We start from the raw sequence: 142,302 nt of genomic DNA on the forward strand, positions 1-142,302 counted from the left end.
CCTGGTACCTGGTGAAATGCATCTACTTTGGCCTGTCCGCCTACCAGGTCAGGTGCGGCTACCCAAACCAGATCCTCGGAAATTTCCTGACCAAACACTTCAACCTCATCAACCTTACCTTGTTCAAAGGGTGAGCAGAGAACAGAGCTTCAGAAGAAATGCAGAGAACAGAGCTTCAGAAGAAATGTTAAGTTCTCCCACCATCATCTCATGGATGCTCAACCCCCCTGAAGAAGCAGGTACCATTTTTTCCCATTTTACAGAGAGGCAGGCAGCTCAGCATGGCTTTGGGTTCAAGGTCACACGGCTGGGAAGACGAGGGGTCGGCACTTGGGCCCAACTCTCTCTGACCCCAGCACTTCGGACCACTAGACATTCCCTGCATTGACCACCTTCCTGCAACTTTGGGGGGTGCGTCATGCACCAACCTGTCTCCCATTGCGTCTGTATCTGCCTGGCCCCGACCTGCCACCCCTCTTCTGCAGAGATACCCCCGGCCGCCTGGGCGGCAGCAGAAGAAAGCCATGAAGTACAGGGTTGGATGCATCGCCATGTTCGCTTTGGTCTTCCTCATGTGGTTCCCCGTGGTTTTCATGGCCCTGTTGAAGACAGTGGGTGGAGTGACCAACCAGCCCCTGGATGTGTCGGTCAAGATTGCCATCAACGGTTATGAGGTGGCTGGAGAGGAGGGGGGAGGTGCCGGCCCCTGCTTCCTATACCGAAACGCCTGTTCTCCAAGCTGTGGTCCTGGGTGTGGGTTCAGAGCTCAGACCGGCCTCTGAGCCTTCGTTCTTGTTGTTGTTTCCCCCACACGTACCCTTCGCATTTCCTCCTCCTGCCAGTTTCAAAAGAGAAGAGAGCTGAGTCTCTTCCTCAGGTCTGGCCCCTTGGCATTTTGGCTCATTGCAGCTTGTGTGTTTAGTTCCAACGCTCATCACCCCAGAGAGGACAGAGGATCTTTGGGCACAACTCGGCCAGTTTTCTGAAGCCCACCTACCCCACTGTCCTCCTTCCTCCTAGACCCTGCTCTCCATGAGTGCCCAGCAGCTCATGGAATCTGGTCGCCTTCTCGGACGCAGACTATGACCGGCTGACCCAGCAATAGGCCCTCCATCCCGTGAGTGTCTCCCGAGCCCAGAGGGGCCACCGGGCCCCGTGCATTTCCTTCTCCCATATCCCGACCAGATATCAACACTTCATAACGCTCCAATTGTTGAAATGCAATAGACCTGGCGTGGGAAAGAGGCAAATCCATGCAACGAGCACACAGAGATGAACCCAAACGACAACCAAAGAGGCGCATCGTGTCCTGATGCAGGTTCGCTTCTCTCCCTCTGCCCCCAGCCCGCCATACAGTTCCTAGTGGGCTTCAGACCAGAGGACATCATTCTCACCAAGATCAGAAGTCAAGCTGTGGGACACCAGCCCTGCTGACCAAACAGCAATGGTCCAGGAGCTCACCAACGCCACTGCCATCTACATCACCACCTCCTGGACCATTCAGAGGTAATCTGGCACCACCCAAACCCACAGCCCCGTCTTAACTCCCCAGATCTTACAGGTCAACCATAGGAGTCCACAAATAATAATCATAATGACTGACCTTGAATGAGGACCACGTGGGTGTCAGGCACTGTGTCCATCCTTCCTCCCTTCTTCTCTCTCTCACTTCTCTCTTCCAAAAAAATTTCTACTTTGAATTTATTCAGCGTTTGCCAATCTTTCACTATGGTTAACTTTTTAAGATTAATTTGTTTTTGTTTTTAATTTCATAGACGTATAATTGAGAAACATTGAGAAAAGTGGATGCATATAGACACATATATATACATAGGCATATACGATAAGTGCAATGTTTGATTAACTGTCACACCCTGAACACACATGTGTAACCAGCACCCAGATCAAGAAACAGAACCTCACCACCCCTCAGAAGGCTGCCTCGTGGTTCCTTTGGTTGCTAGCCCCCTCTCAAGGGAAGCCACCACCTTGACTTCTAACAATACAGATTAGGTCTGCTTGGTTAAAAAATAAAAAATCAGTCAGTGTGTTTTGCTTTTATTTTGTGATACAGAATACTAGAATAAAACAAAAAACATTTGTTTAATTTTTTTTTTTTTTTTTTTTTTTTTTTTTTTTTTTTTGTGGTACATGGGCCTCTCACTGCTGCGGCCTCTCCCGTTGTGGAGCACAGGCTCTGGACGCGCAGGCTCAGTGGCCATGGCTCACGGGCCCAGCTGCTCTGCGGCATGTGGGATCCTCCCGGACCGGGGCCCAAACCCGCGTCCCCTGCATTGGCAGGCGGACTCTCAACCACTGCGCCACCAGGGAAGCCCATTTGTTTAATTTTTAATTATATGCTTAGAAAGAAAATGTTTTTAAAATGGACTTTCTGAGGGACAAACAATATGTTACTTGTCCCCCCAATATTTTGACATTATGTTAATGGACTTTTTATTTATTATATTTTTGCTTTATAGTCTATTTTGTGTTTTGTTGTAGGTTTTTTGAGGAAGGAATTTGGAACTTTATGGGGTATAACGGTGCAACGAAGCTAGTTGAAGGCTGAACAACAAGGTGCATTCATGGTAACTTTTTTTTTTTTTAGAGAAAGAAATTTTTATTTTTTTTTTTTTAAGGAAAGAACTTTTATTAATTTATTTATTTTTGCTGTGTTGGGTCTTCATTTTTGTGCGAGGGCTTTTCTCTAGTTGTGGCAAGCAGGGGCCACTCTTCATCGCAGTGTGCAGGCCTCTCCTGTTGCAGAGCACAGGCTCTAGACGCGCAGGCTCAGTAGTTGTGGCTCACGGGCCCAGTTGCTCCACGGCATGTGGGATCCTCCCAGACCAGGGCTCGAACCCGTGTCCCCTGCATTAGCAGGCAGATTCCCAACCACTGTGCCACCAGGGAAGCCCCATGGTAACTTTTTTGAGGCAAAACTTACATACAGTAAATTCACAAATAAGAGTACAATTTTTGCTGAGTTTTGAGTAATGCAAATACCCATGTCACCACCATCCCAGTCAACAGATAACATCTCTGTTGTCCCAGAAAGTTCTCTCAAGGCCCTTCTAGTCCATGCCTTCTGCAACCACTGCTCCAATTTTGATCATCATAGATTAAATTTCCCTATTCATCAACTTCTTATACACATAATCATAGAATATGTGCTCATTTGTACAACACAATGCTTTTGAGATTCATCTGTATTGCTGCATGTACCAGTTGTTTATTCTTCTTTCATATACTGAGTAATATCTCATTGTAGGCGTGTATACAACAGTCTAATTGTTCACTCTTCTATTAGTAGACATTGGGTTGTACCCATTTTTACAGACACATGTTCTCTTTTCTCTTGAGCAAACACCGAGGAGGGGAATTGTTTTGTGATGGGGTGGCTGTATGTTTAACCTTTTAAGGAACTTAGGAACAGTTTCCAAAGTGGGTGTGCCATCTTGCACTCCCACCAGTAATGCATGCGAGTTCTATATTATCAATCTCTCGAACTTTGACCATTCTGATTAATGTGAGTGGTATCTCACTGTGCTTTCAGTTTGTGTTTCCCTGATAACTAATGATGTTGAGTCATTTTTCATGTTCTTCTTGTCCATATGCATATCTTGTTTTGTGAAGTGTTCACGCAAGTCTTGTTCTGTTTTTTGTTTTATTCTTGAGCTGTAGGAATTCTTTAACTATTCTGGATACAAGTCCTTTGTCACATATATGTATTTCAAATATTTTCTCTCAATCTGTGATTTGCCTTTCTGTATTCTCAATGTTGATTTTTGATGAACAGAGCTTTGCAGTTTTGAAGAAGTCCAGTGTGTCAATATTTCCTTTCATGGTTGTGCTTTTGTGGGTCCTCTCTAAGAAATCTTTGCTGATCTCAAGTTCATGAAGATATTCTTATATATATTCTGCTAGAAGCTTTATAGTTCTAGCTTTTATGTCTAGATCTATGATCTAGCTCAAATTAATTTTAATGTGCAACGTGAAGTAGAGGTCTAGGCTCTTTTTTTTTCTACACATCTTCCTAGCTTTTCCAGTCCATTTGCCGAAAAGATGTTTCCTTGCCTTGACACCTTTGTAAAAAATCAATTGTCTGAATACGGATAAACCTATCCCTGGATTCTTCATTATGATGCATTGATCTATTTCTTTGTGATTCCATCAGTACAACACCATCTTGATTACTGTAGCTTTCGATAAACTTTGAAATCAGGAAGTGTGAGTTCTCCCACTTGGTTGTTTTTTTTTTTTTTTTTCTTTTTGCGGTATGCGGGCCTCTCACTGTTGTGGCCTCTCCCGTTGCAGAGCACAGGCTCCGGATGCGCAGGCCCAGCGGCCATGGCTCACGGGCCCAGCCGCTCCGCGGCATATGGGATCCTCCCAGACCGGGGCACGAACCCGTATCCCCTGCATCGGCAGGCGGACTCTCAACCACTGCGCCACCAGGGAGGCCCCTTGGTTGTTTATTTTGAAGATTGTTTGCTATTCTAGGTACTTTGCGTTTGCATTTAAATTTTAGAAAAAACTTGTCAATTCTACAAAAAAATCTTGTTGATATTTGGATTGGAATTGTGTTGAAACTGTAAACATCCATAGTTCAATCTGGAGAGAATTTGCATCTTAACAATATTGAGCCTCCAAGCCATGAACATGGCTTATTTATTCATTTAGATCTTTAATTTCTCTTGGCATTATTTTCTGCTTTTTAAAATACAGGTCTTGCACACCTTTATTCTTAAGAATTTTATGTTTTTTGATACTATTATCAATGGAAATGTTTTAAAAATGCATTTCCAATTATTTGCTGCTAGAATAAAAAATATAATTGATTTTATATATTAACTTTGTATTCTCCTTATTAAAAGTACTTATTAGTCCTAGTAGTTATTTTCATATATTATTTAAAATTTTTCATATAAATAATCATGGCATCTGTAAGTTTAGGGAGTCTTGTTCTTTCTTTCTGATCTATGCAACTTTTCCTTTTCTTGCCCTATTACACTAGCCAGGAATTCCAGTACAATGGTGAAGAGGAATGGTGAGAGCAGAGTTGCCTAGTTCCCAGTCTCAGGAGAAAAGCCTTCAATGTTTCAGCAATAAATATGATTAACTAGGATTTTCATATTTCTCTTATCAGATTGAAAAAGTTCTCTTCTCATTCAAGTTTGCTGGCAGTTTTGGTCACAAATGGGCACTGAGTTTTGTCAGATACTTTTTCTCTGTCTTTTGAAATGATCATATGGTTTTACCCATTTATTTTGTCAATATGGTCAATTATATTGGTTGATTTTTAAATGTTATACATCTTTGTGTTCCTTGGGAAAACTCTACTTAATTATGATGTATTATCATTTTATATATCACTGGATTCAATTTGTTGGTAATACATTACGGATTTTTGCATTTGTTTCATGAGGAATATTGGCCTGTACTTTTCTTATAATGCCTCTGTCAGGTTTTGGGTATCAGGATTATGCTGACTTCCTAAGACGATTTGACAAATATTTTCTTCTCAGTTTTTGGAGTTTGTGTAAGAGTTGTATTATTTCTTCTTCATGTGTTTGATAGTACTGCCCCAGGAAAGCACTCTGGGTCTGGAATTTTTTGTGGAAAGAATTCAATAACAAATTGAATTGTGTTAATAGAAATTAGACCATTCAGAGAATCTATTTCGAGTTGTATCAGTTTTGACAAGTTGTGTTTTTCAAGGACTTTGTCTACCTCATATACACAATTGAGTTTATTGGCAGAATCTCTCATAAATTCCCTTATTTTTTGAGGTCTGTAGGATCTATAACGATATCCTCTCTTTCATTTCTGATACTGATTATCTGTGAGTTTACCCCCTTTTTCCTTGATCATTTCTGCTAGGGATTTTAAAAGAGATTTATTGAGGTTAATTGACATATAATAAACTGCACATATTTAAAGTATACAATTGGATGAGTGCTGGCATACATATACATCTGTGAAATCAAAACCACAATCAAGCTAATGAACATTTCATCACTGTAATTCTTCTCTCCCTCCACCCCCATTCCAGGCAAACATTGGTTTGCTCTCTGTAACTATAGATTAGTTTGCAATTTCTAGAAGTTTATATATTTTCATACATGAGTTTTAAGAGTTCCTTACACACTTTGGAGAACAATCTTTTATCAAATATGCCTTTTGCATATATTTTTTCTCAGTCTGTGGCTTGACTTTTTATTCTCTTGACAGTGTGTTTCACAGAGCAGAAAATTTTAATTTTAATGAAATACAGGCTGTCAGTCCTTTCTTTCCACAGATCCTGCCTTTGGCAAGCTTTGTACATGCTCCTCAGCCCGCCCCCCACCCACCCCCCGACTCCTTAGGTGGACCAGGTTGGCTATCATGGACTGGAGTTGGGTATTTCCCTTCCCCCAGGTCAGTTAGGCTCTGGTTAACTAGTTTCTTCGGAGTGCACATCTTGTTACGATCAGCATGCTCTTCTGTATTTCAGAAAGTTTACTTCTCCCCTACACCTGCCAGGAGTACAAGGGGATTTTTCTCTGACATTTGCTGTGAGGGCCTGGTCTACCTCCAGAAGGTAATATCCATAAAAGCGTGGGACCCCCGATGGCTGGGTCCCCTTGGGGTCTTTATCTCTAGGACTTGTCCATACTCAGCCTCCCACCGTTTGTCAGTTACAGTCCAGCTTTCCTAACCTTGACACTGGTTCCCACGAGGTTTGTGCTTGTGGGTTTCAGCTACAATAAGTTGTGATTCTCTGTATCTGCCTGTTGGCCTCTCCAGTTTGGGGGGACCGTAGTTTGCCCTGTGACTTCACTTCTCTGACAGATCTAAGACGACTTGTCGGTTTTTCAGTTTGTTCATCTTTGTACTCGTTTTTAGGATAAGAGTGGCCAGTTCCAGCTTCTTACATGCCAGACTGGAAACCAGAAGTCCAGCGTTGTGTTTTAAATTTTGGTTCCATGCGTTCATTGCTGGCACATACAGATGTGGTCGATTTTTCTTGTTGATCTTACATCTTGCAAGATTGCTAAACTCATTTCTTACTGCTAGGCAGGGTTGTTTTATTTGAAGATGCCTTCGGATTTTATACATAGACAGTTATGTCATGTGCAAACAGAGACAGTTTTATTTCATTCTTTCTAATCTGTATGCCTTTTCTTTTTCTTGCTCTTTTTTTTTTTTTTTTTTTTTGGTCACACGGCTTGGCTTGCGGGATCTTAGTTCCCCAACCAGGGATTGAACCCAGGCCCTTGGCAGTGAAAATGAGAAATCCTAACCACTGGACAGCTAGGGAATTCCCTTTTTCTTGCCTTATTAAAGTAGCTGGAACTTCCAGTGCTGTGAATAAGAGTGGTGAGTTGGACATCCTTGCCTTGTTCTTAATCTTAAGAAGAAAGCATCCCGTCCTTTCCCATAAATTATAATGTTAGCTAAAGATTTTTGAAGTGTTTATTAATGGGTTAATATCCCTTCTATTCCTAGTTTTCTGGAGTTTTTATTGTGAATGGATATTGAATTTTGTCAAAGGCCTCTCCTGCACCTGTTGAGATGATCATATACTTTTCTTCTATGGTCTATAGGTAGGAATCACATTCATTTATTTTCCAACGTTAAACTAACCTGAGTTCCCAGGATAAACCCCACTTCATCATGAGGTATTCCACATATAGATATAATTGGATTCAATTGGAAAGCATTCTATTAAGGAAGTTTGCATCTATGTTTATGAGGGATACTGTGCTATAGCTTTCTGTTCCTGTAATGTGTCTGTCTGGTTTTGGTCTCAGAGTAATGAATTTGGAAGTGCGCTCTCCTATTTTCTGGAAGTTTGCGCAGAATTGGTATTATTTCTTCCTTAAGTGTTCGGTAGAATTCACCAGCAAAGCCATTTGGGCCTGAAGTTGTCTTTGCAAGAAAGTTTTCAAATTCAAATCCAATTTCTTTGATATTTATAGAGCTATTCATGTTATATATTTCATCTTGAGTGAGTTTTTGTAGTTTGTGTCTTTTAAGGAATTTGTCCATTTTATCTCAGTTGAATTTATTGACAAAATGTTCATAATATTCACTTAGGCTCTTTAATGATGGTCTCTAATTCTGCTGTTGGTAATTTATATCTTTTTTCATTTTGCCTCCTGCTAAATCTGACCAGAAGTTTATCAATTTTATTGATATTTTCAATAAGCTTTTGCTTTTACTGATTTTACTATATTGTTTTTCAGTTTTCTCTTGTACTTTGGGCTTATTTTACCTGTTTTGTTTTGTTTTGTTTTTTATGGTAGAACTGTAGGTCATTTGAGTTTTTTCCTGCTTTTCTAATATAAGCATTTAATGCTTGAAATTTCCCTCTAAGCATTAACTGCATCCCACAAATTTTAAGTTATGTTCTAGTTTTTACTCAGTTCAAATATTTTCTCATTTCTATTGTGATTTCTTCTTCAACCCATGGATTATTTAAAAGTATGTGCTTTAGTTTCAGATATTGGTAATTTTCCAGATATTCCGATACTGATTTCTAATTTAATTCCGTTGTGGTGAGAGAATATTATCTGTAGAATTTCAGTCTTTTTAAATTTATTGAGTTGTTTTATGGCCCATAATATGATCCATCTTGATGAATGTTTCACGTGTCCTTGATAAGAATTACGTTCTGCCATTGTTTTGGGTAGTATTATTGTCTTCTCTGTCTTTACGGATTTCCCATCTATCGTATCAATTATTGAGAGAAAGCTATCAAAAACTGTAATTAACTCTGGATTTGTCTATTCCTCCTTTGAAATCTGTCAGTTTTTGCTTCATGTATTTTGAAGCTCTGTTACTTGGTGTATAAATATTTAGTATGATTGGCTCTTCTTGATGAATTGTCCCCTTTATCATTGTGAAATGGTCCTCTTTATCCTTGTAATAGTCCTTGCTCTTAAATCCATTTTGACTTATTTAACATAGCAGCTCCAGCTTTCTTCTGGTTAGTGTTAGTAATGTATCTTTTTCCATCCTTTTATAAGTTTTGAAATGGGTTTCTTACAGACAGCATAGATGTGGTTATTATTTTTATATCCAATGTTACAATCTCTTCCTTTTAACTGGTGCATCTAGACTATTTGTATTTAACATGACCATCGACATGGTTGAGTCTGAATTACCTTGTTGCATGTTTTAATATGTACCATTTGTTTTTCATTTCCTTTTTCCTCTTTGTGTGTGTGTGTGTGTGTGGTTGGAAAGAGTTTCAAGGCCACCGCACAGGGAGTGGGACTGCAAACAGAATCTAATGGTCCCCATGAGTTGAGCAGAGTTTGGGGTCTAGGAAGGCCACAGTGGTGAGAATTTGCAAGTCAGAGTAGGGAGGAGAGAGAGCTGAACACAGAGAAAACATTGGACATCTGTAGAGGGTTCCTCTGAGTCTGTAGCTGAGTGTTGATCATTATACATGTGCAAGGAAACTATCAAGGTGGAAAGAAAAAACACACTGGAAAGCAACAGGAAGAATAATACCTGGAGCTCATACTGGCCAGGAATAATTTGTAAGCCCATGAATGATAGTGGAAAGACCTCATAAGACATGGGGTATAGAGTATGGTGCTCAGGGACCACTGTCTTAGGTGTTGCTTGTTATTTCATTGGTTTCTGCTTTTATCTTTATTCTCTTACTCGGGCTTAATTTGCTCTTCTTTTTCCAGCTTTTTAAAAGGTAAATTATATCATCGATTTTTAAACTTTTCTGTCTTTTCTAAAACAAATTAAAATCTATAAATATCCCTGTAAGCACTGCTTCAATTGCATCTGACAGATTTTGATTTGTTGAATTTTCCTTGTCATTCAGTTTGAAGTATTTAAATTTTTTCTTTGTGATCTCATCTTTGAGCCATGTGTTATTTAAACATGTGTTGCTTAATTTACAAATATCTGGGAGCTTTACTATATGTCTTTTTTGATTTCTAATTTAATTCCATTGTGTTCATAGGGAAAAAAAAACAACCTCTGTAAGTTTTCAATCTTTTGAAATTTACTGAGACATTTTTTGACCCAGCATATGGTCTTTCTTGATACATAATACATGTTTATGTGAAAGAATGTATATTCTGTAGTTGCTGGGCATGGTGTTCTATAAATGTCAATAAAGAAAGATGGTTGATAATATCGTTGGAATCTTTTACATGTTTATTAATTTGGGGGGTCCAGTTTTACTACCTCTTTCAGAGAGTAAGTGTTATAATCCATCTATGATTATGGAATTTTCTATCCCTTTGATTCTATCAAGTTTTTGCGTCATGCATTTTGAAACTTCGGTATTAAGACGCATATACATTTATGGTTGTCATGTTTTCCTGATGGACTGTGAAATGTTTTCATTATCATTATAAAATGTTTTATCATTATGAAATGTTCCTTTTTATCTCTGGCAATATTTTTCTTGTAGTCTGCTTGTGTGACATTAATGTAATCATACTAACTTTTTACTGTTTGCATAGCATATTTGTTCCATCCTTTTACTTTTTTTTTTTGCGGTACGTGGGCCTCTCACTGTTGTGGCCTCTCCTGTTGCGGAGCACGGGCTCTGGACGCGTAGGCTCAGCGGCCATGGCTCACGGGCCTAGCCGCTCCACGGCATGTGGGATCTTCCCAGGCCGGGGCACGAATCCGTGTCCCCTGCATCGGCAGGCGGACTCTCAACCACTGTGCCACCAGGGAAGCCCCATCCTTTTACTTTTAATCCTTGTCTTTGTGTTTAATTATTTCATGTAGATTACATGCAGTTAGATCTTGGATTTTAAAATCTAATTGGACAACATTACCTTTTAATTAGAGTGTTTGGTCCATTTACATTTTAACATAGTGATTGATAAGGTCAAGTTTAAGCCTACCATTTTTCATGTTTTTTTTTTTTTTTTGGTCGTGCCACACAGCGTGTGGGATCTTAGTTCCCTGACCAGGGATTGAACCTGTGTCCCCTTCATTGGAAGTGCAGAGTCTTAACCACTGGAGCACTATTTGTTTTTCATCTCTCTCTTTTTTGTTTTGTTTTGTTTTGCTTTTCTGTTTTTTGCCTTCTCTTGGGTTAATAGAAATGTTTCTGTATTTTTAATATTTCATTTTCATTCCTTGTTATCTTTTCAAATATGCATCTTTACACATCACTTTTACTGTCTGTTCCAGGGATTGTAATATGCATTCCTTTCCCCCCCAATTTTTCATTGTGGTGAAATAGACGTAAAATTTGCCGTCTAATCATTTGAGCGATTCTCAGTGGTATTAAATTCTCAATGCTCTGCTGTTACCACCATGCATCTCCAGAACTCCTTCCATCTTGTAAAACTGAAACTCTGTCCCCCTTAAACATGAACTCCCCATTCTTCCTTTTCCCCAGTACCTAGCAATCATCATTCTACTTTCTGTATCCATGACTTGGAATACTCTAAAAGCCTCATATATAAGTGGAATCATACTGTATTTTTGTGACTAGATTATTTTATTTAGCATAATGCCCTCAAGATTCATCGATGTTGCAACATGTATCAGAATTTTCTTCCTTTTTATTTTTTAAATATTTATTTATTTATTTAAATTTTATTTATTTATTTATTTTTGGCTGTGTTGGGTTTTCGTTGCTGCACGTGGGCTTTCTCTAGCTGCAGCGAGCAGGGGCTACTCTTTGTTCCAGTGTGCGGGCTTCTCATTGCAGTGGCTTCTCTTGTTGAGGAGCACGGGCTCTAGGTGTGGGGGCTTCAGTAGTTGTGGCTCTCAGGCTCAGTAGTGTGGCTTGCGGGCTCTAGAGCACAGGCTCAGTAGTTGTGGTGCACGGGCTTAGTTGCTCCGCGGCATATGGGATCTTCGCGGACCAGGGCTCGAACCCATGTCGCCTGCATTGGTAGGTGGATTCTTCACCACTGCACCACCAGGGACGTCCTCCTTCCTTTTGAAAGCTGAATAACAGTCCACTGTATGTATAGACCATATTTTGCTTATCTGTTCATCCATTGATGGACACGTGGGTTGTCTCCCCATTTTGTGAATAATGCTGCTATGAACATGGTTATACCAATATCTCTGAGACAGTGTTTTCAATTCTTTTGTGTGTAAACCTAGAAGTAGAATTGCTGGTTCATATGGTGATTCTATTTTTAATTTTTTTAGGAGCCACCATACTGTTTTGCACAGAGGAGATAACATTTTACATTTCCTCCCACAATGCACAAAAGTTTCAACAGTATCACCTTCTGGTTTTTTGAGACTAGCCACACTAATCAGTATTAGGTACCCGTTGTAGTTAGTTCATTGTAGTTTTGATTGCATTTCCCAAATAATTCTTGATGTTGAGCATCTTTTCATGTACTTATCAGCCATTCATATATCTTCTTTGGAGAAATGTCTGTTCAAGTGCTTTGCCCATTTTTTAATCAAGTTGTTTGGGGTTTTTTGGTTGTTGTTGCCAAGTTTTAGGAATTCTCTCTGTATTCTGGATATTAATCCCTTATCAGTCAAACAATTTGCAAATGTTTTCTCCCATTCTATGAGTTGCTTTTCTATTCTGTGGATAGTGTCTTCTGATGCACAAATTTTAAAATTATCATGAAATTCATTTAATCTATTTTTACTTTTGTTGCATGTATCTCTGGTGTCATATCCAAGAAATCACTGCCAAATCTAATATCATGAAGCTTTTACCCAATGTTTTCCTCTAAGAACTTTATAATTTTAGGTCTTACTTTAGGTCTTTGATACATATTGAGTTAGTTTGTATACGTGGTGTTAGATAAGGGTCCAACTTCATTCTTTTGCATGTGAGTATCCAGTTTTCCCAGCACAATTTATTGAAAGACTGTCCTTTCCCCATTGAATAGTCTTGACACCCTTGTCAAAAATAATTTGACCATATATGCAAGAGTTTATTTCTAGGCTATTCCATTCCATTGGTCTATATGTCTGTCTTTATGCCAGTACCACATTGTTTAGATTACTATAGCTTTGTAGTAAGTGTTGAAATCTGGAAGTATGAATCTTCAGGCTTCCCCCCCCTTTTCAAGGTTGTTTTGGCTATTTGGGGTCCCATGAGATTCTATGTGAATTTTAGAATAGGTTTTTCTATTTCTGCAAAAAATGTTATTGAGGTTTTTATACTGATTCCATGGAACCTGTAGATTGCTTAAGGTAGTATTGACATCTTAATAATATTCAGTCTTCCAAATGAATTTATGGCATAGAGAGATCACCTTATCATCCTTTTAATATCTGTAGCATCTGTCATGATATTCCATCTTTCACTTCTGATATTTATAATTTGTATCTTTTCTCTTTTTATTTTGCTCAGTCTGCTTAGAGAGTTATCAAGTGTATTGATTTTTCAAATAACGAATTTTTGGTTTCCTTTATTTTCTCTATTTTCAATTATGCTAATTGCTCCTTTATTATTTCATTCCTTCTGCTCCCTTTGGGTTTAATTTGCTCTTTTTCTGTTTCTAAAGTGGAATTCTAGATTATTTACTTGATACTTCCTCTTTGATCCATGGGTTATTTAGAGGTGTGTTGTTTAATTTCCAGATGCCTGTTATCAATTTCTAGTTTAAGTCCATTATGGTCAGAGAATATACACTGTATAATTTTAATTCCTTTAAGTTTAATTTTTAATGACTCAGAATATAATTTATTTTAGTGAATGTTCCACTTACACTTTTTCACCTTTATTTTTTAAAATTAATTAATTAATTTATATTTTGGCTGCGTTGGGTCTTCATAGCTGTGAGCTGGCTTTCTCTAGGTGTAGAGAGTGGGGGCTACTCTTCGTTGCGGTGCGCGGGCTTCTCATTGCGGTGGCTTCTCTTGTTGTGGAGCGTGGGCTCTAGACATGTGGGCTTCAGTAGTTGTGGCATGTGGGCTCAGTAGCTGTGGCTTGCAGGCTCTAGAGTGCAGGCTCAGTAGTTGTGGTACGTGGGCTCAGTAGCTGTGGCTTGCAGGCTCTAGAGCGCAGGCTCAGTAGTTGTGGTGCACGGGCTCAGTTGCTCCGCGGCATGTGGGATCTTCCCAGGCCAGGGCTCAAATCCATGTGCCCTGCATTGGCAGGCGGATTCTTAACCCCTGGGCCACGAGGGAAGTCCGGACTTTTACACTTGAAAAGAATAAGTATTCTGTTACCATTGGCTGGAGAGGTCTGTGTCAACTAGGTCAAGTTGATAGTGTTGTTCAGATCTTCCAAATCCTTGCTGATTTTCTGTCTACTTATTCTGTTGATTACTGAGAAAGCAGTGATGAGGTCTCCAAACATAACTGTGGATTTGTCTATTTCTTCTTTCGGTTCACTCAGTTTTTGTCTTGTGTAGTTTGGTCCTCTGTCATTGGGGCACCCATATTTGGGATTGTTATATCTTCTTGGTAAATTCTTCTCTCCTTATGTAATGGCCCTGTTTATACCTGGTAGTTTTTTTTTTGTGCTGAAGTCTTTGTCCGATGTTAATATAGCCACTTCTGCTTTATTTTGACTCGTGTTAACTGTGTATTTTTTCCATCCTTGTGTTTGTTTGTTTGTTTTCTGGTACGCGGGTCTCTCACTGTTGTGGCCTCTCCCATTGCGGAGCACAGGCTCTGGACGCGCAGGCCCAGCGGCCATGGCTCATGGACCCAGCCGCTACGCAGCATGTGGGATCTTCCTGGACCGGGGCACGAACCTGTGTGCCCTGCATCGGCAGGCGGACTCTCAACCACTGCGCCACCAGGGAAGCCCTATCCTTGTGCTTTTAATCTGTCATTATGAGCAGCCAGCACACTTTTTCTGTAGAGGGCCAGTGTGTAAATCTCTTAGGCTTTATGACCACGTAAGGTCTCCATTTCCTGTCCCTCCTCCTCTTCTTCACAACCCTTAGCAATTGTAAAAACCATTCTCTAGAACAGGTCATGTGCTGGATTTGTCCTGTGAGCCAGTTTGCTACTCCCTACAGTTAAATTTAAGATGCATTTCTTAGAGACATCATCTAATTGGGTCTTTTTTCCCCCCAGTCCAATGTGGTAATATCTGTTTTTAATTGCCATATTTAGACCATTCAGATTTAATGCAACTATTGCTATAGTTGAATTTAGGCCTACCATTTTATTATTTTTCTATCTTCCTCATTTTCCCCTCTGTTTCCTTTTCTGCCTTCTTTTGAATTATTTGAATTTTTTTTTTTAGTATTCTATTTATTTTGTCCATTGAATTTTTGACTCCATGTTACTTTTTAGTTGTTGCTTTAGGGATAATATATATCTCTCCAACTTTTCACCATCTATTTAGTGCTAATATTTTACTGTATGTATGTGTGTACTGTATGTACTATAGAAACCTTACAATCATATAGTTATCTTTACCAGCTCTATGCTATACCCTCACCTGCTGCTATAATTATCAACTATCTTACATCTACATACATTGAATCTCCCCAACAATGTTACCGTTTGCTTTTTAAAGTTATACATATTTTAAAGTACTCGAGACGTAAAGTGGTCCATTATATTTGCCCAGATCTTTATCTTTTCTGTTGTGCTTCCTTCATTCCTGATGTTCCAAGTTTTATTCTGGTATCATTTCCCTTTTGTCTGGAGAACATTCTTTCATATTTCTTTTCAAGCAGGTCTGCCGGTGATGAATACTTTCCATTTTTTTCTTTTTCTGACTAGGGTTCTATTTTGCCTTCATTCTTAAAAAATATTTTTGCTGGATTTAGAATTATGAGTTGCCGGTCCTTTTGTTGTGAATTTCTAAGCACGCCGTCTTGTTTCCCTCTTTTGACCACCATTGTTCCTGATGAACCGTTTCCAGGCATTGCTCACCTCCATGTAAGGCATCATTTTTCTCTGTCTGCTTTCAATCTTTTTCTTTATCTCTGGCTTTCAGTCACTTGATTCTGATGTGTCTGGGTGTGGTTTTGTTTGAGTTTATCCTGTTTGGAGTTCTTGAAGCCTCTTGAACCTGTAAAATTTATGTCTTTTGACATATTTAGGAAGGTTTAGCCATTATTCTTTCAAAAAAAATTTTTTTTTGTTTGGATTCTGGTGGAAACGGTGAATGTTTGGGCCATTCAAAACAAATAAGTTCCGGAGATCTACTGTAAAGCACAGGGCCTACGATGAACAATACTGTATTGTGTACTTTAAAAAGTATACTTTTAAAAATTGCTTAGAGGGTAGGTCTTATGTTAAGGGCTCTAAACCACAAAAGGAGAAGAAAAACGAAGGGGCGGGAGGAAACTTTCAGAGGTGATGGATAAGGTTATTGCATCGATAGCGATTTGATAGTGATGATGGTGTCCCGGGCTCCAAACACAATTATCTATAACTTGTAATGTAAATCATTTATTATAATTTATAATTATAAATCTATAATTTGCTGCATTAGCTATCTGTAAGTTTTCTATGTCAGTCATATCTCCATAAAGTAGTTAAAAAATGTTTTTTTCTGCCCTCATCTCTTCCTCTTCCTCTTTTAGGAATTTCAATGACTTGTTAGATCTTACAATATTGACTAACAAATCCTGAGGCCCTCATTTTAAAAAATCCTTTCAGTTCTTCAGATTAGATCATCTCCATTGATCTGTCTTCAAGTGTACTGACTCTTTCCTCTGTCATCTTCATTCTGCTATTAGCCTATTCAGTGAAATGTTTATATCTTATACTTGGCTTCTCAGTTCTAAACTTTTTATTTCTTTTTAAGTAAACTTTTTCTGTAATAAAATCTTACACTTGCAGGAGGTTGCAAAGATAAGTCTTTCCAAATACCCCTCACCCTGTTTTCCCTGATGTTAACCTCTTTCATTGCCATGAACTACGGTATGTTTGTCACAACTAAGATAACATCGTGGGTACATTATTATTAGCTAAACTCCAGACTGTATTCGGATTTCACCAGTTTTTACACGTATGTCTTTTCTTTTCTTTCTTTTTTTTTTGGTTCCAAAATTCAATCCAGGATACCACACCACATTTAGTGATTCTTTGTTAGAGTTTGTCTCTCTTTGCCAAAACTTGTTTTTCCCATTCATTTCAAGACTGTACGGCTTTACCTCATGGAGGATAATTAGAACAGCTGCTTCTAAGTCCTCGTCTGATAATTCCAACATCTGGGTCATCTCAGGGTTGTCATCTTTTGATTGCCTTTTCCCTAGAGATTTGGTCAGAGTTCTCCTCGTTCTTGGTGTGCTGAGTAATGCTGGATTTTTATCCTGGACATCTTGTTTGTTTGTGTTATGTGAGAAGACTGGATCCTGTTAAAAACGCCCTGGAGAATGTGGGTTTCCTTCTCCTTTTTCCATTTCCTCCTCCCCCTTCCCTCCCCCATCCTCCTGGTTCTGTTTTAGCAGCTGGCTTCACGCTGCAAGCTCTGTCTACCTTCTGTGGGCACTGGCTCCTGATCATTCAGCTGCCAGGCTCCGGTGGTGCTGGTTTCAAATGCCCACATGCGTCCCACCCAGAGGTCAGCATGGACTTGAGTGGTGGTGTCTCGGGTCTCAGCCCTGCTGACGTCCCCAAGCCCCTGGCCCTGGGACCGGGGCCTGTGCAGCTCTCCTCCCACAGGCACCCCATCCCCCCAGCCATGGGCTCAGCAGGACTCAGCTGGAGGCTCAGGGAACCCTCTGCCCAGCTCTGGATTTCCCTCCCTCTGGGCAGCTCTCTGCTTTCCAGGTCTCCACCCTGCAACTCCAGCTGCCTGGGTCCTTCCCAAATCCTCAGCTCTGTCCCCACTGTCGCTCAGGAGGCTCCCTGGGCTCTGATTGGGTTCCTCCGGGCTGTGATGCAGCCAAGAGGCCTCTGGGCCATCAGCTGGGGCAACTGGGCAGGCAGCTCATCGCATTTGCTTCCTTTGTCTCTGGGATAACCCTCTCATGCTGCCTGTTTTCTAGTGTCTGAAAAGCATTGCATTCTATGTGTTTGTCTGGTTTTCTCACTTGCTTAAGGCAGGAGGGTAACTCCAGTTCCTCCCCTCCAACCTGGCTGGAAACGAAGGTCAGACCCAGCCCTTGGGAGGTGTTAAACACTGGCTTTTTGCTTCTTTCCCGACAGAACACCCCCTCCCCCGACCCCGCAACCGCATCACCATGACCGTCACCTGCTGGGCAGCCCAGAGCTCCTCTCTAACACACCCACCTGCAAGACTGTGGCTTTCTGGTGGGACTCCTGCCACCCCAAGGCTCCAGCGACTTCCTACTGTTGTCACTCTCCAGTTTCTTCAAATTGTTGTCTTTCCTACTTGTTAAGAGTTTAGACTTGCCCGCCATGACCACTGACACCGTTGACCCTCTCAAGGTGGATGTTAGACCGTGTCCTTTTTAACTGATGGAGGGGCTTAAGTGCAGCTGATTAGGGCACTGGGGCCAGGTCATGTGACCGGGAAATGGCAGGGGCGGTGCAGGCAGGGCCACAAAACCTGTCCCACTCGTGCCCTGCGGGGGGACAGGAACGTGGTGTCCACGACTGCAGAGGTGGCGATCAGCTTTTAGGGCCAGACACCTGGGAACCGTAGCCCCTAGGATGCTGGCTCTCACCGGCCCTCCTTAAACCTGGCCTCCACAGCAACTTGGTTGATCCCAGCCAACACTGGGTGTTGACGTGGGTTCCCTTCTGCGCACGGGAGGCGGGGGGCAGGCCTCTGGTGACCTGCAGCCAGAGGGCTCTCTGGAAGGTGTCAATTCAACCTGCCTCTCACCTGCACAAAACACCTCTACGGCTCCCCTCGCTCTTCGAATAAAAACTCCGCTCCCGCCCGTGGCCCACGAGGCTGTGCCTGCCCATCACACCCACCCCCCTGCCCTCTTCCCCACACCCCTCTCTCCCTTCCAGCCTCGCTGGCCTCCTTCCCGCTCCTCCAGCTTGTCACCACCTTTCCCACCCCAGGGCCTTTGCACACGTGGTTCCCTCTGCCTGAAATGATTTCTTCCATCTTCTGCATCATTTAATACTCACTCATCCTTGCAATCTCAGCTCAGATAGCACTTCCCCAACTAGCCCTCTCCCCAGGGCCCCCTCTTAGAGCCAGGCCGTCCCCTCTGCTGTAACTGTCGTCTGTGGGCTGTTTATTTATAGCCCATTTCCTTGCCAGAGCCGGGGAGGAAATGGGGCTGCCTTGTCTTCCATCCACAGGAGGAAACGGCGCCTTCCTCGGGGGGGCCCAGCAGGCTGGCGGGACTGTGCTTTGCCAGGCCCTTGCAACCCTGGCTGATGACTTGCCTACACACACAAAAGAGCCCTTGACAGGCGAGAGAGGCATGGAGGGCCCTCGCCCTGCACGTGGCACCTTCTCCAGGTTCCCAGGACAGCTGGCAGGAGGGAGTGCAGGGCGTTTGCCCTCCGTGTTGCCTTCTTGGCTCGGGCGCAGAGGATGGCAGCTCCCATGTTTAATGGGGTCCCTCTGCCGTGACGACTCACTCCTCGTGCAAGGTGGCCGGGCACCTCCTGTTGTCATAACACCAGGAAACCCTGATTTCGGAGACCTGCTGTACCTCCACCTGGAGCACTCCTTCCCTCCCCACCTTCAGACGGGGAAACCGAGGCTTGGGGGCCGGTGAGGGGCCGGGACAGGCTGGCTGTGTCCACCGTCCTCCTGTGCTGAGCGCCCGCCTTGGGCATCTTCACAGCAGCCTCTGGGTGCTGGGAGCACAAGGACCACAAGCCTGATGCCCACTGGCCTCTTAGGCCTTAAATGATGCTCAGGTGCGTGGGGGCAGGTGGGAGACGTGTGCACCGGCCCGGGTGCAATTCCAGGGCCGAGTGAGGCCCGGGTGGAGGAAGGGCGCACAGAGGGCAGAGGGCAGGGGTGGGTGCTGCCTGGTGAGGACCCCAGACTCCCCAGGGGCAGGATCCTTTGTCACCCCTTCCTCCGGCTTCGGGGACGGAGAGACCCCAGGTGAACACAAGGGTCATTCAGCCCATCTTAGCAGGGAGCCCTGGCAGCCAGGCGGGAGGGAAGCTGCCCCACGCCCCTGGCTGGTTTGTTTCTCAGCATCGTGTCTCCTTTCCCTCCACCCTCAGGGCTGTGTCTCTGGTCAGGATCGTGGAAGCATCCGGCGGAGACACGGGGCCAGCTGGTCCAAAGGCTCAGCCTCGCCAGGAGTGAGCCTGTGTAGGTGTTCCCTCTGCACGCCTGGCACGGGCGGGGACGGCAGTGTGCGGGCTTTTCCTTGTTTAGGCAGCACTCTCCCAGGCGCATGGTGTCCCTAGGACACAGGTAACCGGCTAACCGGCTCCAGCTCTCAAGCCACAAAACAGGCAGGGCTGGGGTTTGAACCCAGTTCCGCAGCCCCAGAGCCCATGAGCAGCACGCTCAGCATCCGGCCTCTCAGATCACAGGAGGCCAGAGGGTCCAGGGCTATTTGACAGATGGGGAAACCGAGGCCCAGAGCCCGGGGCCGCACACAGAGCTCCCGGGGGCATTTGGCCAGTGACCAGCCCTGTGAACTGGCCGCTTCTGTCTGGCCAGCCTCGGCCTTGATTATCTGTGGACTCACCTCCTTCTTCCGTGGACTGGTGCCTACTGCGCCCTGCACTATGGGGACGGCTGCCAAAGGTCAGAGGGCTCTGGACGGAGGCGGAAATCATGCAGCGAGAGCCCGGCCCCCCCGGGCTTGAATCTCCCGCCTGCCTGACGCACGCGCACGCGCGCGCACGCACGCATGCTCACTGGCTTCCGTGCCCCGGGGTGGGAATAAGATAATTTGCCCTGCCCAAGGGCATCTGCTTACGAGATGCTATTCTATTAGTTGCTAATGGCATCTCCATGGTTGGTACAAGAAAGCAACTGTTTGAGGTGGGCTTCAGGGCCGCTTCCGGCCTGTGAGCCGCCTACAGCTCGGGCCCCCTGGGTGCCGGGGGCAGCCCACCTCCAGCTTCCCACAGGCCAGCTCTGGCTCCTCAGCCAGAAGCTGGCCCCCCAGGGCTGCAGGCTGGGAAGGACCCCACGAGAGGAGCGCGTGTCTCACGGGTGCACACAGGTGGCACTTAATAAAGATTGCTGGCCGAGGAAGCCGCCTTCAGGCCATCCCCACGCTGCACCAAACACGCTCGTGGACGCCACAGAAACTCAGCCGACCCATTAGAAGAAAGGGACAGTCAGGCATTGCAAGGTAGGCCGCGGTCACGGAGTTGGGGAGACTTTCTAAGCTGACTCGGGGAGGGGGCGGGGGGTCTGAGCCCCGCGGAGTTTCTCACGCAGCGAATAGGAACTCACGGTTTCAGATCGAGGCCCCTCCTGTTTGAACTATGCTAAATGCAGGTGACTGTAAAGTGAGCCTCTGGATTTTTGTTTCTTTGTTTTCCTGACTGAAGAATGCTCCCTGGACTCATCCCCAAAGCTCTTAGGACCACAGAGAGGACCGCAGCGAAAATGGCCCACCGGCTGGAAGTTGGTAAGGACCCGTCCCGCCCTCACATCCCTGCCCCCGGCCTCAGATGGCGCTGCTGGGGCAGACAGGGGGTTGGTCGGGCAGAAGGGCACAAGGCAGCCCCCCGCCCCCGGGCCCTACCCGTGGGCCTGAGTCAGGCCCCATGAGCCCGCCTGGCTCAGGCGCAGGGCTGAGCAAGCGGCTCGCGGGTGGACACTGTGTCTCACGTGCGCGGTGCCTGGTACTTTTCCAAGGGCTTTTAAACGCATTATCTTGCTGAAGGCTCATTTGAGGCGAGGCCTTGAAGCCAACTGGAGAACAGCTAATTTACTGAATCCCGAATGGAGAGGAAGCAGAAGGCGGCGTGTGTTTTTGCTGAATCTCAAACTAAAACAACCTTTTGTTAAAGAACAAACAAATAAACAAAACTGCAGAACATCAATTTGCAAGGGAACAGTCTGAACAGAGGTTCTGGGCAGAGCATCACGCAGCAAATGCCAACTCAACCAACGTGGATTGGGGGAGGGGGCTGGTGGGGTCACGGATGTGCTCCTGGGGGCCCCGAGAGCTCTTAGGGGGTGCATCAGTGTGCACCAGGGGACAAGGCTGAGCCTTCCAGGGAGACCACAACTACCGGCCCATCGGGAGATACTGCCAGGGGCCAGCTGGGGAAGGGGCCTCCAGGCGGGGGCGGGGGGGGCCTGAACAAGGTAGGAAAAAGGGGTGCATTTTGGGTGCAGGGCCAGGCTGCGCCTGAGTGGAGGCTGCATTGCGTATGGGGAGAACCGGAGAGCGTTAGAGGTTTCGCTTCCCTGAACGTCCATCTCAGGCCCATCCGAGGCAAGTCCCCTGAGCCGGTCACCTTGGGTGACACTGGGTCTTCCCGAGCCTGCAGACGTCCCCAGGGCCTGATGATGTCTCTCCCGCACAGCCCACTCCCACGGGTCCTGGGACGTGGACCGCCTGGCCTTCTTCCGCAACGCCACAGTCCGGCTGCAGCAGCTGAGGCCGGCGGAGGCCCTCATGGCCAGCCCGGTGGCCGAGTGGTGGGGTGTCCGGGAGTGGCGGCCAGGCTGTGACCAGAGCTGGGGCTGCGGCCAGGACATGGAGCTGGTCATCTTTAATGACAAAGTCAGCCCCCGGAGCCTGGGCTTCCTGGCGGGATACGGGTAAGGCTCCCCCGGCTCTAAGAACCTGCCTTGTGCCCTGGGCTCTTCAGAACCTTCCGGTCCCTTCTCACCCCTGCTCCCCAGAACTGCCCCAGGAGGGGGGGGGTCACAAGCCCCTGTTCCCTTGGCCTCAGAAACATACCAAGACGGTGGTTTACTGTCTGTCACACAAGCCACTAGCAGAAAGGGACATTCCCACTGTCCTGTCCCTCATTCCTGTCTGCAGGGTAACGTGTGTCTGCTCCACGGGTGCCCGTCACCCCGCCCTCCAACCCCAGGCGGGGGCTGGAACCCCAGACCCACCCACAGGAGGCCTCGGGGGCCGTGAGCGGCTCGCACACGCGCCCCTGTCCAGCCGGGCTGAGTCGGGGGCCGTGACCCCTCTCCCGGGACAGCGGCGTTGACGGCCGCCCCCCACCCAGCCTCGTCGGGCTCTATGTGTCGGTGGTGATGGTCGCGGCCAAGTTCATCCACGAGCACTTCCTTGGCATCGCCCGGTCCATCGTGTACGACCAGCTGCCCGATGTGGACCACGTGCTCAGGCTCTGCGCTGCCGTCATCCCGGTCCACGAGCTGGGCAAGCTGCAGCTGGAGCAGAAGCTGCTGGCCAGGCTCAGCTTCCTGTACCGCTCGCCCGAGACCACGATCAAGTGGACGCACTGGCGCCCGCCGGCCCCCAACCACCCTGTTGCCGGGGCTCCAGAGGGGCCATGGGAAGCAGCCATCACGTCCTCAGGCCCTTTGGCCTCGGAGAAGCAGGGTCTTTGCCTCAGCCCTGGGTCCCCCTGATGCCAAGCCCTTGCAGCTGCTCCCCAGCTGAGTCCCCGGGCCTGAGGCCGCCTTTGTGCCCGCACAAGGGAGACTCAGTTCCTCCCCTGCTCCCTGACCCTGCATCCTGCAGCCTCTGCGGGGGGTGTGGGGGGGGGGTACAGTGCCAGCTGCCTGGAGGAGGAGCTGGGCCACCTCGGTGATCTCTGGCTCCTCCAGGGCTTCTCGGAGGAAGCTGGAGCGAGCTGCCTACTTCAAGGCCATTAAGCACGCTAATGACCCATGAAGGCTCCTGGCCCCTCTGGCCCCTGCGCCTCCCTGAGCTCACAGCATGGCCCACTGAGCGCCCTGTGACCACTACTACTGCGACTTAACACGTGGGCCACGGGTTTTCCCAGACGGGTCTGGGGCCTCGGAGCCGCCACTTGCCTTTCCCGGGCCCAGTCAGGGCTGTGCGCACGGCAGGCAGTTATTAAATACATGCTTGGGACCAAACCCAGGGTCACCTTGATTGTCAGGGCACAGCCTGGGGACGAGTGTCCTGCAGCCACGTTCTCGCCCTCCTGTCCCCAGCAGAGGAGGCGTAGGCAGCCGCCTCCATGCCGGGTGGGGCCCGAGTCCCCGATCTCCTCCGCTGGGCCCAGGTCGGAGGTCTCCCTGAAACCTGGCCAGACCGGGCCCTTCAGCACCTAGGAACATGCCCGGGGCGGACCTTCACTTGAACCCATACAACACTTGCCTCGTGATGTGCTCGGGGCGTCGGGACAGCCTTCCCTGCAGACTGCAGGTCGTGGGAAAGCCCTAAGAGCCCGAGGAGTCTGCACTCTGAACCCTCAGATCCAAGATGGCCCAGGCTGTGCAGGCCTGGACCCGAGGGCCCCAGGGTGCTCATCTGTAAAAACGAGGTTGACAAACTGCATCTCAAAGCCAGATGCTGGTTTGGGAGAAGGTGGTGGCATCCTGGAGCCTCAGGCCCATGGGCAGGCATCAGGGTTGCTTTCTAAAACGGGCTGGAGAGAGAGTGAGACGGAGGCAAAGATGTGATGTGGTTCAGCCATATTTAATTCCACCCCCAGTGAATTCTAAGGGGCCAGAGTAGAGCTTCCTCTTGCTCCATAAAATTGGGTCCCCGAAATAAGTCACCTCCATCCTTTCAAAGGGCAGGGCTGCCTGGAGGCAGCGGCAGCCCTGGCTGGAGCACGGGCCTGGGCTCTCTGTAATGTGGGTGCCACGCGCAGGGCCTGGGCTGGAGACTGGGCCACGGCACCCACCGTGGACACTGAGCAGGGGCAGGCGGCCCAAGGGCCACGCAGCCCAGAGTGTCAGGGCCGCGCATGCATCCTGGGGCCCGGGGTCATGCGGAGGCCCCAGCAGGGAGCACGGTCTGCAGAAGCTGGCAGCGAATCAAACAGAAACAAGCCCAGTGCTGCCCGCACATCCCTCCCGGGGGCCCTGCCAAACCCTGAGCTGTCTCCTAAGACTTACAAGAAGGAGCCCTTTCCGTCACCACGACAACTAAAAACAAAACAAACCGAAGCTCATCTTAAGGTATAATCATCCAATTGCTTACAATTAATCAGTGCAAAGTGAGGTAAAAAGCCCAGCGTCGCCGGGCGGGGCAGCCACGTCACACGAGCCTGCGCTTCTTGGAGTCCCTCTCCACGTCCCCCTCCTGGGCGTCCACCTCACAGCCTAGCGGGGACACCAGGTTCAGCAGAGGGTCCTCAGAGGCCCGGCCGAAGAGTGCCAGCAGGAGGGCCACACCGAAGCCCGTGGCCCGCTCACCCTGTGGGCGAGGGCAGTGGAAACACGTGCGGCCGAGCCAGAGCCTCTCGGCAAACCCGCCACCGGGGTGTGGGTGGGGACTCCTGGCTCCTGGACCAGGACGTCTGCCCCGCAACATGCCCCACGGCCCCCTTCCCTGTCCCGCTACACTCCGGGCCGGTGGGCGACGGGCTGATGGACACGGCCCTGGGGTCCCTGCCCCCAGCCCGTCTCCCTGGGGTGGGAAAGGGCGAGACCGAGGGCCCTGGGCCTCCTGCCGAGGACGGGTCGGCCGGGAAGGACTCCACGCAGCAGCCACGCTGTTCCCAGGGATGAGGAGGCCAGAGGTCAGGGGGACCACAGCTGGCCGTGTGACCCTCACACACAATGTTTCCGATGAGCTCAGCCTGCAGCTTTGGAGCCAGAGAGGGGCTCTGGACGCAAGAGAGGGTGGGAGCAGCCAGCCTGGCGGGGAGGGGCCGGGGAGGGGAGCAAAGCGGCCGGCCGGCCAAGCGAGTCCTAAGGGGGGAGGCAGGGGCACCCCCGGGGCCTGGACTCACGGCGTGCACGGGTGCGGCGATGTCCAGGTGGACCCAGACCCCGGGCCAGTCGAAGCCGATGTGCGAGGCGATGAACAGGCCGGCGCAGGAGCTGGGGCCGTTGTCCCGGTCCTGGGGGAGAAGGACAGCCGCGACCCTTCGGCACCCAGCGGCAGGGACGCTGAGGAGGGGCTCTCCCAGAGCGCCCTCGGGGCTGCGTCCAGCTGGGCCCTCGCTGGACGCCCCGCACCCGCTCCACCCCACCGTCCTCAGCGACCACGCGGGGAGCGGCAGAGAGTGACCCCGAGGGCCGCGCCTGTGGGCTGCGGGGTCTGCCTTCACGCCGGGCAAGGGGGGCGCCAGCGATAGAGCTGATGGGGGCGACGGGGGGGGCAGAGCCCGGAGTGGGGAGGACGCGCCGGCAGCGGGACCAGCGAGCGGCGCGTCCCCACTTTGGACGACTTCTCCCCTCCCCCGACCAGAGCCCGGATCTGGGGCCTCGTGGGGGGACCCTGATCCGCCCTGCTGCTGCTTCTTGGGGTCGCTCTGACCCCGCTCCATCCTGCTCCACACCTACCGCCACTGAGTTCTTCATGTCGGCCACGGCCGAGGTGAACTCGCTGAAGTGCAGCTCCGGGCAGTAGACGAGCGGGTGCACCAGGTCCCCGCACTGCCGCCCGGCCTTCATGCAGGCCGCCTCCCACTCGGCGCTGTTGGTGAGCACTGCTGCGTGGTACTTGCCCGTGGCGATGCCCTAGGGACGCGGGGAGAGATGGAGAGAGCCGGGGGGGAGGGTACCCAGGTCGGGGTGGCGGGGAGCACCCAGGACAGAAGAGGGGCCGACAGAAAGCCAGGCAGCAAGACAGCGAGAGAAGCCCGAGTGCGGCCACCTGGGGGACGGTCCCTGTCCTGCCCCGACGTTCCCGCTGTGGTCCTCGGGCCCTGCGCACCTGCACCCCCGTAGAGCCCCCTGGGCCAGCTCCGACCCCTTACGAAGATGAAGAGACCGCAGACCCCACCCCTCTCAGAGTCAGGGTGGCCTCCGGCTCCTCGGGGGCCGCTGCTGAGGGCCCCACCTGAGCTCCGGTCAGCGTGGCGATGTCCAGGATGATGTCGGCGCCCAGGTCCTTGCACGCGTAGGACACGCCGTCTGCCAGCACCAGCCTGCCCTCGGCATCCGTGTTGTTGATTTCCACAGTCCTAGGGTGCAGCCGAGACCCCACTTAGAGCCCCTCCTTCCTGTCCCCGACAGAAATGCAGCGCCAGGGTCACGAGCAAGGGGGGCCGGAGTGACGCCCCCCACCCGCTCCTGTGCCTCAGTTTCCTCATCTGTCAGATGGGAGAACAGGGTTGTCTGGGTAAGTGAGGGGAGGCGGCGCCTCTCGGGGTCACCCTGGGGACAGGCGCCCGTGGGAGGGCTGGGCGGGCGAGCGGACTCCGCTCTTCTGAACCTGGGGCCACCTGCTCCTCCAGAGGCTACCTGCTGTGACTCAAGTGTTTCCTCCTGCAGCTGAGAAGGAGCAGCCCAAGGGCTGATCTCAGGGAGGAAATGCAGGGAGGGGCCCCCAGCTGGGGGTCTGGGGGTGCAGGCTTCAGACACCCGAAGGACAGTAAGCCTAGAGGTCGGAAAGGCCCTGTCCCCCTAAGGCAGGGTGGGTCCCAAGCCCCTGCGGGGCACCCGACACCTCGCACAGTGACACGGCCCTGCTCGCGGCCACCCTGGGACCAAGCGGCTGCTGCCCAGGGGCTCCTGACACAGAGCGTCCTCCCCACAGCGTCTGGCCCTGGCCGGAGTGAGCTGGGCGTGGCCAGGGCTGCCAGCAGGGCCCTGGGAAGGGCCACGAGTTCCAACAACAGAGACAACGTGAGGGGGGCAGGCACCGTGAGGGGGGCGGGCGGGGTCGGCCTTACTTTCCTGAGTACAGCAGGTGGATGTCGTCCGGCCTCGTGGCGCTGGGTCCCACCGAGTTCTCAGCCAGGCAGAACACAGCATGAAGGGTGTCTCTGAAACCCTGCAGGGACAAGGGTGGAGGCTCCAGGTACAGTCTGGGGGTGCCAGCGGGGGGCGGGGGGAGGATGGGCCGGAACTCTCCTCTGACCCACCAGGACAGAGACAGACAGACAGGAGTCCAGGGAGCAGCGAGCACAGCCTCCGGCACTCCCTGTGGCCCTGGCGGCGGGCTCTAGGCCAGGGGTCCGCCACCAAAGTCCATGCAATGCAGCGCTGAGCCTGGAAGCAGGGCTGCGCTGCCGGGTTTGAGGCCCAGCCCGGCCGCTCCCCAGGGGCCTCGCTCAGCCATTGTCTCCCGCCCACACAGGGTGGTCAGCGGTCAAGGTCCCTCACTGCACAAACCCGCTGGCCTGCGGGCTTCCGAGGTTGGCCTCTTGTCTCTGGTGCTTCCTTGTGCCTACCCTCAGGTTGTGTGTGCCGTCCCTGCCTGGTGGAGTCCACGGGGACACAGTGACCCCCGCCCCGTGTCCCACCACGGAAGGCCCTGCGTGGACTCACCTCCTCGCTCCCATTCTCACCACACTCACCTCTCATTTTAGCATCTGTTGGTCATTCTCACCTGAAACAATTACTACGCTGCTGTTTGCCAAATGGTGGTTTTCTATTTCTATCACTTCTACAGTAAGCAACTGGGATTCCGCTGTGAATAAATGACTTATGCCTACCAGTATGAAGTGTGGATACTTATTTTGTTCTGGGGGTTATGATCCGTCACCATCGTTATGCGTTTTGAGGCTCATATTGAGGCACGCTCCTTTTCTTAAAAAACCAGTTACAAGCGGAGCCTCCAGGCTTCGGCCCCTGTGGGGTGGGGACCCTCAGCACCCCACGGCAGCACCCCCAGCGGTGGAGGGTCCAGAGGAGTCCCGAGACCACTCACAGCCGCCAGCTGATGAATCGGCGTTAATTGCCAAGCAGCTCCCTGCACACAGGACAGGTCTACCTGCTGGGGCGCCTCCCAGCCGACCTGTCCGGATGCCAGGACAGACCCTCCGCGGGCAGTCACCCAGGCCCCTCAGCAAAGGCTCTGGGCAGCGCGGCCACGTGAGCTCTCCAGACACTCCCCCACGAGCTGACAACAAGCAGCGGCCGCCCGCGGCTGGGCCTTTCCCCTTGCATCCCTGTCGAGCTCATCCACCGAGGGGGCGGGCCCGGCTCAGCCCGCAGGGCCCCAGGCGGGCAGGTGAGCTGGGTGCAGCCCCCAGGCCGGGCCTTCCTGTGCCGAGCAGGGCGAGGGGACGAGGGCCAAGACCCCCTCCCCACCCCACCCCTGGCTCCGCAGAGGGGTGCCACATGCTGCTCCTGGGGGGCCGGTGCTGTGGCCGCAGCTCTCCCTTCTAGGGAGGCCCCCTGGCACCGTCGGGACGCAGGCCGAGCCCTCCTTCCTCCCGGACTTCCTGCTTCCCTCTTGGGGGTGCCTGGGCAGAAACTATTTGCCAAAATCTTTTCACCGCATGTCCAGCCCTGGGAGCCACGCTGCTCAGGTGGCCCGTCTGTGGGGAAGGAGGGCTTGTATCTGGTGACACGAAGGGCCGGGCTTCTCAGAAGCGCCCGAAGGAGCCACGCTGAGAGGTGAGTGGCCCTGGACGGCCGGTGTGCGCCCACCCCCCTTTGCTGGATAAACACCCTCTACAACTCCAAACGCCGGGGAGCAGCCACTGCTGCTGGCCCCCTCCACAGGGCTCCCCTGGCTCAGCAATCTGATTCCAATCGTCGGGCTCCATGAGGCCTGGCGTGCCCTGGGTGGGGAGTGCGGGGCCCTCCGGCTGCCCTGGACGTCTGTGCTCAAAGTGGCCACCCAGGCTACTCCAGGGCCGACCCCGGGCCCCTTCCACCAAACAGCAGCCCGGCCCTCCGCAGACCCCGACCCTGAGCACCGGACCCCGAGTGAGAGCGGGCAGGCCGGGCGGGCAGCCTGCTCCCCAGCACCCTTCCCGTTTCGGTCCGGACGGGCGAGGCTCTCAGAACTCAGCGGGGACCCGCGAAGCCGGACGCACAGGGGAAGGTGACAGGCTCGGGTGGAGGAGCCCGAGGGGCCCAGTGCTGGGGTGCAGAGGAAAAGGGGCCAGGGGGCTGCAGAGGCTCAGGAAGGACGGGGGGGCGCTCTGGGGAGAAGGGCCGCGAGGGGAGGACGGGGCCGCACCCACCTGCTTGACGGCGGCTCTGAAGGCCCCCAGCACGGCCGCGGCGCCTCCGCAGTCCCTCTTCATCCCCGGCATGGTGGTCTGCGGGTGGCACAGGGGGATCGAGAGAGAGGTGAGCGGATGCTGACCCCCCAGCGCCAGGGGCCCCGCCGCAGCCCGTATACCAGGGCCCCGGAGGTGCAGGACCCGGTGCCCACAGAACCCAGGAAACGCCACTGGTCGCTTGGGGTCCCCTAGAAGCAACGGGAAGCAAGGGCCAAAGATGCCGGGGTGCCTCCGGCTCGAGCAGAGCTTTGGGAGTTACTGAAGGGAACTGTGTGCGGAGGGGAGGGGGAGGGGGAGACGTCCAGAGCTGCTGGATTCGCCGTGGCCTGGCTCCTGGCTAGGCCATGACCAAGTCCCCCTACCTTGACCGCCCCGTCCGGGTTAATGGGCGCTCTTCCCAAATGTCACCGATCACCGTGACATCACCAATCCCACCCCCACCCCGAGGATACCTGCCACCCGCCCCAGTTGGTGTCTCCGGGGTGACGGGTCTAATGGGAGGACCACTGGGGACAGAGGTGCCCTCCGCCACAGGGGTAACACGATTTTCTGTAAGCGAGCTGAGAGCAGCTGCGCGTTTTTACATTCCATAGGTTCCCAACACTAACTGACAGGTTTGTATTTTAAATTAACAACAGGTCATCGGATGTAAGGATTTGGGATCGAAAGGTGCCGAGTGAATTTTCTGAACCCTTATTGGATTACGTGAGCCTCGAGTTTTAATGGAAAGTATTTTTAGATATAAACGGAGCTGCTTTTACAATTAAGTTGAGTGAAAATGACTCAGCGAGCGCTATTGAAAAGAAGCCATCTATTTTGACCTAATCTGCGAGAAACCACAAGATCGTTTAAAAGGAAAAACAGGGCCTCAGACCTAGAACCAAACCCCTTGCAAAATGGCCGCACAGAAAACGGCTCGAGATGGTCCCTGAAACCCCATGATCCCCTGTCACGGGCAGAACAAATGTCCCACCCAAAACGCAGCTCAAGGAATGTGCCAGCATCTCAGACCCCACCTGTCGTTCCTGTTTCTATAAGAGAAACGATTTCCATGGTAACGCCTTGGTCACTGGTAGGCTGACACTTGCAGCAATGGGGCAGGGGCAAGTGATGGCTGGAGCCGTGGCCCGGGGCCCCGCGGGAACTGGCGGTCACTGGATTCATTTCCAGGCCTTCCGGGAAATAAGGCACTGCCCATTTCACTCGAATCTTCTTGCTGAAGCAGTAAACGATTAACTTTTCAAAATCTCTGCCGTTGGGTACAGCCGTTCCCAACACTGTCTGTGATGGGATGGAAGGTGCCGGGAAGGCCCTGCTCTCTCTCCCCGACGCCCGGCAGTCGGTCACGGTGGGTCGGCCGGAGCCCAAGTGGGAGCGGGCACTGAGTCTTTCCTGAGCTCAGCAAGCCTCTGTTCTTGCAAACACCATTGTACTTGGAGGAACCACTGACAGATGCTGGGGATCCAGACTCAGGTATCTGCAGACATTTTCTCAAAAACTATCAAAGTGAGCCTCTCACCTCCAGAAGGGCACCGGGCATTGCTTGGCGCCAGTGGTAACATTTGAGCTGTCAAGCAAAAATCAGAATTTTGGAAAACTTGTATCTGCCTCCATGATGGCTTCCTAACACTCACCTTTTTACATGAGATAGACGGTGATATTAACGAATATGGTTTTAAAAAATATTATATAATGAAATGTGTCAAAATCTGGAGGTTCTGCATAACTCTGTGAACAATATTTTCCAAATGACCCATATCATGTGTGATATTATAAAATGATACATTCAAAGTTCAAGACAGACAGATTTCAACATAGCAGAACACCAAAGCTCACAGACATGGTTTCAGATTCCGCATCATAACTAACCTTTCAGAAGCTCCCACCTGTCAAGTTTTGGTGTAATAGCAAAGAAGAATGTCCTGAGTTACCTGAAGAGGGTACTAAAAGGCTTCTCCCTTTTCTAACTACAAAAGGACTGAGGCCAGATTTTCTTTTTACATTTCAACTAAAACAGATCACAACAGATTAAATGCAGAAGAAGAGAGCACAGCTGATCACAGCTGTCTTCTATTAAGGCACACGTTAAAGAGCTGCCAAAATGTAAAACATTGCCACTCCTCTCGGTAATTTTTTTTCGTTTTGGAAAATACAGTTCTTTTCATAAGACTGTATTATTTACAGTGGTATGCAATGGGGTCATATTGTTATTTTTTAATGAATTAATAAATATCTTTAAAATTTCCCAGTTTTAATTTCTAGTAGGGTAAATACCAGCAGACATCACCCTTATAAACAAAATCTCTTTGGAATCAATACTTGTGAAGACTGGAAGGGGTCCTGAGTCTAACACACTTGAGACCTGTTAATTCATGCTGATCCTGATTTGCCTTGAAAATCTTTGAAAACCGGGATTGTTCCTACAAAACGGGGAGAGGGTGCCACCAGCAAAATGACGAATTCCCAGGAAGCCCTGCTTCTCACTCCCGCCCTCTAACCAGCCAACATCCAAATGAGCCTGGAAGTCTGCCCCCCAGAACTCAGGGCAAGAGCCCCTATCGAGGGTGTGGGCGGGGGACCAGCACCAGGTGCAGCTAGAGGGGCTCATCATCTGCAGGGAATTTCAAACGGTAATAAACCGACTAAAAGTCAGTCTGCCCGTTGTCATCAGTGGAAAAATATTCCTCCTGCTGTTGGCCGAAGCGAGTCCTAATCACTTAAATGAAAGCTTCAAATCCACCTATGTCACCTCCTACAACATCAGCTCCAGCAATACCATCCTACACGGACACTCATCACTGCCCGTGGCGTAGACTCCACGCGGTGCCCTGGCTCTGAGTCGGGCGGGCTCCGGAGGCGGACGGTCAGCGTCCACGGCGCCTGTGACGGCGAGTTCCTGCCTTTGGATGGTGCGCTCGGAGGGAACCCCGGGGAGCAGCGAGCCTCTTTGCTGCCCTCCGTCTCGGGCAACCACTGGAGTTGTGGTGTTTAAAACGTTTTTACCCCACAGACGTCTGAAAGCTGCTGGAGTTGATCTCAAAGGACCGGAGACGGGGATGCTATACCAATCTGGGGAGTTTCTTGGGAAATGGGATTCTTAGTGGTCTCTGCCGAGGGACCCTACTGTTGGAGACTTTCCCTGAGTATCTGTGTATCAGTTGCTTCATGGGATAGAAACTCTTCAAAATTAAAATTAATTGTGTGGTTTTGGATCAACTATGAGTGAACATAGACTGACCAATCTGGTACCTCTGTCTAGTGAACGTAAAGATGTGAAGATGACCGATTTTGATAAAGTCATTGACAAATCCGCAGAAACTAAGGCCTGACAGCAGAGTCTGATGCTGGCATACAGCACCACGAGAGAACAACATGGAGGCATCAGTTTTTTTTCTATCAAAAATGATATTAATGCTATTTTCTTTTTTTTTGGCCGCACCTCACAACATGCAGAACTTCCCTGAATAGGGATCAAACCCACGTCCCCTGAAGTGGAAGGCGGAGTCTTAACCACTGGACCACCAGGGAAGCCCACATTAATGCTGTTTAAAAGTGTTAATGGATGCCTGTTTTCTTTATTTGTACTATAACATTCATTGTTAATTTTTTATTGGCATGATAATATATATGGAATTCAATAAAAGGGAATTCACTATCGGGGAATTCACTACTGGTGTTTGGTTTTTTTAAACATTTATTATTTGTTTCATTTCCCGATTAGTCCTGAAAATAATTTTGTTGTTTAGAAGAGGAGGGATGTTAAAAAAAAAAAAGATCATCCACTCTAGGTACCAAATACAGAAGTGCAAAAAGTAGCAGCACAAGCCCTACACTAAATAGCAGCTGACCCTGGGGTGTGATGTCAGAGGAGCGACAGGGAGCGGTGGGACCCGCGGCCAGCCGGAGGAAGGCGGCGCACCCACAGGGGCAGCTGCCGCTTGGCTCCAGCAGGGTGCCTCCAGGTGCGAACGCAGGACCGGCGCTGCCAGGTCCTCTGAGATTACAAAAGGTAAGAGACCCAGTCCCGTGAGAATTCTTCCTGTTTTTAAATGCTGGTAACTAATTTGGATTTTAAAACACCATCTGGGCCAAGAGGACGCGCCTGAGAGCCACGGGGGCTGCCAGTCGTCGGTGTCATCCCCGCGCGAGCTTAGCTTGCACTCAGCCGTCTAAAGCTCCCTCTCTGGGATGGCTGACTCTCCTCTTCCAGGTCTCTTTCCCAGTTTCCCCCTAGAGCCCAGCCCAGGCCTGGAGCACCTGCATGTGGGATGAGCAGATGAAGACACTTCTCCTCCTGCTCCTGGTGCAGGGCAGGCCCCTGGGCGTGAGGAGGGGCCACCCTTAAGAGAGACTCTGGGACTTGCAGCCTCCCAGCAACGCTCCCAGGTGCCTGGCTTCTGGGCCCAAACTCCCCTCCCTTTAACCAGGGTGTCTGCTTTCCAAAGGTCTCGTGAGGACCACCACTAAGCACCCTCTTGGGGGACCTCAGACGGTCGTGGAGACGGTGCGCATCTCCCCAGGCCCCTTCCTTCTTCTCCAGATTTTCTGTTTCCTGCCTCCTGCCTGAAGTGCAGGCGTGAAATCGTCTGCCTCTCGGGGGACTGGGCCCCACGGCCTCTCCCCTGGACGCCCCGACTCCGAGGCCCAGGAACCTTGCTCCTTCCTCCGACGCCTGAGAAGGGGCCCTCCCGCCCGGCCCCGCCCGAGCCCCAGCCCCGCACCTCACCTTCCCCTTCATGCTGAGACCCCCGGTGTCGTAGACGATGCCCTTGCCCACCCACGCGATGGTCTGGGTGGCTCCGTCTGGGGTGTGGCTGAGGACGGCTAGGGCTGGGGGGTGGAGGGCAGCCTTGCCCACACCGTAGATCCCTAGGGAAAGCACAGGACATGTCAGTGAGGCACGGGCTGGACCCAGCGGAGGACTCCCGGAAGCCCCCCAGCAACACTGCTCTCCCCCCGAAGTAGCCACTGGCCTGTGGACGTTCCTCCCGGACAGCTCCCTGCCCCCTCCCGACCCCTCCCACCCCCTGGCTGGTGTGGGATCGGGGAAGGCAAATGAGTTCACTGCCCTGGGACTGCAAATGAATTCTACACGAAGTATTGTGAGGCAAGAAAACCCGCTGAGAAAAAAAAATATTGTATCATTCCCAGAAAGACGTGAACAGGATTGCAGAACGAAGTGATTTTTGGATAGTTCTTGAAGGCCGCTCCAGCCCCTGCTCACCCTCCCTTCCTTGACCTCTCCGTGCACTCAGGATGTACCTCCCCTCCGACCTCCCCCCCACCACTGCCTCACTGTTGGTTTCTATGCCCCATCTTCTCAAGAAAACTGTGGCTTGCCGTGGGCACAGCCCATGCCTCAAGGTCCCCCAGTAATCGAACTGAACAATCGTAGCAACCAGGACAAGAGGCAGTAATAGCTGCCTGACAAACTCCTACTCATCCTGCAAGACCCGCTGCAAACGTCACCTCCTCCGTGAAGCTTTCTGACTGAACTGCCTCTCCCTCCACTAACATGTGCCCACAGATTCTGCCTCTGGGCATTCACGATCGTGTGGATCCCCTCCCCAAAGTATGGGCAGGACTGCCTGTCTCAGTTCCTCTGGGTGTGGCAGAGATGACAAGACCACTTCCAAGATTAGGTGACAACAGAAGACCTTGCCTCTATCTTGCTTGCTCTTTCTCGTCTCTTGCTCGGAGACCTTGCTCTGAGAGAAGTAGTTGCCACGTTGTGAGCTGCTCAAGGACAGGCCCACAAGACAAGGAACAGCCAGTGGGGCCCGGAGGCCTGCTGGCAGGGCCGTGAGTGAGCCCTGCTGGGAGCACGTGGCCAGCCCCAGTGGGGCCTTCAGATGACCGCAGCCTCGAGAGAGCCACGCCCGATTCCCCACCCATAGGACTGCAAGACGACGGACACGTGTTGCTTTCAGTTGCTACCTTCTGGGGTAACTGGCTTTGCAACCTCAGGTAACAACGACAGTGACCTTCCCAGCCAGACAGAAAGCTCCTGTCCTAGTCGTCACCGCATCTCAGTGCCTGGGAGTCGGGGGAGGATGGGCCTGGCAATCAGGAAAGGCTCTCTGAGGAGGTGGCCGAGACGTGCAGGGTAAGACGGCCCCATCGTGAGACTACCTCGGGGGGGAAAGCATCCCAGACAGAAAGGGCCGCAAGTGCAGGCCTTGATGTGGACGTGAACTTGTGTATTCGAGGAACAGAAAGGCCCTGCTGGGTTAGCTGGGGAGCCAGGACGGCAGCATGTGGGAGGCTGCAGAGGGAGTGGGCGGGGGAGGCCTTGGATCCTGAGGCTTCCAGGGTCTGAATCAGAATCTGAATCGCTGCCTCCTCCCTCCCCCACAGATGGTCTGCTTCCCAGGGTCTGGCCTTGGGGCTGGACACGGGCTGGGTTCCTTCAGGGCGAAGCCTGGGACGACACACCATGCAGCCTGGTGCCCCCCTGCCACGCAGGTGCCCCGGGCCGCTCCTGAGGCTAGGATCTGCACGGACCAGACCCCACCCACCTCCAAATCCTCTCGCCTTCAGCTCCTCATCCCGGATGACGGTTGGGACGATCCCCAGTTCTTTTCCAACTTTCTTAATCTCCTGGATGTGTTCATGGAAAAAACAACAACACACAAACACGTGAAGACGGCTTAAATCAGGGTGAGGCCAGGGCCTGGGCCAGGGGTGAGCAGATGCCTTACGGTGGGAGAGGGATGGGCTGCGATGCCGTGGCTTTGACTCTTGGCTCTGAGCATGATTAAACCCAGGAGAGGCGGCTCACCCTCCAAACTCTGCGATTTCCTGCAGCTCATGGCTGGAGTCCTGCTGAGGGGCCTTTGGGGAGGAAGCTCTGTGCTCCCTCCACCCTCAGCTGAGGCCTGGGGGCCCCTTGGCTCCGGCTGGACGGCAGGACTCTGTCCGCAGCAGCCCGCGGCTTCCCCAGACGAGGTGCAGAGACTGTGGACCATCCCCCTGCAGCCCTGGGTTTCCTGACTCTCCTTGGGGTCTACCGACACCATCCCAGTCCCGGCAGGACCCCAGGGCTACGAACCTCGAGGAAGGTGTCTGTGTTCATCTCATTGCAGGGCGTGTCCACGATGCGGGCTGCCAGCCGCACGCCTTCTGTGGCGCTTGTTAAACACTAGGAGAAACAAAAGGCCGTCACTGGGGCCCTGGGACCAGGTGGAAGGCATCCCTCCTCATCCAATGGCCAGGGGCCCAGAGGTGTCAGAGGCACACGTCACCCGGGAAAGGTTGCAGGGCTGCTGCCAGGGGAGCGAGGGCAGGTGGAAGGGAAGCAAAAGCTTGCCCGTGACCCCCCAGCCGTCTACATAAAGTCCAACGCAGCTCCAGAATCACAGGGGAACCCTTCAAGTCTGGCATCCTGCCCGGCCTACACGGGGCCCACCTTGCTTTCTAAACCTCATCTCCTGCTACGTACGCCCTCATCCAGGTGGCAGGTGGCCCTCCTGCCTGGCTCTGAACACACATTATGTATGGCCTCCGCCAACCCCCTACCCCCTTCTCAGGAGGAGGTGTTGCCTTCTGTTATGGACTGAATGTCCTGAAGCCCTGACCCTCAGTGGGATGGTATTAGAAGGGCTTTAGGAGGTGATCAGGTTTCAATGAGGTCAGGAGGGTGGGGCCCCATGACGGGATGACTGCCCCTAAAAAGAGGACACAGCGGGCTTCCCTGGTGGCGCAGTGGTTAAGAGTCCGCCTGCCAATGCAGTGGACATGGGTTCAAGCTCTGGTCTGGGAAGATCCCACATGCCGCGGAGCAACTAAGCCCATGAGCCACAACTACTGAGCCTGCACTCTAGAGCCTGTGAGCCACAACTGCTGAAGCCCGTGGGCCTAGAGCCCGTGCTCCGCAACAAGAGAAGCCACCGCAATGAGAAGCCCTCGCACCGCAATGAAGAGTAGCCCCCGCTCACTGCAACTAGAGAAAGCCCGCGTGCAGCAACGAAGACCCAACGTGGCCAAAAATAAATAAATAAAATAAATAAATTTATATATAAAAAGAAGAAGAGGCCGCAGCCAGAAGGTGGTGGTCTGACAGCCGGGAAGAGAGCCCCCCCAGGACCCACCGTGGCCCTGGACGTCCTAAACATGTGCTGTTCAAGCCCCCTGTCTGCGGGCTGTTGTCATGGTGGCCTGAGCAGACCAAACCACTCCCCTTCTGTTGCCAAGCTCCCAGCTACGCTTTGAGGTACTTCTCAAAGGCCACATCCTCCAGGAGCGTCTCTGGATCCTCCCAATGGAGAAGAGGTCCCTGGGCCCGCTGGGGAGGCGTTTTTCTCACGTGGGCCCCATGTGAGTGTCACAGACCCCCACCCTTTTTCCCGGTCATCGGATGTGACACTGCTCTGGCCACAGGGCCAGGAGGGAAGGACACAGACAGACCGGCCTTGCGCACCGAGCCAGCGCCCAAAGGGCAGCAGGAGCCTGCCACCGGCCACCACGGGAGGCACTGCAGATGGGGCACGTGCACACGCAGAGGTCATGTTCATCCCCAAACCGGCTGTCCCCTCTCCCCTCGCAGCTTCCGCCAAGAACTTCTGTCTACCCGTGTCAGCCCTGACGCTCGGCTTTGCCTCCTGCCCCACCTGGCCCTCCAGCACCCACCTCCAGGGCCTGGCTGCCTTTCCCAGTGCAGGGAAGAGGCAACATCAAGAGAGAGGCGCAGCGTGGGTCTGGGGGAGGTGAGGACGGCACCCTGTTCCTAACCGCCTCCTCCAGCGCCGTGGGGATGGGGAGGGCAGGCTCCAGGCCCACAGCGGCGGCCCAGCCACCTCTCAGGCTGTCTCGAGGCAGGTAAACCCTGGAGCCTCAGAGGCAGAGACTTGACAGTTCAGATGTGCCGTGCAGCCCCCGCTGCCTGCCAGCGGGCTCTCCCCCAGGAGGGTGAGGGTCTCTGTCTGTGGGGGGCTGCACAGACCTGCAGCCGCTGTCTGGGAAGCGCGTCAGTGCCAGCCCCACGGAGGCTCAGGTGAGAGGGTGCACCTTTGGGGGAGGAGCCTGCACCTCACTGTGCCTCAGTTTCCTCATCACAAAAGCACAATCATCCAGGGCTTCCCTGGTGGTGCAGTGGTTGAGAGTCCGCCTGCTGATGCAGGGGACGTGGGTTCGTGCCCTGGTCTGGGAAGATCCCACATGCCGTGGAGTGGCTGGGCCCGTGAGCCATGGCCGCTGAGCCTGAGCGTCCGGAGCCTGTGCTCCGCAACAGGAGGGGCCACAACAGTGAGAGGCCCGCGTACCGCAAAAAAAAAAAAAAAAAAAAGAAAAAGAAAAAGAAAAAGCAGGATCATCCATTCACTCATTCATTCATTCCATCCACGTTTACGTGAGCACCTACTGTGCGCCAGGCTCCACACTAGACTCTGAATTCAAAGATGCCCAAGGGACGCAAGTCCAGCAGAGAATCACAACACATTGTTCCATTAGATGCCACAGAGGAGGAGGGTAGGAGAGGCCACAGACACGGGGTCTAGGCGGTCCCCGTGGTGAGGAAAAGGCCAGCCGGGGTGTCAGAGACTCATGTGCTCACGATCCAAGACAGAAGAGAAAGAGGGCTGACGGATGGTGGCCGCGGTTTAAGCCTGGCTCTACCCCATGCTGGCGTGGCCCCGGTAAGTCACTTAATATCTCTGAGGCTCAGTTTGCTCAACTCTAAAGTGGGGAGAGCTAACAGAACCCATTTCACTGGGCAGTTGGGAGAATTAAGTGTGTGCACACATGTGTGCTCGGAGCAGCGCCTGACACCTGACAAGCACTCGCAAAGCGCTGGCCCCTGCCTGGTTGTGAGGCAGTGGGAAGCGGAACCGGACGGGGGAGTCTGGAGGCAGCGAGTCCAGTTAGGAGGCTGCCGCCATGATCCCAGAGAACAGTGGGGTGCAGGTGGGCAAAGTGGGATGGGTGGGATGTAGGGGCCAGGGAGACCCTTCATCACATACAAAGCCGGTGCAGAGATTATTATGCACAGGACCAGGACCCTGCCCTCCAGGGGCTGGGGGACTCCGACTCCAGTGCAGGGCACAGAGGCTAAACTCAGATGTGTAATGTCCGGTGCGGATGGCTCTCGGCTGGCAGAGGGCCTGGCAGTGTGGGAGAGGCCGGGCTAGCCAGGATGGCCAGGTCTCCCCGAGGAAAGGATGCGGGTAGAAGCCGGACTGAGACCAGGCAGAGCCAGAGCCGGAGGGGCCCTGGAGAGGGACCCTGAGCAGGACTGGGCTTGGCGAGGCCAAGGGACAGCAGGAAGCCAGTCCCTGTGGCTGAGGGCAGGAGGAGAGGGGTTTGGAGCGGGTAGAGGATGCTCAGGCCTCCAGCCCCAGCCCAGAACTCAGAAGGAACTCCCTGGAGCTGGAGGGAAGGAGTGATCATTGGTGTCCAACTGCAGGCTGGAACCCAGGGGCACTGAAACCACCCAGAGAGGAGGGTGTGAGGCCGGAATGCCCCCATGGTGGGGGGGGGGGCACAAAGGGAATGCGGAGAGGGGCAGGCGGGAAGGGTATGGGGAGGAGAGAAGGCTCAGGCTCCTGGCTGGGCGGGTGCCCTGCAAGGAGGGATGACCAGTGCCCAAGTCAGGCAGATGTGGCCCTTGGAAAACAATGTCAGGAAGGGAGTGGGTGGGTGAACTCCATGCTGGTGGGCTGAGCGGGGAAAGGGAGTTAAGACAGGCAAAGCAATCGGACCACGGGAGGTGAAGGGAAGAAAAAGAGGAGCTGTGTCAGGAGGGCAGAGATGAGGCACACTGTCTCCTCCTCGGGGAAAGAATCCCGGTGCGGGGGGGAGCCGTTACAGACCTGGGGGCACAGAGCAGATGAGGGGCTGCTCAAGGGGCCTGAGACAGAGCGACGGGTGAGTGGGGGGGAGGGGAAAGGACCACCTGAGTCTGGCGGTTGGAGCGGGGGCTGCAGGTGGGGAGGATGAGACCACAGAACGACTGGGCGGGGAGGGTCACCACGGGAGGGAACCCTGGCCTTCGGCCCACACGAGGACGTCTAGGTTGGGAATCACTTCCAGCCTTGCCGTGCCTCCAAAGGATCAAACGAAGGAGGATCAAATGAAATAACATATGTAAAAGCGCACCATAAAGGGTAATGTGATATATACACGGGCAGGATTATTAGTATCAAAACGTGAAAGCACCTGGCGCGGGGTAGGTGCTGGATAAACACTGGCTGAAGAGAACCGAACCCTGAAAACAAGACCACCCTGGGGGGAGGGAGCCCGCTGCCCGGCTTTGGACAGGCCCCGGGGGCCTTCTCGGGAATTCCAGCAGCCCTGTCCTGTCCTCCCAGGGAGTGGGAAAGAGAGCTCTGCCCAAGCTGGGGGGCGGTGGGGGGTGCGGCACGGGGACCCGGTCTGAACTTCCAGACACCCACTTGCAAAGTGGACACTTCCACTGGCCCGTTGTCTTGTCCCACCAGGAAAAACTCCACTGTGACGGTCTTCTTCTCCGGCCGCCGTGAGGCCCCCGAGCGTTGGGTGAAGAGTGGGAAAGCGCGGGCCAGGGCACAGGCCGAGGCGAAGGCGTCCGACCGCTCACAGACCATCTGCAGCACAGAGAGTGGAGCTGTGGTGAGGGGGAGTGAAGCCGGGTTGGGGGTGGGGGATGGGACCCAGGGCCCAACCCATGGGAGCCGCCATCAGGAAGCGCTAGGGCCCCAGAGCTGGGTCAGAGGCCACTGTGGAAACAATCTGGACGGAGATGCCCCAGCAAAGCCATCATCCCAGGGGCCTTCCCCAGAATCACTGTCCCACGATGTGAGAAAGAAAGTGTCAGCCACCAGATGGGGTCAACTGCCTCTCGAGACAGGAAGGCAGGACGTGCAGCGATGCACAGCGGACACAGGCTCAGGAAGCTTGGGTCTGATGAGTCTCAGATCTTCCACCCAAACTGATCTGGGGTAGAGCGTTCCGTCTCGGGGCCCTCGGTATCCCCGGCGGCGGTAAGGCCGGGGTTGCACGGTGCGGTCGCGGCAGCATCGTCCGCATCGGGGATACCGTGGGCCGTTGTGCTCTGCGGTCTGGAGGGCTGAGCCATAGGCCCCGGCCAGCAGGCCAGCACACAGCGACCCGAAGCTCAGGGGCCCGTGCGGGGCCAGCCCCTCAGAAGCACTCACCAGAATGCACCGATGGGTTCCCGGCGGCAGGCAGGTCCGCACGAGCCGGGTGACGAAATGCGCGGCCGAGGGGCTATTGTGCCGGCTCACCCTGGAGGGCAGGGCGGCCACGGTGGCATAGTTCAGGTAGAGGGGACAGCTGTCCGTGGGGCTGGGGTTGAGTGTGCTTAGGGCAGCCTGCCAGAGCTGCATCAGAAGAGGAGACACAAGACAGACACCAGCCTTTACAGGGCCGCCGGCCAGAGCCCTGCGCGCAGACGCCTGCCTCACTTGCTAAAAGGGCACTTTTGCAGCCTCCCCGCGGCACCCAGGATCCCTAATTAAGAAGTGTCACATCTCACTAGATAAGCGCTGTGTGCGCGCTGGCACACGTCCACCCTCGTGGGATTTAACAGTGGGGACTTAAACGGCCAGGCTGGAGGCTGCTCTGCTACAAACGCTGGAAACCAGCACTGGGGTGGGACGCAGCCAGGTGCCCCTGGAGGGGGGCGGGCGGCACCGCCACAAGGGTTCTGGAAGGCGGTGTCAGGGCCGCACAGGCTGCCGGGGCCCGGCCCCTCGAGGGCAGTTCCTTCGCGCCTGGCTGGTCGAAGGACAGGCCAGCTCTGCCCACGAGCCTGCGGCCCGGGTGGGTGCGGGGCGCGCGCGGCCTCCGGGCGGGGCTGCTGGACGGGAGCCCGCTCCTCTGCTTCCTGGGAGGCGGGCGGCCCCGGGCCTTGCCGGCCGGCCTGGCCTGCTGGGCGCGCCCGGGCCGGCGGGCGGGCGGGCTGGGGGGCGCCGGGCGGTCGAGGCGGGGCCTCCAAGGCCTCCCCGCCGGCCCGGCCCCGCCCGGCCTCCGCTCGCCGGCAGGGCGGCGCATGGCGGCCGGCGCGGCCCGCTCACCTCCTCGGTGACCCGGGGCAGCAGCTTCCCGCGGACGTGGCTCCAGGGCACGCGGTGCAGATGGTGCAGCTGCCCGAGCAGCAGCAGCGGCCGGCTCTGCGGGTCCGCGTCCCCGGCGCTCGCCTGGAACTGCAGCCCCACGTTCGCCATCTTCGCCGGCCCAAGCCCCCCGCCCCGGCCACCGCGCCCGCCGCGCTTGGGCTCCCGCTCCGGCCGGGCCTCGGCGCCGCCCCGGCCCTGCCCGGCCGCCGGCCCCGCCTCCCCCGCCGCTCCGGGCCGCTCGCGAGACGTGCAGGGCCCGCCCGGGGCGCGAGGGGGCGCCGGGCCGGCGGGGCGGGAGGCAGGCCCGGGCCGGGCGGCCCGGGGCGGCCCGGACCTGCAGGCCCCGGCCCGGGGCGGGCCCCGAACCCCGAACTCCGCCAGGCCCCGCACCGCAGGCAGTAGGCCCAGGCCCGGCCCCACCAGGCCCCATTCCCGGCAGGCCCCAAGCCCCGGCAGGCCCTGACCCTGGGGCAGGTCCCGAGGTGGGTCCTTCCGTGCTAGTGAGGAAACACATCTCTCCAGACGGCCCTTCCGGGAAGGGCCCCCCGAGCCCCGGCAGGCTGCCAGCGGACCCTAGTGGGCCTGAGCTCCAGCAGGTCCTGAGCAGACGCAGGCCCGACCTCAAGGCCACCCCAGCCCGTCCACCAGACCACAGTCTAGGTGGGCCCTGAGCCAGCCCAGCCCCGAGGAGAGGCTTCCCAGGGGTCTCTGAGCAGCAGTGGTGGTCCAGCTGGAGCCCTCCCGGACCCCTCGCCACACCCTGTCGCGTTTGGACTTGCTGGGTGATTCTTGGATTCGGGCCAGCTCCTAGTCACACGAGGCCCCTCTGGCATGCTGGGCAGTGTGCATAGTCCCCTCCTCCTCTCTTAGTGGGTTCCTGAACCTTTGTCAGACCCCCAGTATTTGCCAGGCCTGTCCTGGATGTGACGAGGGCACCGGGAATTGGGTGTCCATTCAGGTTGCTGCTTCTGGGACGGCCAGTTACGAAGCCAGGCATCACCTCGCCAGACCACCCCTTTGCGAGAAGCTGTCCCTGCAGCCCCCCACCCCGCTTAGGGAGAGAGGAGGGGCAGCCAGTGGTTTACAAGACCCCTGAGCCCACCCCTCTCTGAGGAGGGAAGGCTAGTGGAGGGGCCCCTAGAGGCTGGGGGCGCCTGGTGGATGGTGAGTGTGCCCGGCTCCCACTGCGGCTCAGGTACGAGGGTCCGGGGGTGGGGACCCAGTTGAGGAAGCTCTACCAGGAGTCATTTAAAAATAAACAACACCTGTCACTCCATCCCGTCCACATCCTGATTGCTCAAGGGCCTTTGGTGGGCACGCCTCTCTGCTACCTCAGCTAGTTCCACGCACCAGTCCTCTTAGAGTTTTCTCTTCATAACCAACCTTAAAAAGCAGCAGAGCCAACTCTCTAGTGTGGTAGCCAAGCGCCACGGCCGCTGACCTCCCAGCGTGTCCCTGACTCCCTGACTTGTGACTTGCGCCACCCACGCACGAGCCACACTCCCATCTTCCCTGTCTGCTCCCTCCACGTCTGCCCCAAGCATTCCACGGACTAGAGCCTCTTTCTTCAGGGCCTGGCACAGAGCAGCCCTCAGTTTCTGACTGAGTGAAAGGAATTCCTTCGAAACCCTCAGCTTTCCCGACACAAAAGTCGGCGCTAATTGGATCTTATTTTCCTCAAAAGATTTTACAGCAGCTGAATGTTTTCACACATTTGTAAAGGGTACGAAGAGCATGTATGAAGATCTATCACTCTTTCTTCTGTTTGCAAATAACGCTGCAGACAGGCGTGTGGGGCACTTGGGGGCGGTGGGGAGGGCTTCCTGGAAGGTGAGGGACGTTAAGCCCTGCCCTGATGATGAAATAGGACTTGCGCAGGTTAACGGGATGGGACGGGACGGGACGGGGATGGGGGAGGCACGGACCCCCGTGTCCACGGGGCTCTGAAACCAGAGTGTAAGAGCAGCGGGTTGCCAGAGACTAGGGAAGGAGCGGGGTCAGGGGGACCAGGGAGTCTTTGATTCAATCCATAGACCTTTGCAAACCGAGGGAGGATCCAAGCCGCATTTCAGAAAGCCAGATCTGGCAGAGTTTGTGTACAGGGAGTTGGGGGGCAGGAGGGGGGCAGAGAAACTGCCGGTAGACCATCTTTCCCTTTAGAATTCTTCCGTATTTAAGAATAGACTGAATAACCCCGATGGCCCCAAGAAAGGGTGAACAAGATGATTCAATGCAACCAACATTTGTTGAACACTTATGTACACAAAGCAAGAGAAAATGTTAGATGCTTGTTAGAAGCAGATATTCCTGATTCTGGTTTTAAGCCACCCCTGAATCGAAGAAATCCAAACTAAACAGAACACTAAGGAATTATTCCACTTCAAACGCCTGCCAATTTCCTCAAGATGCCGCTTGTGACAGATATAACTATATTCCAGGAAAGTACTTTCCCCTTTTCACTGCAGACTTTGCAGACTTCAACATAAATAAGACAGGCCCCACTCTGTTTAGATAAATTTTTATGAAGGTATTAATCCTGAGCTTAGTATATATTTCACTGTCAATGAAGAATTCACCTCAATTTAATTTTCTTAAAAAATGAAAATTTAAAACAACTTACCAGGCTCTTTAATGCAACCCAAGAAGTAACTCATGTTTTTGATGACTTGAAACTCATTCCAAACTCAACTGGGTCTTCAGACTTTTAATTTAGGAGTTGAGGAAAAGACTAAAAACTTCTGGAAGAAATCAGAATAAAGTTCCCAGGACATATTAGGAAGTTTTTTGGTACAGGTCACATACTAGAACATAATTCTTAAGTCATATCATGTAAGATGGCTCTCGGTGTATGAAATGTGCATTTATGTGTTAATTTCATGCCAGAGTTTACCTACATAAAATCAAAATATAGGAGTACCAGTTCTGAAGAGCTTCAGGCCAGGTCAGGCTCTGGGGATGTGCAGCAGTGTGTGTGTGTGTGTGTGTGCATGCGTGTGTGCGTGTGTGTGCGCACGCATGCACAGGGGTGAAGGAATAAACAGCAGTAAAACCAAGAAATCCAGTCACTGGGAGAAGACTGAGTTTGGATGAGATATTGGAGCTGGGTCTTGAGGGCAGGTGTGCCAGGCAGTCTGCTCCCTGACAAGGGAATCGTTCACACGAAGACCCAAAGTACTACTCACTAACGGGCACGGGCCATTCTGGAACCACCGTGGCTCCCATGGCTGCACATAAAGTGTGCGTGAGATGTATGCTGAGCCCCGGCCTTTGGACTTGACCTTGCGGGCCACTGAAAGCCAGTGGACGTGCCTCAGTCAGAACCAACGTGAAATCAAGGGAGGGCTTGTTCCTGGTTGAGAATGACCTGCTGCTTCTTGTGCCCAGAGGATGCAGAGGAAGGCTTGGCTCCAGCCACCTCCCTCCATGGAGCAGCTGGCCTGGAAGTGAGCCCCCATCCAAGAAAGGTGGTGGGTGACCCATGCATGACCTCCCTGGAGGCTGCCTGTGTCCAGCGTGTGCCCTCCATCGCCACGCCTGGACCTCCGGGAGCCTCCCAGTTACATTTTGTAAATACTGCGTCAGACGTGCCAACTAGAAGATTTGTTATGTTCCCTCAAGGATTGAAAATTAACTAATTGCCATAAAAATCACATTTCCCTAAACACTTTTTTGAAAAATGCATGAACTTATGGAAAAGTTGAAAAACCAGTACAATGAATGCTTGTGTGCCCTTCACCTAGGTTCATGTATATGTGTACGAATGTGTATGCGTGTATATATAGGTATTTCTCTCTGCATCATGTAAAGTTAGCTGCACACGCTTAGCCCTAAATGCCTCTGTGCATCTCTCTTAGGAACAGGGACACCAGCCCCCATGATGACAACAGCCATGGAAATTTAACATAGAAGCCATTCTATCATCTAATATGCAGTTCCCATTGAAACTTCTTTAATTGTCCCCAAAATGTCCTTCATGGCCTTTTCTTTTTAAATCCAGAATCCAAGTAAGGATCAGGTGTTCTGCTTGGCTGTCAAGGCTCTTTGGTCTCCTTTAATCCAGAACAATCCCTGCCTTTGTCTTTTCTGACATTGACGCGTCTCACAGAAGGTCCCCACAGTCTGGATTCCTCTGATGGTTTCCTTATGATTAGATTCGGGTTAGATGTTTTTGGCAACAATGCACATTGTGTTTGCCACTGTGCCCCATCAGGAACCACATAACCTAGGTTGTCTCGCCTCACTGGCCAAGGTTGGTAACTTGGTTCAAGCGGGGTCGGCCAGATCTCTTCATGGTAAAGGTACCCTTCCCCCTTCAAACAGAATAGAATGGAAACCAGCTTCCTCTTTATAATGCATGGAGTGACACTCTGAGACTATGAGAATGTTCTGTTTCCTGACAACCTCTCCCCCGTGGCTTTCAACTCCAATAATGATCTCTGCCTGCATCAAGCAGTGGTTGCAACATGGTTATTTTCCAGGTGTCTCATCCCTTCTACACTTGCCGCCTGGTGTTCTTGAGTAAAGCAGACCATCACCTGTGGAGGCCTAGGGCAAAAATGAAAATGCAGAGCCTCTGTTTCAAGATGGAGACAGAAGAGCATTGAACCCAAGACAGGGCCTGGGCGACTGCAGTGGCTGCAAGTCCAGGATGCCGGCCTTTCCCCCACTGAGGACGTACGTAAGTGGGTATCTTTCAGCATCTCTGCTCCAAGCGTCTCCACTTAGGCCAATGAGAGCCCAGCAGGCAGGCTCCTGTGTCTTTTTCCCATGTCCCTATCGGTTTTGGTGTACTTCTGTCCTTTCTGGAACAATAAGATGACCCCCGGGGCTCACAGTGTCCCTTCCTTGCCCCACATCTACAGCCAGCCACTTCTCCAAGGAACCCTCTTTCCTTTTGGTTGGGGGAATGGCTGGTAAGAAAGTAAGAGCTTCCTGTTGAGAAACCCAGAACTGCATTCCAGGCGTGCTCACAGCTCCTTGAGTGTCACTGCTCCCAATCCTTTTAGAGGACAGCAGTAGAATTCGTTTTATAGGGACACTCATTGGTTTTTCCTACAACGCTCACCAAATAGCGTCCACTCCTGACGACAAACCTCCGCATCAAGATTCCTTCCTCCCCTCCTTCCTTCCTTCCTTCCATCCTCCCTCCCTCCTTTCTTCCTTCATGTTCTTAGAATGTATCCCACTGATATCTTCAAATTTTACTTGGTGTTTGTGTGGTCTGTCTAATCTGATGTCCATCTAGATTCCTACGTTTCTGTTTGTATTCAACATAAGGATTTGCTGGGTCAACTGAAGTAAAAATGTACAATGTGAGAGCCGTGAGTTCAGTTCTATTTGGGGACTCACTGAGGACTCTAGCCCAGGAGCTCTGAGGAACTGCTCCAAAGAGGTGGGGCGGGGGGAGGTGTCAGTATATATGTGATATTGGAGATGGAGTAGGTGCAATCAAGCACACGTCTTGGTAGAAGGTTACTATGGGTCACAAGGAACAGATCTCAGTTCAAGATTTCAGCACTTTTCTAAGTATGGGAAGATACAAGAATCTAGGTTCATGAAATTTTCTCCTGAAAATATCCAACTATCTGAGGGCCTGTTCTCCTTGTTTTCCCAGAGCACAGAGGGCCTCATTCCTGATCTCCACCCTGAATTCCTTTCAGGGTGTACGGTAGGTAGAAGTGGATGATGGGCAACATTCTGTAGGGTTTTTTGTTTTTTACATTTTCAGTTTTTGAACACATAAAACATTCGTATGGTTCAGGAGATGAAGCTGTAAAAAGGAATGCTCAAATAAATCTCCTGTCCCTTCCACGCCTTTCCACATTCTCCCACAGTAGCCATTTTTATTACTTTTTAGTTTATCTTTCTTGTTTCCTTTTGAAAAAAAAAAGGTTATATATATATTCATGGATCTTACACAAAAGACAGCATATTGCACGTCATCTTTTGTGCTTTGCTTTAAAAGCACATTTTGTAGTCTCATCTCAAGTCCTGTGTTTGTTTTTACCTTCCAGGATCAGTGGGATGACAGAATGTGTTAATAAAAACGTTACTAATGGCATCATTTATTAACAACAAAAAGCATGCCTTCTTAACATCAGTTTTCAGGGCTTCTCGATAAAATGAGGGCTGAATGAGTTGCTCTCAGAGCTCCCTGGCCGCGCTAGCAGCCTAAATTATTCTCCCAGGAAGGGGAGAGTGTCAGATAGTAATGACCCTCATGGCCCGGGAACTAAATTTCTATTTACTTCTCAACACTAGCACAATTATTTTTGTGGTTGTAAAAGTTTTCAAGGGCATATTGAAGATCCGGAGCCCGGGGATGGGGTGGCTGAAGGAAGTAAGAGAGAAATCATTAACAGACCAAACGTGCTTCTACATTCCTTGAAGCAAACTCAGCATATAAAATGGAGATGTATAGGAAAGCGAAATGAGGGGTCCGTGTTTGTTTTGATCAAGAAATCGTTTCTTTAGGAAAAGCTTCCCTTACAGGATCCTCTGAAGTCGTAGGCTTCTCGAGTGCCTTGAAAATGACTCAGTCTTCAAAAACCTGAGTCACATATTTTTTCCAGAAACACTCTTGTGTAAAGCAACACGTCTATCTTAGTATCTAAATGTGGATCTCTTAAAAAGTGAAAACGAACCCTGAATCTGTTGCTGATGTTTTTGGTAGAGCTGAGCAGTGTGGAGGTAAGGCTGGGGGAGGGAAAAATTAACCAGAAATTGTTGGGTTTTTTTTTTTTTTTTTAAGGCCCATGAGAAGGAAATTCAGTATTTTTTTCTCACTGATTCTGGAAGGCTCCATATTTTGGGCCGGTTCCTAGTCACGGATGGGAAGCACAAAGATGAAGCAACCTTGCGTGTATCACCATGCAGGTTAAAATGCTAGGTCTGAAATCAGATCACTTATCCCTTCTTGGTGATTTACGAAACTTGAGTGACATTATAACCCAAACAGAGTAAAACGCATTCCAATCAGGTCTGTGGTTCTCCTAACATCTTCATAAATTCAGTAACACTTAAACATCACCTATGAGAACCATAAAAAGACATTCTGAAGGTTTTTTCTTAAAACGTTGGGAACATGTAGTAAATACGCACTATAAAGTACTGTTTTTAAAACATGATTGATTTGTTACATTATAAATTCAGCAGCACATGAAACCAAGTAGTGTATATACCAAGAGTTCCCCTCTTTTTTCTTCCTTTCCTTTAAAATGAGAGGCTACTCTCCATCCTCCAGTACTCCTGGGGCCATAGAACAGGGAGAGGAGAGGTGGGCGGGGTACCATGTCCGGTGCGGGGGGCTGCGGCAGTCTGAGGGGAAGGAGTGACAGGGCTGCATGGCAGCCAGCTCTGGGACTGAGCAAGTCAGGGTGCACGACCTGCTGTGTGTCTGCACCTTTGCCAGGGACTTTCACCTGCCACTGTTGTGCACAAACACACGACGGGTGCCTCCACAAGGCACGACGTAAGTGTTGAAGTCCTGTGTAAATTTAATTATGAGCACGAACTGAAGGTACTGTCATCATTTAACTCAGCCGACCTTTTAAATGGATAACCAACCTTGAGGCTTAATTGGATTTAAAAAAATCAATTTCTAGCCACTGCCTAGCGTGGAAATGAAGCGCTACATTCACAGGCAATTGTAAAATCAGTTCTGCTCCAGACTATTTTTTATTATTTACCACGTCAACATGACACCATCCATCTTGGTCAGCATTTTATGCAGACGTACACCTTTTAGACGGACAACCGCAGATGGATACGTATGCACACCGAGGCGTGTCACAAAAGGAGCATTATTGTCTGCTGGGCGGCAGCCTTAGTCATCGGCAGCCAGCTCTTCACACCAATTACACGAAAAACTGAGCTCAGGGTAATGACATACCGCTGTTTGCAAATCTCTCTTAGCCTCAGTCTGCTCTAATCTTTGTAATAAGAAAAAAAAATCCTTGAGGAAGCTTTTACCAAATCACATCTTGACCATTAAGTCTTTCTGGAAGAAGGTCATTTAATTTTATGGACAGAAATGAACAATGAAAAAGGCATAAGCAGAAAGAGTCCTGGTCTGGAAATTGGGACGTCGCGGATTCTAGTTCCCGCTGTGGGTTCCGCTAGTCTGTGACCTTGGCAAGCCCTCTGTCGGCTCTCAGTTTCCCCATCTGGAAAAGGGGGAGGTTTGGCAGGGAGAAGGGGGGCTGCTCTATTTCCCCAACAGCTGATGAAAATGGAGGTCTATTATGGTGCCAAAGCAGAACACCAAGTTAAAAAAAAACCCAAAAACAACCATTTGATTCCCTCAGCACTTCCTCTGAGAAAAAGAGACCAAATGATGCAAACCAGAGCCCTTCTGCTTCCATTACAGCAACTACAAAATGAGAGAAAGAGTAATTCCTAACGGCGGAATTTGGACAATTAGCTAAAAAGCAATTTTAGCACAACAGTTGACAAACACAAATCACTAAACCCAGTGGTCTAGCTTAACTAAGCCCGATTTAAATGTGCATTGCGTTGAGTGGAGTCTCACTTAAATGATCCATTTTAGCCAGATTACAGAGCTGAAACGGGGGCCCACACAATTATCTTGAACATTCAGGACAGGCCAGAGAGCTCACTTGGACAATTGGACAAATGGTTATTTTCTTTTGCCTCAACTGACCAGATAATTGTACACAAATCCCTGCCATTTGATGCCGTGGAATGTCGTGGAATGTCCCTTTGTGTTGGAAGAAGACCCAGCCACGGACCGGTAAACCGCCGTGGGGGTGGTGTGGAGTCGGGGACGGGATGCGCACGGCACATGGCTGACGCCCACCGTCCAACTCCAAGTCCTGAATCGGAGGCACCTTCAGACGGGCAGAGGCTCTACGCGCCCGCACCAGCACCCTCATTAGTTCTAACACCCATCATGTCGAAGGGGGTGGTTGTCTCCCAATTTAAAAACAAAACTAAACAAAAACATCAGGCAGCAAGGTTAGAGGTGGCATCTGGGTGGTCGAGGGAACTTGGAGAGAGGAAACCAGGAGTTTTTAAAGGGCTCACACACACAGGGATCTACGCCTCGGGCCCACATGTCCACGGGTGCACAGCGCTGAGTTTCAAAGTGTAGCTAACATCAAACAAACCGAGCGTGCCCCTCTAAGTCTTAGGAGGAGAGGACACTCAGGATAACCAGCCAGTGAATTAGCACCATCCCATCCTCCCTACACCCAACTAATGAGTGTCCGATCTGTGGAGACAGCGAGCCAGTTTCTCCACATGGGTCCCACATTCGACTAGAACAGGGGGTCCTGATGACCAGAGTTACACCAGAAGGCAGAGAAACACGCTATCCAATAAATATAGAAGCAGATGATGGCAGGCTAGGTGAGTCGTTCTGCTGTGGCTGCACAGGTATGACAGACAAACCAGGAGGGATTCTAGGCTGCTCCAACTCCTGGTTACGATCACAGCTCAGAGAAGATGCTCAGGACATTGACGGGGCAACTACTCGCAGCCTGTCCTCCTACCGTCAACGTGTGTCCCCGAGAGGAACCGCCCAACGGTCCACACGCGACACAGTCACGCCTGAGGGCCAGCACCCAAGGAGCTCTCTGCCCAGCAAGCAGTGTTTCCAATCACTGCACCTGCACATACCTGGAGCACCACCCCAAGAGAAGGCCACCAAAACCTCAGTGGGAACACGACCCACGAGGCTACCGCTCAAGGACCACACGCGTCCGGCAGAGCCCACCCGTGTGGTCGCTTCTCCCGCGGCCCCATCGGGATGGAGCGTTTCTTCGGTGTGTATCCTTGAAGAGTGGACTTGATCGTGGACAGAGCCAATGGCTGATAAGCAAGCTGGGGGGCTGTGGTTGTAGTCCAAAGACAAGGTGAGCGCACAGGAAGAGGAGGCTGCTTCTTCCGTGTGGATCAGCGGGCTCTGAAGACACCGTGTTGCCTGGGGCACCAGCGACCTCCAAGGACTGAACGCCTGGCGCCCAAGGAGACCACCTGCAGAGTCAGCTCCCGCTTCCACGTGTGCGGACCCTGGGGTGTAGCTAAGAAGACACACGCCCAGCACGCCCCGATGGCATCTCTCGCCAGGCATACACGGGTGAGAGTCAGCGATGAGTTAACAGAGAACCATCCCGGCCTTGGATGCCCAGGACGTTCGAGGGGAAATACAGTCCTGGCTTTGAGTTCGACTGGCAAACACCACCCCTGAAATTTTCGGATTAATAGGATGGGAAATGTTCAAAGTCACTTAGAAGTTCAAGTCTCCCGGGGCCCATGTGTACGAATTACTTCTCAACAAGGCACACATAACTACGGTTTTATCTGAAGATCTCCAGTGTTTCTTGGTATGTATATAAAGCATATATTTTCATAAGGAAAGTAATTATCTGCCTTTTTGTATAGTGGAGAGCAAATCGATTGGTCCCCTTGAAAGCATCCATTAGACAGACAGATGGACTCTCAGACACTGAGGCAAAGGCCTCGGCACAAAACAGTCATCAGCCCAAACGATCACAGAACAGGCCAGGCTCTCCCGAAAACACAGACGCACATGAAGAAAACATGCACCCATCGTTAAAATTAATACTAGGATAGCAGGATGTTCTTTAATCTGCACGACTGCTTTATTGTACAAAAACTTTCCAGTGACAGTAAATTAGTTTTTAAAAAAAGGACAAAAAAAGTCATTTTAGATAGAAGCGCTTCACTAATTGCTTTATTTAAGCACACGAGAAAAAAAGTCTTATCTGACCAATTAGGTTGGAAGGGTTTTATTACGTTTAAGGAGCCATTAGCCAGGATAAAACACTGAAAGCGCTTGTGTCAAAACAAATAAATAATGCTCTCTCAGTTAGCAGAGAACGCAGTAAATTCGTTAAGTTAGAGACGTACGTGGCTTCACACCCATGGTGGGTGAGCCAGCACCTCCCCCCAACCCCAAATTAATAAAACAAGGGACAGTAGCTTTCAGTTACGATCTCCCGGGAAAGACCAGGAGCTCTGGGGACCTGACAGTCAACGTCTACGTCTCCCCTCTCCAGCCCTGGTCAACAGAGCCACCCAGGGCACGTTACAGGGGGCAGGGGTCCGGGCTGCGCCCAGAGAAGCCCTCCCTGTGGGTCCTCTTCTCGGGGCGCACTCCAGGCGAGGGGAGAAACTGGGCAGGACACCGCCGCCACCAGAGCTGCCGGCGGGAAAAGGAGGGCGAGAAGGACCCACAGGTGCCAGGACGCTGAGTACTACCCTGCTCCTGGCAACGCTGCTGCGCTTTCTGCAAGTGAAGGCTCAAAAGAGCAGGACAGTGTTTTGCGGTGCATGGGCTCAGGGCCACCTCCCCACCTTGGGACACGGTGGTGGCAGCGGACGGCTGGGCTTTTAGCTGGCACTGGATCCGGTCAGCGGGGGGCAGCTGCCCGGATCCCACGCAGGATCCTTCAGACCATTCCTAGTCAGATTCATAGTTTTACCCAAATGAGTTGGGTAGAAAACCCAACTCTAGTCACCCTATTCACTGAAAATAAATACAAATGAACAGTGATCCTTTCTTAATGGGTCACCTTCCTTCAAAGGTCAGTAAGACTCAGCACTTGAAACGCTTCAGCAGTAACCCATATCACCATCGCAGACTGTCTGGGAGGGAAGCCCCTCATCTCGACAGCCCCACTCCTAGGAGCAGCTTGACTCCATGAGGTCAAAACCGTTGAGACGAAAGACGCCTACAGCTGCTCTCGAGGACCGCAGAAGCCCCCCATTTCAGGGGCGATCGAGGAGGGGCTGGCCTCTTATCCCCTGACCTTCTTTCCCAATAAATAACTGTCAGGGAATGCCGTGCTAGTTCCTGAGATGCCAGGGGCACCTTCAGATCCTCCTACGGCCACATCAGTAATAAGACAACCAGTGACTGCCCGGCGGCGTAAACCACTTGGGAAGGGAAGGCTGGGGCAGGGTTCTGGGTTTTAAGCCCATGATCTGTTTGGACAACTTGAATCTCGGGGCTTGAGTTTAAATTTCTGGAAATAACTTCAAAGCCAACCCTAGAGAGACATTTTATGTGACTGGCCCAAATAAATGGCAGCACACTTAATGAGATCATGCTCCTTTTAAAACATTCTAAGAAAGGTAAAAATAATGGAAAGCCATTGAAAATGATGCAAAGACCATTAAAACAATACTGGTATCTCAAGACCAATTAAAACATGAACAACTTCAGTTTTCAAAGTTATCGTCACTTTCCACATTATTCCACAGGTCCAGGAATATATTCAAGCACCATATTGATAATAGGTAAGTAAACAACAAAGTCCTACTTTGGCGATCTGATTCACTCTCACACAAACGAGGGGCTTTTCTAGGCAAGATTTTCACAAATTGCAAGAATATGCCTACTTTCTGGGCATGGTGAGTGGCAAGGGAAGGGCCAATAAATCAAACCACTAGTGGAATATTTTACTTTGAAATGGAGTGATGTTTGGTTAATAATTTGAGACCCACTAATCCTATATGGGGTGACCCATTTAGAATGGCCTCTGTGTAAATTCACAGTTCATTAAATGGTGTCTGGTTTGAACAGGTCATTAAGTAGTGAGTACATAAGCAATGCATTGAGCAGGGCTGGCTGGGGACGACCACAGGGACACACCGGCTGCTTCTGGTGACTTTCACAACACCACTGAGCTTCCTCTCAATGTGAGGCTACTTCAAGTCACCAACTTTTAAATTTAGGTGGTTTTGCTTAGTAACCCCTTTTGGTTACAGGAGAACGTGCAGTGCACAAACTTTAGATGAGGAATACTCCATTTACAGTTAATTTAAACTTATAAAGCTGTTTTAACTGGCCCACCTAAATGTGTTAATTAACATCAATGATGGTTTCTTATTTTTCACACTTTGTTACTCTGGTCATTAACAGTGATGGAAAAGCTAAATTAAGTTAATGGGGAATATGGACTATAAATTCTTAAAGGACTTCTCAGTTTGTTTTCAACTGGAAAATACATAGAGAAAAATGAAGAGGCATTTTTGCCTTTACTCATAAATTTTTGGTACCAAATTTCTTAAAAACCAGATGGTTTAAAAAAAATTTTTCCAAAAATTATTTTAACATGCTGCTCAGACATGACTGCTAAAAAAATAGCATATACAGATATAATATATTGAACAGCTTGAGGAGGCCTGTAAACCTTCAACTCGTTTTCTCTGTCTAAAAAAAAATATATTATAACTGAAGAGAGAACTCATCTCTAATCTGCAGCAGTATCCAAGGTCCTTCAAGTGTTGACAGTGAAGGAAAACCAGAAGCCCCTTCCCCTCGCGTGAGCACGACTGTGCGGCGGAGTCCGTGGAAATGCTCGCGGCCCCGACGGGCCCGGGGCCGCCCCTCCGCAGGAACCCACGGGCGCCGGGCCCGCGCACCCGGGTCCACGCGGGCCTCACACACCGACCCCACGCTGCTCAGTGCGACTTCACGCCGACGAGGACAACAATGAGGACAATGATGATGACAAATAATATTAAAATCACAAGCATCTTCCGATTCTTCTTTTGATACTGCTCTGCCTACAGAAAGAGGAGGGAAAAAAGGCCGTCATTTTCCCCAAAATCCCAAATCGCGTCTCGCTCATTTCCAGTCCTAGGCCTCTGGCTGCACCCACACACCCGACACCTCTGCCACCGGCTCCATCATCACGATCCCTGCCATCAGCTCCCGCGGGTTCAATCCACACGAGTCCCATGACCCCGGAGCTCCCTATCTACCCGGCTTCGCTAACGCCCGCGCTGGGGACCCGCCATCACACAGAGGCTGCCGGAGGGGCCGAAGGCTCTGCTTTCAGATCCCTGTGGGCCGCTTCTCCTTACTTCTCCTTCCACTGACCGCAAGGACCCACTCTTTCAACAGAAGCCTCTCGCTTCCGGACACAGTTCTCTGGATGAACGCACAGCTCCTTCACTAAGAAATCGAACACCTGGCTAAAGTTACCACAGTCAGCAGGGATGGAACCGAGGGTCCCAGAGAAGCTTGTTTTCTACCTCCTCTGAATTTGGGAATAAGAAGAAATTCAACCTTTGAAGTGGAAACAGGAAAGTTGGCCCTGTGGTGTCAAGCGCAGAAAGAACCCACCGAGCCCAGTTCTGTGCGTCTGGTGACACACACGCCCGTGGTGCTGAATGTGGCCCACAGAAAGGAGAGGGGAGAAGAGGGTCGTGAGGGTGTCCCTGTCCACGTCGGGGAGAGCACGTCCTGCCCTTCCGTGGACGGCGCTGCTTCACAGTGAAGGTGAAAGCAAGGAGACAGCCTGAGGGCTGTACCTGCTCCAAACGTGCAACCTCCTCGGCCCTGCTTCCCCGTCCCCACCGACCTTCTGACCGGGACGTCTTGTTTCCTAAGCGAGCCTGCCCGCCCACCAGGAGCCACTCAGCCACAGGAGGAAACCTCAGCGCAGACAGGTTCACCCGTCTGGAGAGCCCGGCCCGTGTGAAGCAGCTCCCAAGGCTCCATCAGCCTCAGATGAGCTGACCACCAAGGCAACGGCCAGCCGTGCCTGGAGAAAGAGGACGGCGCGTGCTTAGTTTTCTAATAAGTAACCTGCAACACCACGGAAGCTGACACCAAGTGATATACTTTGAAAGCTCTCAAAATGGTTTATAAAGTAGAACCTTAAAATTTTTAGTTCCCGCTAGATTTGTACACTCCCGCGGAGAAAGCTTTTTCCCTTTATCTGTGTTATATCAAAAAACAAGTTTCACTAGTTTTTATTTAAGAAGCTTCAAAACCGATGCATAATTCAACAGCATATGAAAGGCTGGGCATTACAGAGTGACAAACTAAAGTTAATTTTCACTCTTTTAATACACAAAGCTTGGCAACCGAAGGAACCCGATGCTTAAAAGGCCCCCTGCATGTACAAGGCAAGCCTCTTCTTTCTCAGTATATGCTGGAGCGACATCCCCACCCGGCATGTGGTGACAAAAGCACGTGGAAGAGGCAGCGAAGGGCTCCTGGTCAGACCTATGCGAGGTCTTCCTGTAAACCTGACACTACTGTCAGATACGGCCAGCTCTGCCACAGGAAGTGGCTGGTTTCAGAAAGGTGATAGAGAAGTACATTAGTGAATCGGAAAAGTGACCACTATATACGGCTAGGGTCTCAAAGACATGAGGAAATGGACACAATTTATTTTATTTGTGAAGTATTACAGTCCTTTTAAAGAAAACATGCACCCGATTATGTATGAGAGTCACTCAGCAGTGTATGTGTATGTTTCTCATAACTCATTACAAGATTTTTAAGATGTTTTCCATCTATTTTTAACAAATATCGTGAAAACCATTCCTGAAACAGCCGCTTTATTATTAGCAAAGGATAAGAGAGCTAATACTCTCACTTCAACAAACTACCCTTTCCTCCAGGTAGGACACAGATATACTGTGGTAATTAAAAGGGAAAATTAGATTTTTATCTCCTCCAGAAGGAATCCCCACCAGCAATTTATCAGAAAAGTATCACAACAAAGAGAGGCCTGAGTCAGCAGCAACAAGCAGACAGAATGCTCAACACGTATTTTAACAAATACCCACTCAAATCGATTTCCTAAAACAAGAAGACCTAAACAAGGAATAAAGTATTTTCTAAAAGGGAGAAAACCCCAATTCCTTCAGAATTCCCTGTCACAGAAGGGGATTCTCGGCAATTTCAGACCCGCGTGTGAGGTGCACCCGGAATCATTAACTGCAGTAAAACGGCAACAGGGCACGTGGTCGGCTCTGAATAAAACGACATGGTGCATTTTTACAGTCCTAGCTCGAGCCGACGGCAGACGAGAATGCCGAAGACAGTTATGATGGAAGAGAAGCCTCTCATGAGTTCTTGATATCTGATAACAGTTCTTCAAATTCTCCACCACTGAAAGATAGGGCATTACCTTGTGAAGCTGTCTCAAGCCATCTTCAGTTTTGATACAGGACTGTTCAACATTATAGTCGATTCTATCAAGGACGGTACCCTGAGTAATAAATGACAGTTACAGACAATCAACCACCACAGCTGGGAAAACCGAACTTCAAAAACAAGAGACGCAAATTGCAGACATCATCACCCACAGGATCGTCTGTTTTACTTGACTGGGATGTAAAGGTACGCACTGCCAGGTCTGGAGTCCGTCACCGTGCCGTACTGGGCTCTCGGTGGCAGACTGCTGCACTCGTTGCAGGAAAAGCCTAGCTCAGGAGGAAGAGATACTGACAAACTGAGGTTTCGGTTTGGATTCAGCCACTGCAGGATACACCATACTCAGACTTACTGGGGCTTTAAAACATACACGGTTCAGTGGAACTAGGCTCTGAGTGGTGAAGGGCTTGCGTCTGTGCCCGGCTGTTGCTTAAATACTTGGATTCAAGTAAGCAGAGAGGGCCAGCTAAGCCAGGCCTGGTTACGATGAGGTCTGGAGATGGACTATCATGTCTATAAACGTCAGTCACCACGTGGCTCCAGGGGTGAGAGCAAACACGGTAAGCTCCAATCCACATGTAAGATTACACATTCGCCTCAGGGAGAATTTTGTTTTTAATTGTTTAATCTCTTGGTTCAAACAGGAAGAAGGGACACTGGGCTACACAGAAGGACAGGGCTGTGAACGGAGACGTGCTGTGTTAGGAGAGACTACAGCAAGAGCAGCTCCGCAGGAGCCTCGGGAGTAATTAATGTAACTGGATCTTCCACAGCCTCGCCACTCCATTCTGAGGCTGGTTTCAGGGGGATCAGGACCCAGATCCCTGCTGGCAAGATAATAAAATACCCTAATCAGATTGCAACAGCGAACAAACAATTTAATTCTACTCGAGAGCTAGTGGTTCCAGTTGCCATTACACAATAACCTGCCAAAATTAGAAGGGAAACCTTATCTATTGGCAGAATCACTGCTGAGCGTGGGCAGACCAACCAGGCCCTCACCCTGGGGTGCTCCCATAAGCACCCTTGGGGTACAGGCAGAGAACAGGAGAACTGTCACTGACATTTGTTTTTTTAACTAAAAACAAGTGTATTAGTATTTTCACGAGGAATGGCAGCAGTGTATGTATATAATCTATACACACACGTACATACATTAGGGGAGTACGTTCAAATCGTTTTCCTGACGGAAAGTGCAGAACCAAGAACGTCCAGAGAAGGACTAGACACTATGGCAGGAAAGCCCACTGAGGAGGCAGGTGAGCTCACGTACCTGTTCTGCGATCATGGCCCCTAGGTCCCTAAATATCTCGTTTAGGTCGGAAATAGACTGCACGATGCGGCCAACCTCCCGCTCCCGCGCGTCCACCGTCAGCGTGCTCTGCCGCACCAGCGCCAACTGGTCATCTGTGAAACCCTAGCAAAACACAAAGGACGAAAGGTGTGCGTTAGCCTTCATTCCCCTCAAGAAAGCTCCAGTGCACCATTTTAGATATAACTGAAAGGAAATAAATTCTGAAACTATTTCTATAAAGCACATAAACCACAGATAAGCACTTATTCTTCCCTAACAGGAAAGATCCAAATTCCCCAAACAAGCGGGCTCTAAAGCACTAACGGCCAAAGCAGGGGACACAGAGAACCCCGCGTTTGCAGCCACCCAAGGGCTAAGTAGCAAAACCACCGGGGAGAAGCCTGCGCACCTCTGGGTTCTTCCCAGGAGTGGGGTGGGCAGACTGCTTTCCGGAAGGTTCTGGAAGGCAGATGACAAGGTCTCCCTGCAGCCTTTGGAAAGGAAGAAACAGTATGGCCCCCATGACCGTTCTTCCGCCGGCTGCAAAAGCCACTTGATGGATGTGCACGTCACGCAGGGCTGATCCATTTGCATCCCATGGAAGTTAAAGGTCCACGAGGAGAAGGAAACAGACCGGAGCGCAAACGCACGGCAGTCAATTCTGCAGCCCCTCACGTACCCGATCATAAAGAGTATTATCGTCTCCATCGTCCATCAGTGGTACTGATGTATCAAAAAAATGCTGGGATCTTTCCTCTCGATTCTTCAGGCCTATCATGGATAGGAATTCACTTTACTTGAATAGGTAAACCATCCTGGTTACTGTCCCACCATTAAAGAGGGGAAATCTAAGAGTAAAACTCAACAGTCAAAATGGAGACATTCTTAGCAGCTTTAGAAGAACCCTATCTCACCTCCAACAGAGGTGGGGGGACCGTAAAGGACTACAAACATGCAACAGTAGGTGAGCACTTGGGGTTATCTAAGACAAAAATCACCCCGTAAATGTGTATAATTCACTGGATGCCAAGCGAATGACAAGATGACACAACCATGTGAGAATCTCTAAGAGAAGCAGAAATATTTAATCTAACTGCTGTTACAAAACATTAAAAAAAAAAAATCAGTGTCTCTCCCTAAAACCATCTCTAGTAGAATTCCAAACGGCCCTAGTCAAACTTTAGAAATAGTAAAATTAAAACACAAATACGCCAGTTGTCAGGAGGAGGGAGAACTAGTTTTGGGGGACCATGAGGGGATACTACTGATTACAATGGCAATGAAGGAAAACCCAGTTTAGAGGGTAATGAGAATGAGGGTGTAGCTGAAGCCTGACTTGGCACTATTGAGGAGGGAAGGGAGCCAGTAAATCACTGTGCCTGGGGAGGAAGCGCTTGTTTAAACTACTCCCAGGAAAGGTGCTGAGACACTCTCTCAAATACTTGTTATTGTGCAAATATGAAGCTTTAACATGATTACAACTGTTTTCTACCTACTTAGCAGCAGCTCCTCCACCCCTAACATCTAGAAAGCTACGAGCTTTTAAAATGTGCGAGACTGATTTTCAAATACTTTAAACTTGACATGGCCTATGTTTCTGTTTTGTTCTTTTTTAGATTTGACACCCTGTCGCCGTGGCTTCAACCTGGGCATGGTTTCCCACTGGGGGCGTAAGGGAGCTCCTTTCTGTTCCGTAAGGTGGGAATGTGCTCACAAGCTAACAACGGAAGGCACAGGACAAAATGGAGACTAGTAGCAAAAGAGAAGGGTAAAAACACCAAGCTGTTGCCGGCTCTAACGCCGGAAACCCCATTACTCACGAGGCCCTGCACGGGCGGACACTCACGCTTGAGGTAGCCCGACTGCGCGCGCCGGAAGCTGGCGGACAGCTCCTGCAGAGCCTGCGCCAGGGAGCCCACCACGTTGCGAAGGAGCCGGTCTTCCTGCTCCGAGCAGGCCCTGCGGGCCTGGCTGGGCAGTGCTTGCACTGCACGCTGGCACCTGTGGAAGAGCTGGGAGAACAGGGGGCGCTCACAGCAGGCCGGCGGGTGGGGGGTGGGGTGGCCCAAGGTGCCCCTCGGCTTCTTTGCTCACCGGCCAGAGCGAGACACACAGCGCTCTGTCCAGACCGGCCGGCACCGAGAACGGCCAAGAGATCAAAGCTGAACCGGACCGGAACAAACGGTGTGTGTGTGTGTGCGCGCATGCGTGTGTACGTGTGTGTATGTGTGCGTGTGGGTGCGTGCGCGCGTGCGTGTATGTGTGTGGTGTGTGTGCGCGCGCGCGTGTGGGTGCGCGCGCGTGGGTGTGTGTGTGCGCGCGTGTGGGTGCGTGTATGTGCACACGCGTGTGTGTGTGTATGTGTACGTGGGTGCCTGGGTATGCGTGTGCATGTGTGTGCGCATGCTGTGTGCATCCCTTCTTACGGCCTTCTTCTCATTTAGTCCCGACAACCACCCTCAGAGGCAGGTATTATTATCACTCCCATTTTACAGACGAGAACACTGGAGTCCAAGGGATTAAATGAGAATCATGCCATTGTTACATCGCTAAAAGCCAGGATCCAAACACTCCAACACCCCAGGGCTTTTCCCACCCACCACACCGCTTCTCTGTGCATCAGCAACCCAGGAGATTTAAACAAATGAAAAATGTAAGTGCTAGTTTACACACTAGTCACATTATCTTAAAATTATTCAAATTTAACATTTTACAAGAAACATTTCTAGGATGCTGAGTTTCTCTAGGATACTAATATACTCAGTCTGGAGCAATAGCTCTCCATCCTTTCAGTTACAACCACCATTTTTTTTTAACATGAAAAAATTTTGCACACTAGTATACAACAGAACTTACACATCTTAAAACCAAATGATTGAACTCAATAACGTTCTGAATTTAATTTTCGAATCAATCCACAGTAGTATCTACGAACAAATGACAAACAGTCCCCACGCCTCCAAGGCAGGGAGCACATGCTGCCACCTGGAGCAGCTCAGGGCCTCCTGGAGTCCCTCTGTGAACCTCCGGTTGGGAAGTGGAACTCTGGGACTAATCTGCAATCTGATTTACAGCCCGACCGCCTTCCGGCCTTTGAGAGGGGGACAAGGCTGGGGAGGGCAGGCTCCCCCTGCGGGCCCCCCCACCCCGTCCTCACCTGTGTGATCTCTTGGGTGGTTATTTCGATGGCGTGCTCCTGCTCACTGCTGTCATCCAGGGTGGGTCTGTTTAGGTGCTGGTCGTGAAGGCTGGCTAACTCCTTCATCTTCTGTTTAATCCGGCCAACATCGTACTGTATCTAAACAAATGAAATCAAAGAACATCACTGTTGCCTGCCAGGTATCTGTCTGCCTCTGAGACAACTGGCTACACTCACAGTATGGAGCTCAGTCTTCAGCCAACTTGTAGCTGCCTGAGCAACTTTTCATTCAAACAACATTCAAACATTCAATAGCACTCCTTCTGGTTACACAGTCCTTCAGTTTATTTCTGTAATTCAGGTAGTTAGTACCAAAACCAAAATCACAAGCGTGTGCGCATACATACATACACACACACACACACACACACACACACACACACACCCCTTTCTTGTGGTATGTGAACAGAATAATCCTAAATCTAACGTACTTCCAGGGATACTCATTTGAGTCGTTATGGCAGGTATCTTAAAAGACGTTAATGTCATAATTACCTCAATAAATAAGAGAGGGTGAAACTAACATTCAACTTACTTCATCCACTCCATCCACCCATTTAGGAGGTAACCGCTTTGTCACGCCAATTGCTGCTTCTGGGTCTAAGCTAATGCCTGACACCAGAGCCATGCGATCATCAGCAAGCTACAGGGAAACAAAGGGACATTAAAAAAATTATTCAAATTCAATTTAGATAAGCACAGTCTTACTCCCTTTTACTGCTGCTCCCTAAGAAGATTCAGAAATGGAGGAATAAATGCACTTCCCTGTGTCACAAACTTGCTTCTGATACTGCTAGGGTATGGAATGGTTTTCCTGTCTCTTCATGCACCACTTCTTAATTTCCTTGGACATACTTGTGAACATGCATTTGACTTGCTCTGGCTATGGAAACGTAATGAAAAAGTCAACAAGAAAAACCTTAGTACTATACTAGGACGGGATGGCATGAACCTCAGCAATTAATCTGATCAGACAGATGCAAGTTAAAAAAAAATTCTAGGCTGTAAATGGAACTAACACAAAAATGTCACGGTTTACTTACATACACTTAGCTTATTTTGTAAATAGGGCTGATCTAGTTATCTTAGTCACAAGATCATTAACCATGTGTTAAACTGTGCGAAAGAATTGCCTAAAACAGTCAGCAAATTATCCACCATTTGGCAAAAGCAATCCTTAAAATTTCAAGGCACTTTTACACTGTCCTTTCCTTTCTTTGGTTAAATGTCCACGGGCAACATTTTCACTTATTTTGAAACGATCTCAATAGTTCTTGTTTACTTTACCTATATAATACACTGTCTGCCGTAGGAAGCTTTTAAGAATGGGAGGGAAATCATGGGTTCAGCACGCTGAAGCTGCCCTCTGGCCTGGAGGCAGTGAATGCTGAAAGGGTCCCGAGGTACCCTCCGGAGCCCAGCACTTACAAATGCCAGTTTCAAAAGATGCAAATGATGATCAAAAAAGAATGGAAAACAGCACATGAAAGTCCTTTACAGGTAATACTTTGTAAATTTTCTAAATCACACTGCAGAATTGGGTGAAGAATTTATATTGCTTTTCTCCCCACCCCTGCATTTATCTAAATTTATTGTTTTTCATTCATTCGGCAAATACTTGTTTGCTTTTCTAACAATAAAGGAACAAGGCAAAATGTTTAACATCCTCAGACGAAGGGGGAAGATAAATCACATAAGGAAAAGCTTAAATTAAAAGAATTCTTCAAGTAATAAGCTCTAAATCCCGAGCAGAGAGACTGTAGCAAAATCCCTAAAAGCAAATGAGAGTCTTGCGTCTGCCACCCGTCATGCCTGGGGTGGCGCTGCCCCCACTGGCTCAGGGGACCAGCAGCCCCAGAAGTGCTCTCAGAGCGTCTGAGTCGTGATCAGGGCCAGCACATTCCGCCGCCGCGTGGACCCTGCAGGGCCGGTGTCATTTCAGGTCTTAAATAAATGGTGCGTCATCCCACCTGCACTGTCCGGGGCTCTGCGTCTGTGACATGGTAATTCTCAATCAGAGCCACCTTGTTTGTTTTTAAGAGTTCACTAACAGGAATTTTACATTCTCTTTACTATTTTAATCCTCACAAAAGCTAGGTGAGCTAGGAACTATTATTCCAATCTATAAATGAGGAAATTGAAACTCAGGAAAGTTAACTAGCTTGCCCAAGGTCACAGCGTATTATGTGACAGATTAAAACCTGGATCGGCTACTCCAGAAGCACCGTCCACCCGGATTGGCAGGCACGTGAAATATAACTGTAACTTGCTAAATGCACCAGGACAACAAGCCCTCAGACTTAAACAATAACACCAGACACGGTCCTCGGATCCATTCCCTACCAACTACACCAGGGACTACAGGACAGGCTCTGGCTGAGCACAGAGGCATCCACAAAGCAGCCTCTCTCGAGGACCATCTGCAGATGCAGCCCCAAGGTGCAGATCTCACTCCACACAGAGCTGTGTATTCCTCAAAAGTCCTGCCCCAAAGTCACCAAGAGCTATGCAACTTTGTGGAGGGCACGATGACCAAAACAGAAGGGACAAATCACACAATCAGCACCCAGCGTCTGCCAGCTATACAGCAGGCACTATAGAGTTGCCTGAGAGCAGAACTTGAACTTAAATCTCCAGCTGTTCATACAAAGCAACACCTATGGGTCATAGTTTCTACTACGCCAGTTTACCATCTAACCCACTACATTTTACTATTACACCGTATCTCAATAAAGTAATAATAGTAATTTGTTTTATTTAGAGTTTTTAAACTCACGATTTTGAACTGTTGTTACGGTTTACTAACATACATTAAACTAAAAAGGATACAGAGATGGTATTTACCTAAGTTTATCTGCACAATAATTAGCATCAAGTTCTCTGAAACAAATAAGAAATTATAAATCACATACGAAAAGTCAGTTGAAGTGGATTCAACTCTTTTTTAAGCAGTACTTGATTTTACACCATAGATGTGTTCCCCCAAAAAATGTATGTAAAAGAGGAGTGTGCGAACACACCCTCTTCAAGTGTCCTAAGGAAGCTTGCTAATCGAGAGATCCCCACGTGAGGGGGACAGATGCTAGCCCATCTAGCTGGCCCTAGCTTTCCCACGTGCTGTATCAGGATGTTGCCAATAAGACAGAAGAGCTGGTTCTTTGAGACTGAAAGCTTTAAACAGGGAAGAATTTGTCCCCTTTATGGTATAATCTGTAGCAATAGCTCATCATGATAAAGAAATGCAGCCTTACTCAGAAGAAACGTGGCATTTATTTTATCAGTATGGATTTGTAATATATTTCACAGTATGTACTATTATTTTTAAGACTGTTTTGGGAAGGGAAAACCTAATTGAAGATAAATGTCACTTAAAAATGGGAACAAATATGAACTTTAAAAAAATACATCTTAAATGCAAAACAATCACCCTTTCAACTTCAGAAACCTCACTGCCCATCTCAACACGTTTTCTCATTTTTAAGATCCAGAATATGTCAGGTTTCAAGCTGCCATCCAAGTCAGTTCAGACCTTAAAAAGCTGCCAGATTTTTCATTCTCTTTACTTGTCCTTACTCCATTTGGTGTCCCCCTACCAAATAGATGGTGTTGGTCGTTAAAGCTTTTCTTAATGAACTTGTGCTTCTGAAGTAAAAAAAAAAAAAAAAAACAACAAACCTTTCTTACTTTTTAAATAAGAAAAAAATTTTAAATAAAATTGTATTTATGAGGATTAAGAATTCTTGTCTCTTTGATTTGTAACTCTTGTCCTCCAAGAACTATAGGGTGCACGACCACAACCCAGAGTCATCCAGCTCAACTGCATCAATGCAGGAAAATTCCAACGGATGCTCACAATGGCGCACCCAAAGGCTTCTTGTTCAGCTCATCAAAATTATCTTCTGCTCTTGGTCCACTTTAGACATTGACAACTGTCCCTTTAAAGAGTACCAGACAGTATGGAAGAGTGCTTGATCTATGGACAGCACACACACACACACACACACACACACACACACACACACACGAGCAGTCTTGTAAATCTTGCTGTCCCAAATATACAGCCTTCCTCCTCTTAGCGAACCCTGCTTTTACGAGAAGGCTGATTTGGCGTACTGTAAGATTAAGGAAATGGCAGGGCCCCTGCAGGGACCAGAAAAGTCAAACACAGCCCCTCCCACGCCCCCCGCCACACACCCATGTAAAAAAACACACCAAGTTCAGCCATAATGCCCTGGTAATAAGAACCAGTACTGACAATTCTGGACTTTTTAAATGTTCTGTGGCAACGAACATTTAAAAAGTCCAGAAGGGACGTTGACAATTACAGCTTGGCAGCTCTGGTTTCCACCTGAGACAGTGTGGGAGTGTGTATGATGCAGTCAGACCACAAGCATAACTCACTGGGCTCGGAAGGCTAATAGACAATTAGGCTGAAGAAATCTCAGTTCTTTGAGGAAGTGAATAAGCATGTTGTAGAAAAGAGAATCAGGGGCTGTCAGCCCTACGGTTTTGTTTTTTTAAAATCTGTGATAGTTTTAAAAGTGTTTACTTTCTCTGATTATGAAACAATAAATGTTCAAAATTGACACTTCTTTAAATGTGCAAAAAATATAGAAATTTAAAAAATCTGACAATCACACTACCCAGATACAATGTTACTAGTTTCACTGATTTTCCTTTTTTTCTCAACTCTTATATACATCCTAAAAAAAAAAAAAAGTAGGAAGCAACAATTACCTGCGCTCTGTTGGTACTGGACCCCCACTGACTTGGTCATTTTAGTCCCAACAACACAAGTGCTGAGGGGACTGCTCCCTGTTCTACAAATACAGACACCGAGGGGCTCACAGACTTTCCTTCTCAATGCTGCCCTCAGCAGGGGGACCAGTGAGCCAGCCTGTGGCTCCCACGTCCCCGCTACTTCACCCTGCCCTTCCCAGGCTATATGGTTTGCAGCCTGATTTTACATCTTGTAATTTTTTAATAGTTCCTCCTATGAATTTTAAAGCCCAACAACTTGGGAGATGACTTTGTCCCAGGCAGCGAGCAGATGAGAGCAGAGAGCAGAGGACAGGGCCGTGCACTGGGCAGAAGGGTGAACGGTGGGCGGGCTTTCTCCCTGGGCGCACCTCACTCAGTATTCCTGGAGGAGAACACAGCCTGCTATCCCCAGGGTGCAGCAGATTTTCGAGTTGGTCTGAGTAGGAGAAACGACAAACCAATGTGGACACACTGCAGGAGGCCACTCGTGACGCAGTCAGGACAGTGTGCTCAGGCCTCACCTACCCAGGGGTGGGCTTCCATCTGACCCACGCCAGGATCGATTCGAAGCCCTACCGCAGCCTTGGCAAGGTGAGGCTCTGGACACCGTTCCTAACACAGCCCCAGCTCCTCGGTCAGCGCCTGGCACTTCGTGGTAATAAATACGCAATTATAATTAGCTGCATGAGTCAACAATAAATGGAATGAATGAATGAAGTAAATGAAAGACAGGTCATATACAATTCTCTTCACTGATACAATGGTTCTGGACCAAGGACAAGAAGGGGAAGTGAGTGGCTCGGGTGGCCGAAGGGCCACGTGGCCCCGGAATGGAAAGGCTTGGAGCCCGGAGGGCCTCTTGGCACGTGAGGTGCGTGTGGCTGGGAAGGGGCTCTCCACTCGGGGTCTCTGCTAGAGATCGTGGCAGAGAGCATTTCTGCGGGGGGAGCCAGTGTCTGGAACTTGCTGCCTGAAGAGGAAGTAGGAGAGACTGGAAATAGGTTCAGACGGCGGAGCCCTCAGGAAAGACGACCCTTGACAGGCCCGGCGGGAGAAGTGTTCAAACTTAAGCTGTTCTGCTGTTTGTTTTTTCCCCACGGCCCACTTCCTTTTTGGGGCCACAAGTCCCGCATTTCCAAACCGTTCAGTAAGCGGTAGCATCCATTCTTAGATGGATGGGTTTGGTTTTAAATACTAATTGTTTTTTAATGACTCAAGTAATAAATATATCCAACCTACGGAAAGGGTTTGCAACAGAAAGGCAGTTTCCCTTCCATCCCAGACTTTTCCTGGAAGGTATCCACTGTTAATAGTTTCTTCTGTCTCTTTTCAGAAATCTAAGTACACACAAGCCTGAATGTTAGTTATTTTTCTTAAAAAAATAATTTTTTTTTTTTTTTTTTAAAGAGTAGGAATCGCGGTGTCCAGTGTCTTGCATCAGGCTTCTCCCCACTTGGCCATGTGTCTGGGAGCTCATTCCCTGCAGCCCTCAGAGACAGACTGCACTCTTTTTAACAGGTACAGTACAGGGAATGAGAGTTGCTATATGATTTATTTAACCAGTTCTCCACGAAGGATCTTTAGGTGGTTTCCCATCTGTTGTTATGATCGACTAGTAAGGGACCCATTGGTCTTGAAGACAGTGGCCCTAACCCCACCTCACTGTTCATACTTCTAAATTAAAACAAAAGCCAATGACACCTTCCCACCCCCAATTTTAAAAGGACTCTTTTAAACAGGTCTACCTTTAGGAAAAATATTTTCATCCCCTTCATGGCTGAAAAGATAATAGAAACACAAAACCAACAATCACAGTTCAATCCCCTTTCTCCTCAACGCTTTTATTCACATGACTAGAATAAAGTGCTGTGAACACATACCCACTCCATCTTCTGGGAGAATTGCTAATAAGTGATGAAAAGGCCAAAATCGTGCTGCTAGGAAGGGGGCCACGTAATGATTAGTCAGTCAGCACCACCGGAGGGTCACTCGCTCGGGGCCAGTGACACCTCAGCAGACATCTCAACAGGTCTGGTGGCTCCAGGTCCTGCTTCCTTAGGGCTTTTGCCAGACATCACGTCCTTCTACACCTCTGAGCAACCTCACTGCACAGTCTCAGGAATCAAGGGAGCTGCACGCATAATCCTAAAAACAATCTGGCTTATTTTAAGTGCAAGAAATTTTATTGCTTCCAAAGTTGAGACACTTTCCCTACAGTAGTAAATAATGTTCCTAAGCCCTTCTCTAAATCATCAATTCACCTGGTGTGAAAATACATTAAATAAATCCTAAGTATTAAATTGTAAAACACGACAATGAGAAGTAATCAAAACAAATGCTAAAATATGTGTACACTCTTAGCATTTTACATATGACCAAAGATTTCAGAAAAACAGGCATAATTTTATAAACTAACATACAAAAACAGTCAAAACACAATACCTCATCCAGCTCCTGAGAGATATGTTGTTCCCATCAGCCCATCCAGTTAGGGATAGCAAAAAAAAAAGAAGGATGGGGACAGACAGACAGATAAGGGATGGTCAGTTGAGAAAACATTGAGATTTTACACAACTGTAAAGTTGACTAAAAATAAAGATTCACTAACCAAAGCATTGAAAAAAATCTCCCCCTTCTGATTCTTTTTTTTTTAAAGCTACATCAATATTTATCTTATTGTTTCTTATTTTTATTTACCATGATTGTTGTTTTGGTAAATGAGATAGGATACAAACAATAAATAGTTGTAAAAATTAAAATACAATAGAAACAAATAAAACACACTTGCTTTAGTTTCAATAAAATATAATGGTATTGTTTCATAAATATCAAATATCATACACAAGATTCTAAATTTCCCTGAGGAAGAGAAAATCAAGAGAGCAAAGCTAAAATGTAATTTTACCATGTCAAATAAATGTAAATTTTAACATGTAAATCAGCCCTGCAAATGCAGCAAAATTAGAAAATGAAAAACCCTCAAAATTGTCTATGGCCGAATTCAGATAATATTTGAGTGACCACATATGTAAGGGCTCTACAAATTAAATCCCGAAGACACGGCTTTCTCCGTGGTAATAAGCAAGCCGAGAAACCACTCTTCCCCGGAGAGAGACACAGGTGGTAAAAGAAAAGAAAAACTCTTCCCATTTGCTTGGCATGCATTATTATTAGTCTAGAAGGCACACAGTTATTTATTAGGCTATTATAAAGGAAAGTAAAACAAAACAAAAGGTAAGGAGAGGGGTTTTTTTGTTGTTGTTGTTGTTTTGTTTTTTAAAGGGGGAGTAGAAAGGAAGCAGCACCGGCAGGCAGAAGATTAAGTTTCAATTTAAAACCAAAGGTTCTTTTTCGATCAAAGTGGAACTCTATCTTCTGAACAGACATTTACTAATGACAGATAATCTGAACAACTAGTTTTCATTTTTTTTTTTACAGTATTGATCACTGAAATAATTAGTGGTGAATTTCAATAATCAACTGTTGATTTTTTTTTATGCCGAGCAGTCAATTTAGAAAATAAAAAACCGTAACTTCCTTCTTTAAAAATTATTAGTGCAAATGAAACTGGTCTATCAGGGCCAAAATATTATTAAACAATGACAGCAATAACAGTGTAAGCATACAACATTCCTCCACGTAAAAATTCAACCAGCTGACGTTATAGAAAGCTGAAAGTCCTCTTCATTCCTTCTACACTTTGCCATGAGAGTAAGAGAACTATACTTCTATGCACACCCTGCCGTAACAGGAGTGCTACAAGATATTAATAGAGGAGATAGTGTCAAATGGAAATCTGATTTAATTACCTTTTACTTTAAAAAGAAAACCTCTTTATTTTTTAAAAGCTTAACATTTTCAGCAAGAAAGCACTGAAGTGGTTTTAATAATAAAACAAGACACAAGGCAAAACCCCTAATTCAGTATCTCAGTCTGCACATCTGCCTGTTCTGCAGTGGCTCCTTGGCATCCAATCTTTGGATAAAGCATTACTGCAAACCCTGGTTAAGATCTCTGCTGCACACGAGCCTGGCCTCTTGGATTATCAACCAAGCACACACCCTGATCGTTTGGTTTCTACAATTATTAGTTGACAAGAGGTGAAATCAGAAACATGGGCTAGATATGACTCTTTTTTTTTTTTTTTTAACAAATAGGAAAATCAAGCTTCAGAATATATAAATCCATTTCCCCAAAGTCACAGGGCTGAGATGGGGACAGACCCAGGTGTTCAGGCCTCTTTCCACCCCACCTTCCAGTCTCTCTAATTTTATGAACAATTCAGGGAGTTACTAGTGGTGAGCAGCTACTACCATACCACACTGGGAATTAAATTCAGGAGGTCATCTTTCTGAAGAGCATCATTCCCTTCCATTTTGCTACTTAAAAACAGAAGGCCTTTCAAAACTCCCCCTGCCACCAATTTACCAGAAAATTTTGTCAAGACCTGAATTAAAACATTTAGAATTACCATCAGGAAAAACCAAAATATAGCCAAATGAAAACATGGTACTACACATCATCACCTTCTAAATCTTTATAACGTCTACATCTAGGTTTGTGACCTGCCAATGGCATACAATCAAGCAAATATTGAAAACTCCAAGTAGCATGTGGAATTTATTGTCTAAAGAACTTTCTACATAAAACTGAAAAATAAGTGGAAACCCATCTGTGTTTACTCAGGAAGTCTGGAAAAGTTGAGCAAAATGAGTTGGAAATACAGGTCTATGCTATAGTGATATTTACTTTATTTCCGTTACTACCAAAGTAAAAGTTTGCTTCACTTTTATCCAACAAAGTACCCTTATTCTCAAGTAAGCCTCTCTGCTCAAATGGAATCTTTAGAAGCAGAAAAGCAAATAGATCTAAAGAGAAATATACAATGATTTCATACTTGGATTCTAAAGACAGAGAACTAACTTTCCAACAGACTCAGCATGGACTAAAACATAGAACTTTCAATATGCAAGTCAAGGTGGACTTGCGTGGTTGTAAAATGAGATAAAGATGCAATCCCATCGTAAGAAAAAAAAGATTTTTTTTTAAATGGGTTCTTCCATTCTCCGGGACCTGCAGCACAAGTCCGGGAAAAGCAGGCAGCACTCCTGTGGCCCAGCAGGTAATACAGGGCTCCCGGGCCAGGTCTGTCTGAGTTCCCATTCCAGTTCCCTGGCTCACTAGGTGGGCAATACTGAGCAAGTTTCCTAACTCCTCTAAGCCTCAGTTTCCAGATCTGTAACATGAGAAAACAACACCACCTATCTGATGGAGCTCTGTGAGGATGAAGTAGGGTTACACATGGAGAGGGCTAAGCCCAGTGCCAGGCACATAGTAAGCTCTCAATAAATCTTGGCTAATATTACAGTCAAGACTGAAGAAGGACCTCAGTTTTCTTAAAACCACAGTTAATCCTCAGTTGTTTTTTTCCCCCCAAAGCACACCATGTTTTATTAAAAATAATGTGCTACTTTCAAACTAATCTAAGACCAATTAACTCTAGCTTCCATTTATAGATAGTGCATTATTCTGAAACAGAGAATAGCTTAAGCAGTAAACACTAACAAAGTAGCTCAAATCCCTCTATAAGATCTGTTTCAGGAGACCAAAGGAAATCACACAAGTCACACATCACCTCATCAGATCAGAACAGCAACTCAACATGTACTTATCATTCATTCAAGACTTTACATGTTTTTTTGAATGATTATTTAATGCTGTAAATTCATTCTAGCCCCTTAAAGCTAAGCTGCCTGTAACTGCCTGAATGAGGTGCTGCCTTAAAACCTGCACTTGGCAGACAGAATGTTAAAGCTTCTTCTCCACAGTATTGGAGCTACTTTTGAGGATTTTTGAGGTAACATCGGGCTGATGGGCAGGGCAATGCTGTTGACTGTGATTTCCTCCTTTTCAAGTTAAAACTAAGGCAGCAAGCCTTGGTCAGGAGAAACAATGTATTAAAACAGAATCTGAGAAAGCACTGCTGAATCCACAGGGCCACTAGAAATCACCTAACTCAAACCCTCCATTTACAATTAAGGCAAAAGACGTCTGAAGAGATTAAAAGCTTGCAGGAAGACCTACATTCTGCATCAGCCACAGAGTGAGACTTAGCCCTAAATTCCCAGGTTTAAACGCCAGGGCTCTTCCCTTTATTTCACACTGCCCTGAGGCATAACCGTGATGGGGCATCCAAAACTGAGGCCAAAACAGAATGAATGGGAAATGCCAACAGCTGCATCTTGCTGACAGTCTAAAAATTAAACCCCTGGTCTACTTTTAGCAATTAGTTTTACTAATGTCAACACAACCGAGAACACAATTAAGTAGAATTTTGTTCAGTTCTGGGTGCTGAACTTTAAAAAGCACACAGAAAAACTAGACTTCATTCATAGGCAAGAAAACTTAACCTCCCTGCCTGAGCCGGGACTGCTGAGCTAGAGAAAGCTCCGGGGCACCAGCAAGCTGCAGGGTTATCTCTCCTGCAGGAGAAGGAAGAGGCTTCCTGTGTCAGAGACCCGGGGGCCAGAAGCAGAGCTAGGATCACAGGATGCAAGACACAGACAGAGATGGGGTTAATAGAGGCAAGGACTTTTTTCGCAGTGAAAGAGGTAGGGGTGACGGCTGCTGGAATTTCCTATCCCCATCACATAATGCGGTCAAGGAAGGCAGGCAGAGGGGTTATCACAGAGGGGATGTTGGGTCAAACGACCTTTAGGTCCCTTCTGGCCCTTGGGACGTTTTGTTTGTTTTGTCACCGCACATCCTCCTTAAATTCCTGCTTAGCTGTGACATATCTGCCTGAATGCGGCACAAACCTGTCTTATATGCGTGTATAGGTACACACACTAACCCCACCACCACCAACCACCAACTTCTTTTTTCCTCCAACTAGGATGCAAAAAAATGCCTGTTTAAATTTTTTGAATGATATGGCTTTATGTGCCCTTTGTTTTGAGGTGTGTAATACACACACACACGCACAAACACCACTTTACAATCAATTTCCACAGCTTTCACCTAAAATAAGGATGTGCAAATTCAGATTTAAAACTAAAAAAAAAAAATTATTTCAGATGTGATTTATTTCTAATTGTGAGATAATTTGCACACCCCAAAATCAAAGTCTACAGCTTTTTCTTCTAACTAGGAAGTAGAAATTTCAGTTTATGATTTTTTAATTAAGTTACACTCTAGAATTTGGTTACTTCCTTTTTTAATTACCTGAGTTTTAGATAAATTTATACAAATTGGCTTTTAATTGTTTTACTTGTGTTTTTAACATGCCAGGTATTTGTTAAGTTTTTATTTATGATTTTTCATAGAGAAAACTATGTAAAATGGCATAGCCTCCCCCCACATATTCATCAGTAGACTTAACAATTAGTAACACTCTGCCTTATTTGTTTCCTTTATGGGGGGGGTTAAGTATATAAACTAGGTGACGTCTTGACATTTCAATACTAAACATTTCAGTAGACCCCTCTAATAAAGCTAACAAATTTATTTAATTAGTTTAATTAACTAATAATTTCTTAATACCACCTAAAACCCAGTCCATATTCAAATTCTATAGCATTAATTTTGTTTGATTTGCTACATGATTTTGAAATTTACAACTCAGAAATGAGGTTTAAAAATTTTTATGAGCTAGATATGCAGTGAAAAGTATTACATCAGTTATTTAATAAAGTTTTAAAAATTGTGTTAGACATAGTTTTCCCCAAAATGTTTATAACATTTTTCCAACTTCCAGAAAAATTGAAAATATTGTACCCTCTATGTAGTCATGCTAACATCTTGACATATTTAATTTTGTGTGTCTGTGTGTGTGTGTAGAAATGGTTTCTGTAGAATCAACTGTAAGCAAGCTGAAAATATAATAATTCACCCCTAAACACTTCGGAAATTTATGACATGCCATGTTTTTTAATGCACACAATTAAAATATATAAATGTGTGACTTCTATTTAATTCTAACTTAGGCAAACCATCTTTAATTGCAAAAATCTATTTTTTACATAGTCTTAATTGACTACAAGGATCTTTTAAATGATCTAATTGCTCATAATGATCTGAGAAAGATTTTAAATAGTCAAACCAATATATGTAACATTTTAAATGGTATAATATGTAAAAAATACTTTTTAGTGCTCTGACTTAGGCATGTATTTTTAGTCTGACTTAGAAATCTATTTTCAAGAAAATGTCTGAATTAGCTAAATATACCTGTACATTTTCTGACATACCTATTTTTCCAAATTGTACAGTTTAGCTATATATTTTTAAATATCTGACTTAGTTTATATATATATTTAATATTGCCTAACATCGAAAACCATTTTAAAAATAGATTTCACTTAGAGGTGAACTTTTAAAAAGCTGCCTATCCCAGACACCAGGTTTTTAAACCGTCTGACCAAATGATTTAAAAAAAAAAAAAAAGTCTCATGTTATCCTACGGTTCAGTGTATTCTGAACCTTAAATGATTAAAAATTTTAAAGCAAACATTATGTTTTAAAATCAGTTAAAGACTGATACCTTAGAAAACATTAACGGGAGTTTTAGTTCTGTTTTTTTCTCCCCACGAGGTAGCATAAAATCAAGTCATTTAAGGAACATGCAATTTTTACATCTTATTTAGCAAAACTAAAGTTCCATGGAGGATTTTTTTTTTTTTCACTCACTTCTACTCTCTATTTCTTGGCTTATTTCAGAACATTCTTTTCAAAATTAGCGCTGGAATTAGCCCGTTCCCATTTTGTACTTACTTCAGTATAACACGACTTCTTTCAGTTTACAAACGTAAAAAACCTTCAAATTCTTAAGTAAATGAAAAGCTAAACACACTCTGTCCCTCTGTTTTCTATGCTTTTTGACCTAAGTTTACCGTGATTTTATTCCTAAAACTGCTCAGACAGTTTACAGTATCTTTTCTATATAAGCAAGCTGGCCAAATACATTTTCCTCTTGTGATTCACAAAAAGGAAAAACTGTCTTTGTAGACTGTCTGTCAATAATCAAGACAGATGGCCTGATTTTTGTGAAGCATTTAGATCAAGTCATAAAGAAAAAATGTAAAGGGAATACAGTCCCTAACAGGTGAAATAAATGTGAGATTCCCCAAACTGTGTATGTCAAGTATAACCCCCAAGAACTTGGTCTTGGGGTGACTTTATTCTCTCCTCCTCCAATGCTGCTTCTATTCAAACCCAGCCCGTCTACAGCAAGGACCCCCACCACCACCACCACTACAAACTAGTTTCATAACTTCACTTTTCCATTTAGGCTACCACAGGGCTCATCTTCATCCTCCTGTTTAGATCATGCACACACACCCCCTTATTCAACAGAGCAGGAAACTGAGGCTCAGGAAGAGAAAGGAGCCCCTTAAACAAACAGAAAAGCAATAGCAAGCAATCTTTCCAGGGCCTCCCAGTAAAAGATTCTACTGCTGGGCTAAAGAAAGTTTCAGGTTAATTAAATCAAAAACCGTGGGCTATTCGGGGGGTTGATTTTCACATACACACCATATTTTTTTTTTAAAAGTTCGAATGGAGGGAAAAGCTTAATTTCCTGTCTGGGAAATGGAAAACGAAGAAGCTAGCACCTTACAGCCTCACAAACGAGAGCCCCCAGGAAAAACAGCGAAGCAATTATTCACAGGGAACACGAAACACAGAGGGCTGCGAGGCCATTAAAAGCAAACGGACGAAAAAAACCCAAAACAACAACTCCTTCCTCTTTGGGGGAAGGGCATCGTGCATTTGCAAGGATTTGGGTCTGCGAGCCTGCAACCCGACCAGCAGAACCGAAGTGAGGCTCAGTCTGCGGGGGCGGAGTGGGGGAGGGGAGCTTAAAACAAAACGGAACGAAAAGGCTTCAGAAAGGCCCAAAGCTTCCAAACCTTAGTGCTAAAACATATGTAAATTGGAGGCTGCGGGTCGCGCAGGGACGGCCGGCGGGAGGCGGGGGTGGGGGGGGGACTGGGAGGGATGCGGAAGTGAGGAGAGTGCAAGGCAGAGGTGGAGCAGGGGCCTAGCACTGGTTCTTCCCAGCCAGGGTGATCGATGCTCTCGGACCCCAGCCAAGAGACCCTGCACTTCCGTACTAGTCTTATCTTCTTTTTTAAACAGACAGACAGACAGAGACAGACAAACAGGCAGAGCCGCAGTGCACACGGTGCGTGTGTCGGAGAGGCCGCCGGGAGACTCACCGCAGCAATACTACGTGAATGCAGAGGGCTGCAGGCGGTGTGAGTACTCACTTGCTCGGCTAACAGCTGCCGGTTTTGGATGGAATTATTCCGCAACAACAAGAAAGCGTCCGTTAAACGCCTGGTGGCCATGTCTCACCCTTTGTGACACCCCGCTCAGGGGCCCCCCGCCCACTTCGAGTCCAGATTTATGTACTTTCTTTCTCTTGGCGTGGCCTAGTCTAGCCCACCCTTCACAGGAGCTTCTCTTGACAAGGCCTCAGGCCTTCAGCCGAGCAGCCGCTGCTTTGCGCTTCGTCTAAGCCCAAAGACCCCTCCCCAAATAACCACCTAGGCTTTCCGATTGTCTGACTCCCCCTACCCAAGACCTGCCTTCGATCTCTAAGCACTTAAATCCCCCCAATCCTTGCGTTGCTAGCCAACTTCCCAGAGACCCCCTCCCCAATCCAACCTTGGATCTACAAGCGTCTAACTCGCCAATCGGCTCTGGACTGGGAGGCCCTGAAGCCCCCTACCACATTAGTCTCTGACACCCCCTAGGGCCTTAGCCGGCTCTAACTTGGCTCATAGGCGTCTGGGCCGGGCCCTCAGGCCTGTCTCCGGCTCAGTTTCCCCACCAGAGGCTTGGGAGGCCTGCTTGAGGTCCCCTTTGGACAACCCGAGCCAGGCCTGGGCCCTGAACTCCTGCTGCTGCCTTCTGGGGCCTGGTCTGAGCCTGCTAAGGCCGAGGCCCGACCTCCTGACCCCTTCCCTTTGTGGGTGGCCTGGTCCTCCACTGCCACAGCAGGCTGCCGGCCTCCAGGAGGGCAGCAGGGCCTGCCTCCCCGGCCTCCTCACTCCTCTTCTCCGGCTCCCTCCATCCCGGGATCTGACTGCTGCTCAGCCCCGGGCCGTTTCCGTGCTACGGTCCCGGGTTCTGGCGTCCCCCCTGGCCCTCTTCCTGTCCGTCTCTCGCGAGTGCCCCCCTGCGACGTTCATAAGCCTTGCTCGCAACGTTCCGGGCGCGGGAGATCCCTACCCCCCTGCCCCGGGGCACGGGAGCGCTCCGCCCTCTCCCGGGGTGCTCCTGCGACGCTCGGTTACCCCTTCCCAACTGGGCCCAGGCACCGGGAGCGGGCCGCCGGGCGGGCCCGAGCCTCGAGAGCGTGGCCCCCACGTTGCAAACAACCGCCAGGGGCCTTGGCGCGCTTATTAGAGTGGAGTCGAGCGGCAGGCAAATTTGGGCTCCTGCAGAGCCGTAGTTTGAGGCGCGCGGAGTTGGGGCGGGAGAGGAAAAGTTGGAGACGACTGCCTCTGGAGGCCGAGCACGCTTCACTGCAGGCGGAGGCTCACGCTCGCTTTTTTTTTTTTTTTCTTTCTTTCTTTTTTTTTTTTTTTTTTCCAATTCTGAAAAAAAAGATGTATCAGAAAAACAACCAGGAGGGAGGAAAAAAAAAAAAAAAAAAAAAGCAAAAGCTGCAGCTAGAGCTCCAGGCCGCCTGGGCCGCGCCGCCGCTTGCGGTCGGGGGTCGTGGGGGGTGCCCGCCCTCCCCGGCTGCCGCTTTCTGTAGGGGGCACTGCAGGGTTGTAGAATCTCAAGTGGAAAAGTTCCCCGAAACTTTGACAGTCCCCCCCGCCCCCAACAACTTTTCCCTGCCTAGTGGGCCCGCGCGCCGGCGTGCCAAGCCTGGCCCTGCGCCCCCCGCGACCCCGGCCCGCTTTCCAGCGCTGGAGTCGGGTCGGGGAGCCCCTCGCGACCGCGGCTGGAGGTTGGGGACCCGGGTGGCCGGGATTCGGGCAGGGGCTCCGCCAGGGCGCGTTGGGATCGAGCCACCCGAGCCCGAGCGCGCGAGCAGGGACTAGGCGGTCGCCCCGAGAGGTGTCCAGCCCTGGGCCACACCACCGGCGGCACGAGGTCACCCCCCAGGCTCCCCGAGGCCGAAGCCCGAGCCAGAAACGGCCTGGGCCGGGCGCGCGGGCCCGAGCGGGTCAGGGTCACGGAGCCAGGCGGCCGCGCCTCCCCCGGGCCCGGGCACGGGGCTGTGCGGGCTCCCCCTCCCCGGGCGAGCCGGGGCCGCCGTGCCGCGCTCGCGACTGAGGTCTTAACAAAGGAAAATCGCCCCGGCACTCGGGAACGGCCCCCATCCCCGCAATTGGTCCTGCATTAAACAAACTTTACACACACATGTGTATTTTCCGAGCGTTTCCCGCGTGCTAAGCTCCGGGTTTGCAAAAAAGAAGGAAAGCAAAACGGGAAACACAAAGACGGTGTCGGCGCTCACAAAGGGCGGCCCGCAGACCCGCGCGCGGCTCTCAGCTGCACCCGCGGGGCGCCCGGCCGCCGGGCAGCTGGCGACCCGCTAGATAGAAATATGTCATTTTTCTTTCCTAAAGGAGAATGTTTCTGTGCATCGGTTGTGTAACTAAAAATTGTTGTGAAACATATCTTTGGTAGGGATATATCAAAATGCATAAAAGAAAAAGAACCGGGAGAGCCAGCGAGCAGGGCTGGCGCTTTCGTTTCGAGGAAGGGGCTGTGGTTTCCGGAGCCGGGCTGCGGGAGAGGGAGATGCGCGGGGAAGCGGCGCTCGTTCGCGGGCTTTCGCGGGCGGTGGACGATGCTCGGGCGAAACAAAACCTCGCAGCCGTCTCGCCGCCGCGCGTCTCCGCGGACAGCGAGCTGCCTGCCTCTCCGAGCGGGAGGCTGCGGCGGGAGAAAGCCGCTGCTCCAAAGGCAGGGACCCCGGTTATCTCGTGGAGGGAAATTCGGGGAGCCTGTGTGCGGACCCCCGGCGAGCTCGGCACCCCAGGAGATATGTGCCTGTTTGCCGAAAGGGGGAGAGAACTGTCCCCACACCGCGTGCGATCCCCGCAGTGAGACCTGACCCGGGGCGCACGGCTAAGCCCCCTGCTCCCCACATCGGGGGACAGATGTTGTAAATAACAACCGAGCCGGTGTTCGGCAAGACATCAGATTAGAAACGTGGTCCGCACCCTGTTCCTTTCTTTGGAGCACTCATCACCTTGCAAAGCAGGGACATGTTTATCTCTGGCTTTCTCCCCCAGGCCAGAACGTGATCTTCCTGTGCAAGCACCGTGTTTTATTCATCTTTGTACCCTCAGCCATTTCATCTATTTGGGACTAGGCTCCAGATAAATGTTTTGTTTTGTTTTGTTTTTATGTGCATGAATGAATTAGAGACCCGCGATACCCTCCACAAACTCTCTGACCTCCGTCAAGTGACTTTAAGCCTTTAGAGCCCTTATCGGTTAGGAAGGGGAAAATGTGGGGTTTTAATAATCCATATAATCCGTGCCCTGTCTACCTCTCGGGGCTATTGTGAAGATCCAATGAGATAAGTGAAAACCTTTGTCAACTATCAGGTGCTGAGCAAATATTATATAGGATGGTTATTCATTCATTCCCTTCACTGGGAAAGCTTAACAAAGTAATTCCTGGGCTTGTGTTTCAGCAGATGGTGGTCGCCCTTCCTGGTCAGTCTTAAATATTTATTGCGGGACAATCTCGTTCTTACATTTAGGAAATCAATCAAGCTTCCATTTCTTTGAGAGAGATGAACGGGCGCTTGCCCACATAAATAATGGAAGAAAAATCCCTGTATTCCCCAAACAGCCACCTCAAGCAACCCAAGAGCCCGAGAGCAAGGAAATCATGAAGAATCCGTGAGACTGGCATAGCAACCCAAAGGCGGCAGCGTGCAGTTATAACCTGGCTGTGTCCAGGCACAAGATCATGTGCGTGAAATAGTGTTAAGTGAAATGGAAGCCCTGGCCAGGACATGCACACTGGTGGAGACCTTGTCCAGTCCGTGTACGCCCTGACCCATACTGGAAGGGAGGTGGGTTGGGGGGAGAGGGAGGTTGTAAATCATTACATTTGAATGTTCCTTGGCTGTTTTATTTTCCTGTCAAGTGGCTCAAGACTGATTTTTTTTTTTTCAAGCATTCCCTCATGGCCAAGTATGTGTTTCCTTGGAATTGAAATCTAGGTTGATGGTTTTATATTTTAAAAGCTTTCATTGTGACTCATTCTTGGCCTGGGATAGGATTCTGTAATACTCCCCAAGCTCAAAGAGCCTGGGTGTCCTGTTTCTTGGGCTTTGTACCCACTTTCTAACATTTTGCCAGTGGATCCAAGAAGTCACATTGGGAGACAAGTGTTTCATTGTCTTCTTGTCATCTTAATCAGTGCGGAAGGGAACCATAAACATGGACTTTCCTGGCTGAAGCCAGACAATGGCAGGGGCAGGAGAAGGTTTTCATGTGCAGATAGGTCAGTGGTTAGACAAAATGGGTCAGCAGCTCCAGACCCACATCCTTCAGGGAAGAAGTTTAGATGAGATAGGGCTCACGGAGCCCTCATTTGGGGCCAGCGCGTACTAAGTGTTCCGAACGTGGCCACGTGTTTTATTTCAGGAGCCGTCTTGCTGACACAAAGCTCACGTAGCCTGGACTCTCCCTGGAAGGCCTCACAGCAAACTCCAAATAGTAGGTCATGGTGGTGGGAACTGGGTACTCCCTGAATACATTTCAAAATTCTTATTCTGTGGCTTAGGAATCCAGATGTGTCTAAACAGGTGGAAAAGGGGTTTACACAGTCTCAAATGGACACCTTTTACCTTGGGCCTTCCTAGCGCCTTCTGGAAGACAGATGGTCATTCTTTTATCAGGATGAGCAGCAGAAGCCCCTGAGCTGAATGAATGTCTCATTTGCACAGACTTGACAGAACAGGCAGATTCTGACCAGATTTAGGAAACAGGAGCTTTGTGCTCTATCTCCCCAAATAGCTCCTCAAAACCTTGAGCATTTCCAACCTCTGGAAACTCCGTAGCTCTGTCTGCCTTCAGCCACGATGCCTCTCGTGAGCAGAGAGATGCCAGAGAGAGGCAAGTTCTGTTTTGTCCAGACTCCATTAGGTTTTTATAGCAGACAATTCAATTCAGGAAGCATTTCTAAACAATCTAGCAGTGGCTCTGCCTAGCTCTTGCCAGGCACTGCTAAAACGGCTGAACCAGAGCAAAACTCTGGCCTTCAAGGAATGCAGCCTCCACTATTCCGCACAAATGCTGGTTCTCATCATGTGTGTTTCTCCAACAGCCTAACGCACACTCTCTCTTTCCCTCCATCCATCCTCTACCCTGCAGCCGTGGTGACCTTTCCAAAGCGCGACTCTCATCATGTTACTGCCTGATTGAGGCTCTGAAACAGCTCCCTCTGGCCCACACCAGCGACGCTCGGCAGACAACAGGTGTTCTCCAAGCCAGGCCATCACTAATAGTAACTAATGATGGTCTTTTCTTGGTTGGCAGAAAAAAATGAAGCTAATTGATGGAATAGTCTCCCTTTTAAGTGTTTCTCCCCTCACTGTTTCTTAAGCCTTTGTTCACTGCTACCCCTTGGCTGAATATAGTGTAAGATTATATCTGATTTATCCCAGAATCATGAATTTCACTGACAGATTTTTTTCACCTATCAACATTTCCTGGCGTTCTGCACATGGGTGTTCTGTATGGTGGGGGGTCTGCTGGGAGGGAGGCCAGGCATTCAAGACCCTTCCCAACAGCCCTCCATCCCAAACAGTGAGCTCTTCCCTTTCCAGGCCTTGGCTCATGTGGTTTTCTCTGCCTCGATTGTGGGTCTTTCCCCTTTTGCTTTGTGAACTCTTCCTTCAATTCTTAGTGCCACCCATTGTCTACATGTCATAAATGTTTATGGAATAGATGAATGGTTGGACAGACAGATGGAAAGATGAGAGGAAATATATTAAAGACCAGCATATGCCAGAAGGTCAAGACCTCTGGTCCTTTTCCCCACTTCCTCCTCACTGCGCTCCAGCTACACTGGCCCTCTTGCTAGTTCTCAGACCGCCTTAGAACTTGCTGCTCCTGCCTACTTAGTCTATTCACACGACTGGCTCCTTCTCAAGACTCAGGTCTCAGATCACCCCATGTAAAATAGTCCCCCGACCTTGTCTGTGCCATTGGGAAAGGAACGTCCTCTCCTGGGGCCCTGGGCCATCACACCATGTGGCTGTGTTTGATCAACTTCAAGACTGAAACAACATCTAACCTCATGGCTTTTGATCTTTGAGGTCCCCAAAGAAACCTCTTAAGTAACAGGTCATGCCAGCAAAGCATACATTCTGTTTTCTTCTGTGCTCTGTTTTCTTCTGTAGGATGATGTTGACACATGTGTCCTCAAATAAATCAACCTTCACATCTTAACCATCTTCCTTGGCAAGATCAATTAGTCGAAGTGCCAAGCCGGGGCTGACCTGGATGACTCAGCCCTTGAAAAATATAAAGGAAATCATTGTGTTTTCACGTTAGCAGGCATTGAGACACAGCCAGCTCATCTATTTCTATATATTGTTTTTCCCATGGTGGTAACCACTGGCCTGTCCGTGGTATTCTGAGTGTTGTCAAGTACAGACCTGGACCCAGTCTTCTCCAGATGCCACTCTGGTGACCAGCAGCCTCTCATTAGCCACGTGGCCTAGTAAGAGTCAAGACTCCTTGGGCTGCAAGGGACAGACCCAAATCAAATTGGTTTCAGTTTAAAAGCAAATGTATTGGCCCAAATAACTAAAAAAAAAAAAAAAAGAAAGGAAAGAAAAATCTAGGCAGAGCTGGATCCAGAGGGGAAATGCTATCCACAAGAGTCTATCAGCTCTTCCTTCCTCTGCATGTGTTTCATGCTCGGGCTAGCTCTCCCCAGGAGGTGGTAAATTGATATCTGGAAACCCAGCCCTGGTGTCTCATGGCATAGCAACCCCAGTAGAAAGGACGCTTCTCTTTCTCAATAACTTCAACAAAAGGCTAGAACCGACTCTCACTGGTCCCATCCTCATCCCTGGACCCTAAATACCAAACTGTGGCCAGAAAGTAGTGGCCATCTGATTGGTCGGGCTTAGGTCTTGTGACCACTTCTGGACTCAGGAAGGTGAGGGCGGCTGGGTCTGAGCCACCCAAACAAAATGCACTGCAAGTTCGCCCTTTTTGAAATCAGTGTGTTGGACCCAAGAAAAGGGACATTGGGTACTCCAATGCAGCAGGTTTCTGCCTCAAGCCAGTTTCCAATCCTTACTCTGTGCCCTTCACACATGGCCGTCTGCCTCTCCTTGAAACTCACTCCTTCGTAGTCGGTCTGTGGCCCAGTCCCCAGATGTTTGGTTCTTGCTTTTCTTATCTTACCCTTTACCTACCCGTGGTTTCAGGGACCACCTAGCGAGAGGTTCTCTCCACAGACTCCACTGTGTCCAACAGCACAGAGCCTCCTGGATGTCCTCCCCGTCCCACAGTGAACCCCTGGCTTCCCACCTAGGTATACTCCTCCTCCTGGATTCCTGATCTTCATCAGTGGTACCACCAGTCAGCCGAGCCCCTAAGCAGAGCCTTTGGCATCATCCGCCATCCTAGATCCTCCTTGTCTGAGTCAACGTACCATCCACAACCAGAATGCAAAAGATTCCTCCTCCTACGTGTGGGCGGTCCTTCCGCCCCTCCGTGCCCACGGCCACTCCACTGGTCTCGGCCCTTCTGCCTGGAAAATCACAACAGCGGCCTCTCAGCCTTGTCTCCACGCCTCTGATGCTGGTCCCTGATGCAGGATGTTCTCTAAACCATCACCTTCCCCAAAAGATCAACCTGGTCGCGCTGCTCTCCTGATTAGATGCCTGCTCTGTCATCCTACTGCATATGGAGAAAAAATGAACTCCTTAACTTTGCCTCTAAATGCCTTTAGTGCCCATGCTTCTCGAGCCACACCCACAGGGAATCCTATGCCTTGTGGAACATTCTCCGCACCCTCCGTGTTTACCATTTCTATGCCTTTTGACATCTGATAGCTTCTGCCTTGAATTTTTTCCTTCACTCCCACCCCCTCCTCCTGGAAGACTCACTCACCTTTCAAGATCAGGTTCCAATGTCACCAGTGAGCCTGTCCCCAGCCCCACAGGCAACATCAGTCACTTCCCCTTCTTGGAGCACAAAGCACCACATCCATTCATGGCCTGGAGGACACGCCACGCTGTCTTGTGTTGGTCTGTTTCCACATCTGCCTTCTCCACTCGTCGGGGGCCGTGGGGAGGGCAGGCACTGCCCGGGGAAGCACTTGCTCATTGAGCGTGACTGGATGAATGACATTTGAGCACTGCTGATGGGGGATGTGGAATGAGGCAGGTTACAGCACATCACGTGGGAAGATGGATCCTTGTTTTACAACCAAAGCCCAGGGTTTGGGATGTGAAGTTTGTGTTTTGTTTTTGTTTTTTTGCGGTACGCGGGCCTCTCACAGTTGTGGCCTCTCCCATTGCGGAGCACAGGCTCCGGACGTGCAGGCTCAGCAGCCATGGCTCACGGGCCTAGCCGCTCCGCAGTATGTAGGATCTTCTCAGACCGGGGCACGAACCCGTGTCCCCTGCATCGGCAGGCGGACTCTCAACCACTGCGCCACCAGGGAAGCCCTTGGGATGTGAGGTTTGTGAGGCCAGGCCGGACCAAGCAAAGTCCAGCTAGATGTCTTTAGGGCCAGCTACCTGTGATCAGGAGGCATCCATAAGCCCAAATGGCTCGAGATGTATTGGAGCTAATGAGAAGTTTGTATAAACTGAGGACAGAGGGGGGAAAATCCAGCTGAATTCTGCATCTCCAATTGGCAGATCTCCTCTGAGAGGCCAGCTCATCCTTAGCCACATTCTAAACCAATTTGAGCCTCAAGGTTGGATCGTCGGGGGTAAACACATGTCTCTGGTACCCACACTCTTTCTCTTTTTTTGCTTCCAAAGTTCAGTTACAAACCTAGTTAAGTGTTTCCTTTGGCTCTATTAGATGTGAGTCAACTATTCTCCCCTGATGGGATCAATGGTGTGCTTCATGTCTTTTTGGTGGAAATAGAGGCTGAGTGAGTCAGACTGGAGTCAAATTATCTATGGAAGTATGACTGGGCATGAGTCTGAGTGAAACTCATTCAGTTCTCTCTAGGTGCCCTGTTTCCCCCAAGGAGCCGGGGAAGCAGGGCGTGTGCCACTTGCAACATTCAGTGGAGAGTTGTGTGCAGGCCCCTGGGGACCACAGAGTGACACGACTTGATGTAACGGGGACTCACTCTTGCCGAAGACCCAGTCTAAGCAGGGTGGGGTAGAGGTCTAGGGAGGGGCCAAGCTCTCACAGACTTTTCTGCATGGGTCACATCTCCTACTTCAAAGGTTACCAGGACTGAGATGTCTAGCACCTCCTCAGTGCCCTGAGCACCATTTCCAGCCATCAGCATTAAGATCCCACTCAACCAATGAAGGCACCGATTGCTTTACCAATACAGAAGTATTGAACAGCTACCATGGACACAGCATCATGGAGCCTCTGGAGTCACGTAAGACGCTCTGCTCTCAAAGAACTCACAGTCTAGCTGGGGACACAAAACCAACAGACGGGAAACAATTAGTGAGCATTGGAGCTTGAAAAAATATGCCAAAGTGACTATAAAGGCAGCAGCGGTTCAGAAAAGGGAGAGATTGATATTTCAGCAAAAGCTTCCTCATGAAGGAAACAGAGGAGGACCCGTTCCTTGCAGGGTGGGAAAGGGCTTCAGAAAGGGGAGGGCATTCCAGAGAGGGGGAAGCAGCATGGGCGAAGCTGAAGAAGCAGGGCTCAGAAGAAGGTGGGCGAGGGACCAGGAGAGAGCCCCACTGAGCCCCGTAAACACTGGGGAGGTGACGATGCAGAGGGAGCGAGATCTGGAGTCCCCTGAAGGTCAGGGGTTTAAATGTGACATTCATTCCATTCATAAGCACTTATCTCGTGCCTCCTCTGTGTCGGGCACTGTGGATTGTGCTGGAGGTTCAGAGATGAACCAGACACAAGGAAAGTCAGACACTTCAATAAATATCTTCCAGTAAGTGTTACAGGGGACATACCCACCAGCTGCCTGGAAGCCAGAGAGGGGCAGCTGGCCTCACTTAATGAAGGTTAATGGGGGCTTCTCAGAGGGAAGCTCACTGAGCATCAGAAGTTGTCCAGGTGGGGAGGGGCAGACGCCTGATGTGGTCATGTCCCCTGCAGTGTTGTTTATCAGAGTGAAAATGCGCAGACAATCTGAATTCCCAGCAAAAAGCCACGGATGCAATAGGTTATGGTCCATCCAATGGGATCCTGTAGAGCAGTTAAAAAGGATAAAGCAGCTCAGTATATATTGATTTGGAAAGGTCTCCAAGATACAGTGTTAAGAGAAAAAAAAAAAGGCAAGATCCAGAAAAAAAATACTGTATGCTCTATTTCACATGAGGAAAAATTATATATGTGTTTTGCTGGCAAATGACTAGACATCTCTAGAAAGAGATGCAAGAAACATGGAATAATGGTGGCTTCAGGGAGGAGAGCCAGCAGGGGAGCACAGAGGAAGGCTGTGACTCAGGCTTGGTGTAAAATGACTCCAAAAAGAGCCGTCGCTTGAAGCTTGAATCTTAAAAGGTGCTGAGGGCCAGCCAATGGATGGGTGAAGAGCAGTATTCTGGGAGACGGGATGCTCAAACGAGCCTCGGTGTTCCTAGACCCTTAAAGATGTCTGGGAGGAAGATGGACAGGTAGAAGATGCAGCATAATGCACCCTAATGAGAATGATGTTCCAGCCTAAGGAGTTCACACCTTAATCCAAAACCACTCACTCACTGCGTCACTCAATACTGATTCAGGATGGCTCTCCAATATGCTAACTTGGTATCTCGGTGGCCCGGTTCCATCCAGACAGGCTGCTAGAACAAAATGCCACAGACTGGGTGGCTTATAAACAACAGAAATGTACTTCTCACAGACCTGGAGGCTGGGAAGATCCAAGATCAAGGTGCCAGCAGGGTCGATCACCGGTGAGGGCCCTCTTCCTGGTGAATAACTGGTGTCCTCTCACCTGGTGGAAGGGGGTGAGGGAGCTCGGCGGGTCCTCCTTTATAAGGCACTAATCCCATTCATGAGGGCTCCACCCTTGTGACCCAGTCACCTCCCAGAGGCCCCACCTCCTAACACCATCACCTTGGGGGTTAGGATTTCAACACAGGAGTTTCGGGGGGCAGTGGGGGGAAAACAAGCATTCAGACCATAGCACTTGGCCAGGCTGAATGACATTTCCTAGAATCCCCTTTCTTCCATGTTTGTAGTCGGGATGGGCCACAAGGAGATTCTTGCAAGTTTCTGGAGGCATCGTTCCTGACTTGGGACACAGGATGGACAAACCAGTGTGCCGCCTGTCCTCCGACAGTTCCCTTGCCAGGAGGAAGAATCAGAAAATAAACAACAAATAAATAATGCGATCTCAGAAAGTAAGGATTTGCCAGCAGAAAACTAAAAAAAAGTGGCCTGCTTTAGACCAGGGATGTTTCAGGGAAGGCCTCTCAGAACAAGCGACCTTGATCTGAAGGACAGCGGGGAAGGCCAGTCGTAGAGGCTCAGACTGAAGGTCGAGGTCAAGGGCTCCGAAGTGGGCCAAGCCAGAGCCTTTGAGGAAGAGGAAGGAGCCGACAGGCTGGCGGGTCGTGAAGGAGGGGAGAGCGTGAGGGGTGAGGTCGGAGCCGAGGGCCTCGTTGGCCTTGGAAGTTGGGCGTTTGGATTTTATTCTAGAAGCATCCTGGAGTCAAGGTATCTTTCAAAGTTGGCCACGTGAGAGGCCACACAAAGCTTTTCCTTTAAAAAGTGGGGATAAACCATGGTCTTGCTGTGTGTGTGCATGCGTGTGTGTCAGAGAGGGAGGGAGAGAAATCTCATGTCTTGGTCTTTGCCTCGGGCTGACTTGCAGATCTTTCCACCCTGCGTCTGTGCTGGGAGGGCCCGGCTCCCCGCTGGTCTCACCAGAATTCCATCTTTCCAAGGAAATCAGACTTCCTCCTGCTAAGGAGTTCTTTCCAGGCCCCTGATAAAAGCATTATGTGAAGCTGAATAACTCACACGGTTTTACGTTTCATTTCCCCGGGATGCCATTAGCAACGCAGAGCCCTTCTGCCTTTTTTCAACAGAATTTCCTACCCTGTTCTTCCTGGAGCAGAAGAAAAACGAAAGGGGAGAAATGGTCTCGGGGAGTTGGGCCCCCTTTCAGCAGAGGCAGGACCTCTCAGAACACAACAGATGGCAGCCACCTTCCCAAGGGTCATTGCTCCACGCCTCTGGCTCCTGTTCCAAGTCTCCTGACCTCAGCATTTCTATTTAATTGATTTAGAAATAACGAATTTATTAGATAGATGCTTAGAGACCACGGAGGCCGGTGGAGGGAAGCCATTTGGCCAAGGTCACATGCTGCCCGGTGGCAGGATTTGGCCTTGAACCCAGCTCGACTCCCACCGTGGCCTTCAGCACACTAGTGTCCCTCTGAGAAGAATTAGTACCTTCCCTGGGTCCCTGACGAACACCAGCACCTCCTGTGTGTGGGTCTCTGGGAGAGTGGATCTCACTTCTCACTAAATCACTTAGATCATGGCCTGTTCCCGAGCAGGAAGTGGGCTGGGTGTGCAGGTCAGAGAGGACGGAAGCAGGGAACCACTTACACGCTGGGGAAAGGACTCGGACCCTTCAGCCAAGCCATACACAGGCTTAGAACACAGCCAGCTTCTCCTGGGTTGGAAGATGACTGATCACCTCGTGGGAGGGCTGGCTGCACTCACTTCTCTCCCATCATTTAAGACCCGAAGCTCTACCTTCAAAAAGCCTTCCTGGATTGATGGAAGATGAATGGATTCTTTGGCCTCGACCAGCGTTTCTGGACTCACTGGTCATTCCAGTAAAGGTCCCAGAAGTGAGCCTCATTGGCCAGATTTAGGTCACCTGCCTCTTCATCCCAGAACCAATCAATCTTTAACCCTGGGGGAGGGAGGGTCTGTCTGGCCTGGCCTGGTTTACTCACAAGGGCTGAGGCAGGTTTGGGGAGGCCTTCCCAAGGAAAATCAGGGTGTTGTGAGTGGAAGCAGGGAGAGTCGATGCTGGGCCGGCAGAAAGAACAGCGAGCCCCAAAGCCCGAAAACAAGGATTTCCTTATGTCCATTTCAGAACCACAAAGAGCTGCGGGGCCACATATTCATTTCTGTGTTATGCTCAGGCAGAGTGAGGGCTTTGTAAACATCTGTGGAGTGAATGAAAGAATAAATGAATAGTAAGTGAAGGGCGGACCTCCTGGGAGTGGGAGGCAGTCCCCACTGTGGGAATAGAGCAGGGGACGGCCCCGGACCCCATGCTTGGCCCGTGGAGAGGGCACGAGGCCCCAGCAGGCTGACTGCACCCCTGCCAAAGGCGCTTGGGCTTGAAGCTAAGCCGGAGGCTGCGTGAGCTGGCATGCTGGTGGCGGGGTGCTACGGGCTCAGAGTGCAGCTCCGTGTGAAATGAGGGCTGTTCTTCCCCCTGTGTCAGCCTTGGCCAATGGCCCTGGTCCTGGAGGAACTTTCCAGGCAACAGATGGATCCAGAGTGATAGGACGGAGCCCCAAGGCGTGATGATTTCCTCGCTCCTGGGAAGCCGAGCCGTCACCAGCCCGGAATGAAGAATCGTTGATAGGCTTGTCTCCTGAGTTGGGGGGTGGATGGCTGGGGGGGACCTGGACAACATCCAGGAGAGATGGTGGGGCAGCATCCTTTCCCCAGAGGCTGGCCTGGCTGGAGCAGGGCTCCCTGGGCCCCTGACAGTAATGCTGGGCATGGGCAACGGTGACTGAACAGACAACTCCTTTGTTTCCAGTGCAGGAGGCTCTGATGGGCCATCTTGAACACCTGGAAAGGGTAGTGGGAACGGGCCATGCATGTCTGAATGCTAAACAAGGCTGCTTTGGGATGCTTTTCATGCAAATCCCATGACTGGGTTTCCCATGTGTGGGAGCAGTTTTTTCACAGCTCCTTGTTCTTAAAATGAGAGGCACATGGAGGCTGGAAAGATCTGCTAGCCCCCAAAGGACCTACTGGGAAAGAAACATCCCCAGGCTCTCGGCTCACGAAGAAAAAGCATCCCATTTTTTCAAGAAACTCTGCCTAACCATGCTTCTCCTTGCGGGGAGGAGGTGCTGTGCTACATCTGTGCTCAGCACCCGATACGAGTCATCTCAAATAACCCTCCAAACAGTCCCAGGGGCCAGCGTTCCTGAGGTCATGGAGAGGCAGTGCCAAGATGGAACTCAGGTCCAGCTGGCTCCAGGGCCCACACCCAACCCCTCAATCATCTTGTACATTTTGAGGGAATCTACCACTGCCACCCACGATGACCTTGGTTAAGTCCACTCAGCCAAGAGCACCTTGTAAGCAAGTCCTCCAAAGACAACCGTAGCAGAGCCCCCAGGAACAGGAGTGGGACAGATACTGCGAGTGTGCCAGGCACAGAGCCAGCTGCTGTGGATGCCGTGGCCAGCAAGACGCAAGGTCCCTGCCTCATGGCAGACAGCAGAATCACATGAAGGATGATCTGGGAAGGCCTCTAGGAGGAGGTGACACTGGTGCAGAGAAACTGTCTGGGGAAGAGTGTCTCAGGGAGAGGGAACAGCAGCATCTGTGATGTTGCCCGAAGGACTTGGGGTTTGGCTGAATCAAATCAGGCTGTTGCCCATTCCTCGAGTCTTGACTTGTGGGCCACCTCCGCGTCTCCCTCTCCAGTTCTGAAACACCTTGTGCCCCTGAGGGCTGTGGTCTGAGAGCAGCAGTTCCTCTGGCCTGGAAGCCTCCATCCAGTCCCTGCAAGCTACAGCCACAGAGGAGGTTCTGAGTCCGCCTTTCCTTTCAACGTTGGGTCTGGCGGGCTTCCACCGGCTGGGTGGTCTCATTCCCCCATCCGTGTGGTCGCCTGCCCTGGCCGTCACCTGAAATAGAAGGATTCCGAGGCCCTTCTCCCCAAACTTCTCCAGAACGTCTCCATGTGACCCAAGGGCTGGCCAGCACTTTCTTCTCTGCTCCAGGGAGATTCACCATTAAGAACATTTTCTTTCTTTCTGATTTGTTTTTGTCTTTTAACAACCGCGGATCTCCAGCTGGCTTCACGTTCTTTTCTCTGGTGGAAAAGGTTGCAGGAATGTCTCTGGCGCTCTCTCTCTCTCACTTGATTTGAAAGGTGCAACAGGCCACCATCAAAGAACCTAGTAGGACAGAGGGAGGGAGGTGGGGAGGGGCGGGAACAGCTGTCTGATGACTGTGCCTGGCCTTCAAGGAGGTCACATCCCCACCGGACTCCTCAGTGTGTCCGCTCCTCAAGTGGGCACATATATTCTTGACTCACAGGAGCATCCTGAGAGACAGAAGGAGGAATTTCCACGAGGCCGCAAGCGTTTGGAAGAAAGGAAGCTGGAGAGAAATCGCTCTAGATCAGGTCCCCAACCTGGGGGCTGGATGGTTCTCTGCTGGGAGGCTGTCCTGTGCGTTTTAGGATGTGTAACAGCTTTCCTGGTCCACATCCATGAGAGGCCAGTGTAAAACCTGAACTGTAACAACCAAAAATGTCTCCAGGCACTGTCAGACACCCCCAGTTGAGATCCACTGCGCTTTAGGTCCCAAGGCCCTGGATGGTGTCCCCGAGGCCGGTAGCTGTCAGGACTGGGCGGCCTTCAAGGGGAAGGCTCTTGGTGCCTCCAGGGCTGGGGCACATTGACACTGTGGGGAACCAGGAAAGACTTGGGCCCCAAGCTGGTGCGAGGCAACCCCTCACCTGGACCGGGACACATCATCGCCTAGGAGGCCCCTGTCTTGGGAGAAGATGTCCCCTCCTCTGAGCGCTCAGAAAGGCCCGCAGGATGCAGAGAATCCTCCCAAAGCCCCCGTGGTCCTGCTGCTCTGTGACCTACAGGAACATCAGCCCCTTTCGGTGGGAGATGTGTTCCCGAGTTGCAGGGGGAGAGGGGTCTGCAGACCTCCAGCACATCAGATCCCAACAAGGAAGGCCAGTTGGGGCCTGGCGTTTCTTTGAGAACCTCCCTTACACGGCTCCCCAAACTGGGGTGGCTATGGCCTAAGCTTTACTTTTCTTACACTTCCATTTTTAATTTTTTTCCCTTGGTTCTTGGCTCTGGAAAAAGTGGAGAAATGTATACAGTGACCATACTGTTGATGTCTTGTTCAGAAAGGAGAGGAGGAAAGATTTCAGTTACTCAGAGAAAACACTGGCTGATGTGTGGGTTAATAAATCACGCCCACATTTATGCATTTGCGGGTGTGGGTCTCGATGGCATTTTTCCTTTCTCAAGAAGAAAATTTAAGCTCCAGACTCTGACACGGCCCCATTAAATAGGGCCTTTCTCCCGCCTGCCTGCGGAGGGCTGCTTTCATAAGAGCATTTGTCAAACAGCACAGATCCCCACTCCCCCTCCGTAGGGAGTGTGGAGACTCCCACCCCGGCCCAGCATCTCAGCCCTGAGGACCTGGCCTTGGGAGAGGCAAGCGGGGTTTCCCCGGTTTTGAGTTCATGAAACTAGAGACAGGAAGGTGCCTTCCTGAGCGGGGTACCACGGCACGTCCAGCATCCAGGACAGCGCCAGGCACGTCGTCTGTACTTAGTAGGCGTAGAAAAATGACTCCTTTACACCCAGATTGGCGAGATCTTGGTCTTTGGCACATCCCCCTCCCCCCAGCCTCCCCTCCAGCACACAGATCCCCCCACCCCCTCACACTCTTCTCCCCCTCGCTTAATCTAGCTTGTAGTCACTTGGCTATATAATGACTGTTGAATAAACTATCGATCAGATAACAAAGAGTTTTAACATCTATCATGTATATGCCACTGGGTTAAGACCTAGAAAATATACGGGGCTTTGGGGAGGGGGAGTGAGCCTCTCAGTGATGAAGGACGGCAAATCCATGGAATGCCTGCCCCACTCGTCCGCCACCCCGTGATCTCAGCAGACACTGCTGATCATTCGCTGCACACGTAGCTCCAGATTTCTGTCTGACGTAGAGCTCTGGGCTGCTTCTCCTTGGGAAGGCCTCTCAGTCTGTAGCTCTGGGAGACAAGGGGTCACCCACTTGGCCAGCCAGGTGTGTCACATCTATCCTGGTGATCAGTGGAGTAACAGACGTCTCGTCACCCTATTCTGTGTATCCTGGGAGGATTAGACACCCACCCGTCATAAAACAAAGAGCCTTAGGAGGCGGGGCCATGAGTGCCGATGGCCAGATGAGGCCATGGCAGGAGGCCGAGGCTTTCTGAGGGGCTACTGCTCGCCTCCACCATGGCCAGCCTGAAAGGCTTCCTAGGGGAGGTGGCATGCCAGTGTGCTGGCTGTCTCACTAGGGCATTTGTCTCTGATCACATGGCAATCCTGCATCCCTGCTCCTCAGTGGGACCCACTGCTATCCGGCCCTGGGAGCCTTGGATACATTCTTAGAACTGGCCAAACCTTCCCCTCCCCAGGGCCTTTGCACCTGCTGTCGTCTCTGCCTAAACTGCTCTTGTCCTAGCTCCTCCCATGGCTGGCTCCTTCCTCACCTCCAAGTCCCAGCTCAGATGACTCCCCCTCAGAGAAGTCCTCTGGCTGCACCCTCCTGCTGGGTCTTCCCATAAGTCTCTATCTCAGCACCTTGTGTTGTCCACTAGATGTGAGCTGGCCTGCAGGATATAGAAGCAACCCAAGTGTCCATCAACAGATGAATGGATAAAGAAGATGTGGTGTATATATATATATATATATATATATATATATATATATATATACACACACACACACACACACACAATGGAATACTACTCAGCCATCATAAAGAAGGAAATTTTGCCATTTGCAATAACATGGATAGACTCAGAGGGTATATGCTAAGTGAAATAAGTCAGACAGAGAAAGCCAAATACTGTATGATGTCACTTATATGTGGAATCTAAAAAATACAACAAACTAGTGAACATAACAAAAAAGAAGCCGACTCACAGATACAGAGAACAAACTAGTGGTTACCAGTGGGGAGAGGGAAGGGGGAGGGGCAGTATAGGGGGAGGGGATTGAGAGGTACAAATTATTATGTATAAAATAAGCTACAAGAATATATTGTACAACACAGGGACCATAGCCAATATTCTATAGTAGCTATAAATGGAGTATAACCTTTAAAAATTGTGAGTCACACTTGTACACCTATAACATATAATATTGTACATCAACTGTACTTCAACAAAACAAAAATAAATGAATGACTGCATTGAATGCCTGCATGAATGAATAAAAATTTTTTAATGGTTAAAAAAAATAAAAATAAATGCTATGAAAATGGTAAAAAAAAAAAAAATGGATCTGACTTGGCCTGGGCAGCTCATGACTCTGGCCCTAACACAGATGGTCAGGCATACTATAGGTGCTCAATAAATATTTGTCCAAAGAAGGAAGAAGGAATGAAGCTCAAAAGGTTTCGTGGAAGGTGCAGGGGACAAGGAGGCCTTTGCAAAGCCTGTCCAGAAAGCAACAAGCCACACTGCACGTTTCATGGAACCCTGGTCACTACCCTGAAGTTGCCGTTAACTCTTCTGCTGAGGAAACCCGTACAGCAACCCTGTCCCCTGAAGTGAGCTCACTGGTCCTCCGTGAAGCTGGCTTCTGCACATCTTTCCCACATGAATTGCGGGTGGGGTGAGCATTGGGGGCAAGCAATGGTGCGGCCAACCGATTGGCTGATGGAAAACAATGGAGAAGTTGTCCCCTTAGCACGGGATAAGATGAACAATAGCCCTAATGCCCCTGCACCTGGCCCGGGCCCTGTGCTAAGAGTCCCCCAGCCAAGTTCCTTTTAGTCCTTCTAACAACCTAGTACCTCCATTTTACAGATGAAGAAACTGAGGCTCAGAGAGGCTTGGCCAACATTTTAAAGAAGGGGAGAGAGGAGCTCAGAGAAGTGAAGTTGCTTGTTCAAGGCTGCACAGCTAGTAAGCCAGAGACCCAGGGCTCAAACCTGGACGGCTATATCCCTCTCAGGCCCTGGTACTCTTTATTCAGAGACCCTGCAGCAAAGGGTCTCAGAAGGGGAGGCAGGTGGGGCCTGGCCAGAGTCAAGGCGTTGGCTCCCCACATGGGCTCAGGGCTGAAGGGCTCTCCCTTGGTTGGGAGGACCCCCGAGAAGGTCTGCTGCTGCCCCTGGCCACAGCCATCACAGGGCCTCTGGTCTGAAGTGGGAAGCCATGTCAGACACAGACCTGGAGCCCAGCCCACGTCTCGAGAAGGCCCGAGGGCCATGGCCCACCATCTTGGATGGTCTCTAGGCTACCCATTTCTTCGCCACCTTTCTGGCTATCAGAGCCCCACGCAGCCTGGAACAGCCCCCCACAGCCCAGTCCCCTGTCTTTTGTGCAGCTTCCCATCCAGGTGTCTTTGATTTCTGCAACTGTCTTCCCACCCAGGCTCCAGTTCAACCTCCTTTGGGTTGTATCAGTGTCTTGGGGCTGCTGAAACAAAGTGTCACAAACTGGGGGACTTAAAACAACAGGAATCTAATCTCTCCCAGTTCTGGAGGCCAGACATCTGAAATCAAGGTGTGGGCAAGGCCGCACTCCCTCTGCAGGCTCTAGGGGAGGATCCTTTCCTGGCCTCTTCCAGCTTCTGGTGGTTGACTTGTGGCTGCATCCCTCCAATCTCTGCCTCTGTCTTCACGTCATCATCTCCCCTCTGTCTCTGTCTTCTTCTCTCCTCTTCTTTTTTTTTTTGGCTGCATTGGGTCTCTGTTGCTGCGCGCAGGCTTTCTTTAGTTGTGGCGAGCGGGGGCTACTCTTCGTTGCGGTGCGCGGGCTTCTCATTGCGGTGGCTTCTCTTGTTGCACAGCACGGGCTCTAGGCGAGTGGGCTTCAGTAGTTGTGGCGGGTGGGCTCAGTAGTTGAGGCATGCGGGCTCAGTAGTTGTGGCTCATGGGCTCTGGAGCACAGGCTCATAGATGTGGCGAATGGGCTCAGTTGCTCCATGGCGTGTGGCATCTTCCCGGACCAGGGATCGAACCTGTCTCCCCTGCATTGGTAGGCGGATTCTTAACCACTGTTCCACCAGGGAAGTGCCCTCTCCTCTTCTTATAAGGACACCAGTCATTGGATTTAGGGCCCACCTGAATAATAATTTAGGGCCCACCAGTAACTTCACCTCAAGATCCTTAACTAGGTACATCTGTGAAGATCTTACTTCCAAATAAGGCCACTGAGGTTCTGGATAGATGTGAAATCTGGGGGAGACACAATTCAGTCCAGGCCAGGGGTGATCAGGACAGCAGCTGGATGTGGACAGCAGCCCCTGAGCATCCAGAGCCGTCCTCAGATCCAGACGCCCCAGAGCTGAAGGCAACATTAACAGCCAGAGCTGCCTGGCTGGCTTGTTGCCCTGGTGGGTACCACCTCCCACCTCCCACCCCTCCTCAGCACCAAGCTCCCTCAGTGGGGTCTACGCAGCCCCGTTTGCCAGGATGACTTCAGGAAAGGCCTGCATTGCCTTCTTTCTTTAGGGGCAGGATGGAGCTCAGGTCATCCTGCCCCTTGGATTCCATCATCATTGACTTTTACTTTGTTTTCTGGAGTGGTATGTTTTTAACTTGTTTTGTTTCTTAAAAAGCAAGCCAGGGCCACGGAAGAGGCTTTAAGTCCTTGTAACATCACCACAGGCTAACAGAGGGCCCATTGTCCCCAGGGCCAGGTGCCCTCTGGGGAGATGTAGGTCTCTCTCCTCCTGGGCCTGAGGCTGGTCGCAGCTGTCCCTGAATCCCGCTTTTGCTGGAAAGTGGGTGGTAGAATGGACCCCGTGAGAGTCATAAACCCCAGGCAGGAATGAAGCATGGCTGAAAAGGCTAGGCTTCGAATGGAATAATATACAGCCTGGGAGCTAAGCCTCCTCTTATTCCAGGGCCCGGGTGCTGTAACAAAGCCCACAGATGGATTCCTGGGAAGATCTGAACCAGGAAAAGAGACCTAAGGACTGGCCTGCCTGCCTTCCAGTGTTCAGAGGCAGTCAAGCCAGAGTGACTGCCCTCAGGGGGCCCCCGTTCACGGGGGAGACCAACACACAGGCAGGGTGCTGGGGGAAGGGGGAGGAAACCCAGGTGTGGGGTTCAGGAAGGCGGGCTTTGGAACAGCCCGGCTTCTCTCCATCTGGTCCCGCCTGGTCCCCCCGCTGCCTCCCTGCTCCATGACATCATGACAGGCCCCCTCGCTGGGCTCCCAGGTTTGCACACAGGAACCAGAGGGACTTTTAAACATCAGATGAGGGAGCTGGCGTAGGCAGAGGTAGGTAGAGCGCTACTGGATGGTCCAACGATCACCATTTTATTGAAAATGACAAGGAAGTAGTTTCTATATGTACCAGGGGTCCCCAGCCCCTGGGCCACGGCCTGTTAGGAGCCGGGCCGCACAGCAGGAGATAAGCGAGCGAGGCTTCATCTGCCGATCCCCATCGCCCCCCCTCGCTCGCATCACCGCCTGAGCCATTCCCTGCCACCCAGCCCCCCGTCCGTGGAAAAATTGTCTTCCACGAAACCGGTCCCTGGAGCCAAAAAGGTTGGGGACCACTGCTCTACACACACACATTCCCCCAGCCTCCTGTGCTTTTTTACCCTCTCCCTTGTCCAGGAAGGGTTGTTGCTGGGACACGGATGAGTATCTCCGGCCACAGTGAGCACGGGCCTCTCTGAGCCCCTGCCACACCAGCGATGCCCCCTATGCAGCACTTCCCCCCTTCTGGCCGTTTCCTGACTTCTCTGGGGAAGAAGTTGATGAGGATCTGCCTACAAACCGTCTAATCTTTGAAAATCACACACAGCTCTTGAGACCAAAACAACCAACTTTGCCCAGACTTGAAGGGTCCTTGACACCAACCGAGGGCCTTGGAGGAAAGACAAGTTCTCACCCAGGGGATAAATGCATCCACTTAGTAGGTAATAGTGCCCAGAGTTTCCAACTGGATTCCAGAAGGCCTCAGGGAAATCCATGGGCACCGTTTTCAGGTGGTTTCAGAAGCACCTGGCCTATGGTAGGTGCTGGATGCATGTCTGAGTAAACCAGATAGCAATAATACCACAAATAATGTTGATCCAAAAGCTCTTGGGCACTTACGAGTAACCATTCTCTGTGCTAAGTGCTTGACTCTTAATGGGAGACACAGCCCCTCCCCTGATGGTGACAAACTAGGCACATTCTGGCTACGGGCAGGGGAGAGAGAGGTGGACGCCTGCCCAGCCCTCTGGAAGCCCACGTCTGGTTAGAAAGACCAGATATCGAAAACTTCACCACTGATAAGGGTTAAACAGCTGTTCAATACAACAACAGAAGACATATTCAAGGCAGCACATGATTAATTGCCCCATGAATCGTAGGGACGATAAATGTTTTAGGAGCTCAGGGGAGGGAGCCATTTGTCCAGGGCTGGCAGAAGAGATAGACACCGTGGGGCTGGGGGGAGGACAGTGCCCTTTCAAAGGGGGCCCGTAGGGCTACTGTCTGAGGGGGTCCTTGTCTCAGGGATCCACAATGGTGGGGTTTGGGGGGATAGTCTGTCTTTTTTTTTTAAAGGAGTAGGTCTGATATTTAGCTGTCCACTTGCTCTAGTTTCCCCACGCCGGAGTCTTTAGAAAACCAGCTAGTTCAAGGAAACTGAGAGCTAATGAAAGCTTGATATTTATCTCCCTTCTATCTGTTGAAACTTCTCGAGGACAAGCCACCCATCTAAATTTTTTTCTCTAGAAACTGGTGTTGGAATTTTGTGTGTGCATTATGTGAAACAAGGGTGAAGATACTGGCTTTAAGCCCCCAAAGCAGCTGGGGCATCTCTCCCTTGGCAAATGGGTTCCACATAACATTAGAAAAACACATCACTTTCACGGTAGTGATAAGACTGACAAATGTTTGGATTTTGCCTGAAATTTCAATAGGCTAGAGCTGAGGAGTTTCTCTGAAGCTCTCAGAGCTCTGGATGACGTTCAGTTTGGGTATCTCTTAAGAAAACAGCCATTTCATCATGGCTAGTACCATACATTGGTTCATGGATGCCCAAGGCTTTATCTCATTAAATCGTGTCACTCTCTGTAAATGGCATTCAGGCTGTTTCTCTGGGAGCGAGGTTATCTGACTGTTTAGAAACTCCAACCCAGGATGGTGAGATGCTGCTATCTGCAGACTTGGGTGAGACCAAGCCTCTCCCAGCATCTCCCAAAATGCAAACCATCCAGGAGCTGCGTCGGGTCAACCTGCAGCTGCCCCCCAGCCCCATGGGTCCCGCTCTGGGCCCCTGCAGTGAGAAAGCAGATGGCTGATGATGAATCACAGGCTGTCATCTGCAGGGGCAGCTGGTGACGTGACAGCTGGGGAGGGGGCTTCTGGAGCCAGGAGAGGCCCGGAGGGAGGTGTGCTAGGCACTGAATTAGCCACAATGACCCCACCCTTCTCTGTCTCTCTCCTTCTCTCTTCCCCCACCCCAAACCTAACTGACTTAAATCCCTCATGACAAAAGGAATCTCAGCAAAAACCCATCTTTGTCACTGATATTAAGTTATCGGAGGGGCCCTCCCCCAGCTGGGTCTTAAAAGGTGGCCATGATGGACTCAACACGGGGGCCGGTCCACAGAGGAGGTAGGAGGCCCCGGCTTTGGGGTCAGAGTCCGGGTCAAGTCCCCACTGGACCACTCTCTTTTGGGCAGGCCACTCAGCTTCCCTGAGACTGGGCTTTCTCACCTACAAAATGGGCTTTCAATGAGAACAATATCAAGTAATGCATCTCGGCGGTTAGAAAGTAGCCGGCGTGGAGCAAAGAGTCCAGGCAGGCGTGCCTGGCGCAGGCAGCACCGGGACTTTCTGTGGAGGGCCCAGCTCCGCGAGGCTAAGTCCCCTCGGACTTTTCATCCAGACCTTCCCAAGGCTCTGTTATCCTTCTGACACTCTCTCAAGGGTAGGGAGAGGAAATGCTCAGGGAGAGAGCAACGCAGTTTGCTAGCCCAGAAGTCAGGGGGTGATGGGGAGGTGGGAAGGGTCAAGGGTGTCTGTGGGGCTTTCCTGGTCCTTCCAGGGCCTTGGCGTGGCCCCCAAAGCCTGGGAAAGTTTGGCCAAGCCAAGTGGGGGGTGGAGAAGATTTTCCAGGCTGGACACAATAGCAAACCCCCAGAGGTAGCAACAACCCTGTGTTTTCGGGACAGCCAGGGGCAGTGGCAGGAGGTGGGGGAGGGAGGCAAGGGAGGAGTCTGTTGTTCTCTTAAATTAAAAATAAGTTCCATATATTGATGGTCCCCAGAAAGGTGACCCTGGCATGGAAAGCCCTGGCAGTCACTGGAAGACAGGGTCTCTGGGGACAGGTCTTACAGAGGGCATGTCACCAAATATCTCAGCAGTTGTGTGAGCTACTCGAGGGAAACAATATTCTGAGAGCCACCTCCAACCCCCACCCCAGCACACAATGCTGTCAGGACATCATTCTGGAAGGAAATACAAGGAGGCGAGCCTTCCAGAGACCCTAGACGGGATGCTCCCCAGCAACAAGGTTGCTGAGAGGGACATTCTCAGAAACCGGAACAATACCAGCTACTCCAGAGGCCCCGAGGTCCTTTGCCCCCACAGGCCATGAGGGATGAGACTGCGCCTTGCCCAGCACAGACTTCCGGGGCTGGTCCCTCCCCGCCATCCCACCAGGGGAGTCCAAACCCGCAGCTTGGCCTCCGAAGCCCTCAAGAGAGAGGCGGGAAACATGCGGAAAGAACATGTTTGTTTCTTCTTCTGCCCAGTGGGAATCACGGTGGAGGACACCTCCATCTAGCCCTCGCATGAGGACAGAACCCTCTCGTGTGCCGGGCACTCAATAAATGTCTCATGTCATCCCCGTGCAAGGGAATGGGTCTCCCTTTAATTGGTCAGGAAACAGGATCCAAGAGGGGAAGGGGCTTGACCAAGACCACATGGAGACGCACCCAGGGCCACCCCATTGCCACTTCCACCCAGCGCCATATCGGTTCCCTGCCTGGACCTGCGCTCCTCTCCTCGGCTCTTCTGCTGGCTTTGCCACCCTCTGCCTCGTACTCAGGCCAGCTGGGACTGTGCCTGGCTTCCTTCCATGAAAGTGAGCCCCTGGCACATAGTTAGCACCCAACTACGGGGGAACTGGGAATCGAATTAGTCTTGTGACTTTGGAGGGCACCACTATGCCGTCAGGTGTGTGTATCCCACAGACTCTTCTAGAAAAGAACTTCAGCAGATACAACAAGGAACCCAATTCTCAGTATGAGGTGGGTCATCAAGGCAAGGAACCCTGATGAGCCCACTCTTGTCCTGTCCTAAAGTTCCTTGGGTTCTACTCAGAGAGGAACAGGGAAGCTGTAAGAAGGAGGAGAGAGAGTGAAATAGAGGAAGAAGAGGACGAGAAAGAAGGTGGGGAGAGGAGAAAGCAAAGGCAAAGACACAGAAGGAGAGGAGAGAACCGGAGAGAGTGTCGGAAGGAAAAGTTTGAGACACAAACAGACATGGAACCAACTTCAACAGATTTGACCTCCACCATCTTGCCAGTTCACCCAAGAAACCTGTCTCTAACCCCAAACTTGAGCCATCCCCGAGCTGGGCACTTGGGAGGCCTAGGACTGGCTGCAGAGGAGAAAATTGCTAAGGATCCCAGTCAAGGGTGGTGCCAGGCAAAGGGAAGTATGCGTGGCAGGAAGGCCCAAGGCTGTGTGTGGCTTCAGCCTACAGCCCCGCCAGGACCACAATGCAATAAGAAATAGCCAAAACCCAAATCTTGAAATCTCCCGCCACTATACCATGCTTTCTGTCATCAGTGGTGACAAACTGATCTATAAATGGTTTGAAAAGTGCTACACGTGACTTCTCCAGTCCCCAAAGTCAAGCTCATTGGGGAAAGTCAAGCTGATTGCATTGCTCTCTGCAAATCTGGGTGTTTGGATGTGGTTCGTAGACTGAGCTCACCCAGGCAGCGCCCAGTGCTGGGTGGGCACCGCCAGGAACGGGGTGAGTGGAGAGCCCAGTGGGGGGCATCCCTCGGGGGCTGCCTGGCCGTCCTCCACCCCCACCTCCTCCCCTTCTGGGTGGGCAAGGCTGGGGCAGGCACAGGGTCCAGCCCTGACTGAGGGGTGTGTGCTCAGGACACAAATAAACGTGGATGACGTCTCAGGTGGTCCTAACACCTATGAAGGAGCACGGAGCAGCCCTCTCGCTGTGCGGCCTGCTCCTCTTATTTATCTGTCTGTCTGTGTGCTGTCCATCTCTCCTGATGGGCAGGGGCTGCTATGACCTTGGCGGTGCCCCCTGCCTGCACGTGAGAGGCACCCGAGGGGCTGCTGAGCGGGCAGTTTGGACAGCGCATCTGCCTGCCCTCTGCCCTCTGTGTCTGGCTGGGAAGAGCGTCCTCAGTCTCTGGGGGCGTCACCCTCCCATCCCAGCTCACGAAGTGGCATTTTCAAGACAATGAGGGCCAGAGGCGCCGTGTGGGAGGACTGACGTGGCTCAGGCTGAGAACAGGAGGTGGGTGGAGATTGGGGTGCCGAACGGCCCGCACCCCTGCAGCTCTGCTGGGGAGTGAGTGACTCACCCGGCAGGCGTGGCGAGCTGCTGGCGTGAGTCAGCTCGGCCAGAGACGTGCTGCGCACATTGATGAGGCCCAGCATCAAAACGCACATGGTAATGGGCAGCCGGCGGATAGCAGCGGGGACGCCACACACACACACACACACACACACACACACACACACACACACACGGATGCCCCCCCCACTCTCTCGGATACACACACTCACACCCACCTGTACACACTAGCACAAACATCCCCACCTCACTTCGACTCACAGCCACATTCACACACACTCTTGCACACAGACCCACACACTCATGCACCCTCACTTATACAACTCACACCACACACACCCGCGTGCACACACCCACAGCCCCTTCCCTCCCACCTTCCCTCCCTCCCTCCCCCCCTCCTTCTCCTCCCCACCTTCCTTCCTGGTAAGACTGGGTTTTGGAACCAGGGACCTCCATCCCCCACCCATCACATACCAGGTGCATGCGGCCACAGACGAGTCACTCCACAGCCCCACCCCCCGTGTCCTCATCTACAAGACATGGAGACGATTAACACCACTTGCCAGCGTCAAAGTCCATGGGATGTGCTTAGAATGAGGCCCGGCACATCACAGTTGCTCTGGGTGGGTTTGGGCCCCCGGAGCTGGGACCAGTCGTTGACTCGTGCATCTAACAAGCACCCAGCGAGCAGACGGGCACCCCGGCTGTCGCACCATCCCCGTCTCCGCAGCCCAAGGTCTGGAGCAGAGACGACAGCAGGCAAACAACTCAGACATAAGCTTGTGCGTCCTCACAATTACCCACAGAGCAGCAAGTGAGTTACAGAGCTGGGAACTAAGTGGGGTGGAGGTGAGGGGGACAGGAGGCCTGGGTTTGTAGGAAGAAAAGCATAGCAGTGATTTGGAGGGGGGACTGAAAACAGGGAGACGCTCCCAGATCAGTGCGGTTCGTTTTAGTTACAGTGGGGGGCGAGGGTCAGTGGGCACTCAGGAGCCACGGAAGTGGCCTCTGGCCAGAGGGACCCGAAGATGATCAGGGCTGTGTGAGAAGAAAACACTCTCCCTGTGCCCCTCGTTTTTGTTCATCTCTGGGCGGAGGTACAGTTTGTCTTCTTGGGTCAACAATGCTCTTTTGGTTGACAAGAGCAGAAACTCAGTTCAATGTGGCTCAAGGAAAACCGTGGGGCTTCACTGTCTCATGAAAGTGCCTATCTGGAGGGATAGGGTGGATTGCAGACATGGTGAGACCCAGGCACATTAAAGGTGCTGTAAGTATCCTGCTCTACTCTGAGCTCTGGTTTCCTCCCTGTTGGCTTCTTTCTTAGGCAGTTTCTCCCCACACAGTGGCTCATGGTGGATCCCAGTTTACAGCTTCCCACCTCAGCCATCCCATAGGAGAGGCTTGCTTCCCTACAGTCCCACCCAAAGCCCATGAGGGCATCTCCTTGACCCACCAGTCATGTGTCCATCTCTAAGCGAGCCATGGTGGACAGAGAGTGGACTGCTCTGATTAAGTCACCCTGGGTCATGGACCCCACGAAGACCTCATGGGTTGAAAATAGGGGAAGGATAGCCTCCCACCCCTAAAGGAAAGCCAATGTGCCATTACCAGAAGAGGGGGGAATAGATGCCAGGCCATCAGAGGCAACAATGTCCATCTTCTCCAGCAGCAGAGCAAGGAAGTCTGCTCTCTAGAGAACCACAGGGGGCAGAGAGATGGTGGCTGGGGGCCCAGGAGATGGGCTGGATTCACAAGTGGGGGGCACTGGGGAGACAGGAACAGGCCACATCCCCAGCTAGAGACCGGGTTTCAAGGTAGATGAGAGGTTGGGATCTATGGTGGGCTGATGGAGATCCTTGGGGTGGGTTATTAGATCCAGTAAGGAGGGTGCATTGGTCTCCTAGGGCTGCCATAGACTACCCCAAGCTGGGAGGATTCAAACAAGAGAAATGTATGCTCTCCTGGTTCTGGAGGCCAGGAGTCCAAAGTCAAGGTGTGTTGGCAGCCCTGTTCCCTCTGAAGATTGAGGAGAAGGATCTTCCCCAGGACTCTCCCAGCTGCTGAGGGCTTCCAGCAATCCCTGGCTTGTAGGCGCCTCTGTCTGCACACGACCTTCTCCTCCATGTCTGTGTCTCCTCCTCTTTTGTCTCTTATAAGGACACCTGTCATTAGAGTTAGGGTCCTCCCTAATTTAGGATGATCTCATCTCCAGGTTTTACCTTAATTACACCTGCCAAAACCCTTATGCCAAAAGAGGTCATATTCTGAAGCTCCGGGTAGGCATCTCTTTGTAGGGGACACAATTCAACCGTGTGCAGTGGCAGGGAGGCTTATTTTTGAGGGAATTTACCAAATTCTGCAAGAGACTGGAGTGCTGTGATCAAGTCAGAGGAACGCATTTGTTTCCTTGCTGATCTATCCTGATGTCATCAGGCACCGACCCAGTGCTCAGCCCAGGGACGGATGCAGCCGTGAACTCCACAAGGTCCGCATCCCAGTGCTGCCCACTGGCTGGGGGCTGATGGAGGGACCGCAAAAGAGCCAATGCCACGCACGCACACACCTTCCCTGGCGAGGCCAACAGAGTCCTCGGAGGAGGTGGCGTGGCCAGGGTCAGCTGTGGAGCAAGGGAGAGAGGATAGGCTGGTGCGTGGATTTGAAGTTGGGCGACCGGGAGAGGGGATGGTGGTGATGCTCCCTGAGAACAGGGGAGCGTGAGCAGGTCTGCAGGAGACAATAAGTCCCTCAGCGTGTGGGGTGGAGATCAGAAGGTGATGGGTGGGCTTTTGAAGGAGGTGGAGGGAGAGCCTAGATGGGGAGGCTGGAGGCTGGCATCCGGGGCTGTGATTTCCGTGGCAGCTGGAAGCATTGTGCTTAGTTCCAGGCTATGGCAGGGGCCCCCAGAGTTTCAGAAAGTGTTCACCATGGTGCATCTGAGCCAACAGAATGAAACTCTACACCGGGTCAGACCCTCGCGGGGCCCCATTCTTCATTTTCTTGGGCTCCAATCTGGTGGGTCTAGTCAGCCGTCCAAGACCACCTCATGAAACCAGGAGGCGTGACAGAGGCTTCCTGCAGGGTCCTCAGAAGCCCGGGGCCTCTGCCCCAAGCACCACCCAGCTGGCCTCCCCAGGACGAAGGAGGGAGGCGGGAAGGGGACCCCAACCAGGAGGAGAGGCGCCCGGCAAGGAGGTTCAGAGCCCCAAATCTGCCCCTGGGAGATGGCTCCTCAAAGCGTGTTTGTGTTGTCAGATTGTTCTCGCTCGTGTATACTCTGGGGCTTGGAGGGGATGGCTGCTGGAACCACCCAGGAGCAGGCCAGGTTTAGATACTAGATTTATTAAATAAAACAACACACACACACACACTCACTAAGCATAATTGCTACTCGTGGAAGAAAGACAGTGACAGAGAAGCACAAGGAGAAGGGAAGAGAGAGGAAGGAAAGGAGAAAAAGAGAAAAGAAGGAAGGAGAGGAGAGGGGAGGGAGAAGTTGCCAAACCTTCAAGGTCACAAAGAGCCCGCCCCTCCACGTGGGCTTCCTGCTCTTCTCGGGATCCCACTGTTCACCTCTGCCACTGACCCAGCTCAGCCCTCCCCATCCCCTGATGACAAGGAGGCTGCCTTCAAGAGTCCTGGAGCACGTGGGTCCATCCACGCCCAACAAATGGAGCATCCACGTGCCCACGTGCATCCATCCGTGTCCCTCGTCCGGGGTCAGAGTCCACAGAACACCCTCTGCTCAGCCCCCAACTCCACAGCAAGACCAAAGGAGCAGATTCCTGCCAGGGCCCGCCGTGGGCCGGGACCAGGGTCCGGGTGGTGCCGTGGGCTGAGCTCGTCCTCTGTGTCAGACAGGGGACACAGAAGTGCCTGCACGTAGTTGATGCTCAAGAAATAGGACTTGAGTGGATGAACCACCTGATGAGGTAGATACATGTTTTACAAATGAGGAAATCAAGGTGAGAGCGAGCTCCTCGGCTAGGGGCATGCAGATACTCCGCGCCGCAGCCAAGATACGGACCCAGTTCTGTTAACTCCAAAGCCAGTGGTGTGAGTTTCCTGTTGCTGCTGTAAAAAAACTACCATGAACTTGGTCGCTTAAACAACACGAATCTGCGGTCTCATGGTCCTGGAGGTCGGAAGACCAAGGTGGGCCTCACGGGGCGAAAGTCAAGGTGTGGGCAGAGCTGGTTCCTTCCGGAGGCTTCAGCGGACAATCCATTTCCTTGTCTTTCCAGATTCTAGCCGCCTCCCGTATTCCTCAGTTCATGGCCCCCTTTCCCCAGCTTCAAAGCCACCCATGTGCATCCCTGACCCTGCTTCTGTTGTCACATTTCTGTCTGCCTCCAGCCCGGAAATGTCCCCTGTGTTTAAGACCCATTGTGATTAGGTTGGACGTAAGCTGATCGTCCCGGAAACTCTCCCCATCTCAAGGTCCATAACTTAATCACGTCTGCAACATCCCTTTCCACAGTTTCCAGGAATTAGGACGTGGATTCTGCCCATCACACAAGTGCTCTGAGCTGCTCCCCCACCAGCCAGGGCCTCTGGGAAGCTCCCTGCAGAGCCCAGCTCTGTTGGCAGGCGCCTTTGCCTAAAGATCCAGGTGGAATTGCCATGAATGGACCCAACGGTGCCACTGACACCCTCCCAGCAAGGCTCTGGGGGCAGGTGGGCCAGGTTGAGCAGGAGCAGGGATGAAGCTGGTAAAGAGGCTTCAAACATGTTCTGGGGAGCAGGGAGATCAAGATGGCTGAGGAGTAGGATGTAGAGTTGAGAGGTAGGTGAGAAGGGGTGGCGAGGTCAGTAGAGGCTGGACCATGGCTGCCTGCAGAGAGCTCAGCAGGGAGAGGTGGGTTCCCAGCCATGTCCCAGAAGCCTCGCAAGGCTGAGATGGGAGAGTGCAAACCTGGGAGCTAGGACTCCTGTTGGGTAGTTGAGAGGGGACGGTGGCCACATGTACGCGGTAACGGTAGGGGTGGAGATGGATGAATGCATTCAAGAGCTACAGGGAGGGAGAATGGACGGGGCTCAGTGATGAATCACGTGGGAGCGTGGTCTGGGAGAGAGAGGTCAAGGACTCAGGTGGGAGCTGCCCAAACAAACACTGATTTGGGGATAGAATGAATGCTTCTCCCTTTTGTAAGTCAGTGAGGTGCAACTCTGCTGGCCCCGGTCCTCCAGACAAGCCAAACCAGCACCTTGGCTCCCAGAACTGGGTCTGGGGAAGCGGTTCCTCATTTGTTGGGTCATCCCTTCCTCGCTCTCTGGGCTGCGTCTGTGGGAGGCGCGTTAAGAGGACACACCCTATAACTACGTTCTTAAACCTCACTTGCGTTAGCGCTCTGCTAGGTGACAACGTCCTCTGGCCTTGGCTCGAATGTCACGCAGTGTCCCAGTCACGCCCAGTCATTCCTAGGAAGGAGTCAGAGAAGAAGGGGGAAAGGCCAGAAGGATAGATATTTTGTTCCCCAAACGGACCCTAACGCAGCCTGAGCCCCGAACGAACGCTGACTGTGATCTCGAGCCCAGTGGAAACCTCACTGTGAGTCCAACCAGCCAACTCAGCCTCAGCCCCAACCCTACCCCAGCCCTAAACCCAACGTAACCCAACCCGACGCAACTCAGCTTTACTCCTAACTCTAAACCCAGGCTTGAACCCAACCCAGCAGAACGTGAACCGCAACTCAACCCAGCCGAACTCTAATGCAAACTCTATTCCTAACCCTAACCCTAACTGCACTCCAAGCCCTGCCAAACTCAAACTCAGCCTGACTCTGAGTCCAAGAGGAGGTTCTTAGAGGGCCCTCGTGGGCCTGGAAAGCAGGCCCTCGCACTACGGGGTGAAGTGGAGAGGCACTGCTTACTGCTCGGCCCATTGTCCCAATGGAGAAACAGAAACAAAGTGGCGGTGAGAACCAGGAACACCAGCAGAACCGAGAGTTAAGTTCTGGTCCCCAAGACCAGCATGGGGGCCACAACCAGGCCTCCCTGGGCAGAGCTGGGACGGGGGTGACCCGGGGCCTGTGTGTCCCTGGGTAGCCTGTGGGCTCATGTCTCCGTTCACTGTCTTGTAGAGCCTTCGCTGGCCACGGCAGTTTGCCAGGCTGCCTGGGGGAAAATGGGATGACCTTCGACCAGCCTTTGCCTGGAAAGGGAGGCGCAGAGACAAGGAGCTCTGGGAAAGAGGGAGCTTGGACGGAGGAGGCGTGAGATCCCCTCCGAAAGGAAGCAAACTGGGCTGTCACCACGACGCTATTACCCCACTTCCTCCAATCTGTTTAATCCTCTGAGTGGGGGGCTGGGGGGAAGGAATTCGCCCCCAAATCAGACACCCGAACCCAGCGGACTTCCCGCTGAGGGAAGCGGACGGCGGGCTCCCACCCATCCTCGCTCCTCCCAGGCTCTTATCTAATCTCGGCTGCCAAGCGCACACTGGTCCCCGCCCGTCCAGCCACCCCCTCCCAGCTCGCCCGCCCAGGAGCACGATTTCTCTCCGGGGATGCAGGCCTGGGCTCTGGGATTTGAGGCGTCCACACTTGCTCGCAGGCAGCAGCCCTGATCTATCTCATCGTTCCCAACCCCAGGGACCCACGCACTGCCATCCCAGTTGTTTTGGGAGCACAGCTGTCCTAGGGTCCCCTGCAAATGTCTCAGCTTCAGTACGGAGCCTGCCCACTGCACCAGGTCCTGTGCCACCGGCTGTTCTGGCATAGGGGAGCCAGGCAGAGAACCCCACCTCTGCCACCAAGTCAGGAATGCATGGGCCTCACCAGGGACTGGCCTGGAAAGCGAGGCTTCTCCTGCCCCAACCTCACCCTGGGCAGTAATATGGGCGTGAACAGGATTGGAGCTGAGGCTCCTTTGGAGGGTCCTGTAGGTCAGGCTCTGAGGGGCCTGAGGCTTGGTCTCTGCCCTCAGGGAAGAGTTGGCATCTCTGTGCCTTCATTTCCCAGCTGAAAAGCTCCGACTCAGGCATGGCCTCTGCTTGAGAAAATGCTAATCCTACTTCCACTCTGATCCCAGCCATTTGTACCAACCCTGAGACCAGGGGCAAGTCTCTCTCTGGTCCTTTCCGTGCCTCATTTTGCTCATCTGCAAAATGGCGATCACAACAGTACTTATTCATACAATTACTGCCATGGTTAAATGAGTCAATACATACAAAGACAATACAATAGAATGCTTACCACACCACCCATTAATCACTCCAAAAGTTACTGATTACCATTAGCATTATTATTGTTCTCGCTGTTACTTATCCCTTAGAGCTCGGAAAACATGTGGCCGTCTCCCACCACCTTGTCTAAAACGTGTAGCCTTTGTTATTAGCTCTCATCACGTTCTTTTCTTCTCCTTCGTGGCACATTGCACATTTGTAATTATATGTTCATGTGCGTGGTTCTTTTGCTTCCTTTGTTTCTTCCACCAGACTGGGAGCCTTGATGGGGCGGGGCTGAGCTTTGCTCCCCGCTGCACATCGGGGGTCCAGCACAGCCCAAGTGAGTGACAGGAGTCAATAAACATTGACTGAAAATCATCACTGGATGACTGAACAGCAGATTCAGTTTAGTAAGTGAGGGGCAGGGTGCCAAGCCGGCTCTGGCTCATCACACAGGATGGCCCCCGGCCACCTGCTACATGTCTGACCCTCAGAGGGAGGCCCAGGCAGGGAGCTGTGAGCATCATTACCCAGCCAGCCCCTCAGCTGAGGTGTAGCAGAGCCAGAGCTCCGGGGGCTGCAGGAAGGGCCCTGGCCGAGAGGCTGAGAGGGCTCAGGGCCGACCACGTGTGCTTCGGATGCTCAGGACGGAGCCAGGCTCTGGGCGCCAAGGAGGCTGCACAGCCTCGTGTTCCCTCCTGTCTGCCCTCCGAGCGGAGACCAGGGAGTGTGAGCTCATCTGGGAGCTGGGGGTCGGGCCCGGTGATTTCCAAAGCTGCTTCTGCCCTGGGAGGCTGCTGACCTCTGGGAGGCACCCCAGTCCTTGCCCTGGAAACTTATACCTTTCATGGCATCTCTCCCTCATTTCCTCTGCTTCTACTTCTCCCCCAGTGCTACCCTGGAGCCTGGGCAGGTAGATGGGCCCCTCGGCTACTATGGCCATGAACCCCAGCCGTGGTAGAAGCCTGAACTTGGGGAAGCTTGCCTGAAGCCCAGAGTGGACACTGCAAGCAGGGCTCGAGGAGAAAGAACTGCTCAGTCAACACCCCAGCAACCAGGGGCAGAGGGAAAGCATCCCTCAGCTTGGGGACCCCCAGGCATTGTCTCAACGTACACAGCCAGCTTGTCGAAGGACCGGTAGATCTTGAAATATAATTAGCAAGCTGAGCCCACGCTTCTCTCCTCCCGAGGCCTTTGGACCAGCTGCGTGGCTGCAGAGCCCCCCAAGATGGCCTTTATTTTCACATTTCCTGACGGTCACGGTCAGGGCCCTTTCCCTTGCTGACTTGTTCAAGGCACCATTTTCTAAAACACAGCCGTTGTAATTTAAGTGAAAAGGAAAAAAAGAAAGGGCTTCTCACATCCCTAACACAAAGTAAACAAACCCACTTTTCATTGAAAAGTCCTGACAGCAATAGGGTATGTTGAATATCCGGAAAACATATAAATCATGAGCTAAGGCCTGAAAGACAGTAAGCAGATGACTGGAGATATTTGTGCAGTTATTACAGTCAGACTTTATGTGAAGCTCGGGCCCTCGCCAGGAAACCAAAGGGCGACCTCGGATGGGGGACGTGCTTTGTCCAGAGCCCTGAGCTCCCCCCTGAAGGGCAGGAATTGCACCCCAGAGTTCTATGCCCCGGCCCTAAACTGGAGTGAAGAATTGAGACCTTGAACAAAATAACTGCTGCATCCAAGACAGTTTGTCGTAAGGAACCTGGAAACACCATCAAATAAAAATCTAAAACTGGGGGAGGGACTTCTGTACATGGAACTCTTCTCTCAACGGCTGGGGAGCTTATATTACCAAGATGGAAATCATCAGGATCTTAACATACTACAGAGCTTGGTGACGCTTGGGCAGACCTAGCTGGGTCCAAAGGGAACTTTCCATATTAGTGCAGGAGCAATTAGAAGCCCACTGCATGGGCCATTGTGTTTAATGGTTACAAAGGTGCTGGTGGCTGCTTAAGTGTGTCCTGTTGGTCACAAATGTCAGCTCTTCTCATCACTGTGATTTGCATGCAATTGTTGCAGACACAAGCTAGCCTGCAACTTAGGGACTGCTCACATAGCTGGAAGGATTGCATCAAGATGGAAAATAAGCTTGCCTTCCCCAGGTCCCAACTTCCTAAGGGGAGGGGCAGAGAGCATGCATGGTCCCACCTCTGTGTCTTTGGCTTCTGTGTACGATGCCCAGCACACAATCGGTGATCAATAAATAGTTATTAAAAGATGAAAGGAAAAAGTGCTGAGTCTCATATTCCTCACCCCCTTCCTATAAAAGTCTTCTTGTTCTTCAGGGCCCACCTCAAAGGACACGACCCCATGGAGTGTTTGCGTCTCTCCCCACACACCCTGCGTCATCAGAGAACACAGCACCTGCTCTCACCTGCCACCCCCGCTACCCGAGGCAGGACCAGGCACACGCAGTCCAGACCTGTCGACTGACTATTACCAGCGAAGAAGGAGACTCAGTCTGATCTGCTTGGAGATTCCACTGAAACCTCGCGAGTTCTGCTTAGTAGGGTGTCTTGTGAAGCTGATGCAGGGAGAGGGGATTTGCAGGAGGAGGAGAAGGAAGACCACTCCTTTCGTTTGGTAGAGGAGGAAGCAGTATGCTAAAAGTGCTAAATAAATGCAAACCTAAACCACAGTGAGATACCACATCACACCCTTTAGGATGGCTAGAATCAAAAAGACAGACAATAACAAGTGTTGACGAGGCTGCAGAGACATCGGAACCCCCATATGTTGCTGGTGGGAGTGTAGGACGGTGCATCTGCTTTGGAAAACAGTTTGGCAGTTCCTCAAAAAGTCAAACATAGAATTGCCATACGATCCAGTGAGTCCACACCTAGGCATAGTCCCAAGAGAAATGAAAACACGTGTCCCCACCCAAACTCGCACACAAATGTTCATAGCAGCATTATTCACAAGAGCCAAAATGTGGAAACAACCCAAACACCCTTCAGTTGATGAAGTGATAAATAAAATGTGGTGTATCTATAATATTATTCAGCCACAACTGGAAATGAAGTTTTGGTCCATGTTATGACGTAGGTGAACCTTGAAAACGATGCTAAATGAAAGAAGCCAGGCACAAAAGACCACATATTCTATGATTCCATTTATATAAAATGGGCAGAACAGTCAGTCTATAGAGACAGAAAATTGATTTGTGTTTGCTTAGGGCTGGAGGGGGCGTGGGAAGGGGGTGAATGCCAATGGATACGGGCTTTGGGGGTCATGTTCTAAAATTTAGGTTGTGGTGACGGTCGCATGACTCTGTAGACACACCATAAGCCATGGAATTGTACACTGCACGTGGGCGAACTGTGTGGTTTGTGAATTACATTACGGTAAAGCTGGTAAAAAACAATGGACGTGGGTTCATACGTTGCCTCGGCCACTTTCGCGTTGCCCGTGTCTGAGCCTGGAGTCCTTCATGGTACAGCCATGGCGCCTCTTCTGTGGGGCTGTCTGCCTCTCCAGCCTCCTGGTTCCGTGGGTCATGGAGATGGTCTCAGGCCCGTCCCTCTGAGAATGGTGTCATGGCTGCGCCCTGGCGCCCACCTTGCCTTGCTGATCTTTGTCAGAGGAAACGCGTAAAGCAGAGGAAAAGCGTGTGGACAGCTCTTGATTACTGTTTCCTGTACTTCCAGCAAACACGTCCCTCGAACCCAGCCCAGCCCTGGTGATGTCTGTGGCCTGTGGGGCATAGGAACTGCCTGCATCCTGCAGACAGGGGCACCGCCAGGCGGGGAGACGTGTGCGGGGTCCATGACCTCCAGGCAAACACCCTTGCACTGGCATGGGGCAAGGGGCAGTGGTGGTGGGAAGGAGACACTCTGGGAACACTAGCTGGCTGTGAGATGTTGGGTGACTGCTGGGACCACTCTGAACCTCCATTTCCTCATCTGTGAAATGAGGACAGCTGTTGTGAGCTCACAGGGAAAAAAGCTGTGCAAAGCAGCTTCACCCAGCGCCCAGCACCCAGAGGACACTCAGTGTGACAGGTGGCACACGGCCGAGGTGGGCACAGAACCACCAGGTGGGGGTGGGGTGTCTGCATCTCCCATTTCACAACAAACACAAGCACACACTGGGCACTGGGCACACAGCCCCGCACCTGGGCGTCAAGGGACAGGGAGCCGGGACCAGAGGGAAGAGGCAAAGACCAATGAACTAGGCACTGCTCTAAATGCTTTACATGTATTAACCCCCCACGCCCGCCTTGGCTCCGCACGGCAGAGGCTGCCATCAGCCCCGTGTGACAGATGAGAAAACTGAGGCTCAGAAAGATTAAGTCATTGCCCAAAGCTGCACAGCTAGGAAGTGGCAGAGAGTAATAGACACCGTCCTCAGAAAGCAGCCGCAGCAACGCAGCTCCAGGCCCGGTGGGATCACAAGCCTGATGGCTTCGAGAGTGTCCTGTGCCCTCATGTACCTCGGGCTCCTCCCCCCTCCCCGCCCACCTCATTTCTGAGCTGGCCTCCAGGTGCAGGTGACACAGGGCCGCAGTGTCCTTGCTGCTCCCGGGGGGCGTCCGCACACCCAGGGATGCGCAGGCGGGAGGAGTGGGCAGCCCGGGTGACCTCACCTGGGGTGGGAGGGAGGGCGTGTGCCCACCTGTGAGGCGAGGTTGGCGTGGGGCAGAGGGTGACCTCCGGGGCCAGGCACGTGGGCCCGGTGACTCGGGCCGGCCCTGGTGCCGCACGGAGAGGCCAGGAGGGTCGGCTCTGAAGACAGGGCAGCCTTGCGGGGTGACCCCAGGGCCCTGGGGATCCTCCGTGCTCGGGCTGCCAGGATGCAGCTGGCGGGGCTGAGCACCTTTCCCTGGCGGGCCGGTGAGCTCTCAGAAACGCCGGTGTGGGTGCGCGCGTGTGCGCACGTGTTTATGGACATGGGAGTTCGGGGGACTCAGGACAGATCTCCCCAAGCCCCTCACAAGTCGGCTAGACCACAGAGCAGCTTGTTCTGCTCCCAGGCCCTCTTTCCTGTCTATCTCCCCACTGTCCCCTCTGTGCCTGCCTCACCCCTGCCTGTCCCTCTCAAGCTCACAGAGGCCTCCCCATCCCCCCAGACGATCTTAGGTGCCCCATTCTTTGTCTCCCAAGGCACGCGACACTTTCTTCTGGAGCTCGCAGCCTCCTGGCGGGCCTGGGTCCCGTCTCTCTCCCCACCAGACTGTGAACTCCAGGAGGATGAAGGGCGGGGTGTCCCCGTCTCCGCTGCATCCCCAATGTCCAACACCCCGGCAGTAATCACCGACGAACAGGAGGCAGGGAGGAAGGTTTCCTCTCACGCCAGCCAAGGCAAGTGCCGAGGGGCCCAGCAAGTGTCAATCCAGGAGTCCTCCCTGGAGGAGTGGCCAACAAGGCCTGGCCATTCTCTGCTGCCATTGCCCAAAAAACCCAAACAAGCCCAGAGGCTGTGGCACAGCCTCCGGCTACCGTGACCCAGGAGAAACGGGCCAGCCTTGGAGTCCCACCTCACCTGACTCATAGGGGCATTGGTGGAAGAACAAATTCCCGGTGTCTTGGGCAGCAGGCTGCTGGCAGCCGTGCATCTCCATCTGCCTAGGGACACAGCATTCAATTCGGGGACCCTGATGTCGGTTGCGGGGCAGCATAATTGGCATGAGGTCACGGCGGTGGCCACTGCACCAGGGGACAGGTCCGTCAGGCTCCCACGTACCTGAAGCCCGGGCCTTATTTAATTTTGTCCCCTTCAATTAAAATGAGCCCTCCTACCCTTCTGCAGGGCAGAGGCTCAGACAAACACGGAGCAGGTTTCATTCCAAGACCTTTTCTTCCCTTCTCTTTTCCTGACTGCATATTTCAAAATTTCCTCCTGAGAATTTTAGGGTCTCTGCTCCAGGAAGCTCCCACCTACCCTCTCCTTTGTTTCTCTCTTCCTTTTTCCTTTTTATTTTATTTTTTTCTAGGAAGTGACCGGTGACTGCATGAACCTCAGAGAGTAGGAAGGGGGAAGACGGTCCTGAACATAATCAATGCAAGTTCATACATTTGGAGCTGCGGGAAACCAGCGCCGTCCCAATGGTGTCTCGTGTTAAAGTAATAGAGGAAAAGTGAAAAAACAAAAAACCTTTCCACTTCTGCCTCCCTCCCAGCCCTCCTTGCAAGGAGAAAAAAAAAATGGTTTCTGTCCACTCAGATTCCCACGGTGATATAACATAAGTTTTTAAAACAACACGAACATTTACTTTGGCAGATGGCCCGTGGAAAGAATAGGCATTATCCACATAACGCAGTGGCTTTAAAAAGGCAAGATGCCCGAGGAAGCTCAGCGCGGGGAGTCTTTGCAAGTCTATCCACAAGGCGCCAGAGCAAACCAGCCCCAGGCCCGTGGGGCCCCTGCGGGCCCCAGCCCCCGAGGGGAGTCCCCGTCTGCCCCCCCGTCCAGGTCGCAGGTGGAAGGCTGTGGGGGGCAGGCCTCGGCCAGGCATGGGCACCAGCTGCACTGGGGACCCCCAGGAACTCACAGCTTAGGGGGCGTGGGGCAGCCACTGGAAAATGTGAGCTGACCGGTTGAGTAGGAAGGAGGGATGGAGGACTCTTGGGAACGGGATGAAGGGACCACACGAGTGGGGCGGGATGAGTGACGAGAGGAGGGAACAGGGACCGAGGGAGGGAGGTTTCCTCTCCAGCTGCCTGGGGGTCTCAAGCCAAGAAGAATGAAGTCTGGGTGCAAAGAGCAAAGACTCTGGAGTCCAGTGCGGGTCCGTATCCCAGCCCCCCCCGGCGGGGCCTCTGTTTCTACATCTGTAAAGTGAGAGCCAAGGACAGGGCCTGCTTTCTGGGGCTGCTGGGAGGCTGAAGGGGCTACTGCGTGTGAACATGTCTGCAGCTCAGTGCCAGACCCCAGGGGAGTGGGGGGAGGATGCCGGGAGGGGGTCCAGAGCAGTGGGCTGGGGGAGGCCCATCAGAGCGCTCCCAGGTGGGCAGGGCAGGCAGGTGGCTCCAGGTGAGATCAGAGGGGGACCCAGGCTCCAGCTTGCAGGGCGGATGTATATTCTCTTTCAGACCCTGGGAGAGCCCCCGCCCCTGGGGTGAGACCAGGCCGGGCCAGAGCGTGGCCCCTGGGCCTGTGGCCTTCAGAGACGGAGAAACTGAGGCCCAGAGAAGTTTAAATCACCAGGCCAGTTCAAGCTCGTCATCCCCACTGGCCAGAGACAGGGCCAAGAAACTCCAGCCTGGCACCACTTTCCTTCGTGGCACCTGCACCAACGGCCCAGAAGCACCCAGGGGTGGCCTCTGTGGCCCATGAGTGTCCCTCCCCCGACAGCTCCCCAGCAGGGGAGAGTGCCGGCTCGTAGCCATCCTTCCAAGCCAGGAAGAAGGCAGTTTCCATGCAGGTGCCCTGAGCTCACAAAGCCCGGGGCCCTCACAGGCCCCATCTGAGCATCAGCTTTGATTTCTGCCACCCATCCTCTTTGTCTGAATCTTTCTGCCTAATCGAATTCCAGGTCCCTCCACAGCCCTGCTCATGCATCCAGAGGCGACAGGAAAATTTTAGGAAAATGCTCCTTTAAGGGAAATGGAAAAGCTGGGGTCCGGATCCCATTCTTGTAGCCTCTGAAACCTCCCTTTCAGTTCACCCTTTCCCTAGGTCCTGGGCAGGCATTCTGGAAGTTTCCCTGAGATACCACACACACACACACACACACACACACACACACACACAAGGAATCCCTACCTTAAGTGTTCATATCCGTAAAATGGGATGGCAACTGGAGTTAATGACCATGGCAGTGAAAGGCCCTGGTTAGCCTTTCACTGCCCACACCAAGCAGATCCTAAGGGCCTCCCGGGCCCAGCCCTGGACCAGGTGCTGGGGGGAGGATAAAGCCCCTGCCCTGTGGTGCCTGTCATCTCACACAGGGAGAAGCACAAGAAAAAAGTACACAAATAAAGACACAGAAGTGTTGTTCATGATTAAAAGCAATAAAAAAATGAATTCAAGAAAGACTGGGGGTGGGCAGTGTGGGGAGTCCACTTCAGACTGGGTGGTCTGGGAAGGTCTGTCTCTCTGGGAAAGGGACTGTGGGGCAGTGACTTGGAGGCTGAGAAGGACACAGACATGGGAAGAGAGTTCCAGGCAGTAGAGCAACATATGCAAAGGCCCTGAGGCAGGATGGGCTTGACATGTGCAGGAGCAGCAGGTGGCCAGTGGGCTGGGGCCCACTCAGGGAGGAGGGTGGGCGAGGAGGTGGGAGAGCAAGGCAGGGCTGGACTGCAGGGGGCCTTGTGAGACCTTCCTGGTATCCTAAGTCAGTGAGTCTTCACCCAGCTCAGGGGTCCAGATCAGGAAAGTGAGGGTTTACCATCTGCCTGGGAAGTCCTGTGAAGGCACAAACCCCTCCCTCCCTCCTCAGTCGGGCCAAAGAATGGAGAGGGTTGCAGTGGCTAGAAGGCTGGAGACAGTGATCCCTGGCTTCTGCATGTGACAGCTGGTTTACGCACCCAGGACCCCTTGCTCCAAGGCAGACACAGCTGTTCCCTGGATACCTGTGATGCACATCCAGGAATTGCATCAGGGTGCAAAAGGCTTCACCTTATTGACATCAGATTGGGTGCTGGGTTACTGCTCCCCTTTCCCCTGTTGCCAACCAGCCCCTCCTCAGTGCCAAGGGCGGACCCTGGTGGTTGAGACTGGAACCAGATGCCCAGGAGAAGGAACAAGCTCTTTGGGGTCCAACCTTGAACCTCACCATCTCTTATGGTTTTCCCCCACTTAGAACCATTGGTTCCCAGGTCCCTGTGCATGTAGTAATAATATTAATAATTTCAATAATAAATAATAGTAATAGCTCACATTTATTGGGTGATTACCGTTCACCAGGCACTGAACTACGTATGTTACACAAATCAGCTCAACCTATGCAATAACTACTTGAAAGAGGTCTGAAAACCGAGGCACAGAGAAGTCAAGCAACTTGCCCCAGGTCACACAGCTGGAAGGTGGCAGAGTTCCCAGATTCCTCTCTAACACCTGCTGTCAGTAATAGTCATTGTAAAGCAGCTCAAGTTTATTGAGCACATACTGTGCTCCAGGCACCACCCCCGCTTCATTCTCCACATCAGCACTTGCAAGCATCGTTCGTCAGCGTCCTCCTAAGGAGCACCTTTAGACAATTTTTCCTAATCACCCCTTCCCACGAAATTTTCATACCCCAGATAAACTGTGCATCTCTTCACGGACCTGTGCTTTATACGTAAAGTTTTGCCCACCTCCCCAGAAGTATGGGGTGGGGAGGGACACCACCCCTTGGAGAACGTGAGTTCTGCCTTGAACTCATGGATTCAAGGTGTGACTGTTATACCTGTTTTGTTAGGAGCCTGGGGCTCTAAGATGTTCAAGACCCTGTCCATGGTCACACGGGGGAGCCAGGGTCAAAGTCGGCCTGTGCTGATGACGACAACGGAACCATTTGCGAGACTGCAGACACCCCAGAATTGTCCCATCTGGCCTGGGACCTCCCTGAAATCCAACACGTGAGCATTTGCATGTGCCTCTTCCTGAGGGAGCCGACCTCGGTGGTCCCTGACCCAGAGCCCAAGCTTTGGAAAGAGCACTTGACTGGGAGTCAGGGAGTGAACGTGGGGGGCCATGAGCCCCGTTACCAGGCTCCGTCCTGGGGCAACCCTCTCGATCTGGGGTCTCCAGATACTCAGGGGTCCACGGTGGGGGGTCCTGAAATTGCAGAGATGCCCCAGAGGGGACAGGCGTGTCTGGGAACAGCAGAGGCCCCGTGGTGGCCCTAGAGGGCGGAAAGCGCAGTCACCCGAGGCCCCCCGGCCTGGCCTTGCACTGCCGCCCAGCCCTCCCTTCTTTGGAGAGGAAGCGGGAACACTGTGGGAAATTAGGCCCATGGGACTGATTTACCCCCCAGGCTGGGCCCACTGACCTTTCTCCTGAGAAAAATGCTCACAGCAAGCAAATCCAGGCCTTCACCCGGCACCCGAAATAGCTGGCACCTCCGGCCTGGGCCTCCACGTCCTGAGGAAGCTCCTCGGAGCGGCGGGGACAATGAGGCATTGTGCGCCCGGGGCCTCCCAGACAGGAAGCCGGGTCCCACAGAGCCCTCGGCAGTGACCCCCACCGCCCCGGGCCCACACGTGCACCCAGATGCCAGGTGTGGCCTGGCTTCCTTCGCCTGGAGCAGGGGAAGGAGAGGAAGGGCAGGAAGCGCCAGATGGCCTCCTCACCCCTGCAGCGTGGGGCCCGGGTAGAAACTTGGAGGGCCACTGAGCAAGCAGAGCAACGAACGGACAGACAGACAGACAGACAGGGAATTATGCCAAACCCCTCCGGGACCCTGGCCGGGACGCCCCCCCCAGGAAGCCCATCCTAAGGCCAACAGTTGGCAAGTGTTTCCTCTGTGCCAGAGACCGTGTGCCTCGTGGGTCAGACATCGAGTCACCTCTCGTCCCTGCTCCCCACTCCAGCTGCTCTCATCCCTTATCATTCCTTGAACACACTGTGCGTGCTTGTGCCCCAGGGCCTTTGCACTCGCTGTTCCACCCCCAGATGCTCTTCTTCCAGCTCTGTTTATGTTCGTCTCCAATGTCACCTCCCCAGAGAGGCTTCCCTGACCAGTGTGCTTTGCGGATGCATCCTGGCGGTACTTGGTTGCTGGCTGATTTTGGCTTTCTGCACATGTCAGCTCCTGCAGGGCAGGCAAGGGTGTTGCAGGCCGCTGTTGTCTTCCTGTGTCTGCACCCTGGAGGGGCTCAGGTGGCATTGTCAAATGAACAGATTAGCATATCAGTTCAGTTTATACGGTGGTCACCTTCGTCCCCTCTTAAAGATGAGCAAGCTCCTGCCACCACACAGAGAAATCGTTGCAGCTCGAGTGTAGGGATCTTGTAAGCATGCAGAGCGAAGATGTAGCCAGAGGGGCCAAGACCATCTGGGAAGCGATCCAGATACAACACATAGGAGATGAAGGTGGCCTGGCGAGGAGAGCAAGCAGGGCCATGGACAGAAATGGACAGATGGCAACGGCACCCAGCACTACCCAGGACTTCCTTAGAGCCTCCTGGGGCTCAAGTGCTAATTCTTGGAGCTACTGCTGTGTGACTTCCAGCAAGACACTTAACCTCTCTGAAATTCACAGGAATGACAGTAACAATTACATTGGGTGATGCCATCGGGAGGTGTTGCCTCTGTGATCAGAGCTCCGCAAATGTTAGCTATTATTGCTTGAACCACAGGAAACTGCCATTTTATACGGATGAAAAAAGTCAAATATTGGTAATTTCCTGATTCAACCTAATAGTATTAACTGTCTGAGATGGTAGCTATAGTTTAAAGTGAGATGCACTTTATATACAAAAATGCCTCTAGGGTACCCAGCAGGACACTGCAGAATCACATATGAAAGTGGCTGGGCAAACTATTAGCATGATGCAATGTTATTTACTAAGATAAATGTGGAATTCTCTTTGAAATAAAGCTCAGAGCTTTGTCCTCAAAGTTACGAGGGTGAGGATTTGGCCACCAAAAGAAAGCCCTCAAAGGAAGACCACACCTCTTCAGGCACAGATGCCCCAAATTTTATCAGTCTTTTGGGATGGAATCACAGCAACCAAATTTGTAAGAGACTGATGTATAACCCCCTCCCATGCCTGCTTATTCATTTCAAGGGACAATTGCGACTGCGGCCAGATTGGGATCCTTGGGTCTGCTCCCCATGGCTTGTGTTAGTGGTTGCAAAGGGCTCTGGGGAGTCAGATGGGCCCTCAAAAGGCTAAAGGGGGCTTCCCTGGTGGCGCAGTGGTTAAGAGTCCGCCTGCCGTTGCAGGGGACACGGGTTCGTGCCCCAGTCCGGGAAGATCCCACATGCCGCGGAGCGGCTGGGCCCGTGAGCCATGGCCGCTGAGCCTGCGCATCCGGAGCCTGTGCTCCGCAACGGGAGAGGCCACAACAGTGAGAGGCCCGCGTACCGCAAAAAAAAAAAAAAAAAAAAAAAGTCTAAAGGGGCACAGAAGTCAGAGAAGCACCACCGAGAAGATGGAAATGCCTGGGGGACAATCCACCAGCTCCAGAGGAGTCTGATGAACAATTTGACTCACAATAGAACCCACCAGAAATCACGGCCCGAGACTTAGCAGCTCTCAGGTGGCATTGGCCAAATGCTACCAAGTCCTTGTCCTCTGACCCCTGCCTCCTTCCTAGGTGCCCCATAAGCCCCTCCTCCACCCTCCTGTTGAGGCATCAGAGCTCCCAAACCCACTGATGGGAAAGATGATTGTAGTTGGTATGTGGCCAGGAATTTTTATTTTGATACTTGGGCTCTCAGAAGGGACCAGAATGAGGGAGGCAGAAGCAAAACACAGGGTTAGGCATGGAGCTTGGGCCTGGTACTCACCACACTCCACGCCCAGCCTCCTTCCCTCCAGCCCTCCATCCACTCTCTTAAGTATTTATTTGAATGTGAAATGAGCATCCCAACCCATGGTCAGCGGCTCTGGGTTTTCCTTTAAATTTCTTTTGTTCTTGGGAGCTCTTGTTTGAACCAAATATGAGGGTGGAGGTGGGGAAATGTAGGTGATGGATGGGGGGGCGAACTTGAGCTCACCGCAGACGTGGGAGCGCCTTTGCCCTGTGTCTTTCCTTCCTGTCTCCCGGTGATGGGCTCGTGTCCTCCGGCCCTGGGACGGGAGTCCAGAGCAGGATGTGGCAGGGAGGTCGGCAGCAGGGACAGGGACTCCCCTTTTTCCTGCCGCTGAGCAGACTCCGGCCCCAGGCCCCTGTGGGTCTGGCTCTCATGGGCACCCCGACCTGGCAAGCTGGCAGCTCTCGGTCAGTGGGAATATGCTGATGGCTGTGTAGCCTGAACATTGCACACCAGGGGCCCAGGGAAACCAGAGCGGGGCCCCAGCTTGTCCGCAGGGCAGAGGGCTCCACTGCGGCCAGGGAGGGGAGAGGCGGAGGATGAGGAGTGTGTCTATTTTGGCACCAGCTAGCCTCCGAGAAAAAGCCACAGAGAACATTTCACCACAAACGAGCAAGCCTCATGCAGCAAATCACCTCCTTGGCTTCCTCGCTCTGACTTGGAATCTCTTGGGCGCCTGCGGAAGGGACCAGGACAATGATCAGAGGCAACATGTACGGCTCAGCCCGAGATTCTTGGGCTTCCATTCTTCCGCCCCCATCCGTCTCACCCCACTTCTGCCCAGGGGCTGGTGGGAGCCACGTGGTGAGGAGAAAAAGCCAGCGTAGCCCCTGCCCTCTCGGAGCTCAGAGGGGGCTTAAGTATTATACTTGCTCAGGGTGAGCATCCAGCCACAGCGCCGACAAGTTCAATGAAGGCCAGGTGCAGGGTGACACGAGCAATTAAAGCAGAGGGGCCAGGCGGAATCAGTGAGCTCAGGGGAGAGAAGGGCATCCTAAGCAGAGGAAACAGCACATGCAAAGGTCCTGAGGCAGGAGGGAGTGTGGTAAGAGAAGAAAAGAGACCGTGACTGTATTTTAATCTTCCCCAGGTTATCGGAGAGAAGGACTAGAGGTGGCCAGAGGGGAAACGTGTGGCTCTCAGATGAAGGAGGATGTCAGCCACCCCCTCCTCAACCAGCCCTTTGCAGCAAACCAAGTTCTCCACCAGATTCGGCTTCCATTCTAATACCCACAACGGCCCTGTGAGGTGGGTTTCAAAAGTCCCACTCATCACAGGAGTAAAGTGAGAATCAGAGGGCACATGCTGTGCTGAGGGTCTCAGAGCTGGTTCGTGCAGAAGCCAGGACTCCAGCCCAGGACAGACGGATGTCGGCATCCCCACCTCCACTTTCCGTGGGTCCGTGGAATGGTCAAGGGCTTCCCAGGCCCCCAAGGACTATTTCCATGTTGGGTTTGGGGTACCCACATCTCCTCAATCCTTTACAAGCACACAAGTGGGGTCTGGCTGGCCCACTCTCCTAACAAGGCCCACACCGGGTCTATCTCACACCCCCCAGTGCTGTTACACATGCCTCCCTTCTCTTTCGAGAGAGAGGCCCACTGCTGTCCCTCCTGAGCTGCGTGTCTCTGTGCCCCACAGACCAGAGCAGTTTGGATCCTGGGGCCCATCTCAGACTCTTACTGTCATTTTCCTAGATTTATTTTGTACTTTGGAGTCCCCTGTGTCCTTCACGTGACTGAGGCTGCATTGTCTCCCTTACGCCTGAACTCTAGGGAGCAGCACGATTCCTGATTCTAACACCCACTAAGTCCTGAGCATTTCAGGCCATGGTGAACTGTGTGGCCTCAGGGCTGTTCTCATGGCCTTGAGTGAGCTGACTGCATGTGGAATTGACACAGAACCGACCCTAGGGATGCTGTGTACGGCTGTTCAGGCCGTGCACTGCACAACCCCATGCAATGTGCCTTGTAGTGAACCCGGTGGGGATGAAGATTCTCTGAGCACCCGTAACCACGCCAGGCATGGGGCGGTGCTCAATATATATTTGCGAGGATTATTACTCTCTTCCCTTTATTAATCACTGTTATGTCTGAGTGCTGTGCACAGCACTTGCCTCGCGTGATCTGAATTCATCCTTCTGACAATGTACTTTTGGAATCAGTAATTCCAATTCTAAAATTTTATTCTACAGAAGTACTTCCCCATACATAAATGGGTATCTGTACAGTTATTCGCTGAAGTATTTTTTGTAATAGCAGATAACTGGAAACAATCCAATAAAATACTGTGCAGCTTTAAAAAGAGAGAGAGGGACTTCCCTGATGGTGCAGTGGTTAAGAATCCGCCTGCCAACGCAGGGGACACGGGTTCCATCCCTGGTTGGGGAAGATCCCACGTGCCACGGAGCAACTAAGCCCGCATGCCGCAACTACTGAAGCCCTGGTGCCTAGAGCCCATGCTCCGCAACAAGAGAAGCCACCGCAATGAGAAGCCCGTGCACCTCAATGAAGAGTAGCTCCTGCTCGCCGCAACTAGAGAAAGCCCACGCGCAGCAGCAAAGACCCAACACAGCCAAAAATAAACAAAAAATTAAAAAAAAAAAGAGAGAGAGAGAGAGAGAGAGAAGGGTAGGAACTTACCCCTGTTTGCTCAGTGATTTTTCAGTAGCTCTTTACCCACCTCCCTTTGAATGTCTCAAAAGTTGCTCTTTGGCATTTGGGGGAACTCTCAAGAATCATATCCAAGGGGCTTCCCTGGTGGCGCAGTGGTTGAGAGTCTGCCTGCCGATGCAGGGGACACGGGTTTGTGCCCCGGTCCGGGAAGACCCCACATGCGGCGGAGCAGCTGGGCCCGTGAGCCATGGCCGCTGAGCCTGCGCGTCCGGAGCCTGCGCATCCGGGGCCGGCGCCTACGGAGCCTGCGCGTCCGGAGCCTGCGCTCCGCAACGGGAGAGGCCACAACAGTGAGAGGCCCGCGTACCGCAAAAAACAAAAAGAAAACGTTCAGTGAGACACCATGCAATAACCACTAGGATGGCTAGAATCAAAAAGTTCAATAATAAGTTCGGGCCGGGATGTGGATAAATCAGAACACTCATACACTGCTGGTGGGAACGTAAAAAGGTTCAGCCGCTTTGGAAAACAGTGTAGCACTTTCTCAAATGAGTAAACGGAGGGTTACCATATGACTCAGCCATTACAGTCCTAGCTATATACTCAAGAGAAATGAAAACATATGTCCACACAGAAACTTGCACACAAATGTCTATAGCAGCATTATCCATAACAGCTAAAAGCAATCCAAATTTTTATCAACTGAATAATGAATACACAAAATGTGGTTCATCCAAACAATGGAATATTAATTATTCTCCCATGAAAAGGAATAGAGTACTGATACATGTTACAACTTGGATGAACCTCGAAAACATTATGCTAAGTGAAACAAGCCAGTCACAGAAGACAAATAGTATATGATTCCATATACATGAAAGTCCAGAAGAGGGAAATCTATAGAGATGAAAAGTAGATTAGTGGTTGTTTAGACCTGGGTGTAGGGCTTGGGATAGGGGTATGGTAGCTAAGGTGATGGGTTTCTTTCTGAGGTGATAAAAATGTTTTAAAATTGGTTGGGCATTAACTGTAAAATACTAAAAACCACTGGATTATATACTTAAAATGGGTGAATTTTTTGGCCAATGAATTATATATCTCAGTAAAGTGGAAGGAAGGAAGGAAGGGAGGGTACCCCAAGGCTGTGCTGGGTGGAAGGTGGGGACCCCCAGCAAAAGCCCCGGCTAAGGCTCTTGTGCTCAGTGGAGATCCCCCATGTACCACCTGTCTTCCTGGCTGAAAATCCATCTTAATGGTGACATTTTCAAGATATTCCCCTCCCACACTTTTTTTTTTCCTCTGTGGATCATGTGCCCCAGAAACCAGAAATTCTGTTTTGGGGGTGAGTCTTGGACCACACTTGGCCTCTGTAACAACCCCTAAGTGTGGTCCCCAAGGTGTGATTTGAGAGAATCCAGAAAGACCCCAAACTTCCACACCCAGCAATGCCCCATTCGCTGGGCGATGCTCCCACCTTGGTTCTGTTCAGCCTTCCCCAGAGAGCCAATTTAACTGCAATCATCCCTAGGGAGGACAGAGGGTACCAGGCTCTTTGGAGAAGAATTAGGTAACCAGATAGTGTGTTCTCTTTGACAAGGAAAAACCATGGACAGCTGAAAGATGCTGGAGGCCTATAAGCTCTTTGAGGGGAAAATGAAACCTTAATCATAATTCAGGTCCTGCTAATAATGGTTGAATGGAAGAACAGATGACCTAAAGCAGGGATGCTCAAAGCGTGCTCCCCCCAGCAGCAGCATCACCTGGAAATGAATTAGCAACACACATTCTCAGGCCTCACCCCAGATCTTCTGGGTCAGAATCTCCGAGCGTGAGGCCCAGCAATCTGTGCTTGAAGCCCTTCAGGTAATTCTGATGTGAACTCAGGTTTGAGAACAGCTCAACTAATGGATGGGTTTGTTCATTCATTCACTCAACAAATTCTTCCTGAGCGCTCCCAGATATACTGGGAATCGCTGGAGGCCCAAGGGTTAAACACATTGGTGAACACATTGCAGTGGGTTGGATGGTAGCCTCGCCAAAGATATCCCCCAAAACCTGTGATTGTGAACTTATTTGGAAAAATGGTCTTTACAGACATAAGTAAGCTAAGGATTTTGAGATGAGATCCTTCTGGATTACCCAGGTAGGCCCTAAACCCAACTACAAGGTCCTTAAAAGAGACAGAAGAGGAGAAGACACAGAGAAGGCCACGTGACGACAGAGGCAGAGGTTGGGTGATGTGGCCACAAGCCAAGGAATTCCTGGAACCATGAGAGCTGGAAGAGGGAAGGCAGCATTCTTCCCTAGAGCCTTGGAGGGAACGTGAGCCTGCTGACACCTTGATTTTGGCACATCTGTCCTCCAGGACTGTGAGAGGATACATTTCTGTTATCTTAAGCCAACCAGTTTGTTATGGTGGCCACAGGAAACTAATATACAAGACAAATAAGGGTCATGAACTTATAGAGCTTATATTCTAGTGGGGGAGATAGAAGAGATGATAGATGATAGATAGATAGATAGATAGATGATAGATAGATGATAGATGATATAGACAGACAGATGATAGATGGATAGATAGAGAGAGATAGAAGAGAGAGAGAGAGATAGAAGGTAGAGAGATATAATAAATAGATGATAGATGATAAATAGATGGATGAATGGATAGGTAGATAGATGACTGATTGATAGATAAGCAATGTAAAGAAGCAACCAAGATAATCTCATACAGTGAAAGGGCTATCACAGCAATAAAACAGTGACGTGCTAGAGAAAAACTGGAAACGGGACAGAGTTAAGACCTGGGGAGTGAGAAGGAGGCGGCCACTCACACCCCTGGGGGCAGCTGTTCCAGGCCAAGGGGCTTACAAACATGAGCAGCTTAAGGTAAGGACAAGCTTCACACATCTGGGGACAGAAGGAAGGCCTGGGCGCCTGGAGTGGGTGAGTTGGGGGCAGCGGGGAAGGGGGTGAGGTTGGGGAGAAACAAGGGCCACGGGAGGAGGCACATTCCCCCAGGGCAGTGGGGAGCCCTTGGAGGGATGGGAGCAGGAAGTTGGTGGGGAATGGATGTGAGGAGACCAAGAGGCCTACACAGGGGTGCCAGTGAGAGGAGGCAGCTGGGGGGGCGGGGTGGAGAGGAGGAGAATGGACCAGGGGTTTTGGAGTAAGAGCCAGTCATTCCTGCTGATGGACCAGCTGTGGAAAGGTCTGGGGTAGACAATGCACCCTTTACTGACATAGGAAAACTGGGTGTATCAGTTCTCTACTGCTGTGTAACAAATCATCCCAAAACTCAGTGATGAAAACAACACATGTGTAGCATCTCCCAGCATCCGTGGCTCAGTTGGGTGCTCCTAGCTCAGGGTTTCCCATGAGGCTGCAAGCAAGGTGTCAGCAGGAGCTGCGGTCATCCCAAGTCTCACCTGCAGGAGGCTCCTCTTCCAAGACCAAGGGCCTCCAGGCCTCCCTGACTGAAGGCCAGAGACATTAGCTCCCTGCCTGTGGGCCTCTCCATAGTGTGGCTCACAAAGTGGCAGCTGGGTCCATCAGAGCATGCGCACGTGAGCAGCCAGAGAAGGAGCGAGACGGAAGTCAAAGTTTTTGGTACCCTAATCTCAGAGGGCACCTCCCATCACTTTTGCCATGTTCTCTGACTTAGCAGTGAGTCACTAGGTCCTGCCCACACTCAGGGGGAGGGGAGGGGAGTACACAGGAGTGTGAACACCAGCTACACTGCATGTCTTTTTAGACACTGGGAAGAAAGCAAAAGTTTTATTGAGGATATGATAAGTTTTAGATGCTTCAATTATGACTGTAGCATGGCTGGGAATTCCCTGGTGGTCTGATGGTTAGGACTCCACGCTTTCACTGCCAAGGGGCTGGGTTCAATCCCTGGTCGGGGAACTATCGGTAAGCTGTGAGATGCAGCCAAAAACAAGAAAAAGAAAAAGAAAAGAAAAATTTAAAAAGATCGTAGCATGGCTGATGGTAGACAGGCAGTTGGAAGATGAATGAATGAATGAAAGAAAAATGAGTAGGTGGGCTGACGGGCGGAGGGATAGATGGTCCATTGCTCAAGGCTGGTCCTGCCAAAATCACTTAAAATACCCCTGCCCCTCATCCCCAAAAAAGACAAGCTCTTTCAGAAGCAGTGGCCTTCCTAATGCTTGCTCGATCACGGCCCCTCCCCATGCCCCCTCCCCCTGCCTGCACGGGACAAGCTCCTGGGAAGATGAACTCAGAGGTGATTTTCCGCCCAGCCAGATGGAAACATGGGCTTCCATCCTGCCAGAGAAACATATCAGCGTGCCGGGTCCACAGAGGGAACCACTGGCTGCCTTGGAAGAACGGCTAATAGATCATGGAATTCCATCAGCCAAGCCACCATCTCCAGGCCAACAAGCTTGAATTATGACAGAAGGATTAGGAGCCGGTGGAAACTTGGAGGTCACCCACGAAGACGTTTGAACATTTGTTTTCTATCTGCAGCCTCGTTTTCCAGCTGCGTAGGACACTTAATCCAACGTGAAGTCTTGCATATTAAACTTTCTCCCTGATTACAGTCCTTTTCACTCTCGAATTATCTTTGGCACCCAGTAGGCACTTCCTTTGATTTCTCTTGGTGTGCGTGGAGGTGGGAGTTGAGGCCAAGCCTTCTATATGTTGTACTGTTTTCTCTTGGGGGTCTGTGCTGGGTTGCTGGTCGGAATGACAGCTGGGGAGCCTGAAGCACGCACCATGCCTATCAGCAAAACAGCGGGGCAGGCTCCTGGAGATGGGTCCAAGAGATCAGAAATGCCGGAGATAATTGGTATGGTCAGGGCAAGACAGAGGCTCTTCCAGATGAACTGGGCTACTGGGGGTGAAGATTCTGAGCTTCAAACGAAGGCTCCCAAACTTAAGCCTATTAAGCTATTATGGCTGATTACATTCAGAGGGGCCTCGGCTGGCAGGCTTCTAATTGGCAGTCCTCCTGTGATTTTATGGGAACGGGGCTGAGATGCGGAAGGCTGAGATCACCGAGAAAGCAGCCCCGCCTGGCAGAGGTCAGATGAGCCAGGGACTTGAATCTTTATTCCGATGTTGTGGCAGCTCCCCTGCATCCCTTTATAGTCTTTTGTTCCTAGCAGCCCCTCAGCACAGCTGACCCTGGGTTCTTTGAGAGCTGCCCCCATTCACAGGGCGGGGTGGGAGATGGGGAGGCCAAGGTGAAGATCAGGGGGCTGCTGAGGACTAGAAGTCTCCATTGGCCTTAGCTGGCCAAGCACCTCCACCCTTTAACCTTCAATGCTTCCTCCATCCAGAAATGTATGTTGAGACCTGGCCATGGAAGAGAGCTGGCAGCTGACTCGTAGCCAGAGGAGGGGAGATGTGTGGATACACAGAGGAAACAGCAGAGCAGTAGCAATGGGGCCCCAGGCTTTCCAAGTGGGCGAAGCTTCTGAGCTTCATTTGCACAGCCTATGGTGTTTATTTAATTGCATGTTTATTTGGAGGGCCTTGGGGGTGTCTTATAGGTTTGGCTGCTATAACAAAGAGACCCAAAGTGACAGTGACTTAAACAACACAGAAATGTCATTTCTCTCTCCCGTAAAGGCTTCAGGTCATAGTCCTGAGTTGGTGGAGCAGCTCCACAGTCATCAGAGACCCAGGTCCCGTCCACCTCATTTCTCTGTATCTTGCACACGTACCTTCCATTTCAAGATACAAAATGGCTGCTGCAATTCCTGCTATTACTTCTGCATTCCAGCAGGTGGGAAGGAATGAAGGGACAAGGAGTGGGCCCACTCCTTCCCTTTAAGAGCACAATTTGGAAATGGTTTATAGCACTTCCACTCAAGGCACAATGGCCAAATCTACCACATGGCCACATCTAGCTGCTAGGGAGGTTGGGAAATGAGGCCTTTATTTGGGGTGATCACCTGCCCAGCTATATAGTCTGTTAATGTAGAAGAAGGAAAATCAGCAGGAATTTCCAGAGGAGTGTGATGAAGATAGGGTAAGAGCAAAAGCCTCCAGCCCCAGCCTCTCCTGAGTTTGCCTTTGGGCCATAGGGATGACTCCCCTCCCTCCTCCCTGAATTCAAGGCTGTACGCAAAATCCACCTCCTCCAGGCAGACTTCTGGGTTAAATTACTCCAGCGGCTGGCTAACCCCTCAACCTCATCTCTGGCCCACGCTTCCGCCTGCCACGTGCCCTTGGCTATTCTGGAACCTGGGCATTTCTGTTGAGTCTGTCCCAGCCTCCCTAGTAGACCCTTGTTTCCTGAACCAGGGACCCCATGTCTTCTTTAGTATGTACCCAATCCACCACCTTCAGCCCCAGATCTGTACTCCCAGACAGTAAACACCCAGGGCTGAGTGCTCTGGTTATTTTTTAGAAGAAAACATACTTTATCATCTTAAGGAAGAAAGCTCTGTGAGGGCAGGGACCTTGCCTTGTTCACTGTTTTATCCCCAGAGCTCAGCACATGCCTGCCAGGCAGTAAGGACTTGCTAAATGAAGGAAGACCTTCCTGGATAATCAGAGTCATCATCATACTCACCCCAGATGTTTACTGAGGACCCCTGTTCACTTAGCAAGGGTTACATAACCGTCATCTAAAACAAGAGTTGGCAGACTTGTTCTGCAAAGATCCAGCTAGTAAATACTTTCGGCTCTGAAGGCCACAGGGTCTCGGTTACAACCAGTTAACTCTATCATGGTGTCTGGAAAGCAGCCACAGACAATATGTAAATGAGTGGGCATGGCTGTGTGCCAATAAAACTTTATTCACAAAAGCAAAGGCAGGCCAGATTTGGCCGGTGGGCCATAGTTTGCTAACTCCTTATTCAAAACAAAAAAGAATGTCCTAGGTTGGGGGTGGAGATCCACAGCCATCTTGTAGAGCTAATACGGGGGTATGTGGTAGAAGGGACAGGGGAGAAGGTGCTGGAACCTAATGTCCAGGCCTGAAGGAGACCCATTTTTGGGTGCTAACCTGACTCAGTCCTCCGATCTCTGAGCTGTAGTTTGTTTCCCACCTATGGGAGAGGGGCCTAGCACAGCCATGGGTGTACAATGCATCACCATGCCTGACCATGGCTGATTGGACCAACCATGGTCCAACTGGACGCCCAGGGGTGGGTGTCCACCCTGAGGGGGCATTTGGAATTGGGGCACAGCCCCTCTGGTCCATCTCAAACTGAGGACCCGCAGACTTGGGGAATTGGGGAAGCAGAGAGGGCTGCCTGCAGAGAGAACCAAGTAGCATTCGAGAGACTCCCAGACTCCCTAGGTCCTGCTGGTATTCCTATCTGCAGGTTTCCCTGACTCTGGGCCCCCTGACACCCGTTGTACACTTTATTGAATGGTCCCCTCCCCTGGGCTGTGTCCTATGGATTTTCATTATCTCCCACTATGGGGCTTAGGCCAGACAGCTGCCTTCACCTCCTCTGCAGGCGGTGACACCTCCCGGGGGCCGGCCGCCCCCTACTGTCCTCCTTTCTCTTGTTGGGGCTCCTCTCTTGCTGTTCAAGGGCTCATTTTTCTGGAGCAGCTCAGGACATTACCCAGCGAAATGAAGAATGTGGAATACTTGAAATTTCCACTCACACACTCCTGGAAAAAACACATTAACCTTTAAGAAGGGAATAATGGCTTCGTTTTCAAGTGACCTTATGGATTAACCCTCGACGAGCACTTTCTAGGGGGGGAACCATGGCCCATGGCAGGGACCCAGTAGGTGTAAAAGATGAAGAAAACAGAAAACCTGGCAGAATCCCTTGGTGAGCCCTGAAGAGAGGCAGATCATTGTCGCATGATGGCGACAATGACAACAGCCCTCCCTGGCTCCCGTGAGACACCACGTCTGCTGGACAGGAGGTTACCTGCTTCAGGACAAGACCAAGGCTGTCTTCCCTGGATCTGCTCTTGACCCGGGGCTGACCGAGCAGCTGGTGCTTGGCCAGCACAGCCTTCTGTTCTTTCGGTTGGCTCTCCCTCTGCCAGACCAAAGGGGGTTCCCTCCTCCCCACGTCAGCCTTCCCTGAAAAGCTTTTCTGCCAGCCTGTTGCAAACCCCATCCTTGAAACACAGACTCCAGGGTCCACATGTTGCAGGAAGCGGCACAGTCTATATGCCTGGGGGATATTTGCAAAGCCTATGAGCATAGTAAAGGCTCTGAGAAGTCCTGCCAGAAAGAAACCTTTTTAAGTTTGTTGAACACCAGTATTTTCCAAACTATTCGGGCCACAGGAAGTCCTCTCCCCTCTTCGTATTTTTTGGATAACACCAACGAGTGTTTGGCAGAGCTGCTTACCCGTGGAGCGTGCTTTAGAAAAGGCAGACCATGCAGCATACCTTCTTCAAGATCATCTGAGCCACAGAGGAGACCAGGGCTCACCCTCCATTCTCCAATTCACCCGTTCATTTATCACGCAGGCATGCGTTCCTCCATCCATCCACCATTCATTCATCAGCACAGGTTTCCGTGGCCAGGAGTCTCCATTCCTTGAAGGCAAACCTAAGTGCTTCTCTGCTTTTGCCAAGCTGCCCAGATGGCAGGAGAGATAGCAATGCCCAGGGGTACAGAAGAGAAAAGACAGGCACCTACATCGTGTCCCCCAGACATCAAAGGCCCAGCTTCCAAAGATGCTCTTTTGAAAATAAAGGGGCAGACTTTAAAAATGTCTCTACTGCCGAAAAGTGTCAAAATGCAGGCAGCCAAGAAGCAGCTTGAAGGCGAGGGCTGGAGGGAGGGCAGGAGGAAGACGGAGCTTCAGGACCAAAGATGGGTTGGGAGGTTGGCATCGGCTGTGCTGTCACAGCCAAGCTTTGGCCAAGGACCTGCTCTGTGCCTGGCACTGTGCTGACCGCCGAACATCCCCATGTGCCTCATTCACTCAACAAACATGTAGAAGGTGTTTCTCACGAGCCAGGTGCTGAGAACACCATGGTGGATATGTCCTAGCTCACATCCAGATGAGCCGGGAGACGATCTCCCCAATAACCCACAAGGAGAGGGTACGGCTGCCGTGGGCGAGTCTCGGAGGCTCGCTCAAAGCCACAGAGCCGAGAGTCCAAGGCAGGACCCCCTGACTCCCATGCCCAGTCTCTGCCGAACCAGTGGGCAAAGGAACAAGTTTAAAGCATGATCTATCCCATTAGGAAATCAGTGACATGCCCGAGAGAGAGCAATGTTCGGACAGCAAGCTGAACGCTCATCATGGATGGAAAGTGGAAAAAGGCACAGCCAGGAGAACAGAGCAGACCCAGCCACGTGGGCTCTGCCCGTGACAGCGGCGTCTCCCCCCCCACCTCCCACCCTCGGGCCAGCGAATCCCATCACGGTCCGCCCCTTCCCAGCACGCTGACCGCTGAAGAGCACGGTCCCACCCACCAGCCCCTCCACCCTCACCTCATGTCGAAGGGTGGCTTTGAGCAGCTCTGGGCAAGACCCTGTCTCTGTTGGTTTCTCTGCTCCTTTCCAGAAAGCCACTGTGCCTCTTTCCCTGGAAGATCACAGGGGAGCTGAAAGGCTGCCGAGGGGGCCATGACACCAGCGGATGGTGTGGCCAAGAGCAGTGCAGATGGCCACTCGGCTGTAGCCCCAGGGGGGCAGATCAGCCCCGTTGGCCGCCGCCTGCATCTCCACCCGTCCTGGTTCCTCCAAGCACCCCTGGAACCCAGTGGCAAAGCCACCCAGTGGTGCCGTGGCTTGGACATCATCTTTCCAGATACAGTCTGTATGAGTTTCCTATGGCTGCTGTAACAAACTACACAAACTTAGTGACTTCAAGCAACACAAATCATCTATCCTTCAGTTCTAGAAGTCGGAAGTCCTAAATTCAAGGTGTCAGCAGGGCTGTTTTCCTTGTGGAGGCTCTGAAGGAGAATCTCTTTCTTTGCCTTCTCCAGCTTCAAAGCCAGCACGTGACCCTCTGACCTCCCTCTTGCAGGGTCTTGTGATATGCTGGCTCCACCCGCATAACCCGGGATAATCTCCCATCTCAAGGTCCTTAATCACATCTGAGAACCTCTTTGACATGTAAGGCAACATGGTCATGGGTTCTGGGTTTTAGGATGTGGACATCTTTGAGGGGCTGACCTCAGAGTCTCCCCCTCAGGCCTCTGGACTTGTCTTGTGGCCTGTCCTATTGCCGTGGGTATGAGCTGGGGCCTGGGTATCTGGAGGGCTGCAGGCGATGTCTGGATGCCTCAGAGAGCAAGAGAGGAATTTGCTCTTTGCCCTCCAGGCTCCCCCAGAATGTCACATAGTGCTGAATCTGGCCCTCTGGTTCCTCTGGCATTGGACTCAGTTTCTCATCTGTAAATGGGGTTCACAATAGCACCTGCCCATAATAGCTCTTGGGAGGATGAAATGATACGAGCATCCCTCCTGGGCTATTCTAGAAGCACAATATACATTGGCCAAGTGAATGAATTGCTCTGTGCTAAGCAACTGTTGGACCCTTGAGCAAATGCCTTCCCCTGTGAAATGGGGGTGTTCACCCCAGCTCCGCCTCCAGATGGCTGCTACGGGCCCCTGCCCTCAAACTGACAGAGGCGAGGAAGACCTCAGAACAGCACCTTGGAGAGCAAGAGGTGTCAAGGCTGGTGACGCAGGCACAGCCTTTCTTCATGTCAGGGACCCTCCCGGTAATCCTGGGGCACGTAGGGGTCATCCCTGAAGTTCAGAGAGGTAAGTAACTTGTCCCAGGTCCCACAGCTAACAAGTGATAAAGTCAGGACTCCAACCCAGGATGCCGGATTCCGGAAGCTCACGGTCTGAACCACTAGGCTCTACAGGCTCCAAACTCCAGCAGAACCAAGAAGAGTCACGTGCTGCCCACAGACCAGGGAACAAGCAAGCAGAGCAGGACAGAGGGACCACGTGCCAAAGAGACTCCGAAAGTTTCACAGTAAAAGGTGGTGAAGACGTTCCAGGTGAGCCAGAGGAGAACTCTCTCAGGTGGCAACAGGAGCAGCAGGGCACCCACGAGACGCCCACACAGCGGGCGGCGTCTGCAGGGGACAAGCTCGGGTCAGGGCCGGCGCTGCAGGACGATCGTGTCAGCTGACCTGACCCTCACCACCATCCCCATGGCCACTCCTACTCCCACATGCATTTTCTCAAACAAAATTTGAGGTAAAAATAAACCAGTTGTGGGGGGCACTTTTATTGATCAAGGTCGCCATCCATCATTAAGATCCAATCAAAAAGCTTTTAGGGACTTTCTTGGCGGTCCAGTGGTTAGGACTCTGCACTTCCACTCTAGGGGGTGCAGGTTCAATCCCTGGTTGGGGAACTAAAATCCCACATGCCACGCAGCATGGCCAAAAAAAAAAAAAAAAAAAGCTTTTTTAAAATACTAAAACCACCTTTTTAAGGTGCACACTCTTTGAGTCAGCCCCTCCCTGTCCAAGAATTGGTTCTAAAGAAATCACTGTGGATGTTCCCAAAGGCCCCTAAACAGGGATAGTCACTGCAGCATGGTTTACAATAATGAAAAATTGGAAACAACCTAAATGTCCCAAAGAAAATCAGTTAAACAAATGACGATGCATTCACAACACAATACTGTACAGGCAGTAAAAACGGTGGTGTAGGACACCCGTGTTTATTGACACGGAGCAGTGGTTATAATAAATTGTTAAGGGAAAACACAAAGTCACAAAACAGTGTGCTTAGAAGGACCTCATTCCCATTTAAAATTTGTGTATAGATAGAGGATAGGTAGATATAAGTGAGAGAGAGATGACAGACAGACAGATGGATAGATGGGTGGAGAGGTAGATAGATAGATAGAAAGGAAGAATGAGGGATAGAGATGCAACAAATATTTATTGAGTGTCTGCTATGTGCTGGGGAGACAGTCATGAACAAAATAAAGTGCCCACTCTTGTGGAGCTTACATTCTAGAGGGGCAATTTTATAGAGAGATTTTCTTTATCTAGAGCAGAATAGTGGAGTCTTAGGAGCACAGATTCTGATACGCACTGAACAACTTCACAGAGAAGTGACGTGCAGTCTGGGAAGGGCTCCCGATAACGTGGGCGGAGAAGAAGCAAGGATGGCAGGCACAGATGGGTAATAGGTGATGGGCTCAATAGACCATTCCTTCTCCTTTCGTGAACGTCTGAAATTTTCTGAAATCATCGTGAGGGGTAAGCGGGGGAGTCAGCTCCGGAGTGAGACGCTCCAGGGTCAGAGCCCAGCCCCCAACCTGTGAGCTTGGTGAGCCCTCAGCCCTCCTTGGTCCTCACCTGTCAAATGCCATCATATCACTGGCTGAGCAGGGAATCAGGGCGACTGGGATATATCTGTACCTTCGACGTTTTTGTCAGGACCATGGATAACTGGGATGATGGAGACGTAAGCGGGAGGGGAAAGATGCTAGCCCCAGACCCTCCATGCCTCTCCCGCCCGGTCCCTGCACACTCAGGGGAGGGGACAGGGAGGTCCAGGCTGGGCTGACAGAGGGCTGGGCAGGAGGCCTTGGGCACAGGGCCTCACCCACCCCCAGAGCCCACCTTTGGAGGAAACGCTGGGTCCCTTGATTCTTCTCACTCAGCAAGGCCTTCCTGGACTGGAGGCTGGGGATGGAAACACTTGAGACCAAGGCCACCACTGACACGCTCCTGGTTTACAAGTGCATGATAAGTGCAGAATCGTCTGAGAATTGCCATGCTGGTGGTGTGTGGAAGGGAGCGGTGGGTACTGTGAGCCCTAGAGGCGTCTGACACAGCCTTGAGTCAGGGAGGGCATGGACCGGCAGGCCTGGGGAGGAGGACTGTTGAAGGTATGGATTTGGAGTCCAAAGACCCATGTTCTAATTCCAGAGGCCAGTTTTCTTCTTACTCTCGGTGTGACGTGGGGCCACAGAGGTTCTTCTGAGAGTCCAACCCCGCTCTCTGCGACACAGGATTCAAAGCGAGCTCTTCCCTCTGGTACTCCTGGATGACGGCAGCCTCTGGGCAAATAAGTGTGAGGGCCATGCTTCCTCCTCCCATCCCTCTTGGAGCACCACCATGCACACATAGTCAAGGCTCTGACAAGTCCTGCAGTGTAGACAGCTGTCTAACTTTACCTAACGCCATGTTTAATCCCCAGCCTGAGGCATCACTCTGTTGGCTCGAGGCCCCAGAATGCCCCTATGGAAGCAAGCCGGGAGGAGCGGGGAGAGCAAGGGGGCTTTCCCACAGAGGGGAACAGACCCACTCCTGCCACAGCTCCGGGAACACTCGGGGTCCGTCTCACGGTTGTTTCCATCAGAGTGAGGGAGCAGAGGTATTAACACCCTCACACCCACATTCTCCAATCACTGGTTAATGACTCCCCCGAGGTGGGGGGCTGAATTCCCAGGCTCTGCCTGTCACTAGGATGGCAAAGAAGGTAGGTTCTGGAAGCCTGAGGGCGGCCTTCAACAGAGATACAGGTGCTGGAGCCTGGGAGAGAAAGCTCCCAGGAGCCAACCTTGGGGATGTGAGTAGACAAGTGACAATATGGAGGCTCTGACAGGTCCTGCAGAAGAGGCAGCTTCCTAGCTTTGCCTGATCCCAACGTATCTGGTCAGGAGCGCTCCTTCCTACTCAGCCTCTATCAGCAGCTTCTAGAAGGAATATTCTGAGATCCACAGAATATCCACAGTTCTGACAGCAAGTCAAACTTTGCTCTGTAGTTTTTAACTTTTCGGCCTATGCTAATAAAACGGCTCCACTGCCAGTTCCTCTAGGGCAGCAATGATGACCTCTTCCGTCTTCTGTGTCCTCCAGGCTTGACATCCCCATGGAGGAGACACAAAACGAATCTCCCCGAGAAGCGAATGAATCAATTCACCATCTCTTTAAGCTGCGGAGTTCTATAGCTGGCATGGGGCGTGTGGGAAAAGAACTTCTCCTCTTGGAAAATGTGAGGCGTATGTCTACTTAATAAAGTACAAACTTTCTGTACAGGTGGAACATCAGTAGAGCCACCAGCCTTTTGTTAGAGCTGCACACAGAGCTCAGTGGCAACGGCACCAAAAACCTAAATGCTTTGGGACGCACGGGGCCAGAAGCCCCAGCACAGCTGAAATCAGGGACAGGTCGCAGAGGTGAGGCCACCAAGGGGTTCTGACCACTGCCATCCCTCCCATAAGTCCATTAGGATGGTCAACTGGCCTGAGAGCCTTCATATAGGGGCAGGGGGGTGGCCAGAGAAGAATTCTCTTTCTCTGCTCTAACCACTTGGAATAAAATCCAAACTCCTTACCAGGGCCCCCAGGCCCTGTGGGATTTAGCCCCTGCCTGCATCTCCCACCTCCCCACCCTCCATCCAGTCTGATTCAATCCCCTCCAGACCCACCAAGCTCATTCCTGCCTCAGGGCCTTTGCACCTGCTGCTCCCACTACCTGAAAAGCTCTGCCCACAGAGCTTCACTTGCCAGCTCCTTCTCATCATTCAGGGCTCAGCTCTAATATCCCCTCCTCGGGGGTCCCAACCAGCAAGCCCCACCCCTCACAATGTAGCCTCTAAGCTCTTTTATTTTCTTCACAGTACTTTCATTTTCTGAACTTCTTTTTGTTTGTTTTCTTTAAGTACTGTCTATAAAGTGGCCTCCAGGAGGACAGGGACCACGTCTGTCTTTGCTCCTCACTGTGGCCCTGTGTACCAAGAAAAAAGTAAGTGCTCCACAAACAACTGAGATGATGAAAGGAAAGCGGGAGGGAGGGATGGAGGGAAGGAAGGAAGAGTAGATGAATGAATGCCTCATGTGACTTTGAATCCATTAAATGATGGGGGTTCTTGGGTGAGGTCAGGGACAGGAGAGTAAAAATCATAAAGTGATGTACATCAGGGTGTGAGTGTGTGTGTGTGTGTGTGTGTGTGTGTGTGTGTTTTCCCGAAAAGTGAAAGTACAGAATCATAGCAAAGATCGGGTTAAGTTCTTACAAGGTGCTATGCAACCTTCTGAGTACCTTAGATGTATTTTAATAACTTAAATCATCATCCCAACAACTATCTGAAATAGTTCCTGTTATTATACCCACTTTACAGATGAGGAAGCTGAGGCTCAGAGAGGTTGGGTAGCTCAACCAAGGTCACACAGCCCGGGGCATGCTAAGCCCTTAGGCTGCCCCCAGCCAGGACCCCTCTTCCTGGTGTGACCCCTGGCTGGCTGGAGCAAGGCCTACATTTATAGCTTAGTGAACTATTGTACACGGCTCTGGGGCCCCACGAAAGGCAAGCAGCCCCAAGGGGCCGGGCCTCAGCTCCCACATTCTTTCCCCCGTGGACTGCATGTGTTGTGCTGTGGAGGTGCGAGGCCCGAGGCAAGGGAGAAACAAGGGAAGGCCGGAAACACGACACGGGGGCAACTGCAGGACAGAATGGGTTCCCAGGAGGAGAGAGGGCTGACAGACA

General features: G+C 51.0%; 2 protein-coding genes across 7 annotated transcripts; both read right to left on the reverse strand.

The window, feature by feature from the left end:
* Nucleotides 1-24,190: 24,190 nt before the first annotated feature.
* NPEPL1 (aminopeptidase like 1) lies at nt 24,191-43,017 on the reverse strand. 4 transcript variants are annotated; one of them, XR_014296067.1, is made up of 13 exons: nt 42,795-43,017; nt 41,913-42,098; nt 41,172-41,342; nt 36,836-36,925; nt 36,303-36,384; nt 34,511-34,653; nt 29,743-29,820; nt 27,496-27,596; nt 26,661-26,784; nt 26,162-26,338; nt 25,606-25,716; nt 24,852-25,067; nt 24,191-24,291 (listed from the first exon to the last, which is right to left on the reverse strand). XR_014296067.1 is itself a non-coding variant. In XM_082644628.1 (13 exons), the coding sequence occupies exons 1-12, from the start codon at nt 42,942-42,944 to the stop codon at nt 24,854-24,856; spliced, it is 1,533 nt and encodes a 510-aa protein (XP_082500754.1). In that variant the 5' UTR covers nt 42,945-43,017; the 3' UTR covers nt 24,191-24,291; nt 24,852-24,853. The 4 variants fall into 4 exon arrangements, 3 of the variants coding, with proteins under 3 accessions (XP_082500754.1, XP_082500753.1, XP_082500752.1); XM_082644628.1 differs by having other exon boundaries at nt 24,852-24,973; XM_082644627.1 differs by lacking the exon at nt 24,191-24,291 and having other exon boundaries at nt 24,336-24,973.
* Nucleotides 43,018-53,439: 10,422 nt separating this feature from the next.
* On the reverse strand, nt 53,440-79,170 carry STX16 (syntaxin 16). Of its 3 annotated transcripts, none has more exons than XM_082644799.1 (8): nt 78,254-79,170; nt 63,811-63,918; nt 63,234-63,374; nt 61,923-62,088; nt 60,756-60,847; nt 60,056-60,199; nt 58,757-58,837; nt 53,440-56,393 (listed from the first exon to the last, which is right to left on the reverse strand). In XM_082644799.1, the coding sequence occupies exons 1-8, from the start codon at nt 78,383-78,385 to the stop codon at nt 56,289-56,291; spliced, it is 969 nt and encodes a 322-aa protein (XP_082500925.1). In that variant the 5' UTR covers nt 78,386-79,170; the 3' UTR covers nt 53,440-56,288. The 3 variants fall into 3 exon arrangements, with proteins under 3 accessions (XP_082500925.1, XP_082500926.1, XP_082500927.1); XM_082644800.1 differs by having other exon boundaries at nt 78,305-79,169; XM_082644801.1 differs by lacking the exon at nt 53,440-56,393 and adding an exon at nt 56,436-56,784.
* Between the last annotated feature and the right edge of the window lie 63,132 nt (nt 79,171-142,302).

This window comes from Mesoplodon mirus, assembly GCF_964341445.2.
Source record: "Mesoplodon mirus genome assembly, chromosome: 15".
NCBI classification, from domain to species: Eukaryota; Metazoa; Chordata; class Mammalia; order Artiodactyla; family Ziphiidae; genus Mesoplodon; species Mesoplodon mirus.

Bases quoted from the DNA above. Each gene is read 5' to 3' on its own strand.
- STX16 (XM_082644799.1), bottom strand. From the start codon at position 78,385: ATGGCCACCAGGCGTTTAACGGACGCTTTCTTGTTGTTGCGGAATAAT. The intron at 63,375-63,810 runs GTAAGTTGAATG...TCATTTGTTTAG, and splicing joins GGGTGGATGGAGTGGATGAA to ATACAGTACGATGTTGGCCG. The intron at 62,089-63,233 runs GTGAGGACGGGG...CTGTTCTCCCAG, and splicing joins CCACCCAAGAGATCACACAG to CTCTTCCACAGGTGCCAGCG.
- NPEPL1 (XM_082644626.1), bottom strand. From the start codon at position 42,944: ATGGCGAACGTGGGGCTGCAGTTCCAGGCGAGCGCCGGGGACGCGGAC. The intron at 36,385-36,835 runs GTTCGTAGCCCT...GAACACATCCAG, and splicing joins ACACAGACACCTTCCTCGAG to GAGATTAAGAAAGTTGGAAA. The intron at 29,821-34,510 runs GTGAGGTGCGGG...TGCCACCCGCAG, and splicing joins GTCTCAGCATGAAGGGGAAG to ACCACCATGCCGGGGATGAA.